We start from the raw sequence: 144179 nt of genomic DNA, 5'->3' as shown, positions 1-144179 counted from the left end.
ATAGTGATACAAGTGACGACTGAAAACGCTAACCTGGCATCCTGGAGTGCTTCTATTAGTGACGACTACACACACACACACACACACACACACACACACACATATATATATATATATATATATATATATATATATATATATATATATATATATATATATCAGGATGCCAGGTTAGCGTTTCCAGTCCTCACTTGTATCACTATATATATATATATATATGCATTTATACTACTATTTACAAATAATTTCTTCATGCTGTACAGACTGTCTACCTTTTAAACAAATGATCGAAACTTTAAATGTAGAAGATCAATTAGGTACTTAGCTATTCAAACCTATTTAACAGTAAACATGACTTGTGGTACTAAATCCACATAGACTATAAGACATACAACTACAGTAAATAAACACAAGTAATAATATTTACAAATAAGACATCATACTCTTTATTGCACGTATTTTTGTAAATCTCTCTGGTTAGGCAATGCTTAAATACTGTTCAAATTTACAGTAGCTATGAGATGCGATCCTTCATATGGTATTCCTATTATCTTTTAAGGGCCTGTATATAGCAACTGCCAATTCTTATATTTCTTTTGTAGAAGAGAGGGCTTGAGGTGTGTTGTCAACAGTATTTTTTCACTAACCGTAAGGTTCTGGATATTTCACAGTTTTTTGCCATATTTTGATTTCCTAAAACGCGTGTTAGTTGTTGAGGGTATGAGGGCATGGAGTATTTGTATTCTCTTGACATGGCACATCCAAGATGATGCAGGAGTGGCTTTGTCCATTAATTCTTCTGTATGACTTCTAACATGATTTCAGCTGCAGCGTGGAGCTTGTATGCGTGGGGCAAATTAATCACTGTTTGTTCAAAAGGGCCCACGAATTCCATCCTTCCAGTCCTTTGGTGGGGACTCTACGCCCTAATGAGTCAGCTGAACGCCATAAAAGCTCTTTTAATTGGACTGGATTCATCAGAAAATTTAGAAATTAAAATTTGCCTAATATGTTGTTCTTGAATAAAGGATTTCCAAACTTGGTTGGGCTTAGCCAACAGTTTTTGTACATACCTTTTACCTTTTCTCTCTTCCTTTCTACAGCTACTGTGACCCAGTTTTAATTATACCTCTCATTCATTTTCGTACGTACTAATGGACATGCAATGGCCTAATGTATTGCAGAACGATTCCCATTCTGTATCTAGAATTTCTGTTAAATATACTTCACTAAAGTCTTCGCTTTCTAATACCCTTTGTAGCCTATCTATGTTTATTTGCTTAGTTTATATAAACTCTTTAAACAATTTTTCTGGCGTTCCTACATTGCCTGCTATTTCAGCTAATACCCAATACTATTCTGCAATGGTTGTGTATATGACCTCCACTGGTTGCCTGTTTCTGTAATTTTACAGTATGTTGTAGGACTCTCTGCTGCTAAATTAAGTCCATCAGATTTAATCCGATCTTCAGAACTCCTTGTACAACAATTTGTTTTAGTGTGTTAATAATTAGATCCCTTGCTACAATTAAGTAAGAGAATTCTCTGCTAGCCTTATCTAACTGGACTTCTGAACCTTTCTGGAATCCATTGATCTGACTGTTTGGTGCTCTGTAGAGCCCTTCTATCACAGTTTTCCCCATTATATGTTTTCTGTATTGCTGTAGCTGCAGAGCATTTCTGTACTGTGTCTACTGACCATGGAATGATACCCACTATTTTTTCTGTGTACATAGACGTCCACACCACCGCCCTTATGTTCACATCTGCAGAAATTAGCAAATTTTTTATATCCCTGTATATTGTAAACATTTATTTCATTTACCTTTAGCCCATGATCTAACATAATAAATACGTGTGGTAACTCTGAAGCTGTTAGTACCTATATCTGCTCTGATTTACTGGATGCATGCTATACATTCTGCTGCAAGATCCTTATATTAGGAATATGTGTGTTAATGTTTTGGTTTTCTATGGCACCTTTCTTTTTACCTGCTGGTACAAAAAAATCCTGCTCCTGATTTTAATTCTTCGTTCTTTCTTCTTTCGCTTATTTTGCCTGCAGGATCTCTGCCACAGCTTCTTCTTTTGCAGGTGATTACAGCCTCTGCTTCTGGTGACGACACTCCTTCATCTGCTAGTGTTGACACTACTTCTTCTTCTACTAGTCATCACACTACTTTACTTTCACTCATTTGTAATTCTTGAAGAAAACTCTCAGTAATAACCTTCATGGCTGTACCTGCATCAAAAACGACAATGATTGGAATTTCTCCCCAAACTAAACTGACTGTTCTTGTACAGGTTCTTCACAGTCACCACAGAGCTCTTTCCTAATGTCTACGCTGCCATTATATCGCAACATATGTAGTTGCTCGGTGGAAGTGGAGGCCCTTTTCTACCCCACGATTGTCATCAGGGAGAATGGAGTACATCTACAGCTACATCCACATATACGTGATTACACCTACGTGATTAGAGGATTCAATCAACCACCTTCATTCTGTCTCTCTACTGTTTCACTCATGATTCATCTATCATGTCTGTGGCACTATCTCCCATATTTGACGATTTGCTAAACTAGCTGACTTTCTATGTTCTTTTGCGGCGTCATCCGTCAGTCACACCTGATGCAGATCCCACACCACACAGGAGTATTCCAAAATAGGACCTACAAGCGCGGTGTAAGAAGTCTTTTTAGTAGAGCTGCTGCACCTTCTAACTATTCTGCCAATGGATCGCAGTCTTTGGTTTGCTCTACCAACAATATTTTCTATGTGATCGTTCCAGTTTATGTTATTTGTAATTTTAATCCCTCAGTATTTGGTTGAATTTACAGTATTCAGATTTGTGTGACTTATCGTGTAATCGAGATTTAGCAGATTTCCTTTAGTACTCATGTGAATAACTTCACACTTTTCTTTGTTCAGGGTCAATTGCCACATTTCGCACCTTACATACATTTACCTAAATATTTTTGCGAGTAGTTTTTATCATCTGACGACTGTACAAGACTGTAAATGACAGCATCATCTCCAAACAATCTAAGACTGCTACTATGCCGTTAATATAAATCAGGAACAACAAAAGGCCTGTAACACATTCTTGGGGAACGCCGGCTATTACTTCTGTTTTACTCAATGATTTTCCTTCTGCTGCTACGAACTGTGACCTTTCTGACAGGAAATCACGAATCCAATCACACAACTGAGGCGATATTCCATAGGCAAGCAGTATAGTTAGAAGACGCTTGTGCACCTAGTATGACACTTCTCCAAACAACAATATGAAAGGCATGATTTTCAGGTCGCGGACGGTTCGGAGAAGGTTCCAAGGTTCGTTTTCGTGCTTTTCGTCATAATTAGTATTTCAAGGGAGTGTGCAATTTGGATTAGATCTCGCATTTTTCATCTGTCTGTTATCATGATTAGAATTTGGTGGCGGTGGCCGATTTTCATGACTTTTGTGACACTGCTTGCATAAGTTTGCGTGTTACAGGTTCTGTGTGGCCCCATTGCCGTTTGTGTGGTATCCAAGGTTAAACCATGCGCCAGTAAAACGGCGCCGAGTTCTAAGTGTTTACATGACTGTTTTGATTCGCCAGAGATGTCAGCGGCGCAGCGCCGTTGCTACAGCATCTGTTATCTCGCCCGTGATTGCTGGCGTAAGAGCCGGTGGTTAGAAGCCGCACTTCGCCGTTCCCGTTAGCATATTTGAAATCTAGATGTATGAAATCGACCGTATCTGGGACCGGAAGGATGAATTCCAAACAAACGTCCGATATTGTGATCAGCGTTTCACGTATAAACGCCAAATTTGCTTTTAAAATCCACAGCACAACTTTGGGCGCGACAAGATTGTCCCAGTAACTTCTCTTACAGATTTAGTGATCTAGGTATTTTCTCAGGCTACCCTGTTTCAGGTCGTGAGCTTCTTGGACCGACAGCTCCTTCCTAAAACGCTCCTGGGCAGCCTCTGATCAAAATTTAGTCAGGAAATCCTTCTCACCGTCGTCGTCTAGGCTGACAAACCAGATACTCGAAAAATAAGCTTCACACGAAAACATTTTTAGAGTCCTAAGTTGATTATTTTCGAGACGGACATCTCCTGGTGCTAAAATTAGCCCGCCAAACCAGCTCCCTGGTGGGCGGGTGGCGGGGGAGGCAAGTTTAAAATTTCAAATGGGAACCCCCATTTTCTTTGCAGAATCAGATTCTACATAAAAAACTACGTCCATTTTGACTTAAACATTTATTTTGATTCTTGTTAGTTGGCTCTATAATACAAGAAAATTCCTGTTGTCATGGATAAACAAAAAATGCTTATTTACTTCGTAAATTTTGATTCGCTTAAACTAAAACAGTCCCTCCCTCCCCATAGGGTGGGGTTTGAGAGAGAGGAATTAGAGTTTCACAACTGTTGACCACGAAACAAAAAAAAAAAAAAAACCTATCCGAGTCTCCGGAAAAAATTAATATCAAAATCACAGTTCCTTTTATAGCCACATTATAAATTACAAGAATAAAAATTTTGTGCACAAAAATGAAATGTTTAAAGGTGTTGCAGGAGACTGTTGAAAATCAGATGAACTGAACGAGTAAGGAATGACGTTCTGGAACGCGTAAACCAGGAAGAAACGCGTAATAAAAATGGAATGAGGCTAAAAAGAAGGTGGTGTAGAACATATTACGAAATGGCTCCTTGCTGAGTGCTGTAGTCGACGCGACGGTGGAGAGGAAGAATGACAGAGGTAGGCAGTGGTGAGCGATGGCAGCTTAGGGCTTAGCAGGCTCATTGGGCTCTTAGAGTTGGAGATTAATAGAGTTTTAGAGATCAAATAAGGCAAAAAGCATAGATAACATGCCTTTCTAACTTCTACAATCATTGGAGGAACTGGCAATGAAACGACTATTGAAGATAGTTTGCAGAATCTAGTATTGAGGAGACATACCATAATACCTTCGGAAAAATTTCATCTACGCGATCTAGAAGACACAAGGTCAGAGGAGTCCCAGATGAATTGGACACATTTGCCTGAAGACCCTCCATGTCGTACCAATGTTACGTAGCATTCCTAATGTTTTTCTTTCGAAAATATTTTCGCCCACAGTGGGAACAAACGATTCATGTCTAAAGGTTTATTGTCAATGGCGTCTAAGTGATTAAAACATGGAAACTATATGAAGTCTCAAATAACCATAGGTGATGGACAGATGCTATAACGGTCGTAAGTGCTTCTAACTTCTTATGACTGGTTCCTATAGCTGTTGCTAGTCGGTTAATACTGTTGTATCAAAAGTTTATACTGCTGTTGCCCAGCTATGGGTCCTACTCTACAAGCAAGTAAACATCTGTCATTTCTCTGTACTTTGTCAACTTACTTGACCGAGGATGTGGACACAAAATACACATACCACACACTAAATGAATACATGTAAGTTCTTCACACAAGTAGACAAACGTTGTAATAATATTTCAAAGTAAATGTTGATGTGATAGGAAATGTCGTTGGGAACGTATGTAGGCAATGTTCAAAAGTAGCAATAAAGCCAGGAAGCAGTCTGATTCCAACAATTTAAAAAAAACCGTTCTGCACACTACAGTTCTTTAATGGCTGCAGAGCAATAAAGTGGTACAACCAGTGTCTTCCATGTAAATCACTATGTCAACACACTACGTTACGCGAAAAATTGTGTAATGTCCTTGTATTGATCATTTATATCACATACGTAAATTTAATCGGCTGAGTTATGGCGAGAGAGATAAATCGAAAGCTGACATGGACCCATGTGACACACATTAAATGCTTATACTCGGGAATTTTGTGTCGACAAATGCCAGTTAACATCTGCTGTGATTGCATAGATATATTTTTAGCTGCTTCGTACCTCGGATGACTGCTGATATATCTTTGGCGCCGATGCTTTGGGGACTGGGTGATCGCTGGCCTGGAGCAATACAGCGATGCTATATTCCATAAATCAAATGGAGCGATTGCAGAACCTAATAATACCGCAACGTCTGCTTCGAAGAGTCACACTGTCAAAGCACACTAAAAAAAGGATCCAATATTTACTGCTCCACCGTAAAACATGACAAGGCCCAATCGACCGCTGATCATAGAAAACACCAGTCAGTATTAGCCGTGGACAGCTGAGTAAGATACCCGTTATTATACAGCATAGCCATTAACTTGTTCTTCTCAGAGTCAAACATTATTTGACGGTCAGCCCGTAGACACAATGTTACTCATGACTTCATCTAAACGTGTAATACAGTTTATTACACCATGAGAATACTTCTCTGTACTCGTCTCGGCTGCATGACACAACTCAGACTCAATTTTAGAATCTAATTTAGATTCATATAATTTCTCCTGTACACTCCGGGATGATCTGTGGAGTAGCTGAATTATTCTAGTTTACCACTAGCTGTCTCTGGCACGTTCTATGGCTCTAGTATGTTCGAAGTTCTACAATGAACCTTCCTCAGTCTCTTCTCCCTTCCAAATCTTATTTTTTTTACTTCTTCTTTGTGCTGAGATCTTCTCCTCTTGAGAATTTGCCTTCCCTTCTAAATTATTGGTTATTACTAGCCACAGAATAAACGCACTAATCATTCATCGTATTATGACCAACTACCTAATATCGATAAAAACCCTTCCAGGCGATAGAAGTGAGCGTCACTTGGTGAGGAAAGACTGTTAGCCAGACACACGCCGATACATGTAGTATCAGTGAGGGAGCTATCCGTGCGTAGAATGGGGAAGGCGCGCGATCTATCCGAGTTTGACAGAGGGCAATTCGTGATGGCCCAGTGGCTCGGCACGAGTATTTCGTAATCTGCGCTACTTCTCGGATTTTCAAGGAGTGTTGTGGTGCGCGTCTTCAGCATGTGGTGAAACCAAGGGGAAAAAATTTCCTGATGTCGTGGGGTTCGGTGGCCACTCTTCAATACAGATATCGGACATCATAGGCTGGACAGACTGGTAAAACAGGACGGTGAACTGTGGTGGAACTAAAAATTACACTTTAATGCTGGACAGACTACAAGTGTGTCAGAACACGCAGTGCGCTGAGCACTCCTAAAGTAGGGCCTCCCCAATCGACGACTCCTGCATATGCCAATGTTAACATCAAGGCGTCGTCAACTACGACAGAAATAGCCACGTGACCATCGGCACTGGACATTGATGCAGTGGCAGATCTGATTAATCCTAATATCTTCTTCATGATGCCGATGAGAGGGTGTGAAACCGTTGTCTCACAGAGGAACAGCTCGTTGACACCTGTACTGCACGACGGAGATAAGCTGGCAGCGTACCCATCATGCTCTGGGAAACATTCACGTGGTCGTTCATGGGTCTAGTGGAGCTCGTGCAAGACACGTGGAGACCAAGGAGTATCGTACACTTTTTGTTGACCACATACATTCCATCATGAAGATTATGTTTCCCGATGAGAGTCGCATCTTTCAGCAAGATAATGCTCCATGTCACAAGGCCAGGTGGAACACAGTGGCGAGTCCCAGTTGATGTACTGGCCTCTCAACTCGCCAAATCCGAACCCTGTTGAACATATATGAGATGTGATTGCACGTGGTGTCAGGGCTCATCGTCCCCCCTCAGTGAAATCTTCCTCCAGCGACCTAACAAGGCCTCACTGCCTTCATGTTGCGACTCGTCGGTGCTATCATCCATGCCATAGGTCGACATATAGGCACAATATAGGTGATAACAATGTTCTGACTGATCAGTGTATATTGGGAATAAAAATGTCTACTTATCTCTCGGTACGAATGTCCTCATCTTGTAGCTTCAACAAACCACATTTATCAAGCCTCTTCCTTCTGCTCTCATCGATAGACAGTTCTCTTCTCGATAAAATTGGCGTGATGGTTCCAGTCTTAGGAAATATCAGCTGACTTGGCACCTTCCATTTATTCAACACGCTTCTCATTTTTCTCTTCTATAGTATCTCATTAAATGAGTGACATTTCTGTTTTCATATCCCTCATCTGAATTACATTTTGTCACTTCATATGCACTTGGCATTAGTTGCCTCATGATCACAAATGGCCCCTCGGACAAATAAAATAATTTCTCTATTTCTTAAGCATCTTCATTTGATTTCTCGTGACAACGCACCGAAACCAACTCCACTGCCTCGTTTCAAATCTTAACCCTGTTGCCTTTTCCTCGTTAACGCTTCCTTCTCGCATTTGCGTACGATGGCAATTTTTAGCTCTTCGGTATTGACCTCCCTTTGTTCAGATAATTTTTATTCCTTTTAGGTCATTAGGCTGTTGTCCTTTTATCACAAAGTGTGGCGTCTGGTCGGTGCTTTCACCCGTGGTGCAATTAAAAATGTTCTCAAAATGTCTGACATAACTTCTTTGGGCAGTTTGTCTTTGAGACCAGTACCTTCTGGCCAACTGTGCTATCTTTATCAATTAGCATTCCACAGGATTACTGGACAGGTGATATGGTGATACGTACTTGTTTCTAAGCTATCTTGATATAAATTTCGGACCATTCTTGGTTAAAAAGCTTTAGGTGTGCCCAATTCTTCAATATATCGGTCAGATTTCACTGCCGCTGTCTTACCACTAACTCGGGTAATCCGGTACAGTCACACGAATTGTCGTTCATTATCAGACTACACCGACCACCTCCTACAGTTTTCAGTAGAGGGCATAATAAATCTGCCCAACCCAGTTCTAGAACATTCTGAGCTAGAAAGTTCTTCATGGTACATTGTACTAATTTATTCTGAGCTCTAATTTTCTGACATAGATCACACGTTTTAATTCTTTTGCTAGCACTTCTTGTCACGTCCTTGAAGCTAACAGTCTCTCTTACATTTCTAGACATTTTCTGTTGTGTACGACTTCGTTCAGAGTGGTAACAAGAGGTAGGCTGCAGAGTGGTGAGGGAACTGTCATTGTAGGAAAGCGAGATAGGAGCAGAAATAATTAGCGAACAAGTTAACACAATGAATGTGAAAGTTACTTAATTTAATTTCCCCAAACGTACAAAGACAGATTACAAAGAATGATGCAACAAGTAAAATGCTCGAGATCGATGTCACCAGGAAGAAGCATGAACAAAGGAGTAATTAGTGTAGTAGTTCCCGACCGCTAACTGCATCGAACAGAAACTTGCAATTCTGTTACCAATGCTATGACTCCTGTGGAGTGGTATCAATACGTAACACATTTTCGAGCTCCAAAGTGAATGTGGCTGAAGTGTTCATAGCCTGTACGTCTTGCAGACAAGAAAGACAAAAAATACAAAGTGGCAAAGCAAGCAACAGCATATTTAAATTAGCAAAACAAATGAAATGTTACAATTGATATATGGCAATATGCAGCAAACAATAAAAGTAAATCTGTCGTAACATGGATTATCAGAGTAACACAAGTATATCTCCGTAGGAAAGCGCCTGACAAACAGCAGCAGCAAATGCAATAACTTATACCTAAATATAAGAATGCACAAGCATAAAAAATATTACAATGCAGTGAAGATATGGGAATGTCTTTTACATCTTTATGTCACATCTTAAGTGTAGAGTGGAGCAAAACAACAACTTATTCTACCAAAAAATTACCAAGTCCTTAAAAAGGAAAATTACGTATGCAATTCCTCTTAATAGTTCCTTCTCCTGCTTGAACTTCTTTCCTTTCCTAATACTCCTATTTTAAGAATGTGGATCATAAAATTATTATTTAGTGGATCTGTTGACAGAAATGGTCTTCATTAGCATATGTATTAAATTTTATTTTAAAAAATTAATGCTACGTCACAGCTAGAAACTACATATCAAATAAAATAAGCAGATATGTACAAAGTAAAGCATGGAAACATCATCCAATAACCATGTGGCATTTCATAAATTACTTAAAATTATCTCAGCTCTTGTAGAAAGATACTTGTTATGATCAGGTATGTAGACTTAAGAATATTTCTCATCACTTCATAATTATTTCATTAAATAGTGAAGGGTACAAGCTCCAAGGTGTGGTAATATGTTTCCAAGTAACAGTGTGTCGTGTTTGTGGTGTATTCTGCTAAGAAATATCAGTAGTGAGGTCAAAAGGCACTCTTTTCTACAGCTGTACGAGCACTTGCGGGATTGCAGCAAGCTTCAAAGTTGCTGAAGTGCCACGAGGAAGGTCCACACAACAATAGGCAAATTTGAAAGTAGCTTGCACAAAGCTGGGTGCATTGTTATATCAAGGTAACACGTATTCTTTACCAAAATAATTACCACAGTTTCTGCTACAGTGGCAGTTTCATATAAAAAAAAATTCACAGGTTTAAAACTACGTTGGAAGTGTATAGAAACGAAATGTCAGAAATAGCAGTATCAAAAAATTTCTGTCGGCATTGCGGTACACTCTTTCACTATATAGTTACATTTCATAACTTTTAAAGTACAATACGTCGTTTCCAACGTTTTTTTACAAACGAGAGTCCCTAATTACTACTCATTATTCATTGCCTCATTACACATATATGTATTCGTTGTTAGTTAATACCTTATCGTAATAAACATGTAGCATAATAATGTTCAACATATAGCATCATCCTACTGATTATAAACATACATCAACATCATAATACACATCTTCATAGTAATAACATCATCATAACAGATCAGTCAAGTCTCAAAATCGTCTTAGTTTCCTTCAGTAATCTCAAAACCTTAAAAAAGTTAAACCTTAAAAAAAGTTCTCCCTGCTCATTTCAGTAGTGCCATTTATTTCAAAAGTACTTCAAAATGATGATCTCATACAAAATACATCTCTCAAAGCTCTCACAATAATGGTTCCGAAAATATATGAACGGTTAACAAAATGCTAAGAACAATTTCATAAGTGTGATGTAATCAACAGTGCAATTACCTAGACATAATTATGTCAGTGATGCAGTGAAAAAACATTTTTCACTCTCAGTTAAGTTATCAGATAGCTGTATAGTTCTGTGTTGGAAAAATATGGTACCGATTAGTAAAACGGCATAAGCAAATAGCATATTAGATAGGGCACAAGCATGGTACACAAAGTAGGCGGAACCCCTTGAGGGCTAATGTAATTATACCCTCATATGTTACAGATTAAAACTGCGGAATGAAATGTATCGCCGAAATCCTTCTCTGTATCATAGTGGATCAAAGATATTTCTTAAAATGATCGAAGAGCGCTACGTGGCGTTACCAATAAGAAAACCTAAACCCTTCATTAACGTCTTCAACGTACTCTTTTCGCCTATCCGCTCTCTCCACTGTGTATAACAGCGCAATTACCGTTGCACTCTGAATGTTATCACACTTGCTTTTAATTTCACCGAAAGTTGTTTTGAGTTTTCTAAATGCTGAGTCAGCTCTTCCGACAATCATTTCTTTTTCGATTTCTTCACGTTCTTCATGCAGCCATTTCGTGTTAGATACCCTGAATTTCCTATTTATTTTATTCCTCAGCGACTTTCATTTCTGTATTCCTGAATTTCCCTGAACATTTTTGTACTCCCTTCTTTCTTCAATCAGCTGAAGTATTTCTTCTGTTAGGCATGGTTTCTTCACAGTTATTTTGTTTAGACCTACGTTTTTCTTTCCAGGAACTGTGATTTCCATTTTTAGAGATGTTCGGCCTACTGAGTTATTTCTTATTACTGTATCTGTAGCCTTAGAGAACGTCAAGCATATCTCGTTGTTCCTTAGTATTTCAGGAACCCACTTCTCTGCTGCTGTATTGATAGACATTTCTGGAGCTTTTGACAGCCTCTGGTGGCAGGGTTTCTACAGAAGACTTAGAGCTATAGACACTCCATCAGGTTTGTATTATAGTATGGTAGACTAACGCATGCATGAAGTCTGGGCACCGAAAGGTTGTCAAAATAGGATGCCCACAAGGGCCCATTTGCGGGCTAATATTCTGGGACATTGCCATCGTACCTGTATTGAATAAAATAAATGATGATTACATAGAAAAAGTGGTGGTGGCATATGCTGACGACCTGCTGGTTGTAGTGTCAGCAAATTCAAGAGTATAATTAGAAACAAAGTCCACACAACTTCTTGAAAGTAGTAACAATTGGTGTAAAAATAATAAACTGTCTTTAGTAGCTAACAAAACAGAGTACCTCTTAAAAGGTAGCCTACAAAAAAAACTAAACAATATCTCAGTCAAGAACAGGGAAGCAGCTAGATTTCTAGGAACACATCACGACAATATATTAAACTTCAATTAACACACGAGACTAATTACTGACAAAGCATTGACGATATTGCATACATTAGCTAGACTTAATACGGCCCAATTTCGAATTCCACTGCGGACAATGCGACTATCACATGGCACTCTTTGAGTCAACAGTTTGTTTTGCTGCGAGTTCCTGGGCAAACCCCTCATACTGATCTCCTATAAAACATTGTAAGACGTTGACAAACAGAATATGTGGACCTTTTAGAACAACATACATAGAGGTATTGTGTGTGGCCACGAGTGTAGGCTACGTTGTTATCACTATTCGTCATCTAACAGCGACATAATGAGTAAAGAAAGGTAGACGAGGCGAAATACTAGACGTAACTGGACGCACAAGACGACGTCTCCACTCGTTTTTCGCTAACTTACGAAAACGCATAAGACTGAAATACATTTACCCCACAAAGGGAACGATCCATTTCCAGACACAGAATGGCCTGTATGCTGCCCATCTCCATCGTGAAGGTCTAATATACATTGTGAATGTGGTGAATATGGCACTGCTGCACCTGTTGTTCTCCACTGCAACACAGAAACACACCTAAGACTAAGTATAGAATTACGAAACCTAGGAAACACAATAAGAGATCAGAACAAATGGCACATGTTGAAGAGACTAACAGATGACGTTTCTCAAACCCTGCATGAAGCTTAAGGGCGAAATAGACCATACTTAAGAACACTACAAAACACAACACAAGCACGACAACAAAACGCGTTGCATGCAAAAGACACAGACACTGACACTAAATGGAATGAAACACCAGTTACAGAAAGTGAACGTGACATTCAGACACTAATGCAATTATCAATACAAAATCAGAAGACGAATGTGACACAACAGAATCTAACAACAGAACAAATAAAATAGTACAAAAATTGTGTAATTAACATTAAATAAGGAGTAATTCATAACACAGTTAATGAAAACTGTTACGCATAGCAAAAGATATCAGTTGTAAAGCCAAATGCTTATAATGCTGTTTCAATGACGACAGGCTAGAAGTTTTCCTGAACCTTAATCCGTGAACTCAGTTACGGTTTCAGGGACAAATTTTCCCTTACACTAATTTCCCACACAACTTTCTTTACTCTTTGTACTCTTTTTAATGATTATTCATTTATGTTTTCCAATCTTTGTATTCTATTTTGTAACTCTTATTTACATTAACAACAATTAAAAAGAAATTTCAATTGTTAACACACTGTCACAGTAGTAATTGTATTATTAGAACTGTATTAGTAATAACACTGCCCGCAAACAGTTATATAGATTGTGGGCTAATTGTTGTGTTGTAGTGTCTTGAAGAGGCAGCTGTCAGACACTTCAGGACTCATTTTCTTAATTAAAATTTCTTGTGTTTACTCAAATTGATATCAGGTATTTATTATATTTCGTGTAATCTCTACAATAAATGATGTTTTTTAGAGAAAAGATCTTACACAAAAACAACAAGACCGCATGATATCTCATTTCAGGTTTGCTGATCAACATGTCGAGCACATGACAGCAGATAAGCAGTTGCTGATGATGCCAAGTCATGTGGTGAAATACGATAATAATGTAAGATCACTGATACAGAGGGCGAATGGAAAGCTTAGTTTTATTGGAAGGGGTCTGAGAACACATCTCTAAAGAATACCGCACACGAGAAGCTATCAACACCATTTCTAGAATACCGTTCAAGTAATTTGAATCCTTATCAAGTAGGCTTGGCAACAGACAGTGAAGTGGTGTTAGAATCATTACCGGTAGATGTAGCGGTACGAAATTACACCACAAATTCTTAGGGAAATCAAAGGGGGATCCCCTGAAGAAAGAAGATGTAGATCTCGCGAAAGCATGTTGGATAAATTTCGGAAACTTGTATTCGAAGAAGAATGTGCCACCATTACGTTACCAACAACGGGTCGCGCGTAAGGGTTATGGAGTAAGGTACGAGATATTAGGGAGCGTACCGTCATTTTCCCCCGGCTCAGTATGAAAATAATATAGGAAAAGAAGTCGATAATGTTGGTACGATGTACCAGAAAACAGGTTGGAGCAATGCTTACGAAGCCAAGTAGCGCATTTGCCGTAGTGTAGTGGTTATGATACTAGATTGTTGCATGGAGGGTGACTTACCTGAAATGAAAAATTTTAATTTATATATTCGGTTCGAGTAAATTCTAGAAGTATCCACAAATGGCAAGAATAATTGTACAGGAATGTTCTGCAGCTGTATATGTACCGTGTGTAGGCAGTTCGCTCCGTGCTGTTGGATGTGCAGTTGCAGAATAAACCTTCGTCAAGTGAAGTTAGTGTTCGTCATTCATCTACTTACACCTTCCTCTATGTGACATTATTCTGGTGGAGACGCTGGATATTGGAGCTTGTGTTATCGCACATTATCGTCGACGCAGTGGCTCCCATCAGGCCACGACAGAGCCGCCGTTTACGTGGCGAGAGACCCGAGTTCGAGCCATGTTCAACAAATCGCAATGTATCGGAGACAGAAGAAGAAGAGGACTTCAAGATGACAGAAACTGTGTGCCACCACATGAGACATCCTTCCGGGTTCTCTTGTGACGATGGCCAAGATCCAAACAAGAGGCTGAAGGTTTATCAGCGTATAACCAAATTTAACAAATAGGATGACACCCTGTGTTTGGCGAACGTACTTTTCTGCTTGGAGGGAACTGCCAAGCAATGGTATGAGAACAACAAGGAGAAGTTCAAAAACTGGGAAATATTCCAGGCGGAACTGCGCAAGTATTTCAGCGACACACAACGACAGAAGTGCAAGGCTGAAGATAAATTATAGTGTAGGGCACAGCGTCCAGGTGAAACGACAGCATCCTACATTCGTGACGTCTTGGAGCTGTGTAAAATAGTGGATCCTTGAATGAAGGAGGAAGATAAGGTTGCACACCTCATGAAGGGTGTTTCTGAGAACATGTATGACGCCCTACTCCTGAAGGAGGTTTCGACAGCAGACGACTTCATAAAATGTGCCAGCATATCGAGTCAATGAATCAAAAACGAACTACATGCAGGAAATTTGAACGTCTTCAAAACGTCGTAGTGATGTCTGTGATGAAGGAAAAAACTGATTTCAGAAGTGTTCTTCGTCAGATAGTGAGAGAGGAAGTTCAGAAAACACTTGGATTGCATTGCGAGCAGAAAACCGAGACGCTTCAAGAGATCATAAGGGAGGAAGTGGAACAGACATTGAACCTAATCTCTCGTCCTTCATTTCCCTTTGAAACTGTAAAAAAGTCGAGGCCCAGGCGAATTTACGTCCCTACAACGCCGCATGAGGAGCGCCGCATGAGGAGCCTGTTTGGGCACTAAGGAAGGCTGATGTCCGGAGGACCCAGAATAACCAACCAGTATGTTTCCACTGCGGGCGACCGGGACATGTGGTGCGCTTTTGTCGAGAAAGGTGGCGGATATTTGATGACGCCCGCGCCTGATGACAGCAGACCGATCTAAGCCAACGCCAACTGGGGGACGACGAAGATGAACAAGAAGATGTGGGTGCAGGACGACGTAGGCCACCATCGCCGCAAGCTAGCCGCTGGAAAAGGACGCTCCCCAACACGCCAATAAAAGTCTTCGTCGCCGTTTAGAAGCTCCAGCCGATTACTTAGCTGCCACAACCTGAAAAACTGAAGGGTGCGACCTTACTTGGGGGTGAGGACGCCGAAGAGAAAAATCCTTCGCCGTCGATAACTACAAAAATGATAAGAAACTAGGTCGATATCCTGATGGATGGTCAACCAGCCCCAAGCTCTTGTGGACTCGGGAGCATCATATTCAGTCATTTCGGAGAAGTACCGTCGTCAGTTGCAGAAAACCGTATTCGTCGACAGCAAAACATCTCTGCTGAAGGTGGCTAATGGGAAATATGTAAAAGCTACAGCAAGATGTGTCATTCGTGTGGGTATAAGTGGCCATACACAGCGTTTAGAATTCATCGTCTTACAGGAGTGTAGTCATGACGGCATTCTCGGATGGGACTTTTTGAAAGCTTCTCAGGTAATTATAGATTGTGGTCTCTCGAAGATTATGCTACACGAGATGAAACACTGTGGACAGCAACATACGCATTCGAGTGTCCGGAGACTATCTACATATACATCTACATCCATACTCCGCAAGCCACCAGACGGTGTGTGGCGGAGGGTATCTTGATTACCTCTATCGGTCCTCCCTTGTATTCCAGTCTCGTATTGTTCGTGGAAAGGAAGATTGTCGGTATGCCTCTGTGTGGGCTCTAATCTCTCTGATTTTATCCTCATGGTCTCTTCGCGAGATATATGTAGGAGGGAGCAATATACTGCTTCACTCCTCGGTGAAGGTATGTTCTCGAAACTTCAACAAAAGCCTGTACCGAGCTACTGAGCGTCTCTCCTGCAGAGTCTTCCATTGGAGTTTGTCTATCATCTCCGTAACGCTTTCGCGATTACTAAATGATCCTGTAACGAAGCGCGCTGCTCTCTCTTCGGGCTTCTCTATCTTTTCTATCAACCCTATCTGGTACGGATCCCACATCAAATAGGGTTAATAGAAGCGCTAGAGAAAACCCAACGGAGATCAACTTAATCCAAAAAAGTGTATCTTTGGAGCAAAAGAAATCAAAATACTTGAGCACCTTGTGTGAAACGAAGTTGTACGGTCAGATCCAGAAAAGGTGAGATCTATAACGGAATTTCCTATTGCTAAAAGTATTAGACACGTGAAAAGCTTCCTCTGTTTGTGTTCTTATCACCATCGTTTATCAAAGACTTTTGTATCAAAGCCAGGCCACTCCAAGAGTTATTAAAAGCCGATGCTAAATTTATCTGGGGTGGTGCTCAACAAGATTCTTTCAATGTGTTGCTAATGACTCTGTACTTCGTCTGCATGATGAGAGAGAACCTACAGAACTACACACAGATGCCAGTGGCTTTGGGATCGGTGCTGTTGCGGTGCAGATTTCGGATGGAAAAGAGAAGGTTATAGTCTATGCTTCTAGGACACTTACAAAAGCCGAGACAAACTACTCAATTACAGAAAGAGATTGGATTGCTGTGATCTGGGCCATGTGCACATTTCGACAGTATGTCTATGGAAGGCCATTCACAGTTGTTACAGATCATTGTTCACTTGGTTGATTGACAGATGTTAAGGATGCAACAGGACGAATCGCCAGGTGGGCACAAAATCTTCAAGAGTATGACATTAACGTAGTGTACAAAAGTGGAAGAAAACACCAAGATGCAAACTGTCTCTCAAGAAACCCTGTGTAAGAACAGATGAAGATAGTGACTGTCTCGCTGAATTCCTGGATCTCTCTGCTGTGCAGAAGGAGGACGTCAAGATATCTCAAATTATGCTTGCCTTAATTCGGTCAGAGGATGTGGAAGGACAATTTGACGTAGTTAACGAATTACTTTGCAAGAAAAATTTTGATCCGCCTAGAAAGAGGTTGCTACTGTGATTCCTAAAACATGTGCTTAGCTGTTCTACAGAAATCCCATGACACACCTGAGGCCGGACATTTGGGTCTTATTAAGACATACAATAGAAGTCCCAAGAGATTTTTCTGGCCAGGTTTATTTAGGAGAGTCCGTCACTATGTGTCGCACTGTCGAGAGTGCCAGAGGAGTAAGGCAGTTCCTCAGAAACCACCTGAGCGACTCATACCAATTCCACCAGCCGAAACGCCTTTCTAGCGAGTTGGGATTGACCTCCCCCAACGATTTCCAACGTCTGTTAGTGGAATAAACGGATTACTGTTTGGACTGATTGTCGGACACACTATGTCATTACAAAAGCCGTGAAAACAGTCGAAGAATCCGAGGTAGCCAAATTCATCGTAGAAGACATTGTATTAAAACACGGTCCCTCAAGGTCATTAATTACGGATCCAAGGAAAGTTTTTCAGTCGAATCTTGTGACAGAGTTAAACCGTCTGTGCAACATTACTCGTCACATAACGGCTGCCTACCATCCGCAGACAAACGGGCTTACTGAACGCCTTCACCATAGGATTTACGAAATTTTTCCTGGTGCATGGGCGTGAGGCGACGACGACGATGGACACAGTGTTTCCGTTACATGCTGATTATGTGGACGACGATTACATCGGCCAGGTGTTAACCAGAGCTGACGAAGCTCGGCAGTTAGCTCGACTCCGCACGCTGCAGGTTCAAGAAATCGATCGCCGCCCTGTTGTCTACCAGCCTGGTGGCCTCGTCTCGATCTTCACCCCTGTTCTGTAGGTTGGTCTCTCTGGACCTTATAAGGTTGTAAGACAGTTGTCTGATGTTACTTATGAAGTTGAATATTTCGACCCTGACACAAGACGACAAAAGATCAAAGATATGCTCCGCGTCCTTCGAATGAATCCGTGCAAGGATCCTGCAACCCATGGTAAATTCGAAGCTCCAGCGACAGGCAACAAGCTGAAAGGCAACAAAGAACTTAGCGGCAAGGGGAAGTTCAAAGGTCACCGCCAGGGCGAACGTCAATCATCGGGAGTCGGAGTACGCAGGACCGATAATTCGTTCCCGGACAAGGAGGACGTAAAACCGAGACGCAGTTCTCTTAAGGAGGGAACAGTGTCGCAGAAAAAAGCAAGTAGTGGAGTCGCCGTAGTGTCGGGTTATGATACTAGATTGTTGCTTGCACGGTCGTGACTTCAAAACTCACCTCCACTGACAGATTTTAATTTCTATATTCGGTTCGAGTTCGTTCTAAGGGTATCCACAAATGGCAAGGATAATAGTACTGGGATGTTCTGTAGCTGTATATATACTGTATGTGTTCTGGCCGTAGGCAGTTCGCACCGCGCTCTTGTATGTGCAAGTGCTGAATAAACCTTCGTTAAGTGACGTTAGTAATCGCCATTCATATACTTACTACTCATTCTACTTGGAAATATAACGCATAAGATATAATTCTATTGTGGCACGAAAGAGCAGATAGGCTTCCCCTATCTATCCGTACCACACTTCGTACGTACAACTTGCCAGTTGGTCAAGTAGGAGAAGCTGAAGGCTTTTGGTTTGATCTCCATCCAGATAAGAACATCTGTTTCCACAAACAGCCCCACGTAAGCTAAACTGCGAGTGTTTGCTATGGTCGAAGTACAGAGAATGGTAGCAAATTACATATTTCACTGTCGTTTTTAACCGCAGCAGCAGTCAGTTATGTTAAAGAGTTGCAAGAAAGCTGTCATCTCTTTCGATGGAAGGTTCCCTATCCTCCACTTAGATTCGAGGCAGAGAGAGAAGTCTTCAACAGTGAGAGATGGCGGAAGGCGAGGTGTATCGTTGCCTGGCGACAGTCTGAGGCAAATACTGAACGGATCGTGAGTTTACTGACGAATCCTGTTTGCGTTGCCGGTGAAGGCTCTAATCATCTGTCGAGGTAAGCACTGAATGTTTTTCGTTTCATTGTCTGGATAAGTATTCGGTAATTTTTGATACTCTGATTTACGAAATAGTGCTGAAGAGATACAGCCTGCGCCGAGATATGTGGCGTACGATTGAAATTTTGCGAGATACAGCTTGATTTCGCATATCTGTAGTTCTAGAGCCAGGTGTACGTTATTAACGTTAAAACTGGAAAGAAACAAACCTCACGTGTAAAACAAAGTGTAATTATAATATCCTATGACACTCCACTAAGGTGTGGAATAGGTTAAGGCTCCCGCTGGAGTCTAGGATCAGAGATCTGAAAAGTACATTTTTAGTTTAGGTCTATTTAGTATGTACAAGCCAAAAAGGAGGAAATTGTAACCACTACCTCACTGGTTACTGCTAACTCATTATCGGTAGTTTATGAATTTAACAGCTTCTTGTCAGATATACTGTGTGCTTCATTACACTGAAAAAAATCTGATTTATGCAAATGTAGTTGTTACTTGGCGAACTCAATTTAGCTGTTTGTTATTCTCTCTGATGACCGTGTTATTTATATGGAACATCTTGTTAGTATGTAGTTAAGATCGAATTCCATTCTTCAACTTGAGTTATTGCGAGTGGAAACTGCCATATCTTTCAAATGGCTGATTTATTGAGCTTGTAGCATATCTGCAAGTTAGAAAGATTACATTGTAAATTCACACTCGAGTTTTCAATCCTGCAATTATTGTTCACCCGTGTGCTCATGTTTTTATTCATGCCTGATATTTCATTTCTAATTTTTTCACAGTTAATATCATGGGGGATGCAATATCAGAGATGCTGCTCAGTATGTGAGTTCACCATTTTAAATTAAAGACTGTCTCTGTCACTGTTAATATTCTACTTGTTTATTTCATTGTCAAATGACATACAACAAGATAAAACTGAGATACAAATTTAGTTTTGTGCTAATGTCACCGACCCTGCGGCAATAACGATATCATGTAACGTGTGTCACAGGGCGACAGGGAACGCTCTGCTTCTTGTTAACAATAGTCGAAAATTTTACGTGTATGCTGTGTTAATTTACAAGTAAATCTTCCAGATGGAAGGAATGGTAGAACGTTGTATGCGATTTCTTGCAAACAGGTAGAGCTGAAGCAAATGGCGAAGTAATAACACATTTACATCATTTAACAGAGTTCTCAAATCTGCACGTAAAGTCTAAGGAAAGTTTTTGGTGTAGTACTTTGATCCCATAATTTCATCAAGAATATATACTTTCACTGAAGATTTCAAGTATACTCGCTGGAAACAGCAAACATTTTCTGAAATAAGGGATGTATTTAAATTGCAGAAATATTTTAGTGCCCACCTTAAGTGTGTGATATTTCTTCAGTCCTCTGATTTGTTTGAAGCAGCCCGGTACTAATTTCTCTTCTATGACAACCTCCTCATGCAGACATATTAGTTGCGCACAACGTCTTCAAATACTTGTTATATATTTCCCCATCTCTCTGCCCCCCACCCCACAATTTTCAGTGCCTACAGCACCGCCAAGTAGCGTAGAAGTGATCCCTAGATGCGCAGCACATTTCCTGTCATTCTGCAGACGAATTCTGCTGCTTTGGAATAAAGGTAACACCTGTTGGACAAAGCAAGAAGGACATTAAGGACTAGGTAACGACTTACGTTATCTAGGAAGTCTAGAGCCTTTTCGCAATCCAGAGCCACTATTCAGCATGCCTTCTGGAGTTTCTAAATGATGGGAACAACATGGTGTTTCGTACAAGCCAGTTTTCAAAAGCCCAGTTGTTCCCTGTAGAGATTCTACTGTAAAGGGTTGGATTTGGTTGGGCTGATTTGGTGGAAGAGACCAAGCAGCGAGATAATCGGTCTCATCGGATTAGGGAAGGATGAGGACGGAAGTCGGCCGCGTCCTTTCATAGGAACCATGCCGGTATTTTAGGGAAATCACGGATAATTTAAATCAGGATGGCCGGACGCGGGATTAATTCGCCGTCCACCCGAATGCTAGTGCAGTGTGCTAACCACTATCCACCTCGCTCGGTCTGCCAGTCCACATACGCATGGCAAAACATGTTTTGCAAGGCAACAGCAATTTTCTAGTTTCAAATGCGTCTGCATATCTTCAAAGCCATCCCTCGACTCTTCTAAAAACGCAGGTACTTCTCTATGCGACGATCTGATTGTGACGTTCTTTGGTGAGCCAATAACTGAATGTACATTTAGCTTTCAACCTTAACTATGATTATTTTCGGAACACTAACTGTCTCCTAGGAGTGAGCACTACGTGTATTTCAAGAGAGGATGCTAGTGTGGCATCTAGAACTCGTTTGTAGTTTTGTTTGCCACCTTATTGCTGACAGTTAAAACATGTTTCTTTGATCCGACTTCTACATATTGTCCACTTCATTTTTCACTTCAAGACTGACAAATGCCCAGTAGATATGCAGTGACTGAACACACACACACACACACACACACACACACACACACATATATATATATATATATATATATATATATATATATATATATATATATATATATATATATGTGTGTGTGTGTGTGTGTGTGTCTGTGGAAGAAAACCAAACCTCGCATTATAAAGAATATGGTGACATGAAGAAAGACAGACCCACGTGATACATGCTGTCTCATATTTATTTTCCGTACGGCCATCGCAGTGTTAAAGGTATTTAATCAGTAACATTTTATTCTTTCAATAATTGCTAATATTTCTACTAATATTCTTTTATCGACTCTGAAATGACACTTAAGTGTCAGTGATTGCCATGCCTGAGCATATTTTGTGGCTTTCTGGTTACTCCGAAGTGTTATATCAGCTGATTGTGTAGAGGAGACAAGCGGAATTGGGCTTTGGAAATAGTTAGGGAAATTATGTTTCACGCACCAATTGTCAGCATGTGACACAGACTGTTGTGTGTCACAGATGTGGGCGCGTCTCAGGAATCGTTTGTTCTCCTCTGAACAAACCTGTTGCCTGTGGGCGTTCTGTAGGCGAAGGTGTAGAGACGATGACGCTGATGAAGAACTGATGTGTGTCCAGGATGTGAGCGACGGCGAGTTGGAGGTAAGCAGGCCTTGCTACCAGACAAGGTTGTTGTATCACTAGTATACAAGGGCACGTACATAGTGGTCACCGACAGATATTATTCATTGCACTAGGCTAATGTTTTCTGTGTGTTATAGGAACTTACAAAATTGTCGAAGTGAAATGCACTAATTAAAGCTCTCCTTTGACACTCCCGCATAGCTAATGAGATGAGTTTGCCTAAAATACCGACAGTCTGCACAACACTAAAAGTTAGAACTCTTAATTTGAAAGAGGCCACTTCAGTAACAAAACTGTGTCGTTTTCTTTTGATTTTCTCTTTACAGGGCAGCAAAACGAAGACAAAGTATTAGTTACTTGGACGTAAATATAACAACAATCGTAATCAAGATTTATATGAATGGTGCAATGACAAATATCACAACACCCTCAAACGCATGCCACCGAAACGTACATAAACAAGCAACAAGGATGTCAACGCTATCTGAATCAAGAAAACATGGAACAGAAAATTGCTTCCGTGGTTGACTCATTACTGAGCATAATAAAGAAAGATCTAGATACAAGACAGACTACAGAGGAAAGATAAAAACAAATTTGTATCCAACAGTTTGTGGATACAAAAGACTCAAAAATCTTCAAAATAAACAATTCAGAAATTGGATTGCGTACATCTATACCACAGAGCCCAATCATAACATATATTCAGATTCTTGACTATATAACATGCCAGGAATGCTCCATATACTGCCTAAGATAAACAGGCAAAAAATTTCACACCACGTTTACAGAGCGCATAGTGGCCTATACCCACAACAGACATACAACATCATCAACAGTCCAACACATACACAGTACAGGTCACTAATTCGTTCGCGAAGTTCAAACTGTCATTGAACTCCATCGACAAATTGAAAGTCGTAATATGGATCTGACTGAAGAAGTGGAGATATGTTCACATCATAAAAAATAAAAAGGCAAAGTATTCAATGAAAATCTGGATAGTGATTCAGTGAATTCGTTCAGCCGATTAATTACGATCCTTAAAGATGCAAAAGGAAATTTGCTACGTAAGAACTACTAACTTTGTAAACAATGTATAATCAAATAGTGATTCAGATTACAGACGAAAAATACCCTCTTCACGAAACAGTAATATACATACCCCGTGAACAATCTGTAGCGTAATCTGTGCTCGCTATATGTAACAATATCTTTGCTACTATTTGTTATTGTATGTTTGCTGTTTTCAGCGCGTACTGTGTCGTATAAATTGTGCGACTAATATTTAATATGTGTGATATTCTGGGCAAATGAAACAGAAGACAGCCGTAATAAAAAAGCTTCTTCCAGATTCACCATAATACATATGTAACGATTGAGCGTTAATTATAAAGCTTCGAAAACAACAAGCATAATTACTATAAGACACGATAAAATGCGTTTGAGAACGGCTATCATTACCAGAAAAGGGTCCTGCAAGAAATAATTGATAGTGAATCAGAACTGGTAATGCGTTTGAGGGTGTTGTGATATTTGTCATTGCACCATTCATATAAATCTTGATTACGATTGTTGTGATATTTACGTCCAGGTAACTAATACTTTGTCTTCGTTTTGCTGCCCTGTAAAGAGAAAATCAAAAGAAAACGACACAGTTTTGTTACTGAAGTGGCCTCCCTCAAATTAAGAGTTCTAACGTTTAGTGTTGTGCAGACTGTCGGTATTTTAGGCAAACTCATCTCATTAGCTATGCAGGAGTGTCAAAGGAGAGCTATAATTAGTCACTTCGACAATTTTGTAAGTTCCTGTAACACACAGAAAACATTAGCCTAGTGCAATGAATAATATCTGTCGGTGACCACTATGTACGTGCCCTTGTATACTAGTGATACAACAACCTGTATTAATTTTTACTACTTCTGTTTTGTATTCGCCATTTCTTATAATTGCAGTTTTCTTGTACACGACGTAGATACGCTCTCACTCACAGTTATTTATAGTTGATAACTGTTTCAAATTTCAAATAATGTATACTAATCAAAACAATCAAAATCTGTTTAGAAATCTGCAGTGTTGGTTATCATCAGTCTATTTTCTATGATTAGTTGTAGAGTCAGTATTGCGTATCGAGTTCCTAGTTAACTTCTCCAGTTCGACTTCTATCAGAAGTACCATTCTCCAGTAGACAGTATTTTTGTAACCAGGTGGAACTACGAAATTAAGAAGTGGAACTACGATCATTTACTTTTATAAAATATTTAATGTACGAGGTGTATGCCTCAGTATGTAGTAACTGAGTGATGCTAATGAAAGGTTTGTTGTGCAAAACTGTGGACTCATTCGTACCTGAAGTGGAAAGTGCGATAGATCGACTGTAATTACTGAGTTTCTAAGCATCTCAACTATTTATTCCCAAATATGCTGTGTGACTGATGCTGTTTCAGTACCGAAATGGTAATAACGTAGTTGTTACTTCTTTTAGGACAATAATTTTTACAAACAAACGGTACAGAAAGCAGAAATTGAGTAACGACAATGTGAACTCTTTGCAAACATTTAGTAGCTACTTTCATAGAAAACACCATACTTTCGGTGACACATTGTGACGTGCCTTTGACAAGTGTATTAGAGTTCCTGGTTTCTAGAAACATGTGTACTGTAACCGACGTGATTTTTATAATAGCCATTAGCTTCACATACAGAAATACTTTTTTCTGAGCTTTTAATCGAAATGTTTTAATAGAATATTGACATTTTATAGTTTTTCTGTGTTCGTTCCTATATTTGTTCTGTTTCCTCTTCAGCTGCTCTGGAGTACACCTCAACAGCAAAGGAGTCAGATGTGCGTGAGGGAGACAACTCCAATAATATTTCGTCAATACTTCGAAGATCGATTCGTCTCCCTCTTGAGTATACTGGCAGCAGAAGAATCAATTAAGTCTAGAATATTAGCTCGCACGCTCCTCTGTAAGTGCTATGCGGGACTTTCGCAGGTTGGAAAAGGTAATTCGCCCAGTCCAACTAACTGTATTATTCTGGCTTATCGAAAATGCAGTAGAAAATGTTTGTCTTTTACTTTCTCGCAAAAAAATTATTGTTGTGTAGAAATGCTGTTTCTTTTTCCAAAAAGGACTGACCAGCTTGTGATGAGTTGACACAGGGAATGTACGTTTGATGTCGAGTACGCTTTGAGATATTTTGCAAAAATAGAGACTATGTCTCTTCTTCTAGATGTGATACTATATTATACATTAGTATCAACATATGGGATACTACTTTCAACTGACAGCAATCGACGATGAGGGGCTAAATTTTCTGAAATTACAATACGTGTATTTTATAAAGAACGTGCTGTCAGGCCAAGGATTATTTCTTATGACATAATAGTTTTATGAGACGTTAGTGGTACTCTTCGCGGTAAAGGAAGTGCTTACCAGAATATCTCTAATGCCCCACCCAAGTAACTACTACACAAAAGTGTATACTTAAAAATGGAGCAGGTAATATCTGTCGAAAATTGCTTCTCTCCGAAAGTGGCACGTACTGTTCAAGCGCTGTTGAGCGGCAAAAGCCTTAGGAAGCTCAGTGACCAATTACTGAATCTGAGTTTAATTTAACCTGAATTCCCGAAATGGGGAATTGAGAGTGCCCACATTAGACTAAACTCTGTATGAACTCAAGGGGCTACCACTGGGTGTCAAGATGGAATTTCTGTGCTGCATTATTGATGAAAGGCGGTTAATATTTACGATCCAGAGACGTTAATTAAGCTTCAGGGTAAAGGTGAGATACTTGCCAATTAAATTCATGAGTGCTGAGGCCAAAGAATCAATAGTTGTCTGGCTCTGTGGGCCCTGCGATATCCCAGCTAACTCAAACTTCCCATACCTGTAGAGTGCGCGCACGCAACGAACTGATTGGCTAACTTCAATGTTCAATAACTCCGAAAAGGCGCAATCTACCGAATTCTTTTCTTAACGGTTATTTTGTGGCACATATTCCCCTTCCTTACAAGCTTTTCAGACTGTTTTTGACCTCCCTGTATATTAACTTCTTACAAATGTGATTCGTATTGTCAGTATGTGATTAAACAATCTAACTTACTCGTTTCTTTTCTTTGCAGCCTTCGTGCGCCAAATATATTATCGTCTGTCTATGGATGAAAGTGTTGCCGTGAGGGAAAATGCAGCCAGAAAACTGGATGAGTTCTCAACAGTGGTGGATTTAAGCCACTTCGAAGTCGATATTATACCCCTATTTCGTATGCTGCAGAAGGACGAAGAGGTATGGCGATTTTTCATGTCTGTTTAGAATTGATTGGTTTTGTTTAGAAACACAGAATATTTACTTTCGCTCAATTAAGAGTAAATCATATTCTGTATTGATTAGAGATAATGACAGAATTAGAGCCATTTTGATAAAAGCTATTTCTTTCAACTGTCTTAATGATTTATAATTATTAACCTCACAATAGTGTGCTATTTCAATACTCTTATCAGTAACGCACTAGATGTTGTTATAACTCAGAAAAGGTATCTTGACCTGAGGTATTTATCAAATCTTATGTTTGCTTCTTTAGGTAATAATACGTCTGGGAGCTGCTGAATCGTTAGTGAATATTTTGATGTACCAGCGCGTTTCTGACGAACTCTGCAAGGAGCTGCTTTCAGAGTTGCAGAAGTATATTAATGATCCGTCTTCGAGTGTTCGTTACCTGATCGTCATCAAAATTGTCGAGGTATGTACGTCAAGAAAATATGTTACACTGTAGAATTTGTCAATATCGTCTCTAAATATTAGATTGTAAAGCGAAATTCGTTGTTAAATCGTAGGCGATGTGCTGGAATATTATGACTGTTGATGAAAAACACCCAACACTTATTTTCTACCACAAGAAAATTTCTGAGCTCTAATAATTACACTGAAGTGTAAGTAGGAGTTCTGTAATAGACGGGGGAAAAAAACATTATGAGTTGAGACACATTTTCCTTCTGTACATATCATCATTTAGTAGACATTTCGTAGCTTACCATTTTACTCATCTTACTATACATGAAGGTTTTGGGAAGGAGATGAATACGTAATTGAAGTTTCTGAAATCGGTATAACTTACATGGTTTTTTTCATCTTTTACAGGTTTTAAGAGGTCTACAGGAAGGCACGTTGAAGTCAAATCTTCTCCAAATACATCATGATTTACTGAAGACTCTGACATAGGAAGATGGAAGCAGCAACACATCAGTACCAGTTTTTTTTAAGTTTGATCATCTCAAAATAATTGAAGATTTTTTGAAGGACTCTGAAAATTAAGAACGGTTAGATGCAGGCCATCAATTACGACCAGTTTAAGTCTAATTTTTCTCAAAATTCTTCAAGATTTGTTGTAGGACTCTAGCGGTATAAAGAGGGACAGCTGAAGCACATCATCTGCAAGTGTTTTAAGTGTGGTGTTCGCAAATACTAGAGTTTCTGAAGGGCTATGGGAATAAGAGCCGGGCAGCTGCACCATATTAATTGCAAGGCTTCTGCAGTGATCTTGAAATGGAAGACATACTCAGTGGTACTTTTGGTGGACCCAAATTAAATTGTTAGTGTGACGAATGTGTCTGGTCATCTAAATCTGAAGCAATAAAGTACAGTGTTACTGTTTTTTTCTTACTTTTATTTTTATAAAATGAAACATGTTTAACTGATTTTACACCAGTTTTGTACAGAGCAATAGCTGAACACAAAGTATCAAGAGAATAAGCCGAAATTTATTCTGTAACGCAATGAGTTAATAGCAGCTGTAGTATAAACTGATGTACTAAACATCAATGCATACAGGTAACGCATCATGAATGCCATCTATACCTATTGTATGTCCCAAAATTCTGTCCTCTCTCCCTCAGTATCAGTTAATCGCACTTACAATTATACATAGCCCTCTACATACACACACACACACACACACACACACACATACACACACACACACACACACACACACACTATGTATAAAGAGTTTTCTTATGGAATCGGTTTCCTGCCCTACTACTACTGGAAAATATAAGAAAATAAAACCTATGCATGCATGATGATGGGTGAATGGGGGCGGGGGAGGGGGGAGGGACATTTCAGTTGATCCGTTGATCCGAGATGATTACATCTACCTCCCTCCATGTAAAGAAATCTGTTAGAATTCATGTTCCCTGCTTTACTTTCGTCCATCATATATCCAAACATTACAGTATAGCGTAATGAAGATGTATGTGTTTCACGATTCCTGTCTGTTTTATAACTGCTAATTTCCCGTGTTGTAATGGAGAAAGGGATGCAGTAAGATGCATCTTCTTTATAATTCAATGATTTGTAGCAAATGGGAAACAAGATACGCAAATACCTTATCGTAACTTTTAATTTTGCACATAAACACAATAAACCTCTAAGAGGTGAATGTGGGTTTACAAGTTGCGTAAATAATGATAATAACGGCATGGAAGTGTACATGACGAACAGAAGGTTTTGTTCCGTTAGTGTCAAGTTTTAATTTTATTTTATTAACATGAGAGAACTAAATGTCTACCTTGAAGATGCCAGGGTATTAAAGAAGGTACCTGACAGACTATACTTTGGTAAAACAAAGATTCAGGAATCTGTCTGAAGAGTAAAATTAAGGTTCGGTAATCTGGTTTAAACATTGTGAGAGATATTCAGATATTGACGTTGATAATGACAAATTAGTGATATTGCAGAAGTTAAGAAAAATGCGATAGAACCATTGGGACCTAGAAAATTTGAGGGTGCTAAAATATAAGGAAAATTAGAAACCTATCGCGACACAAGGGGAACTTTAATTGAGGCTGGATGATTTTACTGAAAATTCACACTGTAGTGGGCCACAGAAAAATTCCCTGCTTTAACACATTAAACTCCAGCATCTTTATTTTTATCTGTAAATCTTCATCGTATTAAGCAGACATCAGTGCCCGGAAAAGTGGTTCTATCAGACCCACGAAGTTTTAATTGAAAAATATTGCAAACAGCCGAGAAATGATCGGAGTGAATATCTCGGGGGCGTTCTGGCGCTTAACTGTAAAGTAATTAGAGAAAGGACACTAATTACGTCCGATCGTTCATGTCCGAACTGTCCACCGCCAGTCTCGTCTATTTCGCAAGTAACATGCGGAGAAACCAGCATAACTATTAAAAGACGAGGTAACGGCTTGACAAGAACGGAACCGACAATTTAAATATCCTTCATCACGCATAGATTGACATACACTTACATTTGTTCAGCTCGAACTCCAATGACCAAAAAAAATTATAGTACAAGCTGGAGATAAAAGAGCATCACGTTTACCATTTTAGTCAGTACCCTTACATTCGCCATGTTTACAATTCCTGGAAGTTTCGGAACGTTAAATATATTCTTTGAACATATTGAAGAGTTATAGTTCCTCTTGTAGTTAAATTATCAGAACAAAAATGTAGGATAAAAAATAATGAAACATTTTATCGCCACCCGTGAATGCTTGTCAACTTCGTACGCCGGAAGCATTCAACAGAAATTCGGGGTAGACGTTATTTCTCAGCAAATTATTTTCACATTACCTTTACGAAAGAAAGACAGAACGTAAGATAAGAATTAGAAAACAAATTATTTACTGGATGAATTGTTAACGAAATTTTACAAATATAGTAATTTCTTGCAAAATTCTCAGGGTAATTGTTTCATCGATAAGTATCAGCCCCGAAGCGCACATCTTTCTGAAGAGTAAGATATACAAAGCATAAATGTTTGAAGAAATGTAAGACATCCTATTTGGTGTTAAGTGTGTCAAAGTGCAATTCCACGTCTATATACACAGTATTCTTCTATTGCACGTCACTACTTCGCCCTGTGGAATTCAAATGCGTACATTTAGTAATGGAAGTCACCAAATACATATTCAGGACAGTGGAAATTAAAATGTCATGTAGTGCCTCTCTTGCTCTCAGTCGTACGGTTTGACGTCCTACTCTCTCCCCTAAAAAGAGGTCACAGTTAATAATGGTTGGGTTTGTTTCTGAAAATTGTTTCAGAAAATTTGCACTCGTTATTGCCTATTAGCTAATAACTTTTCTTTTGTGTGACATAAAATTAACTATTGGAAACATACAACCAATAAAGCCAAGAGCCAAGCAATTTACTCTCTCTAGTCTTGCTACAGCGTTACATGTGTGATTTCTTTCTGCTAAACAATCTAGCACCCCATCAAAGTTCGTCAATCGTATGACTACATGAGAAATCTAAATTTCGTTGTCTAATACTGAAAAAGCTGTTAGTACAAATAGTATCCAAGATTTGATTACGTCAATTTTGTCACTGTCTGCTAGATAAAATGAAATACATCTTTCTAATATTGCAGCAACTGTAGGACATGCCAAATAAGGGAGAACGTTTTAGCACAGATGGTCTATTTTAGTATCAAACTTACATGAATAACACGACACAATATAATCCACAAAATACCAATATCAAATATCTATTAGACCTATCGCAAGTAAAATGTTTTGTTTGGAAATAGCTGCACATTTCATTCATATGCTCCAGTTTCTGTCGTAAAAGCATGTGATATACCATTTTTCACTTCTAATTGGAATATTAAGTGGTGCACATCTTTTGTTGTCAGACCATAAAATCTTGTTACCATATTCATGATATGGTTCACCACTTCCTCCTATTGGTATTGAGTGAAATTAGGTTTATAATTTCCTAAGACTTTCTTATATTACACAGCAGATTTATTTTTCCTGTTACTCTTCTTTTTAGTGCCATTCTACGGACATTTTGAACTGCCTTAATGGCGTTGTTCATATTGTCAGCGCAGGAGCTTTGACGATCTGTTTTCCGAACGTAAGTTCGCACCATTGACGAATCTGAAAAATGAAACACTTACATAAAAAGTCGCATGAAAAGGAACAATAAGTATGTCGTTAAGTAAACGCATGCATATGTAAGTAGGCTTATTTATATGTAATAGTTTATTAATGGGATAGTATGATAGCTACAGGGAATAATGATCCCCCCCCCCCCCCCCTATATGATTATTTTGCCCCAAACCCTCGTCCTGCACCAACAACAACGTTGCGGTGGAACGCCATCTTGTATGCTAACAACAACGCGAATACAGCTTTCTTATAAAGTGCCTTACAAGCCGAAATATTTATGACTCGCTTTAGAGGCACACAGCGTGACATGCACAATTACAGATTTAGAACATACCCTAGATCAACAATGCTTAAAACGAAGTTTTCTTCTGTAAATCTTGTTGCAGAACACATGACGGAACTATATCACTGGTGTAACCTCAGACTCATGTGAGCTCTTAATTCACGCTTTGCCCGCTGCACGGCAGCACTAACTGTGAAGACAGAGAGCGTAACCATTATGCCCCAAGGGATCGTTTTGCCCTGGTCTACCCTACATGCCTTTGTTTTAATTAAATTTAATACAACCTGGTATAAGAACGTAGGATTCCGCGGCTGGTGTCATAGTGATTAAAATTCTTGTGGGTATTATGCCGCGTCATTGCTAAAAGGCCTTCGTAAAGGACTCAAGAATTGATCCTGACACAGACAAAAGACTAATCACCAAGGTGCCTCTTCCTCCTAGAATCTATGGAGTACTTTAGCTCAATTAGGAGGGTTATCCGCTGAGGCCCAAAGTGAACGGAATATATTCACCTACGTATTATGTTGCGAAACATCTTGCACCTAAGTTACGCGGTCTTGTGGGACTCTTCCCACTGCATACAACTGATTAGGGAACAGCGAGTAAAGCCATCAGACAATGTGGTCAGTTTTGACATCAAGTCTCTCTTCATTAACGTACCTATTGAGGAGAGTATGCGCATTCTATAGGATCACATCCCACCAGATATCTGCGGTCTGGTGCGCTTATGCCTGTCATTTACGTACTTCACCTGGTGGGGGAAATATTACGAATAGTTAGATGGAGTGGCAACGGGTTCCCCGCTCTCGCCTATAGCTGCGGGCATCTTCATGGAAGCCTTTGAGCAAACGGTTCTAGCTTCTGCTCCGTTACGTCCCAGTTTTTGGCTACGATATGTGAACGACACATTCGTTATCTGGTCTCAGGGTGAAGCAGAATTGGGAAACTTCCTCCATCATTTAACTAGCCTACACAAAAATATAAAGTTCACACATTAAACTGAAAACAATGGTACCTTACCATTTCTGGATGTGGAAGTATACAGACGTGCCGAAGGCAAACTGGGACACAAAGTGTACCGGAAACCAACGAGCACTAATCGGTACCTGCACGCGGAGAGCCACTACCACCCAGCTCAAAATTATTCTGTTCTGCATACGTTAACTGCCCGAGTCTACCAGATAAACGATGAAAATAACATCAAAGAAGAATTAAAGGAGCTACAACACTCGTTCCAAGCCAACGGCTATGATGACTACATCAAAAGAAATGTAGCTAAAGCCAAGAAAGCAGAACACGAGAAGCTTGCACTGGTACACTTATCACATGTAAAAGGCGTCAGGGAATGGTTAGGCTACGTCCTCCACCGACGAGGTTTCAAACCGGTTTTTCGAAGCAGTCACAGGATCTACGAAATGAAAGGTTCCACCAAGCATGTAGTCAATAATCTTAACACTCTAGGTGTTTACGAACTACGGTGTGAGTGCGGAGCTGCCTACATAAGAGAAACTGGGAGACCTGTCAGCCTACGATTAGCAGAACACGAATGCTGTGTACGATTACAACAAAATAATAAATCGGCGATCGGAACACCACCGTGACTGTGGACCACCTATCAGGTTCCAGGAAGCCCGAGTACTGGTCAAAGAATCGTGGATGCGAGAACGCAAAATAGGGGAGGCGATCGAAATTATTTAGCAGCCTGACAACATCAACAGAGAAGATGGCTACAGACTCCAGGCGTCCTGGGATGCCGGCCATCCCAGTCCAAAGGGCCGCAAGCGGTCGCGGCGCAGAAGCTAAACGGGAGACGGACGTATGTGCACAAACAGCTGTAGAGCAACTGTCAGTCCACTTCAGCGCACACCAGGAGGGAAACTTGCCGACCAGAAGCCGAAAGCTGATTGGTGGAATGCTACCAATCGTTGATGACATGGACATCCACGAATAGCCTCTTTCCTTGCATCCCCTCTTACATCATGACTAGCCAATTAAAAGTTTCACAACAGTGACGTCAGACATCGATAGTCTGTAATAAATAGAAGCGCTTATCCCCTGAGGAAGGCCGTTGCAACTCTGCCGAAACGTCTGTTTTAGTTCCTTATTGTTGTTTGTTTTTTAGCAATGACATGGCATAATACCCACAAAAATTTTAATCCCCATTACTCTCTACCACTGACTTTCAAATAGCACTGGCCACTTGGAAGGTTGACCCTTGCGTTCCTTTCTCGCAAAAATTCCATGCCCAATATGCAATTCACTGTTAACCCATTAACCACAAATAACGTGCAAGTAATGTCTCCATCCCCAAATCTAACTTCAAACTGCACTAGCTTATCTACCCTCTGGCGCCTGGCACCAATAGGGCCTGACACCAAACAACTCTGTCCTGGTGGAGCAGGTCGTGTTCTATATTATGTGTGAGTGATTTCTTACAATATTGGACACGCTATGTTTACATAAAGCTTACATATACATAGTAAAATGCAGTGGTACACACCAATTAATGTGTGATTGCATTTCTGACTCATACACATATCTGTTAGTTACAGAAAGGTAAAGCGTGTATACATTATAGAATTGCACCAAAAAAATGCCATTAAGAGCACATTATAAAAGGCACCATTGATAATATATCTAGTTTTTCAGTAATTCCTTGGTCTTCAGTGAGCATTGGCAGGAAAACAGAAATATTTTTTTGTACATATTATATATTGGAAGTGATTCTGTATATAGTTTTAAATTCGTTCCAGTTTCCCTTTGCAATACATACTCACACACTACTTTAATTTTTATTTCAAGATATTCTTTAGCACTGTAAGGGCAAATACTGATCAGATAGCTTTTTTCTTTTTCTTTTACAACGAGACATACCTTCTATCATCTTTATTTTTTTTTGGTCATCAGTCTACTGACTGGTTTGATGCAGCCCGCCACGAATTCCTTTCCTGTGCTAACCTCTTCATCTCAGAGTAGCACTTGCAACCGACGTCCTCAATTATTTGCTTGACGTATTCCAATCTCTGTCTTCCTCTACAGTTTTTGCCCTCTACAGCTCCCTCTAGTACCATGGAAGTCATTCCCTCATGTCTTAGCAGATGTCCTATCATCCTGTCCCTTCTCCTTATCAGTGTTTTCCACATGTTCCTTTCCTCTCCGATTCTGCGTAGAACCTCCTCATTCCTTACCTTATCAGTCCACCTAAATTTCAACATTCGTCTATAGCACCACATCTCAAATGCTTCGATTCTCTTCTGTTCCGGTTTTCCCACAGTCCATGTTTCACTACCATACAATGCTGTACTCCAGACGTACATCCTCAGAAATTTCTTCCTCAAATTAAGGCCGGTATTTGATATTAGTAGACTTCTCTTGGCCAGAAATGCCTTTTTTTGCCATAGCGAGTCTGCTTTTGATGTCCTCCTTGCTCAGTGCGTCATTGGTTATTTTACTGCCTAGGTAGCAGAATTCCTTAACTTAATTGACTTCGTGACCATCAATCCTGATGTTAAGTTTCTCGCTGTTCTCATTTCTACTACTTCTCATAACCTTCATCTTCATCTTTATACACTGCAGTAAACTGTTGTACAGTATGTTTCCAGCATTTACATGTTCTTCATCTGTTGATTTTAGCCTACTTCCTTCTATATGATATTCATATTTTTTTCTTGTGTTATCTTCATGATATTCTCCATTTTGCAACGCACTGCTGTTAGTTTTTAAGTGGATAATATATACTGACACTACTCTTAAATTTTTTTGCTCCCTGGTCTTATTTTAGCAGGATTCACTAGGTGATACTTTGGCGATGCACCGCATAGCTCTCCTTTGTAATCTTAATATGCTCTGTGTGTGTGCTCATTTACAGCATTTCCCCAATCCAGGTTGCCAATAAGAGGTCGGATTGGACTAGTCCATAGTACATTGTTTGTAGAGTGTGTCTGTTTACTGACTTTGATATTTTTCTTATCCCAAATATGCCTAAACCTATTTTGTGGCAAAAGTTATTTATGTAATTCTCACATGTCACATGCCTGTCCATTGTTGCACCTAGAAATTTATAGCTGTCTGTCTCCTTTAGTTATAGGTCTCGAAGCCTGACAGTAATGTGGTCCAAAGTCAGTTTTTTTTTCATGTGTCTGTATACAGGTAATTTAGTTTCATTTATGAATGGATTGCTTCCTCTGAAATAGTTGTTTCCACTTTTCATATTTAGCGAAGCTTTCTCTTACACGTCATCTGTTGTAGAACTGGTAACAACAAATGAAGTGTCGCCTGCATACGTTTTTTGGCTATATCATTGACATGTAAAATGAAAAGTAATGGAACATGGATGGATACTTGAGGAATAGCATGTTTCACATTTTCAAAATTTAAAAAGACACTTTTGCTTTCATTATTTGCGTTTTTCTTTATTTTTACACACTAATTACTCTTTTCTAAAACGATTTAATGGTGTCTACTGCCCCCCCCCCTTATATCTAAACAGTGAGTCTTTTCTAATAGGATGTCGTCGCGTACACAATCAGATGCTTCAGATAGGTCCAGGAACATACCGCAGGCTTTCTTCTGTTAATCAAGTGCTTTAGTTACAAGTGTTATGAATTCAGCTATTGCTGTTTTGGCAGATTTGCTCTTTATGAACCCATATTGTTCGTCGTTTAAAATATTGAATGTTTGTATGAAATGTAATATTCCGCCTTTTATTATGGTTTCTACTATTTTACAGAGTACAGATGTAAGAGTTATGGGCCTGTAATTGCCTGGGTCTTTTTTGCAGCTATTTTTATGTGTCGGATTTCATTACTCTTTTTCAGGCACATTGGAAATATTCCTTTTCCTATAGTTAAGTTTATTAGACAGGCTAATGGCTATACTACTCACTGTAAACAGTATTTTGTTAGTTTAATGGATATACCATCTAGTCTCTCCATGTTTTTTGTTTTTACATTATGTATTATTTTTACAATTTCTGATTAATTAGTTGGGGTCATAAGCATTTTCTTTTATATGTAATGTTTATTGTGCTTATTTTGGAAGTATATTTTGATTTATTTATTTGCTCCTAATTTCAATATAATGATTGTTTAAAGTATTTCTGACTTTTGTGCATCTCTGTGATCCCTTCCATTTACCTCTCTTCAGTTATGAGAGACTGTATGGTCTTAGGGATATTTGTTGAGGTTGCTATCTCTTTTTTAGAATAGGTCGATTTAGTTTCTTTTATTAGTTTCTTTTATTAGTTTATTTTATCAGTTTTCCCTATATGCATCCCTATTTTCTTGGGTTGGCCTTAGCCAACATTTTTCGTACATACTTTTCACCTTTCCCTTCTTCTTTTTACATCTACTGTGACCCAGTTTTTATTATACTTCGCATTCATTTTCCTGCATACTAATGGACATGCAATGACCTAACGTATTGCAGAATGATTCCCATTCTGAAACTAGGTTTTCTGTTAAATATACTTCACTCAGGTCTTCGGTTTCCAAACGCTTTGTGGCCTATCTATGTTTGTTTGCTTGGTTTGTGTAAGCTCTTTAAATAATTTTTCTGGCCTTCCTACGTTGCCTGCTACTTTAACTAATACCCCATACTGCTGGTTGCCTGCTCCATGATATACACTCCTGGAAATGGAAAAAAGAACACATTGACACAGGTGTGTCAGACCCACCATACTTGCTCCGGACACTGCGAGAGGGCTGTACAAGCAATGATCACACGCACGGCACTGCGGACACACCAGGAACCGCGGTGTTGGCCGTCGAATGGCGCTAGCTGCGCAGCATTTGTACACCGCCGCCATCAGTGTCAGCCAGTTTGCCGTGGCATACGGAGCTCCATCGCAGTCTTTAACACTGGTAGCATGCCGCGACAGCGTGGACGTGAACCGTATGTGCAGTTGACGGACTTTGAGCGAGGGCGTATAGTGGGCATGCGGGAGGCCGGGTGGACGTACCGCCGAATTGCTCAACACGTGGGGCGTGAGGTCTCCACAGTACATCGATGTTGTCGCTAGTGGTCGGCGGAAGGTGCACGTGCCCGTCGACCTGGGACCGGACCGCAGCGACGCACGGATGCACGCAAAGACCGTAGGATCTTACGCAGTGCCGTAGGGGAACGCACCGCCATTTCCAAGCAAATTAGGGACACTGTTGCTCCTGGAGTATCGGCGAGGACCATTCGCAACCGTCTCCATGAAGCTGGACTACGGTCCCGCACACCGTTAGGCCGTCTTCCGCTCACGCCCCAACATCGTGCAGCCTGCCTCCAGTGGTGTCGCGACAGGCGTGAATGGAGGGACAAATGGAGACGTGTCGTCTTCAGCGATGAGAGTCGCATCTGCCTTGGTGCCAATGATGGTGGTATGCGTGTTTGGCGCCGTGCAGGTGAGCGCCACAATCAGGATTGCATACGACCGAGGCACACAGGGCCAACACCCGGCATCATGGTGTGGGGTGCGATCTCCTACACTGGCCATACACCTCTGGTGATAGTCGAGGAGACACTGAATAGTGCACGGTACATCCAAAACGTCATCGTACCCATCGTTCTACCATTCCTAGACCGGCAAGGGAACTTGCTGTTCCAACAGGACAATGCACCTCCGCATGTATCCCGTGTCACCCAACGTGCTCTAGAAGGTGTAAGTCAACTACCCTGGCCAGCAAGATCTCCGGATCTGTCCCCCATTGAGCATGTTTGGGACTGGATGAAGCGTCGCCTCGCGCGGTCTGCACGTCCAGCACGAACGCTGGTCCAACTGAGGCGCCAGGTGGAAATGGCATGGCAAGCCGTTCGGCAGGACTATATCCACCATCTCTACGATCGTCTCCATGGGAGAATAGCAGCCTGCATTGCTGCGAAAGGTGGATATACACTGTACTAGTGCCGACATTGTGCTCTGTTGCCTGTGTCTATGTGCCTGTGGTTCTGTCAGTGTGATCATGTGATGTATCTGACCCCAGGAATGTGTCAATAAAGTTTCCCCTTCCTGGGACAATGAATTCACGGTGTTCAATTTCCAGGAGTGTATTAGTGATTACTTGATCTATTAACGTTTCTGTATTTTTACTGCATCTTGTACGACTTTCTACTGCTTAATTAGGACCATAAATTTTAATCAGATCTTCAAATCTCCTTGCATAACAATTGTCTCTTAGTGTATCAAAAATTTTAGATCCCTACTACAATTATGTAAGAGAATTCAATGCTAGACTTATCTAACAAGACTTCTGACCGTTTCTGAAATCCCTTTGTCTGACTGTTTGGTGATCTGTAGAGCCCTATTATGACACAGTTTTCCCCATCAAATGTTGTCTGTATTGCTGCAGCTTCAAACAGCATTTCTGTACAGTGTCTACTGACCGTGGAATGACATCCTCTATTTTTCTGTGTACTTAGACGTCCACACCTCCACCGTTATGTTCAGATCTGCAGATATTAGCAACTTTTTATATATTCATGTATATTGATTTCATTTCCCTTTAGCCCATGTTCTAACATAATAAATATATGTGTTAACTCTACAGCTGGTGGTACCTATATCTGTTCTAATTTGCTGGATGGATGCTGTACATTCTGCTGCAAGATCCTTATATTAGAAATGTTTGTGTTAATGTTTTGATTTTCTATGGCACCTTTCTTTTTGCCTGCTGGTAAAAAAATGCTGCTCCTTGAGATGTTTTTGCTTCTTTGTTCTTTCTTCTCCCCGATATCTTGGCTGCAGGGTCTCTGCCACACCTGCGTATTATGCAGGTGATGACAGCTTCTCCTTCTGGTGAAGACACTCCATCAGATGGTGTTGACACTGCCTCTTCTTCTGCTAGTCATGACACTACTTTACTTTCATTTATTGGTAATTCTTGAAGAAAACTCTCAGTAAGAACGTTCATGGTTGTACCTGGGTCAGGTATAACAATGATTGGAATTCCTCCCCAAACTAAATTGACTGTGGCCTGCCGAAGTTCTTGTACAGATTCTTCAAAGGACTCACAGTCATCAAAGAGCTATTTCCTAATGTCCGCGCTACCGTTATATCGTAACATATGTAGTTGCTCGGTGGAAGTGGAGGCACTTTTCCGTCCCACGATTCTCACAAGCCAGAATGGAGTACATCTACATCTACGTGATCACTCTGCTATTCACAATGAAGTGCATGGCAGAGGATTCAATGCACCACCTTCAAACCGCCTCTCTACCATTCCACTCTAGATCGGTGCGCGGGGAAAACGACCGCTTAAATTTTTCTGAGCGAGCCCTGATTTCTCTTATTTTGTCGTGATGATCATTTTTCACTATGTAGTTCGGTGCCAACAAAATGTTTTCGCAATTCGAGGAGAAAACTGGTGATTGAAATTTCATGAGAAGATCCCGTCTCAACGTCAAACGCCTTTGTTTTAATGATTACCACTCCAATTCACGTATCATGTCTGTGGCACTATCTCCTCTATTTTGCGATTATACAAAGGGAGCTGCCCTTCATTGTTCTTTTTCGATGTCATCCGTCAGATGCAGATACCACATCACACAGCAGTACTCCAGAACTAGTTCGCAGGAGAGCTTCTATAAAGTTTGGAAGGTAGGAGGCGTGGTATTGGCAGAAGTAAAGCTGTTAGGACAGGGCTTGAGTCGTGCTTGGTTATCTCAGATAGTGGAGCACTTGCCCGCGAAATGCAAAGGTCCCGAGATCGAGTCTCGGTCCGGCACACAGTTTTAATCTGCCAGAAAGTTTCATATCAGCGCACACTCCGCTGCAGAGTGAAATTGTCAAAATGCGAGCGTCTTTTGTTGGGGGCAGAAGACGCTGAAGCTCGAGTGCATACAGGCGAGCTACTAGGCGGACGAGGCAGTCATCAGGAGTCCCATGACGCGGCTCGGAGGAGGACGATGACCCCGTCTCCAACTGATGCTGCCATCGGAGGAGGCGGTTCCACTGCCGGTTTGCAGACTCCATTCAGAATTAAGAGCTACATCAGCTCGTAATGTCAAGGGTACGTGAATACTAACCTCAAAAGTAAAAATGGCTACACTTCGATGCACCGATATAAAGGAAGGGACTACCACCATCTTGTGAAACGACCGCTGTAATTCCAAAGGCTTGCTCTAGAGCATTCTACCAGCTCACTTTAACGCTGAACACATATCACCCCGAAAAGATAACCAGTGATTTTTTATCTAAGACATTGTAAATTACTAACTTTATTACAAACTTTCTTCCAAAACATTAACTGAGAAATGATTTCAGAACAGTCACGGAGCCCTCTGTCCTCATCTTCGTGAAATCAGCGCCGTGCTTTCACTTGATTAATTCTGCAATCGCTGTGGTTTGTTGAAAATTTTAGCTTCTTTCAGTAGTACTTCAGCAGTAAAATTAGTAACAACGTTTACTTGTCATTTCATTTCTATTTATATGGCATGAGCTTTTTCCATGACGTCAAGAGTCATCGTCCACAGACTTTATTTAGTCCACTGGGTACAATGCTCACGCTTAATTATTTCACTTTCCTGTTTGTCCACTATGGCCGAAAGTACGAAAGAGTAGGGTGAAAACTGCAGAGAGTGAATAATTGTTTAAATAAATTTTGACATAAGAAGTTTTGAGATCGGACGAAAAGTGTAAAATAATTACTCCTACTGTCAAACAGATTCCTAAGACGATACAGAAGTCCTAAAAACGTAATAGCTATGAAATACTCGTAAAATTTGTAACGAAAATCAATAGAAAATAATTGATGCACGAGTAGTTCCCCTCCTAACTGTTATCCATTGAATGTTTTTTGTCGTATCGTTGTCGCTGTAGGCTTGTAGCAAGGGAAGCAAGGAAAGGATGTTGTTTGGTGGCCGGTATCCTCTTTCTACTATACAAACTGGACGCATGTACTAAGAAGGTTCTTTATTCATAAGAACAAGAATATACATATCTTCAGGTAGTCCAGGTGTCGTGGTACAAGGTCTTCCGTACTAATCCATATTAGCCTCACTACTGGTGAAGTGCTGTACACTGGACGCTAGGTGCTCCTGACTCTGGACTACAGACTGAGTCGCTGACAGACTGCGACTCACTGGCTCAAACTTAGACTGATTGAGCCCTCTGGTCTGCGGCTGTCGAAAGGGCGTTGGTGGTACGTTTCTTGCGAGTTTGCCTTTGCCCTCTCTCCTGATGGGCTAGCTTCCTCCGGTGCCTACTATCTATCTTCTCGCAGCCCTTTACCGACTGGAGTGTTGGCGATATCTTATGCCAGCCCAGAACATGTCCCATGTTTTTCGTTATAAATCTTCCGTTGTCATAATTTTTAAAACTTCATGCACACACAAATTTTCGGGAGTGTCTCTGTGTAGTTATGTATCGATAGGACGCTAGCAAAAAGTATTTTGTAATTTTTAGGCCAATTCAGAAACGCGTTACGTTAAAAAATTAGTTTTATTCCAGTAATTATTTTATGATTTTTAGTCTTTTCTTTGTGAAATTTCTCAGTGCGTTTTAAACATTTTTTATCGGCGGCTTCGTCGTTATACACCCAAGTCGCATATGTTGCGCACATCTTCTCCTCCCCCTTATTCTGTTGATCCGCTCCTCCCACTTACTTCTGCTTATTCATGCACGTGTGCTTGCATACCGCTTGTAACAAATTACCAATAATTCAGATGTACGCTAGGATCATTACTTCTCGTAATACGTTAAGTATTATCAAAGTTTCCGTTTGAGGGCATTTCCACAGTGGAAATGCAAAGCAGCGCGACTCCTATGTTTATGTATAAGCATGGACATCGAGGTAACAGATTAGCGTGCATTCGTATATTTCCATCGTGCATGCAGTAAATACGGAAACTTGGACTCTAGCGGCCTTATTGCCAAATGCGTCGAAACAGGACCATCGTTCCTTTATTCTTTTCTTGGCTGCAGAAGGAGGCACACCCTAAGCATGCATCGGATAATAAAGAACATCTAAGGAGCAGCTCGTCTGTTGAAAACCACTGTTTTGGAAACATGCACCAAAGGGTGCCGCAGCTTCTTCATCAAAAAGCACGTCCGCGCATCGCAAATATCGTAACGTAGACGTTACCCCTACTCAAGTGAGGGACACCCGTCCAATATTCCTGATCCATCCCCATGCGATTTTCACGCGTTCGGTCCCTTAAAAAAGTGCCTTGAAGGGTCGGGGATTTGCGTCGGACGAGGACTTATGGACTTCTTCAAGCAGCAGGACACGATGTTTTACCAAACGGTTATCTTCAACATGGTGTGTCGGTGGGATGTTGTCTCAATGGTCACGGTGGTTTTTCATGATAGTCACAGCGATTCTGGCCTGTACGACCTTTGAACAGAAACCTTTTTTGTTTGTCCGTTATATATAAGTGGCCTAGTAAACAGCATTGGAAGTTTCATGAGACTTCTCGCGGATAATGCTGTTGTTTACAGAGACGTTGCAACACTAAAAAAAGGCTAGCGAAATGCACGAAGGCCTGTAGAGTATCGACTCTTGGTGCAGGGAGTAGCAATCGACCCACAACATAAACTAATGTAACATATTGCGTATACATAGACAGAAAGACCCAGTACTGCAGGATTACCCGACTACAGATCTGGAAGCAGTTATTTCGATAAAATACCCACGAGTATGCGTACTGAGCGAGTAGCAACACGTACGAGGTGCTACCCAGTCTTGATGATAGCTCTGAGCCAGCACGGGATGGCTCTCCTGTTGGGCCACCGGTCGATTTTCCTGCCCATTCCGGACAAGTACAGACGATTGGTATGTTTGACCTTGGGAGCGCCAAAGTTAGCCGGGTGATGGAGCCCCTCAGGGAGATAGCAGGCAAGGTGGGAAAGAATTCCAGTGTGCAGTCGGTATGTTTGCTGGGAAGTCTCATCCGAGCTGTAGACGAGGCCCTCCCTGCCGCTTGGGTTCTGAGGCCATCCTCGCCTCCTTTCGCGGGCTGGTTGATTTGGTGAAGGCAAACAGCAACGCACGCGGGGTGCAGGCTATGCTGTCTATTTGTAGCACCGTACCCAGGGCTGATCGCGGCCCTCTGGTTTGGAGCAGAATGGAACGTCTAAACCAGATGCTCAGGCAACTCTGCGACGGTATTGAATGCGAATTTGTCGACATCCGCTATGTGGTGCTGAATTGTAGGATTTCTCTTAATAGGTCAGGCGTGCGCTGCACGCAAGAAGCGGTTACTAGGGTAGCGGAGTACTTGTGGCGTGCACATGGGTTGTTTTGGGTTAGAGAACCCTCCCTTGCGATCAAAGGCTATTTACCTGTTAAATCAGCCACAGTGACCTGAGAGAAACTTTTTCCTCGCAAATCAGAGATAGAAAACATTCATATGATTTTAGTAAACTGCAGAAGCATACAAGGAAAGGTCCCGGAATTAGTATCGCATACTGAAGGTTATAATGCACAGACAGTACTGGGAACAGAAATCTTGCTGAAACCAGTCGTCAATGACAACGGAATCCTTAGTTCAAACTGGAATATTTATAGTAAGGACAGGTAGTTGCCAATGGTGGCGGCGTGTTATTTGCAGTGAAAAATTCTGGAAAATCTAGCGAGGTTATCACGAATTCCGAATGTGACTAAATCTGAATGAATTTGAGTATCAAAGAACGCTCACAAATGGTGTTGGGATGCTTTTATAGACCACCTGGGTCTGGATCAGTAGTTTTAGAGAGCTCCAGACAGAACTTGCAGAATAACGTTAGTAATTTTCCTGGTCATTCCGGTGTTATAGAGGGTTACTTCAACTTGCCAGGTATAGATTGGGAATGTTATACCATCGAAACTGGTGCCAGAGACAGGGATTCGTGTGGCATTGTTCTGGATGTCTTGTCCGACAATTACCTTAAGCACATAGAGAACCAACTCGGGAGCGTAACGTCTTGGACCTCCTGGCAAAAAAACAGACCTGAACTTATCGAACCAGTCAACGTAGGGGAAGGTATTAGTGATCATAAGGCTGTGACAGCATCTATGACGACGGATCCTACAAGGAATGTTAAGAAAGGTAAGAAGACATATTTGCTCAGCAATGGGTGCGGGATACAAATTTCAGAATGTCTCTGCAGTCAGTGTCAAATATTCGATGATGAGAACGAAGATGTGGAGAACAAATGGAAAAATTCAAACACATAGTTCAATATACGCTAGATAAGTATGTTCCGAATAACGTTTTAAGGGATGGGAAAGATCCACCATGGTTTTACAGCCCTGTTAGAAAAGCGCTATGTAAACAAAGAGCACTTCACCTCAGATTCAAGAGAAGTAAAAACCTAGCTGACAAAAAGGAAAAAAAAAGAAAAAAAGAAAAAAACTGAACGAAGCGAAAATGAGCGTAAGGAGAGAAATAAGAGGAGCGTTCAATGGTTTTGAAAGTAAGACGTTGTCAACCGACTTGAGTAAACACTCTAAGAGATTTTGGTCGGTTGTAAAGCCAGTAAATGGGTGAAAATCATCTGTCTATTATCTCAGCGACCACACCGGCACCGAAAAGGAAGATAACACAAAGAAGGGCGAAATATTGAATTCGGTCTTATGAAGTTGTTTCACCGCGGAAGATAGTAACACTGTCCCTCCTTCCAATCATCGTACAAACGTAGAAATCGCAGATATTGAGATAACCGTTCGCGAAACTGAAAAGCAGCTACAATCGCTTAGGAGTGGAAAGCCATCAAGACCAAATAAGATACCTACAAGATTCTATAAAGGTTATGCGAAATAAATTGCTCCCCTTCTAGCAGTAATTTGTCGTAGATCGCTTGAGCAACGAAAGGTACCTGACGACTGGAAAAAAGGTCAGGTGATTCCCGTTTTTAAGAAAGGTCGTAAGACAGATCCACACAATTATAGACCTTTATCGTTGACGTCAAACTGCTGTAGAATTATGGAACATGTTTTATGTTAAAGAATTATGACGTTTTTGGAAAATGAACATCCCTCTATAAAAATCATCATGTATTCTACAAAAAGAGATCCTGCGAAACTCAGCTCGCTCTGTTCCTCCATGAGATCCACAGCGCAGTGGACAACGACGTTCACGTTGATGCTGTGTTGCTTTATTTCAGTAAGGCATCTGACACCGCCCCGCACTCCCGTTTCATGAAAAAGTACGAGATTACGGAGTATCGGAACCGACCTGCGTTTGTATTCAAGACCTTCTTACATATAGAATTCAACACGGCGCTCTTAAAGGAACTAAATCGACAGATATAAAGATAATATCCGGAGTTCAGAAATGGTTCAAATGACTCTGAGCACTATGGGACTTAACATCTGAGGTCATCAGTCCCCTAGAGCTCAAAACTACTTAAACCTAACTAACCTAAGGACATCACACACATCAATCCTCGATGCAGGATTCGAACCTGCGACCGTAGCGGTCGCGTGGTTCCAGATGGAAGCGCCTAGAACCGCTCGGCCACACCGGCCAGCTAATATCCGAAGTACCACAGGGAAGTGTGATAGGACCGTTGCTTTTTACAATATGTATAAATGATCTAGAAGAAAACGCGTTATAAGCTACTTCTTTCGTGGATGAGTTACATTTCTTTAAGATTCTTCCAGTGAATCTGAGTTTGGTGTCTGCTTTTCCCACTATCTGTTTTATGTGATCATTCCACTCCCGTTAAGGCTATTCGCAGGTGATGCAGTTGTTTATACCAAAGTAGCAACGCCAGAAGATAGTAAGAATTCGCAGAATGACCTGCAGAGAACTGATGAATGGTGCAGGCTCTGGCAGTTGGCCCTGAACGTAAATAAATGTAACATACCGGGCATACATAGGAAAAGAAATCCACTACTGCACAGCGACACTATTGATGACAAACAGCTGGAGACACCGTCTGCCGTAAAATATGTAGGCGTAACTATCCCGAGCGACCTTAAGTGGAATGATCACATAAAACAGATAGTGGAAAAAGCAGACACCAAACTCAGATTCACTGGAAGAATCTTAAAGAAATGTAACTCATCCACGAAAGGAGTGGCTTATAACACCCTTGTTCGTCCGATTGTTGATTATTGTTCATCTATCTGGGATTCCTATCAGGTGGGACTGATGGAGGTGATGAAGAAGATCCAACGAAGAGCGGCGCGTTTCGTCACGTGATCGTTTAGCCGGCGAGATATCGTTACGGAGATGCTAAACAAACTCCACTGGCAGACGTTACAAGAGATTTACTATTGAAATTTCGGGATAGCATTTTTAAGGAGGAGTCGGACAACATATTACTTCCCCCCACATATATCTCGCGCATTGACCACGAGGAGAAAATTCGAGCATTTAGAGCCAGTACAGTGGCTCACCGACAATCATTCTTCCCACACATTATTCGCGAACGGAACAGGTTTGGAGGGATCAGATAGTAGTACCGAAAGTACCCTCCGCACACACCATTAGGTGGCTTGGAAAGTATGACGTAGATGTAGAAACTGGGAAGACCAAATGAAACTGATTGCAGGTAAGACAGATGCCGAACTAATTGTCATTGGGGACATCCTCAAGAAATGCAGACCATCAACAAAGCAGGCACCTTTTCGTCCAATAATTGAAAACTGCTCGTCAGTTTGGGATCCCTACCAGAAAGGCGTGAAAGAGGAAACAGAGAAAATCCAAAGAAGAGCAGCGCTTGTCGTTACAATTCCACTTAGTGAAAGCGAGAGGGTCACGGATTTGCTCATCCACCTCCAGTGCCAGTCACTGCATGAAGAGCGTTCTGCATGACAGAGTGATTTAACAGTAAGTTCCGAGAGAGTGCGTTGCTAGAAGGGTCCTACAATACATTGCTTCCTCCTATTTGTATCTCGCGAAAAGACCGCGAAGAAAAAATTAGAGATTAGAGAGGCGTAGCGGCAATCATTATTCTCGCAAACCATTCGTGACTGGAACAGGAAAAGTGGGAAGTGACCATGGCGTACAAAGCACCACCAATAATAGGCTTGCACGATACGGATGTAATGTAGATATGCCCGCACAGCACGCTAGTCCTGCAGGGCAACCAGTAGCAGGCGTTACCAACCTTTTTCATCTCCACTCCACCTGTACCGTACGGAACAAGAAGGCGATTTAACATTGCATTGTCACTCAGTTCTGAGCTATGCTTATAATTTCAAGTCTCTAGATTACCGGGAAATCGCTTTAAAACCAGCTGCAATATCTTCAGACAAAGAGACAAGAACGCGGGCCAATTAAAACGTGTTAAAATGGCGGAGGTTTCAGCGTGCACCTGTTGCCAGTGGCGGAGATATTTTGTTAGGGAATTTACAAACCTCAGCCGGGCGGGAAAAGGCAGGGTCATGTACAATAATACAAACGAAGCACTAGTTCCAACAGCAACAGGAGCAGGTGTCACAGGGAAGAAAACATTTTTTTTCCAAAAAGTGTCTATGATACTGTTATGATGAAACATGTAGACTAATTGAAGATAAGGAACAAGCCTACTTAACAATGTTAAATCCGTCAGATAATCAAGACCTGAGACTAGATTGTAAGAGAAACTCAGCTCTAGTAAAATGGAAAGTCATGTATCCAAGAAACCATCGCTGGTAAAAATATTTGACTTTTAAGCTAACGTAAGAGGAAGAGAAGACACAGTGTACAAAATAATGAAATATTTAAAGAAGGATTGTATGAACAATCTAGAAATAAATACAATATCTGGGTCTAATCGGTTAAAATAACATACAACGCTTTGGACAGACGGGCAAGGTACATGGACAGTTGTGGTTGAAGCAGACTGGAAAGCGCAGTTGAAAACGTTGAAAGAACGATATGATGCAATGACGTCTAGCAAGAACAGAAAGACTTCAAGATGTGATATAATCAATATAGAACTGATAAAATACACACTAAATATTGTAAAAACAATAATACTCCGAAATAATCATCTTGGTATTGAAGCTCTTTTTTTCCGTGTTTGCTTTAACAATACATATGTTTTTGAATAGGGTCCGCCTTTAGCAAAACACAGTTTTGTTTTATAACCCAAACATGTTTCACTGCAGTTGCAGAATCCTCAGTGGGCTTTTATTTTCCATCTGTTAAAGATAAAGAACGTTCTTTGTTGTTTTGTATACATGTAGCTATTAGTTTTTAAAACATTTAATTACAGATATTTGAAAAAAAACACATAAATTATGAAAATTCATACCTTTTTACCACATGGTGTGGTTTTTCTGACGTGTTGTGTTTCTACAGTGACCGTTTGTTCCACAGTTTGTCATCTGCAACCACTTATACCTTAAAGTAGATAAATTGTTTAAGCCAAAATTACGATTGGAAGAACTATGTTATTACTATGCCTGAAATTATTTAATTCTATGTGTGTGTGTGTGTGTGTGTGTGTGAGTGAGTGAGTGAGTGTCTATTTACATAGTGTTTCACTTACTCTTTTTTGTCTTCATCACTGTCAAACACTGAATATTGAGCTGCCACTGCCACTGTCACTGTCATTCACTGTTTCACTGTTTATCAGCTGTAAAAACAAGATGGCTGACAGTGGAATAGTTGAAGGTGTTCCTGGCAGTTGTTTTGAACCTTTCAGAGGTGACTGTGTTTTTTTTTGTATATGTAAAAGGGGAAGAGAGAGAGAAAGTGAGGGAGAGAGAGACAGATTTTAGGTTTCAGGCTTTTTTTTATTTTATTTTTTTGTATGTGGGGGGGAGGGGTTTAAGATCTCTATAGGTTGGTTTTGTCTGTTAATTCTTTGAGGGCAGAGAACAGAGTGCCATTGCAGAGACCTGTGTATTCATTTATCATTTGTTTGCCTTCCACTCTAGCTTTTTCTATCTGGTAATTTTCTTCGATTATCAGTTTTTGTGAGGGGCTGTTGCTGCATTTGAGAATTTTCAAATCCTTATTGATGTTTGTTGGGCTATGTTTCTTGTCCATGAGGTGTTCAGCAAATGTGGAATGACAGCTGTTACTTTTTAATGCTCTTTTGTGTTCTGTATATCTGGTATTAAATTTTCTGGTTGTCTGCCCTATATAAACTGCTTTACAATTCTGGCATGTTAATTAGTAAATACCAGATGTGTTGTGTTTGTCTGTGTTTGTGTTGTTGTCCTTAGTTTTTTCTGTGTTGAGTTGTCTGTCCTGTAGGCTATTTTTATCCCTTGTTTTTTGAGTATGTTGCCTATTCTGTGTACTGTTTTATTGTTATAGGTGAGAGTGAACCATCTGTTTGTCATTATGGGTGTTTCCTGTTCATGTGTGTTCATTGGTGGGTTCTGTGTGTTTGTAGGTTGATGGGGAGGCTTTTGTTTTTGTATGTTGGGTGTCCTTTTTAATTTTGCTTTAATTTTGTGGTTTAGTTTATCTATAGTGTTTGTGTCATCTCCATTCTACACTGCTATTTGTCTGATTGTCTGCAATTCATACTTGTAGTTGTTTTCAGTGAGTGGGGTTTTGTTTAGTCTGTGTAGCATATATTGGAAGCCGGTTAGTTTGTGTGTAATCGGATGATTAGAGTCTTTGTAAATGGTTGTGCTAGTGTTGTCGCTTTCCTGAATATAGAAAATTGGTGTTGGTTGTTGTGTCTGTATATTGTGAGATCAAGGAAGTTTAGCCTTTTGTCGTGTTCTGTTTCTATGGTGAATTTTATTTTTGGGTGTACTTTGTTTATATCACTGTGGAGTTGTTGGATGCGACTTGGTGCTTCATCTATAAGGCATATGATGTCATCTACGTAACGGTACCAATATATTAACCGGTATTGTTTGGGTCTGACTATTGTTTCTAATATTTTATTTTCAATGTGATTGAGAAAGATGTTGGCTAGGACTCCACTGACTGGTGACCCCATTGGAAGCCCATCTTCTTGTGAGTAAAACTGATTGTCAAAGGAGAAGTAGTTTTGTTGTGTGATAAGTTTTAGGATGCTAGCTATTTCTTCTATGTGGGGTTCAGGAATTTTGGCTTGTTCTTCTAATTGTTGTCTGATGATGTTGATGGTTTCAGTGGTGGGGATATTGGTGTACATGGATGTGATGTCAAATGATGTGAGTGTGGCTGTTGTGGGTATGTTGATGTCTTTGATTTGCTGTACCAGCTATTCAGTGTTGTGTATGCTTCTGTTATTTGTGTATATGTAATGTTTCTGTATGTAAGTGTGAATTTCTCTGGCTAAGTGGTACGTGGGTGCACTTCTGAAATTGACTACCGGGCGTATAGGAATTCCATCCTTGTGGAGCTTTAGTAGGCTGTTCAGTGTGGGTGCTTGGGGGTTCTTTTGTTTCAACCATGTTGCTTTCTGATTTGTGAATATGTGTGAGATATTTTTTAGGAGTGTTATTGTGTTTTTCTGGTATCTTTGTGTTGGGTCACTGGTTAGCTTTGTTATGTTGTTGTCTTCCAGGAATTTTAAGGTTTTTTGCTTGTATTCATCCTGTTTTATTATTATCATGGTGCTGCCCTTGTTTGATCTTGTGATGAGTGCCTCATTGTTTTTAAGTTTGTCCTTTATTTTTCTAGAGGTTTTTTCTTCTTCAGTATTTGTTCCTGTCAATATGTTGTTTTTGTTTTCTTTTATTATGTATCCTATTTCTTCTGTGAATAATTCTCTTGTCAGACCTGCATTGAAGTTTTGGTTATTGTTTCTTTCTTGTTGTTTTATGATGTACTCACTTTCTGTGATAAGATTCTCCACTGTCTTGTGTGTGATGTGTGTGTTGACATTGTATTTTGGGCCTTTTCTAGAAAACTTATTTCTTGATTGGTTAGTGGTATGTCAGTAAGGTTTACCAGTCGTTTGTGGAATGTGTGGTTTGCTTCCTTTCTATTTTTATGTGCAAAAGCTTTGTTTTGTTTTAAAAGAGTGTTTAGTTTTTGTTGTTGTTTATTCCATTTTGATTTTATTTGTGTTTCTGTGTTTTGTTTGACTGTATTCATGATATCATTGAATATTTCAGAGACTTTAATGTGGTTTCCTAGTTCCAGGTGAATTTTGAATAGTTCAATATTGAGTTCTTGCTTTTTTGTATGTAGGTTTCTAATTTCTTGCTTCAGCCAGTCAGTTTCAGCTTTGTGTTTGGCATGACGAGCTGCAGGTGACATACTGTTTACATTTACATGTATATAGTTAGGTATAGTTAGGTATTACATTATATGAAAGACAAAGTCTATTGAATTTTATATTTAAAATAGTTTGATGTAACTTTGCTGTGGTGTTCCGGAATTTATTGTAGAGCTTGCTCGGAAATGCCTGGCAATGCGTCGAAATAATCATCTTGTATTTGAAGCTCTTTTTTTCCGTGTTTGCTTTAACAATACATATGTTTTTGGATAGGGTCCGCCTTTAGCAAAACACAGTTTTGTTTTATAACCCAAACATGTTTCACTGCAGTTGCAGTATCCTCAGTGGGCTTTTCTTTTCCATCTGTTAAAGATAAAGAACGTTCTTTGTTGTTTTGTATACATGTAGCTATTAGTTTTTAAAACATGTAATTACAGATATTTGAAAAAAAAACTCATAAATTATGCCAATTCTTACCTTTTTACCACATGGTGTGGTTTTTCTGACGTTTTGTGTTTCTACAGTGACCATTTGTTCCACAGTTTGTCATCTGCAACCACTTATACCTTAAAGTAGATAAATTGTTTAAGCCAAAATTACGATTTGAAGAACTATGTTATTACTATGCCTGAAATTATTTAATTCTATGTGTGTGTGTGTGTGTGTGTGTGTGTGTGTGTGTGTGTGTGTGTGTGTGAGTGAGTGAGTGAGTGTCTATTTACATAGTGTTTCACTTACTCTTTTTTGTCTTCATCACTGTCAAACACTGTTTCACTGTTTCACTGTTTCACTGTTTATCAGCTGTAAAAACCAAACATGGCTGGCAGTGGAACAGCTGGAGGTGTAAAAACAAGATGGCTGACAGTGGAACAGTTGAAGGTGTTCCTGGCAGTTGTTTTGAACCTATCCAAAGACATATGTAATAATACTCCGTTTTATAAACAGGTGCTGGAAAAATGGTTATATGCACCTGAAGATTGGATTATAGCCGAAACATGATCAGTTTGTAGGAAACGGAATAGGCGTGAACATCATAAGTACAGAGGTATTAGCCTCTGAAATACATGATATAAATTGTACGCTACAGTTTTAACAATACAACTGTCGTCAGTCTCTGGAGATGTTTTATTAGATATGTGACATGTTTTTCGCAAAGGACTGCATCTCCACCATGACACAACTAACAGAAAAACACAGTGAACTGAATTTGCCATCCTTTGTTGCTTTCTTTTGTTACGAAAGGGCAATTTGATAAAGTAGATTGAATCAACTGGTGAGGAATTTAAATAACCAGCGGACTCCACCTCATTTTATTAGATCTGTAGAGGGTTCAGATACGAACAAAATAAAATCAACGGATAGCAGACACTAACTATATGGCTGAAATAAACCACGCATCTTATATGTGTGTATAAGACGTAGACAAAACTTGGATACAGACAATACAACGTTTTAAAATTAAGAGCTTCGATGTGAGTACACTGCTGTTTGCAGACGACCAAGTACCTGCTGCTGAGAACGAAAATGACCTACAACAAGCGGTTTTTAATTTAAGGAAAATAGCTAGAGAATAAAATCTGAAGGTCTCCATTACGAAGACAAAATCAGTGGCATTTTTAATACAACAGACCATAAAAGCTAAGATCGAAGTTGACAATCAGAGCATAGAAATATTTAGGGTGCAATTTACATGTAGGGGAAACAATACTCTACTTAAGTTCAATAATGTTATGGCAAATCTGCAGCGACCAACGGATGCGAAAATTGGATACTTTAGAAGAGAGATGAAAAGAGAGTAGAAGCATGCGAAATCCTAGATACGGGGATAGATATATTTTCATGGATAAAAAGAGAAAATGACCACATTCGAGATGAACTGAATATGTAAAAGATAAGTGACACAATAAACCAATATCAGATAAGGTGGAAAGAACCCATAAACCGTACGCTATATTCAAGAATCACTAAAACAATAAAAGCTAAGAGACAAAAGATCTTTCGGAAGAACAGGGAAGAGATAGGAGGTGGAAAGAACCAGGAGGACCCTTCATGTACATGACGACGATAACTTTTGTTCTGAACATGCAGATGTTAGAATATTAACTCTGACTAAATGCAGAAACTAAAACGAAGTCCGATAGCAACAAAATTGTTGCGACTTGAAGGAAAAGTCAGTTTCGTGAGTAATGCTCGCTGCATTGTAGGCCGCTGTTTAAATATCCCAAGTGTTAACGAATGTTACATCCTGACGTTTTCTTTCTGTAGCTGAAGTAATGAAGTGAAATATGAAACATTACCAAGCCAAAGATATATCTGTTTAAATACAAGAATAAAACCTAAGCAGAAGCTCATCGTCAAAACCAAATTACTCTTAAAATGCAACAGCCTCTTGAAAATTTAAAAAAAAAAGGTTTTGAAAACGAAAACTTGTTAAAGAAAAAATTCGTCTTTCAAAAACTGAAAAATAAATTCCTCTTTCAAAACTAAGATCTCCCTTTAAAACCACTTTTGAAACTAAAATGATGCTTGAAACTAAAGATCGTCTGGATGTTAAGAATCTTCTTGAATCCAAAAATCATCTTGAACTAAAAATCCAACTTTACCCCCAGTTGTGTGCCCCTTCGGATAAAGCAGAATGTGTGTGTGTGTGTGTGTGTGTGTGTGTGTGTGTGTGTGTGTGTGTGTGTGTGTGTGTGTGTGGAATGAGGGAAGTGGTATTTCTTCGGGAGTTCGCAGACGCCTCCATATTTTTTTCACTTCGAACAGTAGACTGCCAGTCATACTCATGGTGTTTCCTCACGTCGATGCAATGGCTGATATTTTAATGCTGAATGATGAGAAGGCCCTAACACACAGAGAACATTTCGTGGAAAAATATCGTGAATACCCATCTGGAGCCCATAGAGGCTTCTGAGTGACAGTTTACAGGCACACTGGAAGCTTCACAAGCTACACCAACATTTACCAAGACGTGGTGTTATCAAGTGAAGAGTACTCATTGATACTGATGTAAAGACGTCGAGACTATTTTCCTGTAGGAAACAAAAGCAGAAACGGTAGTGTGTTACACAGGCTGACTTCCTTCCAATTTATTTCTATTCCGCAATCACTGAATGCAGACAGAGGGTCTAAACATCTGGAAAACAGTTTTAAAATTTCATCATTCATTCAGTTGCATTATTTATGATGTTATTTGTATTTCCACTGGATTCTGCAGTGTTAAAACGCAAGTAAATTACAAGAAATCCTCAAATTTTTTGTGTAAGGCTCGTCAGAGTCCAGATATTCCGCTTGCACTGATCCTCTGACGTGAGGAGAGGTCTGTGGACAAGCAGCGCATTCTGCGCCAGCGAGAACCAGAGCCTACCGCCAGGTTTACACATGCAAATAAAGTTACGCCACTCGAGTGGCACCGTCGAAGTTGCATGCGGAAACAAAGTTAGGTCGCCTCACTCGAGTGTGGCCACTTTTTTGTCATGTCACTAAAAGTTTAAATCGTTTTAACTCTGTGACGCGACTAGCCTTTCACTACCAACGATTACCGTCTATCTACTGGCATCAGACAGCTGCGCATCGATATACGACAGTATCGATCTGTTCATGTTTTTGTCAAGTGTCACAGCAAAACGAACAGAGAATGATTTATCGACAACAGCATGAGACTGTATCTGAAGGAATGTGTTATGTGCAGTTATACACAGGTTATAAAATCAGTATTGATTTTATTTTGACTTCCTGTCGTGTGTGTTAGAAAGTTGTTAAAATATAAGTGGAGTAATTTGTGTTAGTTGGATTTTAGGAAGGAAGGTAGATTAGTGTCTAACGTCCTGTCTACATTGATGCCATTAAAGACGGAGCACAAGCTCGAATTGTTTCAAGAATGGGGAAGGATAAAGGCCGCGTTGTTTCTAAGGAACAATTCCGGTATTTGCTTGGAGTCATTTAGGGCAATCACGGAATCTGGATGGCCCGACACGATTTCAATCGTCGTCCTCCCGAATGCGCTGCGCCACCTCACTCAGTAGGCTGGATTTTCGTGTAATGGTTTGCGAATATACATTGCAAACATTAAATAGCAATGTGAGCACATTATGAGTTAACGTAACATACAAACACAGGACAGTAAACTAATAACTTGTACATTAACAAAAGCCTGATACTCCCTATTTATATTCTATTTACGAACTAGATGACATTTACGAGCTTTGAATTTCTCTTATGAAAACACAATAAAAAATTTATGCTTTGAATGTCTATGAGGTTCATATCACCTGATCCATGTGTATGACTTTGTGGCACATAAATTACTTTGTAGGTAAACGAATGTAATCTATACATATTATAAAATTAGATATGTTTATGTATGTTCCACATCTCCTCCTAAATCACTGGACCGGTTTCAACCAAAATTGGAACACTCGTATCCTACAGTCAGGTAACAATCGCTGCGGTGGTAAGAACCACTTACGTATCAATGGGGTGGGGTTGGGGGTGAAAAAGAAGCGTAGCCCGCGACCCGTGGGTTCCAAGACTTCGTTCATCTAGTATTTGGAATGAGATCACTTAGAAACTTGCAACAAGTTTGACACGTAATTTCAAACCTTTAAGATATTTCTTCTCGCTTACAACCCCCAAAACATAATGACAGGGAAAAAGTGTATATGTTACTACTTTTCCGCTGTTTATGCAGTAAAAGTACTACATGAGCCATGACGTTAAAATTTATAAGACAATTTCTTTGTAACTGACTATATTTGCTCCAAATTTTGCAGTCAATATGGACATATAGCACTGCATGCAACTGCAAAAATTGTATCATTGTGCGACTCGTAGTTCAGGAAGTATGAAGTCATAAACAATGAGATGAATGGAAAAGTATCGCATCATGTATGATCTTTAAATTTAGTACTTCGTTTCTACTAAATCCCCTCGCAAAAATTTTTCGGATAGTATCCATATATTGCGCTGAGTGTACCTACAAAATTGTATCGTTGTATGACTAATAGTTCAGGATACATGACGTCATAAACATTAAGCGGAAATCCGGAAGGTGTAGTGTACCGGACGCTCAGCTATAATAAATACACGGACAATGCCAGGTTTCTCCTGTAGTTGATTAATAAATAATGAAGGTTTAGTTTCCGATCTGGTCATTTCAATCTGTAATAAGTCAGCAAAATTACAGTTCTTCAGTTACCATAAACGTTATTCACTACAGATAGTTGATTCATATTGTAGTTTCCACAGAAAAATCTGGATATAAATGCACTTAAAGGCCTCAAAACTGGAATCAGAAGAGAGCACTGTAGGCAACAGCCTCAATAAGTTTGTGTTAACATCCTATTACTGTGACATGGAAGTCTTAAAGCAAAAGTTATCTATTAGGATGACTTAATAATAGAATGAAGGAAGGAGTTGCAGTTTTTACTGATTTGTATAACCCATGATACGTCATAATTTGGTACAATGTATCTTGGTGTTTATTAGTGTATTTGTTACTTTTTGGGAACCAACATTTCGTTATAGCGTAAGGTTGCTGAGATCGTCAGTGATAGCCATTCACAAGAATATTATTTTGATGACGCCACATTGAAAGCCGTGAAATGTGGCTGTGGTGTGTGGAAACGGCAGCTCACAGCACCACTGCAGTTTGAACCGCCATGCCACCTGCCGTGGAGCCACTTTGGCTGCACGGGGATCACGCCCAGAAGTCCTGCTGGTAGCGACCGCTGATGGCGATGTCCAACAGCGAGAAGGGGCAGCCGGCGAAGGCAACACCGCAGTCGGAGGTGTTGGTCAGCGCGTGGCGGCTGGCAGACCAGTAGCTCCTGGCCGAGGGGTCATCTGCGGTAGAACTCAGCTCTGGAATCCTGCAGGGAAGGTCGTCAACAGCGGCTCATTAAAAAACTGAAAATACCCTCCACCATCTGGCAGAAGGAACAGAAACCACGCTCCACAACAGTTGCACTCGGTCCCGTCTGCAGATACCAACTACATGGCCAATCTACAGGGTCAAGCTGAACTCCACCGGAAAAGTTTCAGGTGTTGTTCAAAGATGTTTTCCGAGTATTTTTGTATCAGATATCAGTTGTCTCTAGTGGTTCGGTGCAAAGTAATTGCACTTCACTTGATTTCTTAATCTCATTTATTTTCGTATCTGTATCGCTTTGAAAACACAACATCTCGTCAAAACTAACCACGCACTTATTAGTGGATATTAATATGGAGTATGTCCACCCGTCGCCCTTATGAGGCCGTAAATCTACTGGGGACACTTTCATCGTGTGAATGTCTGCTTAGGGATGACAAATGGTTCAAATGGCTCTGAGCACTATGGGATTTAACTTTTGAGGTCATCAGTCCCCTAGAAATTAGAACTACTTAAACATAACTAACCTAAGGACATCACACACATCCATGCCCGAGGCATGATTCGAACCTGCGACCGTAGCGGGCGCGCGGTTCCAGACTGTGGCGCCTAGAAGGAATGACAGACCATTCGCCCAGAGAAGGTAGGGAAGTTGGGTGCTCGGGTCTGGAGCTAAGTCGAAGTTCTCATTACAAAGGTGTTCCGTTGGGTCAGTCTACGAGTCGGGGTAGGACAGTTCATTTCAGGAAAGTCATTGTCCACGAACCACCACCTCACAAATGCTTCTCCATGACAGCTCCATGGAGGCAATTTGTCTACTCTACACAATACACCACGCTGTAAAATGTGTTCATATCAGCCGGCCGCTGTGACCGAGTGGTTCTAGGCACTTCAGTCTGGAAGCACGCTGCTGCTACGGTCGCAGTTGCGAATCGTGCCTCGAGCACGTATATATGTGCTGTCCTTAGGTTAGTTAGGTTTAAGTAGTTCTAAGTCAAGTGGACTGATGACCTCAGATGTCAAGTGCCCTAGTGCTTAGAGCCATTTGAACCATTTTTGTGTTCATATCCTTTTATCGTTTTCTTAGGAGCAAGTGGACGGCACCCTAACCTCGATAAACACACCCATACTGTATCCCACTTCACTATTGGCACTACATGTGACTCCAGGTAATGTTATCCAGGTGTTCGCCAAATCCACACCCTTCCATCGGACTGCCACAGAGTATTGCATGAGCCCTCACTCCAGCTCATTTGCTTCCAGCTATCCACTGTCAATGGCAAGGGTCTTTATACCACATCAAGCTTCCCAGAAATGTATGGGTCATCAGGAGCTGATGGACCATGCACAGTGATTCAGCTAGTTCAGTGGTTCCAAACCTTGGGATGATTGCCCCCTGCGGGGTTAAATGAAATTTAACAGAGATCATTACTGTTATCACATTTTGTAAGACTCTTAATAATTACATAAGTTATCAATAATTACTTTTTCTCAGTTGCTTGTATTAATGCGGTGTATGGTACAGGTTCCTGATATAGTCCACCGACATATGTTGTGCTTCTTCCCGTATATCGCTGATGTTAAAAATGAGACATATACATAACAAATGGTAAATATCTCCAAAACGTCCTATCCAAGTTGTAGACAGTACCTGTGGTAGTCCAGAAATTGATACATTACTTATTTCGAAACAAATAAATAAATTAACTGATAGCACGACACAGCAGTAACTACACAAGGGCTACTACAAGCTGTACGCAGTATTATTATTATTACTATTATTATTACTATCACTATTAGCGGCTGTGGTCAACAGAAAGCATTAACAGTCTGAAGTCTTTAATTTCTGCCAGTTCAGAAGTAAGTAATATAGCAATCAACTGATTTACGAACAGTAAGTATAGTGCACACATTTTAACTATGTTTATTTTAAATGGGGTTGCAGTGTGCGGGACAAGCAAGTGCCGTAAAGGAGAGGAGTAATGCAGGGGAAGTATGTTTTGTATCAAGTGTCTACACCCGCTGTGGATAGTTACCTTTCTCATCTGACAAGGAATAGTGATCAGCACTTGCGATACAACACGAATTCCTTCATCATTCATTCTAACACATACACACGCACACCCACACACAAACACATACACACAAACTAAATATCATTCATCTTTCATCAATTTAAAAATAAAATTGTTTCAAGAAAAGTCCTTCATTCTACTGTTTAGTTGGGTGATAAAGTAGGTGACAATGTGGGAGAGGGGGGAGGGCAACTGATGGTAAAGGGAGGTGGGAAGGGGGCGAGAGCGGGGGTATTTGCTATTGTCTGACTGCATTCAGTGATAATGGTCTCAGAAAGTTTGATAACACCATGCTAGTTGAACTGCCGATAGCACTTCGGAACTCATGAGAGATTCTTTCCGCTGATTTCACGCGATCTTTTATAGTTTCTGTCCTATGATGGACGGTCCCTGTACACCAGCGCACGAGCGTTTCCTGATCTTAGTTTAGCTGTGTTTGTTCCTTCGCTTTTCCACTTCTCAGTCAAATTCAAATGGCTCTGAGCACTATGGGACTTAACATCTATAGTCATCAGTCCCCTAGAACTTAGAACTACTTAAACCTAACTAACCTAAGGACACCACACAGCACCCAGCCATCAAGAGGCAGAGAAAATCCCTGACCCCGCCGGGAATCGAACCCGGGAACCCGGGCGTGGGATGCGAGAACGCTACCGCACGACCACGAGATGCGGGCCACTTCTCAGTCACATCACCAACAGTCGACCTGGGCTGCTTTAGAAGCGTTGAAATGTTAGAAGGGATGAGAAATCTGTGATGGATTTGTTGCTAAGGTGCTATCCAATGATTAGTTCACTTTTGAAGTCACTGAGCTATTCTGACCAACGCATTCTGCTATTATTGCGTCACTACTGGCAACAACGCACTCGCCTTTTATACTGTGGCTACGCCTCTCGTGACATCTCGTGGTTAGTGCCGCATTACATAGGGGAGTACAGATTCTTTCGATCAAGTAGTGTATCTGCACAATCGTGAACGTGTGGACGACATACGCGGTGTGTCTTGCTTGGAAGCAAACCTCACGGTATCTGCCACTGACACCAGTAATGCGCACTTTGCTCTTTCCTCTCAAGCTTGTTTCAATTAATACTCGGATCTGCCTCGGGTTTGTTTTACCAGCAGTATTAGCTGCACTTTATTACTGGTAGACAAAAGTGTGGATATGTTTACTAATGAAGAGTCGGCCAATATGCACCTCGTGCGTGGTTTCACTGAATGCATTAGCGAAAAAATATGTAAGGAGACGTAAAGCCGTTGAGCTTTTGAAACGGGAGAAAGGTCATGAAGCAGTTACGTAGTTAGCAGCTATAGGCCAATAAATGTGTCATCCCACCTATTCAGATTACGTGAGAGACTAGTACTGGAAAGACTGTAGCCACACACAGAACCAAAACTTATACCTCAACTACAATGTTCCAGACCTGGAAAGAGGGACACACGCCTAGTTACAAGCCTTACAGAACACAATGGGCAGGAATATCATGATAATTAATCACGGCATCTGCTCTGGTATATCTGTCTCCTGATTAAGATTCAATAAATCATAGAATCGTACTGAACAAGCTGTACCGCTAATCCGTAGATTGCCGTTTGACTTCAGTTCATGAGAACAGAAAGTACTATGTATGTCTCGATGAAGCAGGTCGAGAAATCAACCTAATGGTCTTTCCCAGGGATGTGTACTGACACTAACGTTCTCAGTAAAATGAAGGTTTTCCTGCACGATGATGGTCTTGCTCTTGGTGAAATGAGTAAAAGTTTTAAACTTATTGAAGACTGAGTAACAGATGCCTTGTTTACCATGTCAACATATTACAAACAAAATGCGTTGAGACCAAAGCCTTTAAAAACACAACTATGTCTATTTCACTTAAGAACTAAATACGGCAAAAGCTCGAAATATATGAAATGGCCAGCAGCAGGAACACACAGACACTCCCAAATAACTAGTATTATTCCTTGGCAGGTCTCTGATATTTAAAAATCGCCGCATTCACACCGCTAAGAAAAGCAACGAGCAACAACGTTTTGAAGAAACAGTTTCAATAGTGGGGAGAAAATTCTACTGCTTTCAGAATGACTGGTACGGGACTGCTAGTTTCCTCTGTTGAGGACACCTGCCACGTCTATAATGGGTTTTCCAATACGGTAAAAGGTGTCATTCCGAATGAAACATGCTTTTTGACTACTGGTTGTACGAAGTTTACATCCTAGATGAACTGTATAGAGCAGCTGTACAAAGCAGCGGTAAAATACACGGGAAAGTTCCAACAGACGGTCAATGAAAACTTGTAATGTACCATACAAAGAGCAAGTTTCGAGTATATTTAAAGTCCAGAAGAACGACCATGGACAATGTCGACATAGAACCTCAGAGCCTCCCGAATGGTTATCATTATGAGAAATTGAGTCAGCAGGTAGTTAACTGGAGCGTGTAATGTGGAGTATAGGTGTTCCACCAGTCAAGACAAATATATCAGTGTGGAGGCTACAAGGTAAAAGGCATATTTTATGTGATTGTGGTGAGTTACAGGATATGTCACACACATTATATTGTTCTTCCTACGGCTCATAAGTGCAATCTCGAAAATCTATGGCTGGGAAAAAAGTGCATTTACTAACGTCGCTCAGTACGAAATTCTTAGAAGACATAACAAGGATTGGATACCATAGCTGAAAACTCGTCCGCAGACATAAAAGTAAGAAGTAACACTGAACACAATGGAAGCGCTATTCTGAGCTGGTAATGGGGTAACAAACTGAATAAATCATAATAACATAATTGGTGTGTAATGTCTCCTTATTCTAAAATAGTTGGGGCATGTCCTGGAACAACCTCCGAAATTTTTTCAGTGCAGTACAGCTTTACCCTGTGTAGAGGTCATGTCATCACAAGATGTGGAGGTCTCTCGATGTGGCCTTGAATCTGGTAAGAGATACAACAATAGAACAAATTGATATTAATCTTTTTCAAAGAATAAAAATGTGTTTATCTGCAAATCGACTCTCTGTTAATTTCGTAAAATCACAGCGTCTAAATTTTTGTACAACACACAGAGTATCACCAGTAATTAATGCACTGGACGAACAAGATTAGGATAGATTGCTCTGAATATTTGAGTCAACAATTTAATGAAAATTAGAAGTGGGTAAAACATGTTACTTCGAATCAACAGAGTTCTTAAAAGTTAGCTGTTCGCGTAATTGCTAGTCTCAGAAGAAAAATCAACCCAGCTATCTTGTCCACCCAAAATATCTCTGGAACAATAACAGCTATTGGAAAACGACTTTCACCGGTATCAATGTAGGGCTGCGGCCCATGAATGTACATATTTGGAAATATTCTAAAACGCAAGCATATGTGTTTTTTAACACAAACTTACGTTTTTTTAAATGGACCTCCTACATTTTTTCTTCAGCAATCCGTAGCATGACAAAGCACATACACAATGGCGTTGATTGCATCGCAATATTCCCATTACATCCCGAGATATTAAGACTCAAAGTTGACGCTTGAAACACCCGACATGCGCTGCTAGCGCACGTCCTGAGGCTCAGGCGTGAACCCCATGCTGCCCGTAATCGCGATGTGATTGACATGTGTAATCACACCTCCATACTTATCAAGAGGTCCGAAACGAAAAATACGGTCTGCTGCGATTACGGGCAGCATGGGGTTCACGCCTGAGACTCAGGACGTGCGCTAGCAGCGCATGTCGGATGTTACAAGCGTCAACTTCGCGTCTTAATATCTCGGGATGTAATGGGAATATTGCGGTGCAATAACGCCATTGTGTATGTGCTTTGTCATGCTATGGATTGCTGAAGAAAAAATACAGGAGGTCCATTTAAAAAAACATAAGTTTGTGTTAAAAAAACACATATGCTTTCGTTTTAGAATGTTTCCAAATATGTACATTCATGGGCCCCAGCCCTAGACGGATACTGGTGAAAGTCGTTTTCCAATAGCTGTTATTGTTCCAGAGATATTTGGGTGGACAAGATAGCTGGGACACCCTGTATATAAGGCGTCAAAAATTATCCACCGCACTCTGAGAACTACAACAATGAATGAAAGGATCCGGATAAGTGCGAGTGAGTTCATGCTCTGAGGGTTCCGTACATGTTGTTGAGCGTTACTTAACACACGGAGGTTGGGTTTATAAAAAGCCAGCACGGTAACTCAGAGTGCTCGGTCAGAGAGTTGGCTACTCTCTGTAATAAAAGAAACTGAGTGAAAGGATCAACAAAGAACTGCCACGAATGTCATGTGACGTCAGTTAAGACCAAATACAACGAACTATAACGAACAAATTAAAAAAAAGTGGCTAGCGTTGCTGCCTCTGGACCAGGAGGTTCCATTCCCGGCTGGATTGGAGATTTTCTCTGCCCTGGGCCTGGGTGCTTGTGTTGTCCTCATCATTACATCGTCATCATCATCATTCGTGACAGTGGCTAGATTAGACTGTGTAAAAGATTGGGACTTTGTACGGGCGATGATGACCATGCAGTTGAGCGCCCTACAAACCAAACATCATCATCATTAATTATGTCTGTAGACTGTTCATCCGTACGGGGAATCGAGAATTTCGACAGTTTTTGTCTGTTAGCGATATCGATACTGGCAAGTTAACGGTCGTGATAACTCCCAGAATGAAAAAAACAATTTTTCGTGTGATATAATAACAAATTAACAATTTTACGATTTTTTCCCTTCACTTGTACCTTGAAACATTGCTTCAAGATTCGGGTCAACGGGAAGTACCCCCTAGGTTTTGATGAGTGAATTTGTGAGTATTAACCGTACTTTTTGTATGCATTGACTTGGAAGCTTATATTTACTACAGGGGTCTATAGACCTTAGTATGCGGCATGAATTACAGCTTCATACGTTTACCAGTCTCAGAGAAACAGCGTGATAACCGATGAACTGACCGTCATAGAGATAACAAATGATATAAAAATGTTTTTCGTGTGATATAATTACAAATCAGTAATTTCGGATTTTTCCCGTAACTTGTACTGTGAAACCTTACCTCTTGCCAAATTTCATGGCTCTAGGCCAGCGGGAAGTACTCTATAGGTTCTCAGGAGTGAGTTTGTATTAAAACATATAACAAAAATGGACGTATGTTTTGTTGCACTGACATAGAAATTTCAGTTCTTTACACTGCCAAAGGACCATAAACCTTATTAACAAAAATTTCAATTTGATATGACTACTCTTCCGAAACAGGCAGAGAGAAGAACAGCAAAGTGATCTTAAAAGGGCTCCGATTTTTTTTTCACTCATCTCAACAGTTGAACGTTTACTGTGGCGATACAGCCGCAAGTACAGCGTAACACACAGCCCCTGAGCGGAGTAAATCTCCGACCTGGCCTGAAATAGGAGCTAAGCCCCTTCAGTGACACTGTTTTTTATCGATTGAGGTGCTAAGCTCTAAAAATTATAGGTTACTACACGTCACTGCTGTTTTCCTGGTCGTAATCGGATGTCATGTTGATAACTAGTTGTACATATATCACCAGAATGTGAGCCTAAGTATACCAAAGATAAAGTTGCTTCCCTAGAATCAGCAAGCAGGAATCAGTGTTATGCCTACCGGAAGATTAGGTCCAGAATATGCATCACAATCCCGGGCCTATAGGTGTCCTCGCTGCTGCCGCTGCTGCCCTCTGTTAGCCAGCCTCTCCGCATCTCTGCTGCCTCACAGATGGCTCTGTGGACGCAGGCACGGCCGTCGTGTCCAGTCCTAGGGAAAGTTTATTTCTGAGTTAATTGTTCCGTGAACAAAATGATTTAACTGCTCTTGACGAGAATTGCCTTCAGTTTATTAACATTTGTAGATCCAGAGAAGGAGCAAAAAGGGTAACATGAATGATTTAGTGGGTTATATTAATTTATGGAACACTTAATGTGTTTAAAGGTAAAAGCTTCAGACGTTTTCACATCACCACTTACCATACTTACATTTAGCATACCTCCCTTCAGCATTATCCGCTGAGAGTTTTACAACACATTGAGCCACCTTCGATCACATGACTCGATGAAACTATGACCTTGATCTCCATCTCTCCACATATCATAAATCATGCCTGTCCTTTAACTCCGTACATCTTGGTCGATACCTTAAGAGGAAATTGACCCATGACTCTCATCTTCTTACTGAAAATCTTCATTCACCTCATCCTGAGCTATGTTAACGTTGCATAGCTCTTTCTCCGGTCAAGATGAGTCCTTAAGATGATGGTGAAGGTCTCGTCTTCCGTTTTGCTTAAACCATGGTTTAATCTTGTGTTGCTGACCATGTTCTCAGGCCTTATTCTCTCCCTGGAGCCCAACCTTTATTTGCTGCAACCTATAGTTCAACGACACTATATCATACACCTTAATCACCGACATAGTTATAGCATAGCGTCAGAACACGGACCTTAATTCATCCTTCAACCACCCATGATTTAAAGCACCTACTGTGACCAACACAGAAAGTGCTGTATCCTTTCTGCCTGCCGTGCAATAGCGCACCCCTTCGGTGCTACGGCCCTTAAAAAAAAAAAAAATAAAAAAAAAATAAAAAAAAATCGTCATCTCTGCCCCTGAACTCCTTAACAAATAAAGATTTAGACATGATTTCCACTTATCTACACTTCCAATCCTTTTCGCTGAAGACTGAAAAAATGTCAACCAGATCACTCTTGAAGACAATTTGAGAATATAACAGAAAATAACAGCCAGCAAATAAAGGAAGAGTGTACTTCACAACCAATGTACGTTACACTTTCGGCGAAATGAATTAAATTAAAGCGGCTGTCAAGTATAACAGACAATACGTAGTGTGTTAACTTTAACAGATTCGTACTATGCACTGTGTGACGTAGAAAATGATTTGAAGGATTGCAGAGGGAGAGAAGATTTTGACGAGGAATAGAGATATTAAAAAAGTAACATTTAGAGCTGTTTTGTCAGAATATTGTAATAGCTAATTGTTAAGTAAATTACAATATCGTAAGAAGCACAAATATTTTAGTAAAAGCATGAAAGAAGGAATTCCAAAGTTATGCCTACAAGCTAAGATGACACCCTAAAATTCGTGATAGCAACAGGTGAATTTTTTCTTTAGAACTTTATTTATTCACGCAGTCGGAATGCTAGCATAAATATGACGTTAGGTGGAAAATGCTAGTCAGTATTTTGAAATTGGTCGATAAACAGGACACAGTTTTGCGGTTGCAGATGTTGGCGGACGCCACGCGCTTGGAATACTTTTTCGTCGGACAGCCTGTCATTGGGGTTCCATGCTTTGGCGCAGTTACGGAGAAGAATCGCGCGGCCCAGACTAGCGCTGCGTGAGTTTGGAAGCCAGGCGGAACATTTGACAATAATTATTTCACGCTACTCGTCAAAACTGCGACAACGAGATTAATTGGACATACGTCACTCGTAGCAGGATGTTAGTTCACACATCGGTTATCAGTTTTAGTACAGCCGGGCTGTGAAATTATTGCTGACAGCTACTGGGCACACGATTCACTAGCACAGCCGAGGGCGATTATACCCTTTTTATGTTTTTGTTCCACCTGCAGCATACCTGGTGTGTTGCCTCGTTATACCGTGCTACATAATATATGTTTCATTAGTGCCCATTTGGGGTTTTGCAAATCTCTGACAGCGAGATAGCAATAGATTGAGTTCGTCGAAACTGAAACCAATATCAGTATGGAAAATTAACGTACAGTAGGGTGTCGATTATCCGACCTAAACCGGCCGTGGCAAGGTCGGTTAAGTGGTAAGGTCGGATAACACGGAAAATAATACAAAAAAAAACACAAACATTAAACTAACGTAGGCCAAATGAGTTAAACATCTAATAGAATACAAATCAAATTAGACTGAATAAATATTTACTGTGTGAAGAAGTTAGTAATTGTCTTTTCTTTGCCTGCAGTTTGCCGTTTTTTTGCCGCTAAATCACGTAATCTCTTAAGAAGTAAAACCTCGGTAGACGATGTTTCCTCCAGTTGCTCTACATATTTTAAACTAGTTTCTAAGGCCTTGTGTCCTTCGATGTGAGAAATCTTGGGCGCACTTTCCTCCACTACATCCGCTTCTCCGTGTTCTCCTTCTTCGTTTACCATGTTGACTATTTCTTCATCTGTCACTTCAAATTCTTCATCTTGGACAATCCATTCATTTATGTCATCTTCTGTGGCGTTAGCACAGGTAATTATTTAACCTCAGTCTTGTTATTTGGATGTGTTCTCATGTCAGAGATCACACTGGTTGAGTGACGTGACGGTACAGTGACCCCACAACAGGCAGAGAGATAGCAGATTCAGCTGAAGCCTTCATTTTCTTTTTACGATCTAGCTTGGACCACGGCACTAGTCTTTCACTTTCGAGGGAAACAGCAATCGTGTCAAGGACAATGTCATCATCTTCAGTTTGTTTGCGGAAGAAAATATACTCACTCTGATATTACTTCCATAAATTAATTGGAAACAAGCTACCATTGCGAATAAATGTCCTTCCCTAAACGAACTGAAGGCGTTAAACGTATTCGTTTACATTAATTGTGCGTCGAAATGTTCAGCTAGCAGTGCGGGAAGTGACGATTTATAGAGAAAAGGCACTGGAGCTGTGAATCTACGTACCGTGCCAAAACTAGATGCTTAGTATCGACAATGGAAGCAACTACAAAAACGCGCTAGCTGTTGTCGAACGTTAACAAGAAAAAATCAACAGATTTTGTTTTAAAACTTGATGATATTTTCGACATGGCACATGCAAATGCTTGAAATATCATTGGTGTTGAAGAATACAAACAACTTTTCAGTAAGCAACAACTAAAAGGACTGCCAGGGTCGATGCTTGGAGTTAATTGTATTAATTGTCAGCTACTTGAGAAGAGAGGGAGACAGAGAGAGAGAGGGTGTGTGTGTGAGAGAGAAGAGCATCTGACCAAGAGGAAACAGCTGGGAAAAGAAGAGAGCGAAGCGATTGTGAAACACAACAATCTGATACGTAATTTATTTATGAATTAATAACATACACATCTGAAAAGAAAAGAAAAGGAAAATCCATTATTGATCCACCCCCGATAAACGGTCATTTACGAAGAGCGTTCAATTACGTAATGCAACACTTCTTGTTCTGAAAGCAGGTTTGGTTTTATTCAGTACTTAAATACCCCATTTTTTTGGCTACAAATCCCTATTTTTCAACGTAGTCTCTGTTCAGTGCGACAGTTTTACATCACATTACTGGGAGGGCGTCTATGCCGCTATGATACCACTCCACTGCTCGGCGTGGAGCCAGCCTCTTGCTGCATCAGTAGCCTTCCCATCGTCCAAGTATTGATACGCGCGGAGTACAATTCATTTGGCCAAACAGGTGGAATTTGGAAAGTGCGAGATCCGGGCTCTGGGGCATACACCTTTGAGTAGCCCAACCGGTGGACGATTGGGTCCCCACTATCTACTTCTGCAGCGTGGTGTTTGATTGTGATCCGTCGATCGCCTCGAATGAGAGTGTTCGCGGGTTCCAACACCGCAGGAGTAACAGTTGTGGGCGGCCGACAGGCACGCGAGGGATCGGAGAGGTTTGCGCGACATTGTTGCGATGATGACAGATGCCTCGCCCAACGACTCATCGCGCTTTTGTTCAGTGCCTGGTCCTCATAGACTTTCTGCAGGCGCCTATGAATATCTGCGATGTTCTGACTTTGCCCCAAAAGGAATTCAATAATAGGTCTCTGCTTGGAACTTATCTCTGTTACAGACGCCATTTTGAAGGCTACGTATAGAGCCGCCACGTCCGGGAAGTTCACGAAATTACAGGGACTCAAGCGCGAACATTCCACGATGTTCCATAATAAGTACCGCACTTTTTCAACCGAAATTGGCAGAGAATAAAATAGTGTCAAAATCTTTATTGATCGCTCCTCATAACTTTTTATCACTCGCTACTTTTTTTTTCCTCAGGTCAACTCACTGCATTGGTGACGTCAAGATCCAGTAGCTTTGAATAAGAGTTACTTGATTTCGACCATGTTCTATGAGCACTACCAGATAACACTAAAACAAAATTCCACTTACATAAATAAAAAGAAAAGTAAAACTAACAGAGATGCAGCTGCCTTTGATAAATGAAGGGTCAGTGCCAGGTGAGCGGTTCACATCTTGATAACTGCATTTGAAACGGGATGTCAAGAAAATTTTGCAGTCAACAGAATTTCTACTCACAACTTCCGAGAGAATCTCATTTGAAATCAAGAAGCAATATGAAGATAAGAAATCGCAGGCTGCTTCCGTCTATTGCGACGGTAACTTGCTGCCAATGTTAACACGTAACGAATCAGCAAAAAGACTTCATGTGAGTCTTTCAAAAAGGAGTACTTCACTGCTGGAACACAGCAGATTGCGTGTTTATTAAACTGTCACTGAATGCGTCCTTCAGCCCTGCTTCAAGCATTAGTTTTTGGCACTACACCATGAAATATCGACAAATTTCTGGGTGCCTGTGTCTGGAAGGAGAAATTCTTCAAAAAAGATCTGTTGTATTTACCTTGCACGCACAACATATACGAAATCATTTACATAATTGTTTTTGAGGAAAATATGGGCTGTGAAAGCACAGGTCCTATTATAACAATCCTATAAATATTTCAGAGCGCTTGGTCTGGAATCGATGTAAAGAAATTCAGTTCTGGAATTACGAATGGAAACACCCAGGAACGCCTGAATCAAGCTGATGTGTCTCAGATACTCGGTTTTGTTCGAGATACTCTTAGAGAACAGCTACCTAGTTTTTAGAGTTAAATGCGATTTTTCGTGGAAAATCTTTCCGATGTCCAGGTGGTACCCACGACAAAGGTGGACGACGATAGGTATTTATTGTGTGAAAATATTTATGTTCCGTGATAAATTAAAGGAATGCGGTCTGTGGTATGTGTGTATTCGTTGTCAGCGTATATACGAATGCGTGATTCTCTGCTCCATTCGTAGCCAAAGCAAGATATATGGATTTAAGCAGTCTTTAAAAATATGAAGTTGTCAATAGTGATGTCCCTCGTGTGGCTTTACACAAACTAAAAAATCATTTCGGATGCCGTCTCCTGAATCTGTAACCTCTGCATTCTTTGATCCTAATTTGTCTTTTGTTTGAGAAACGAAAATGACTGATGCACTAATTCCCGAGGCGGAGCTACCAGACGAAAATATTAAAAAGATGGAAGTAGGACTCGAGCAAATCTCAAAAATGACCAACGGTATTATTTACAGAAAATGAGAAGCAGAACCGATCATTTGTAAACGGGTACCGCTGTAAGTTTCCAGAGCATAAAAAGAGGCTTTCTCAGAGAATAACGATTTATAAAAGAAAATTTATTTTCTGGTCATATTTACCTCACAAGCAATGTACATATATGTGGTGTATAGAAAATTATGAAAGTCAGTCCAACAAATTTAATACTTAAGATGATATAATTGGTGTACCAGCTTCTTCAGCGTAAAAAGTAAATGAGATTTTTGTGTGCTTTTTCGTCTTCCTTTTTTACAAATGCTCTATAGACCTCTAGTTACACAAAAGACATTATTTTATACTACAGGTTTATACAAAGAAAAAAAATTAAACTGTGAATAATATGAGGCATCCTAATGAACATGTATGTCATCTGCCTGAGACTATGAGGAGAAAGACATGAATGTGGAACAACTGTCACTTGAGGCTTGGAAATCTTGTGGTATCTTACTAACTTGTGTTGAGTGGTTACGATAATTTAAAAACTTTAATAGATTTACTGACAATTACACTATGTAATCGTATTACGGTGGGTGTATGATGTTGTTTAATTGAAAGTGAACTGATGCTAGATATACACGCTAACACAAAAAATGAAAAAAAAAGTGACACCCCACAATGGAATTACCAGAATGAGACGGAAATCGGTAGATGTGATGTACATGTACATACAAACGAATGATTACAATATCACAGAAAGTGGAGAAAGAGATTCACAAATTGAGCACTTCTGGCCCTCATGCAATTATCCATCTTTTTGATTTGCAGCTCCTTGTATTGGCCGTGTTTGCAGTTAAATTTTTTTGGGTTTGAGATCCGCCAGTTATGCAAAACACCGTTTTTCTCAGTACTCAAACATGTTTCGGCACCATTGTCCCATCATCAGTGGGTTTTCGTTTTTATTTATTCTTTACATTTGGTGAGCATGAATTTTCTGGAGCACTTTCGTGTTAATTATTACAGGTAGCTTGTCATGTTTTCGTGTGGCAAGCAGTTCCATTCTCTGCATCATGTTGAGATGAAATGTCGTGTGACGAGAGCCTCCCGTCGGGTAGACCGTTCGCCTGGTGCAAGTCTTTCGATTTGACGCCACTTCGGCGACTTGCGCGTCGATGGGGATGAAATTATGATGATTAGGACAATACAACACCCAGTCCCTGAGCGGAGAAAATCTCCGACCCAGCCGAGAATCGAACCCGGGCCCTTTGGATTGACAGTCTGTCGTGCTGACCACTCAGCTACCGGGGGTGGACATCATGTTGAGATGCTGTGATGCATACGTCGCTATAACAAGTATTTTCCACAAATAACGTAGTAAAACGCTTTTCACTACACCAGGACACAGTGTGATTGTGGTGTGGTGTAGTGAAAAGCGTTTTACTGCTTTATTTGTGGAAAACACTTGTTACAGCTACGTATGTATCATAACATGTCAGCATGATGCAGGGAATGGAAGTGCTTGCCACACGATAACATGACAAGCTACCTGTAATAATTAACACAAAAGTGGTCAAGAAAATTTATGCTGCCGCGCAGGATTAGTCGAGCGGTCTAGGGCGTGCAGCCATGGCCTTTGCGGCTGGTCGCGGTGGGCATGGGTATGTGTGTTTGTCCTTAGGATAATTTCGGTTAAGTAGTGTGTAAGCTTAGGGACTGATGACCTTAGCAGTTAAGTCCCATAAGATTTCACAAACATTTGAATATTTTTGAAAATAAATGCTCACCAAATGTAAAGAATAAATAGAAACGAAAACCCACTGATGATGGCACAGACGAGCCGAAACATGTTTGGGTACTGAGAAAAACGGTGTTTGCATAACTGGCGTACCTGAAATCCAAAAAACTTACACAATTAGTTATTCGGCTTGGCATTTGTTGATAGAGTTGCTGGTTTTCCTCCTGAGATATATCGTGCCAAATTCTGTCCAACTGGTGCATTAGATTGTCAAAATCCAGAGCTAGTTGGGGAGTCATGCCCATCACACTCCAAACTTCCTCAGTTGGGGAGAAATCTGTCGACTTTGCTAACCAAGGCAGGGTTTGGCAAGCAAAAAGAAAATCAGTAGAACTGTCATCGTGAGCAGGCGGGCATTATCTTGTTCAAATGTGAGCCAATGTAACAAATGTAAGCCCTTGAAGGGCAACAGAACTGTGCTTAGAATTTCTTCGACGTACTGCTGTACTGTAAGGGTGCCGCGGATGACAACCAAAGGTGTCCTACCACGAAAGGAAATGGCGCGCCAGATCATCACTCCTGGATGACGGACCTTGCAGCAGACGACAGTCTGGCTGGTACTCCACCATTCTCCGGGGCGTCTTAGGACACGTCTACAGTTGTCGTGGCTCAGTTCGAAGCGGGCCTCATTACTGAAGACAATTCTACTCCAGTCAGCCGAGATGCGAGGCCGGAGACACGTCTGGAGACAAGCATACTAACAGATTGCACGAGGGCCAGAGGCGCACCAACGTGTTATGGACTTGCTATGTTTGTGATGATCTGTCTCTTGAATAAATGATTCAACTTTTATGAAATTATAATCACTTGGAAAAACTGGGAAATTTGTGGTAAGTTCCTATGGGATCAAACTGCTGAGATCATCGGTCCCTAGACTTACGCACTACTTAATTTAACTTAAACTAACTTATGCTAACGACAACACACACACGCATGCCCGAGAGAGGACTCGAACCTCCAACGGGAGACGGGGAGCTGCGCGAACCGTGGGAAGGCACCCATAGGCCGCACGGCTATCCCGCACTGCGATAATTATTTGTTTGTTTGTACACATAAATTATATCTACAGATTTCCGACCCTTTCGTATATTTCCTTCGTGGTGCGCACTTATTTTTGTTTTAGAATGGATTTGTTGTAGAATCACGGAACATACACTCCTGGTAATGGAAAAAAGAACACATTGACACCGGTGTGTCAGACCCACCATACTTGCTCCGGACACTGCGAGAGGGCTGTAAAAGCAATGATCACACGCACGGCACAGCGGACACACCAGGAACCGCGGTGTTGGCCGTCGAATGGCGCTAGCTGCGCAGCATTTACGCACCGCCACCGTCAGTGTCAGCCAGTTTGCCGTGGCATACGGAGCTCCATCGCAGTCTTTAACACTGGTAGCATGCCGCGACAGCGTGGACGTGAACCGTATGTGCAGTTGACGGACTTTGAGCGAGGGCGTATAGTGGGCATGCGGGAGGCCGGGTGAACGTACCCCCGAATTGCTCAACACGTGGGGCGTGAGGTTTCCACAGTACATCGATGTTGTCGCCAGTGGTCGGCGGAAGGTGCACGTGCCCGTCGACCTGGGACCGGACCGCAGCGACGCACGGATGCACGCCAAGACCGTAGGATCCTACGCAGTGCCGTAGGGGACCGCACCGCCACTTCCCAGCAAATTAGGGACACTGTTGCTCCTGGGGTATCGGCGAGGACCATTCGCAACCGTCTCCATGAAGCTGGGTTACGGTCCCGCACACCGTTAGGCCGTCTTCCGCTCACGCCCCAACATCGTGCAGCCCGCCTCCAGTGGTGTCGCGACAGGCGTGAATGGAGGGACGAATGGAGACGTGTCGTCTTGAGCGATGAGAGTCACTTCTGCCTTGGTGCCAATGATGGTCGTATGCGTGTTTGGCGCCGTGCAGGTGAGCGCCACAATCAGGACTGCATACGACCGAGGCACACAGGGCCAACACCCGGCAACATGGTGTGGGGAGCGATCTCCTACACTGGCCGTACACCTCTGGTGATCGTCGAGGGGACACTGAATAGTGCACGGTATATCCAAACCGTCATCGAACCCATCGTTCTACCATTCCTAGACCGGCAAGGGAACTTGCTGTTCCAACAGGACAATGCACGTCCGCAAGTATCCCGTGCCACCCAACGTGCTCTAGAAGGTGTAAGTCAACTACCCTGGCCAGCAAGATATCCGGATCTGTCCCCCATTGAGCATGTTTGGGACTGGATGAAGCGTCGTCTCACGCGGTCTCCACGTCCAGTACGAACGCTGGTCCAACTGAGGCGCCAGGTGGAAATGGCATGGCAAGCCGTTCGACAGGACTACATCCAGCATCTCTACGATCGTTTCCATGGGAGAATAGCAGCCTGCATTGCTGCGAAAGGTGGATATACACTGTACTAGTGCCGACATTGTGCATGCTCTGTTGCCTGTGTCTATGTGCCTGTGGTTCTGTCAGTGTGATCATGTGATGTATCTGACCCCAGGAATGTGTCAATAAAGTTTCCCCTTCCTGGGACAATCAATTCACGGTGTTCATATTTCAATTTCCAGGAGTGTATTTTGCGCATGATATACAACAGGCTCTAGATACCGGCTCCCAGGTTGATGCCATATTTCTCGACTTTCGAAAGGCGTTCGATTCTGTTCCGCACTGTCGCATGCTACAAAAAGTGCGCGCTTACGGTCTATCCGATGACATGTGCGGTTGGATAGTAAGTTTCATAACAGACAGGGAGCAGTATGTCGTCCTGAACGGGGTGACTTCAACAGACACAAGCGTAACATCTGGTGTGTCCCAGGGCAGCGTAATAGGCCGTTCCTTTTTACGATTTACATAAACAATCTGGTTGATGGTATTGACAGCGGCATTAGACTGTTCGACGATGATGCTATAGTCTACAGGAAAGTAGTATCACACGAAAGTTGTGAACAAATCAATGAGGATTTAAAGAAAATTAATGCGTGGAGTAATGACTGGCAGTTATTTCTCAATATTAATAAGTGTAACTATCTAACAAAGCTAAAATCCCCATTAATGTACGAGTGCAAAATAAATGCCCAGTCTTTAGAAGAGGTAACACCCGTCAAGTATCTGGGTGTGACTGTTCGAAATAATCTCAAATGGATTGATCAGATTACACAAGTAACGGGTAAGACAAACTCTAGATTGCGGTTTATTGGTAGAATCCTGAAGCGATGCAGTGCTTCAACAAGCGAAATAGCTTACGATACGTTACTTTGTGTATTGTTCGTCTGTATGAGACCCTTATCAGTTGGGTCTGATTTAAGAGATTGAGAAGGTCCAAAGAAAAGCGGAAAAATTCGTGACTGGTAGATTTAGTTTGAAGTGTGACAGACTTGCACATAGACGACGAGCTAAACGGAATGGGCTGCTCACTTAATTCCAAAATCCGATCTTCACCGAGGATGTAGAGCATATATTGTTACCACCAACTTTAAAATCCCGCAATGATCAAGATAAGAGAAATAAGAGCTCGTACTGAGGCATTCAGACAGTCGTTTTTCCCTCGCGCGATCCACGAGTCGAATAGAGGGGGGGGAATATGACTTTGGCGCGAATTATGCCCTCCGCTACACACCGCTTGGTGGCTAGCGGAGTAGATATGTAGATGTAGATGTATTGCTGTTAGCAAAGATTATTGTTCATCGTCATACATGAGTACGGAATGCTGTGGAAGCAGACACCATGACTTCTGCCTACCCACTTAAACAATTTACCTAATCAGTCACCTAATACACTAAAATACCACGGACAAACCTTCGACCGAAAACATGGAGAACCTACCTATTACATATATAGCAAAAAGTCCACACAGAACTAAATATACTAACTGAATGGAATTCCTCCATCATCGTCCACAACCATGAAGCCTTAATATGATATATGCTCTCTTACTTCACACTTGTCTATTTTTCCGAACGCCTTATACTGTACCTCACATTCCGTATCCGTTTGTCCTCCCTAATGGAACCTGGTATCAAAGTTCCTCATTGCCAGTTTCGGACTTCATGCAACTCACGAAAGCTTAACGTCAACTATCCAACAACTTCATTTACCATCACCAAACCTAATTCTACGTCGTGCTTATACAAGCACACCACCACGTCCCCCCGCTCTCCAGTTTTAGACGTAAAAACTGACAACATATTATCCAAACGAAACTATAAGTACGTCCTTTTACTTGACCACGACATCGGCCTAGAGGTGTAAACGTAGGTATTTAACTCAATACCCGTTCTCTAGGTCAGGGATCTTCGTCTCATATTCTTCCTTCGCAGTGGCTTAGCTCCGGTTGCATTTCCCCAACACTTTCATTCCATTGTCTTTCAGAAGCACCCATCTTCTGCCGTTCACTTGATTCTCAAAACCAACAAATCCCACTTGTCATCCATTCCTGCTTCTCGACTGTCCCAAACTCTTCCACCCCTATTTTCATCAACAACGCGAAACAGTAGCAAAAGACATCAGTTTTATTTGTGAAATCAACAAAAGAATCGGATTTTATGCTTAAAGAAATAGCCAAAGACAGCCATGGATATCTTAACTTGAAAATATGTCTAAGTTAATAACATTTTAAGGCTTATCAAACACTTTTATACATTTTCAAAACTTTTATGGCTGAAGCACAGGCATAACTCTTACCGCTGACAGCCCAGAAAGAAGATGGAAATAACAGTAAAAGAAAAAAATTCGAACGAAAGCTAAGGTACTGCAACCTAACAGGAAAAGACACCGCAACAGGGTAGAAGATGGAATGGTTGCTAATCTTTGGCATCGAAAGAAAAATGATTGTGATGATGTCGTACAAGTCGACACTAATAGTGACAGAGGCATTAGTTTTAATACAAATTCCGTAATGAGTACGCTTCTGACAGCACTAAGACAGCTCCTTTTACATCAAGATCAGTGAGAAATCCTTAGCAACATGGATACTGGAATATGAACCACAAATCTTCACGCCGTGAGCAGTGAACTAAATAAAATTTTGCATGTTAATATACAAAGACATACAGAATTATCTCGGGTTACTGTGGTAACTGGTCTGCTCCCTGCCGACTGTTTGCAAAAGCGTTAGTGTCACTTACAGGTGAATGGCGTCTTCGATGTCCTGGAAGACGTCTCGGCGTGACCTCCAACGACTTGCTGCTGCAGTCTTCTCATCTTTCTCATCTTTGTCCTCTTTTTTATCGTCGTCTTTATCGTCTTTCATATCATCCATCGAATCTTCTGTATCATTTCCCTTTTGCAGGTCATAGTCTAGCTCGACGGCTATCGTTTCCGTCCATATGCTAACACTTGGTACCACTGCCCAAGAAAGACACAGAGCCATCTGTAGGAAGGTAAAGGTGATCATTAACAAGCGAAAGTTACAAGCGAAATGTGACTTTTTAGTGGGAGTTGAAATCCATGTCATAGCGATAAAAATGAAATTTCACCTGTGAATGCTCAATCTCATATCAGTAATGGTTACTTAATGATGTTCTCTATACGCCGTGTCTTTGTTTAAGTGATAGATAATACTTTTACATATATACAGAGAGTTAGGGGTAAGCACAGATATTGTGATCATGGCACTTAAATATGTACCCAGTTCAGTGTGTTAGTTGATTTTAGGCTGCACCTACATCTACATCTACATCCATACTAACAGTCTTTACACGAACACATCACAAAATTTACTACCTGATGTCATCTGCACTGCTGTAACTATGCCTGTCAGTACTGACTGTTCATTTTGCGTCCACATGTCCACACTTGAATTCCTGATCTGTTGCACAAAGGAAAATATACATTAATGGGTTGAAATGGCTCTGAGCACTATGGGACTTAACATCTGAGGTCAGGAAAAAAGTAATTCAAGAGGGAGTAAATGGTATCTATGGTATCAGATTAGTTATGTAAAGGCTGAGAAATTGTGCTACTCGCTCAGTGATGTTCGGTTAACGCTGTGGACACGGCTAGCTTTGACATCAGTTATTTGTAATGCTATAATGTTCAGATCTGTAACCAAATGTGTACCTTTTATCTGGATCTTGTTCTCTTTCGGCATCCACTATCCGAGTTAGTAAGGTTCCCAGGTTGACTGGTAACAGCCTCAGTAGCGTTGTATTAAATACTCTAGCGACTTTGTAAGAAGAAAATGTGTAATAAACTTCTCGGACTTTGTAATAAATATTTTACTTCCACTGTAACTTGACGCTTTCTTTAGTATTCCACTACAGTATACAAAGAAGACATAATTATTCAATGTTACTGACATCTATGAAAAATGAACATATGTTGTTGTTGATGTGGTCGTCAGTCCTGAGACTGGTTTGATGCAGCTCTCCATGCTACTCTGTCCTGTACAAACATCTTCATCTCCCAGTACCTACAGCAACCTCATCCTTTTGAATCTGCTTAGTGTATTCATCTCTTCGTCTCCCTCTACGATTTTTACCATCCACGCTGCCCTCCAATACTAATGTGGTGATCCCTTGATGCCTGAGGACATGTCCTACCAACCGATCCCTTCTTCTAGTCAAGTTGTGTCACAAACTTCTCTTCTTCCAATCCTATTCAATACCTCCTCATTAGTTATGTGATCTACCCATCTAATTTTCGGCATTCTTCTGTAGCACCACATTTCGAAAGCTTCTATTCCCTTCTTGTCTAAACTAGTTATCGTCCATGTCTCACTTCCATACAGGGCTACACTCCATACAAATACTTTTAGAAACGACTTCGTAACATTTAAATCTATATTCGATGTTAACAAATTTCCCTTCCTCAGAAACGCTTTCCTTGCCATTGCCAGTCTACATTTTATATCCTCTCTACTTCGACCATCATCAGTTATTTTGCTCAATGAACATATATGAAGGGCTTATTTCAATAGTGGTACAAGTCCATTACCTTTTCTGCCTATAATGCTTCTGAAATTAATGATCCAAACAAACAGAAAGAAAGATTCATCTGTAGTAAGAAGCCATAGGTTGAATATTTCTGGTATCTCAACTGCAGATGTTTCAGCGCTCAATTATCTTTAGGACTCTGTATCCCAGAATGAACTAAAATGGCCTTGTACCACTATTGAAATAAGCCCTTCATATGTCGTAGGCCCAATCAACGCGACCAGTTTCATTCTTTGGGCCAGGCAGTTACCGTGAATGGGATGTAGTGCAATAACTGTTAAATACTACACGCGCGTAAATAAGTGTCACTTTCCTTCACATTTTTTATTTCATTAATTTTTTTCTGGATACTGAAATAAAGTAACATGAATTCGAAGCACAGGAGATTAAAGTAGAAATCTTGGCTTCGAAGGTTAAAAATCACATTTGACAGATTTCCAAAACAATTACAAACCATTCGAAGACATGTAACAAAACCATTACTTACATTTTGTTCATAGTGGCGTATTTAGGCCTAAGCTTAGACAAACTTCGAGGTGGCTGATTCAAGACAAGTCGGCTTGGATCGGTTAACAACACCTAGTCTCCGTCCACAGCATATAATTTTATATTGTGAGTACAAAATGATGTACTCCCAAATGAGGACTACTAAACTTTAATGATATCAGTACGACGTCCCAATCATTAATACTAGTCAATTACAAGGAAATGGTGCAAATGCTACCTCTTTTCATTGTTGCTTTTTGTCGTCGTGGAGCACCTCACTAGGAATATGGCGGATCTCTGGGAACACAGGGGTACTACGAATGACCGCTAATATGCTCCTATTGTCAATATCCATAGAGAAAATGAATCAGCCCATCGAAGGAGCCAGCCCATCGATAGCAACCTTCTCCTAGAACTTGCAGAGTGTATAAGTAAAATGACTTCATATCACTCTATGCAAAGATTTAATTACTCTGACAATGTAACAGAGTACTGAAATAAATATGTAATTTGGCAACGTGAGAAGGCAGGAAACAAAATTGGGCGTCGATATTATGGGAGTTGTATTATTTGAGGAGGAAGGATGGGAGGTAGTAATGGAAGCGACTATAGTGGAAGTATATTAGCTGCCAACAAAAAAATATATATTGGGTTAGGTGGTAGCTGAATCTCATGGCTTATACACCAATGAGTGCATATCTGACCTCAGTTTCTCTTTTCTATGAAGTTCGGTTTTGTTACAAAGTGACTTAATAATACAATGATAATGAATGACAAGTAATGTGGTTTTTAAAAATCAACAGAGGTTTTATTCGATCATAAATAATAAAACACCTAACGCAGTTTTTTTCGACGATCTACCTGTTTGAAATACTTGGTGAAGTGACCGACAGTGGTCTCCAATCACACTAGTACTGCACAGCCCATGACACGGTCTTTCCACCACTCTGATGTTTAGATGAGACCATTCACCTTGTTGCTCACTGATATCGCTCAAATATTCAGGGTAAAATCAAGGTAACTGTTGAGAAACTGAATACTGAGCCTCATCAAACAACCTAACTTCTTAAACTTTTGTAACATGTTGGATCTCGCAGAAATATAGCATTGATTCTTTCGGTTGCCTAAGAACAGTATTTACGCATGTGAATAATATCCGAGCTTTCATCTCACTTAAACTTATTTTTGATTCAAAGTTGAAATTGAATGTGAATTTCGAATTCCATTTCCAACAAAGAAGTCTTTCAGTTTCGATTCTTATGTATGAGGAAACTTCTCGCATTTATATTCGCTCTCCGTCTTCGCGTAAAGGTTTCACAAACTGTTTGATTAGTCCCGACATAAGGTGTATAAATGGTAACAGATTTTTTCCGGATACGGTCTTTCTCCAGGCTTCAAACACTTCCCTGCAGACGGGTTTATTCCAGAAGAGCGTTGATCCTTTGCCCTACTGTCAAACACACACACCTCAAATTGTTAATTGTAATAGTGTACGAAACGTACATAAATAAAATAGTGAAAAATCATTTAATTAAAATATTCGATATTAACTATAAAAAAGATTGAGTGATACGAGATTCTTTGTTACCAAAACACTGATAACCAGAAGAATAAGCTAATTTCATTACAATAGTGTTTTCATTTTTGATCTATGTATTTGTTCTGCCAGGAATCCTCCATCATAATATAGGGCTGGTTAAAACTACTTTCGGATTGGGTGTGAAGCTTTTCGAGGTGAACTAAAAGAGATATGTGTTAGTATGGGATGGGTGATGTGATAACGATAGGGTGTTCTAGTCAAGTGCAGAGGACATTTAGTACATCCGGAAGAGTTCTAAAAATTTAAGTGCTGATGAGTACTATAATAGATGGTAAAAGACGCGTCTAGAAGAAGACAGGATGTAAATCGCGTGATGGACATCATTACATTCTAGATTTTTTTGTCATCAATCTTCTGACTGATTTTAAGCACCTTGTCTTTGTGTTTTGTGCTAACTTCTCCATCACACTTGCGGCCTATGTTCTTAGTTTTTTGTAGTATGTAATCCAGTCCCTGTCTTCCTCTACAGTTTTTAACCTTTACTGCTCTTTCTTAAACCAGGGACGTTGTTCCCTGATAGCTTAACATATGTTCCATCATGGTTCCTTCTTCTTGTCACAGGTTTTTGTATATTCCTGTTTTCGGCAATTCTGCGGAGGACATCCTCTTTCCTTACCTTATCAGTCCACCCAATTTTCAACATTCTTCTGTAGTACCACGTTTCACAAACTTCGATTCTCTTATGTTCCTTCTTTCCTACAGCGCATGATTCATTAGCATAAAAGTCGGTGTTCCAAATGTAAGCGCTCGGAAAAATTTTCCTTTTATTGAGGTCTATACTCGATAATAGTAAACTAGAATTTATGCGAAGTGTGAAATCTGAAAGCAGCATAAATCCAAGCAAAGTTAAGAAAGGCGAGGATCAGTCGGGTAACAATTTGCTAGGCGTCAATGACGGTGGGACGTTGTTCTCTTCAAGTGAATCCTTCTTAGAAGATGTAGTCTTTTGCGTGCTTCATTTGTGGCAGTTAGTTAGTATAGTATTCAGAGAGTTAGTCTAAAATATGTTAATGTTCCGGTAATATGGGTGGGTGTGTACGTTGAGGTGGAAATCGAGTAGATGTAGTCAGCGAATTGACTGGACGTCGTACCATTATTTTTTGGTACCAGAGGTAATACTATGACGAGAAATTATAAACGCGGATTTGAAAGAATGTGTGGAGGATTGAAGGAGCGGATCAAGAGCAAGGAAAGTGATGTCGTCACATGGATATGTCAGTAAATGAAAGAAGGACCGCTGGGGTCTTCATAGATGATAGATGGGATTGAGTGTACATGAAATGTGTTTGCAACTGCGAAAACGAGCAACGTTGAGCTGTATAAGGGAATGACGACAATGAAAAGTAGTGCCGGAACCGGACTAAAGCCCGGATTTCCCGTTTTACCGGAGCCGTCGGTTTGTGTATCTGTGTACGACTCGCGGTCATACCCAAAATTTACTATGTCGTATTTCCTTCGTCACAACCTGAACTACCCGGCCGCTGTGACAGAGCGGTTCTAGGCGCTTCAGTCTGGAACCGTGCGCCTGCTACAGTCGCAGGTTCGAATCCTGCCTCGGCCATGGAAGTGTGTGATGTCCTTAGGTTAGTTAGGTAATTCTAGGGGACTGATGACCTCAGATGTTAAGTCCCATAGTGCTTAGATCAATTTGAACCATTTTTGAACAGTCTGTACTCGTACACACATTGCCTGATTCCCGTACAGGTGAGGACATCTTAATGGAAATCCGTTGCCTGATATCGGCGGATAAATACTACGCTACTAGCCATTAAAGTTGCTACACCAAGAAGAAATACAGATGATAAACGGGTATTCATTGGACAAATATATTATACTAGAACTGATATGTGATTACATTTTCACGCAATTTGGGTGCATAGATCCTGAGAAATCAGTACCCAGAAAACCACCACTGGCCGTAATAACTGCCTTAATACACCTGGGCATTGAGTCAAACAGAGCTTGGATGACGTTTAGAGGTACAGCTACCCATGCAGCTTCAACACGATACCACAGTTCATCAAGAGTAGTGACTGTTGTATTGTGACGAGCCAGTTGCTCGGCCGCCATTGACCAGATGTTTTCAGTTGGTGAGAGATCTGGAGAATGTTCTGCCCAGGGCAGCAGTTGAACATTTTCTGTATCCAGAAAGGTCCGTACAGGACCTGCAACATGCGGTCGTGCATTGTCCTGCTGAAATGTAGGGTTTCACAGGGATAGATTGAAGGGTAGAGCCACGGGTCGTAACTCATCTGAAACGTAGCGTCCACTCTTCAAAGTGCCGTCAATGTGAACAAGAGGTGACCGACATGAAATCACGCCAGGTGATACGCCAGTATGGCGATGACGAATACACGCTTCCGATATGCGTTAACCGCGATGTTCGCCAAACACGGATACGACCATCATGCTGCTGTAAAAAGAACCTGGATTCATCCGAAAAAATGACGTTTTGCCATTCGTGCACTCAGGTTCGTCGCTGAGTACACCATCGCAGGCGCTACTGTCTGTGATGCAGCGTCAAGGGTAACCGCAGCCATTGTATCCGAGCAGATAGCCCATGCTGCTGCGTACGTCGTCGAACTGTTCGTGCAGATGTTGTTGTCTTGCAAATGTCCCCATATCTTAGGGATCGAGACGTGGCTGCACGATCCGTTACAGCCATGCGGATAAGATGCCTGTCATCTCGACTGCTAGTGATACGAGGCCGTTGGGATCCAGCACTGCGTTCCGTATTACCCTCCTGAAGTCACCGATTCAAAAAGATGGTTCAAATGGCTATGAGCACTATGGGACTTAACATCCGTCGTCATCAGTCCCCTAGAACTTAGAACTACTTACCTAACTAACCTAAGGACATCACACACATCCATGCCCGAGGCAGGATTCGAACCTGCGACAGTAGCAGTCGCGCGGTTCCGAACTGAGCGCCTGAATTGCTAGACCACCGCGGCCGGCTCACCGATTCCATATTCTGCTGACAGTCATTGGATCTCGACCAACGCGAGCAGCAATGTCGCGATACGATAAACGGCAATCGCGATAGGCTACAATCCGACTTTTATCAAAGTCGGAAACGTGATGGTACGCATTTCTCCTCCTTGCACGAGGCATCACAACAACGTGTCACCAGGCAACTGTGGTCAACTGCTGTTTGTGTATGAGAAATCGGTTGGAAACTTTCCTCATGTCAGCAAGATGAAGGTGTCGCCACCGGCGCCAATCTTGTGTGAATGCTCTGAAAAGCTAATCATTTGCATATCACAGTATCTCCTTAAAGTCGGTTAAATTTCGCGTCTGTAGCACGTCAAATTCGTGGTGTAGCAATTTTAAGGGCCAGTAGTGTATATTTCAGTGCCTGTATTGTTAAGAAGAACGATGCAATGTTAAGTACTTAAATTGTTTTTTTATTTCAGAAGTAATCGCCATGACTGTTAGTACATTTGTCCCATAGTGAGACAAGACAGTCCTTTGGTGAAAAGATGTTCGTGGTGGCCTAGGAAATCATGGTTTTACCCAGGTTTGCACCTTTTCGTCCGAAGCAAGTCGATGGTGACGAATATTTTTCTTTGTGGCCCCTAAAATGTGGAAATCGCATGGGGACAGATAGAGACTGTACGGATGATGTGTAAGGGCTTCCCAGCGAAATTTCAGCAGCATAAACGACAGCTCCAGGATAGTGATGGTCACCTTCTTCTTTGACTACAAGGGCCCGCTGCTTATTGACTTTCCGGGAGACGGCGCCACAACTGACGCACAGCGTTACGTGGACACTGTAAACATTAACGCTCGGCATTGAGTCCAGACGCCCATGAATGCTGACGGATGACATGAATCTGTTGCACTGTAATATCCACTCACATGTTACCAAGGCTCTTCTGACTACAGCGCAGACGTTTTTCTGGGTAGCCCTGACACATCCTCCATACAGTCGTGATGTCTGCCCATTAGATTTCCATATTTTTGGAGCCCTGAAGAAAGACATTCGTGGCCGAGGTGCACGGCTGAGTACTCTCGTGTTCCTGCAAGCAAAATCAAACATTTTTCATGAAGACACTGTCGGTCCTCTCTTACACCGGGCTAAATGTATTAACACTTAAGGCAATTACTCTTGAAATAATAAACAGTTTACCTAATTTTTTCCATCTGTCTCGTTTTCATTTGAATGCGCCTTATATTCCTCCATGAAACACTTAACGTGAAATATTTAAATAATTTTAAACTAACAAGAAGTTTGAAGGCGTTTTATAATCTTTAAAGAGTTGAGTGTTCCTTTTTACACAATACACCTTCCAGTCATATTCATATGACCACCACCTATGTTACACGTCAATGTGCGACAACCACTCACTGACTGCAGGCGGCAGCACTAGCAGTGAAGTGTATACACAGCGAGTTGAGGGACATGGAAAACAGTGCAGTCATTGTCATAATGCAGAAACGGGGCAATTTATGTTCTTGTTGTTGTGGTCTTCATTCCTGAGACTGGTTTGATGCAGCTCTCCATGCTATTATCCTGTGCAAACATCTTCATCTCCCAGTACCTACTGCAACCTACACCCTTCTGAATCTGCTTGGTGTATTCATCTCTTGGTCTCCCTCTACGATTTTTACCCGCCACGCTGCCCTCCAATACTAAATTGGTGATCTCTTGATGCCACAGAACATGTCCTACCAACCGATCCCTTCTTCTGGTCAAGTTGTGCCACAAACTTCTCTTCTCCCCAATCCTATTCAATACTTCCTCATTAGTTATGTGATCTACCCATCTAATCTTCAGCACTCTTCTGTATCACCACATTTCAAGAGCTTCTATTCTCTTCTTGTCCAAACTATTTATCGTCCATGTTTCACTTCCATACATGGCTACACTCCATACAAATACTTTCAGAAAAGACTTCCTTACACTTAAATCTATACTCGATGTTAAAAAATTTATCTTCTTCAGAAACGCTTAGCTTGGCATTGCCAGTCTACATTTTATATCCTCTCTACTTCGACCATCATCAGTTATTTTGCTCCCCAAATAGCAAAACTCCTTTACTACTTTAAGTGTCTCATTTCCTAATCTAATTTCCTCAGCATCACCCGACTTAATTCGACTATATTAAATTATCCTTGTTTTGCTTTTGTTGATGTTCATCTTATATCCTCCTTTCAAGACACTGTCCATTCCGTTCAACTGCTCTTCCAAGTCCTTTGCTGTCTCTGACAGAATTACAATGTCATCTGCGAACCTCAAAGTTTTTATTTCTTCTCCATGTATTTTAATACCTACTCGGAATTTTTCTTTTGTTTCCTTTACTGCTTGCTCAATATACAGATTGAGTAACATCGGTGAGAGGCTACAACCCTGTCTTACTCCTTTCCCAACCACTGCTTCCCTTTCATGTCCCTCGACTCTTATAACTGCCATCTGGTTTATGTACAAATTGTAAATAGCCTTTCGCTCCCTGTATTTTACCCCTGCCTACCTTTAGAATTTAAAAGAGAGTATTCCAGTCAACATTGTCAAAAGCTTTCTCTAAGTCTACAAATGCTAGAAACGTAGGTTTGTCTTTCCTTAATCTTTCTTCTAAGTCGTAAGGTCAGTATTGCCTCACGTGTTCCAGTATTTCTAGGGAACCGATCTTCCCGGAGGTCCGCATCTACCAGTTTTTCCATTCGTCTGTAAAGAATTCGTGTTAGTATTTTGCAGCTATGGCTTATTAAACTGATTGTTCGATTATTTTCACATCTGTGAACACATGCTTTCTTTGGGATTGGAATTATTATATTCTTCTTGAAGTCTGAGGGTATTTCGCCTGTTTCATACATCTTGCTCACCAGATGGTAGAGTTTTGTCAGGACTGGCTCTCCCAAGGCCGTCAGTAGTTCCAATGGAATGTTGTCTACTCCGGGGGCCTTGTTTCGACTCAGGCCTGTCAGTGCTCTGTCAAACTCTTGACGCAGTATCGGATCTCCCATTTCATATTCATCTACATCTTCTTCCATTTCCATAATATTGTCCTCAAGTACATCGCCCTTGGATAGAGCCTCTATACTCCTTCCACCATTCTGCTTTCCCTCCTTTGCTTAGAACTGGGTTTCCATCTGAGCTCTTGACGTTCATACAAGTGATTCTCTTATCTCCAAAGGTATCTTTAATTTTCCTGTAGGCAGTATCTATCTTACCCCTAATGAGATAAGCCTCTACATCCTTACATTTGTCCTCTAGCCATTCCTGCTTAGCCTTTTTGTACTTCCTGTCGATCTCATTTTTGAGACGTTTGTATTCCTTCTTGCCTGCTTCATTTACTGCATTTTTATATTTTCTCCTTTCTTCAATGAAATTCAATATTTCTTTGTTACCCAAGGATTTCTACTAGCACTCGTCTTTTTACCTACTTGATCCTCTGCTGCCTTCACTATGTCATTCCTCATAGCTACCCATTCTTCTTCTACTGTATTTCTTTCCCCCATTCCTGTCAAATGTTCCCTTACGCACTCCCTGAAACTCTGTACAACCTCTGGTTCTTTCAATTGATCCAGGTCCCATCTCCTTAAATTCCCACATTTTTGCAGTTTCTTCAGTTTTAATCTACAGGTCATAACCAATAGATTGTGGTCAGAGTCCACATCTGCCCCTGGAAATGTCCTACAATTTATACCTGATTCCTAAATCTCTGTCTTACCATTATATAATCTGTCTGATACCTTTTAGTATTTCCAGAGTTCTTCCATGTATACAACCTTCTTTCATGATTCATAAACCAAGTGTTAGCTATGATTAAGTTGTGCTCTGTGCAAAATTCTACCAAGCGGCTTCCTCTTTCATTTCTTAGCCCCAATCCATATCCACCTACTACGTTTCCTTCTCTCCCTTTTCCTACACTCGAATTCCAGTTACCCATGACTATTAAATTTTCATCCCCGTTCACTAACTGAATAATTTCTTTTATTTCACCATACATTTCTTCAATTTCTTCGTCATCTGCAGAGCTAGTTGGCGTATAAACTTGTACTATTGTTGTAGGTGTGGGCTTCGTATCTATCTTGGCCACAATCATGCGTTCACTATGCTCTTTGTAATAGCTTACCCGCATTCCTATTTTCCTATTTATTATTAAACCTACTCCTGCATTACCCCTATTTGATTTTGTATTTATAAGCCTGTATTCACCTGACGAAATGTCTTGTGCCTCCTACCACCGAACTTCACTTATTCCCACTGTAACTAACTTTAACCTATCCATTTCCCTTTTTAAATTTCCTAACCTACCTGCCCGATTAAGGGATCTGACATTCCACGCTCCGATCCGTAGAACACCAGTTTTCTTTCTCCTGATAACGACATCCTCTTGAGTAGTCCCCGCCCGGAGATCCGAATGGGGGACTATTTTACCTCCGGAATATTTTACCCAAGAGGACGACATCATCATTTAATCATACAGTAAAGCTGCATGCCCTCGGGAATAATTACGGCCATAGTTTCCCCTTGCTTTCAGCCGTTCGCACTACCAGCACAGCAAGGCCGTTTTGGTTATTGTTACAAGGCCAGATCAGTCAATCATCCAGACTGTTGCCCTTTTCACCTACTGAAAAGGCTGCTGCCCCTCTTCGGGAACCACACGTTTGTCTGGCCTCTCAACAGATACCCCTCCGTTGTGGTTGCACCTACGGTACGGCTATCTGTGTCGCTGAGGCACGCAAGCCTCCCCACCAGCCGCAAGGTCCAGGGTTCATGGGGGGGGGGGGGGGGGGGGGGCGAAACGATGGAGTCTGTAAACTGTTTGTGTGGTGCCGCGATTAAAGTAGGCGGCGCACTGCAAAATGGCACTATCCAAAACCGGTTCAGATGAAGCTGACCGTCGATTGCAAAGAATGTGGGCGAATAGACGTGCAACTGTCGAGCAACTGACCGCCCAGATGAACAAAGGGATCACTAAGACTGTCTCCTCAAAGGCCTTTCAACGAACATTGCTACATAAAGCCGGTATTACACGATGCGCCTAAACCGTAGACCTACGCGCCCCAAGCGTGCATATCTGTGACTACAGGCTGGTTCACGTAGATGTATCACACCTTCCACGCGGGATGTACTTGGCGCGCATGCGCAGTAGACAATGATAACGCGCGAGACGCAAACAGAACTGCCTAACCTCTTGTAAAGTCGTTCGTTCAACCGCACGAAACAGAACTTGGTTACACAGGTATATGTATTTAAACAGCATTTTGCACACGGAGGACTCACTTGCTTTTGGAGCAATTGCTCTAGTAGTGACAGTAAATCTTCGGATTAGAGCAGAACGTTGACAAAAACAAAAAGTCAGGCTTGTTGAATTCGATCCTGGCTGGAGAGAAGGGACAAAGGCAGGGGATTATATCCACTGTGAAAGAACGGAGGCTCGAAGGTCCACATGAATTTTAGAGCTTCGTGAGGATGGACATGGCCTGTTTCGAGAAGCTGCTGTGTATGATAGAAGATGGAATTAGCAAGTGTGACACAGTCATGAAGTAGGCTGTCTCACATTCTCGAAAGTAAGAATTAAATCATATGCGTTTTGTGGTTATACCAGCCTAGATCATGAATAAAATACCGGTAAACGCCCTTACGCAGCACGATCGATGTAACATTGCGTTTCCTGGGGACTGGGGAATCTTTTAAGAGTCTGGCTTTTAGCCCCAGAATAGCGCAGCCCACCATTTCAAAAGTTGTTGTGGATATATGCACTGCAATTTGCAACAATTTAAAGGACCAATACTTAAAGGTGCACTTGTGCTTTTTTTCCACGTTTGGGCTATATATATATGTGCTACTCACAGTTTTGCAGTCCTCATCTGTCGCACTGGGCCAAATTGCAAGGATTTCTCCCTTTCACTGCCAGTTTCTCTTTTCTGGAACGCTGAAATCAAGCAGGAGATGCAATAATATCAAACCTGGACTTCCGTAAACTAAGGCAGTAACATACACTGAGCGAGGTGGTGCAGTGGTTAGCACACTGGACTCGCATTCAGGAGGACGACGGTTCAATCCCGCTTCCGGTCATCCTGATTTAGGTTTTCCGTGATTTCCCTAAATCGCACCTGGCAAATGCATGGATGGTTCCTTTGAAAGGGCACGGCCTAATTCCTCCCCTAATCTGATGAGGCCGATGACCTCGCTGCCTGGTCTCCTCCCCCACAACAACCCAATTCCAACGAGACAAATCGAAAATTACCGTATAACGTTAGAAGCTTATTACTCAGAAAGAAACGATTTCCGATTACCTTATTATGATACAATGGGTCATGTATGCCTGACTTAACACGTTTAACGCCTCCTTGCTCCATTTCATTTCTAAAATACGAAGCTATCAATAGAAAAAATCCTTTCTCAAACAGCTAGTATAAAAGAGTCTACTGCAAAAAAAGTTCCATTTCTGCATTTATGAAACCTGCTTACTGAAAAAAATGTGGAAGATTCCCAACACGAAAATGTCAAATTATCCACTAGCGACCTAACAATAACCAAACAACAAGCAGAAAGCACTGCGGTACACTCTTCTGCGCATGCGCGATTTATCGCTGCCCACTTCGCATGCGCGGACTGGCGCCAGTTTAGCACTGCTGTCTATTCTGGGGCGCGGATAACGTGTGTGCTAATTTTCGTAGTTGCGTCCGTTCTACCGCTAGATGGCTGTCGCTCTACACCAGTACCGATCGCGGCGGATTGTCGCATAATACCCACTTGAGGGTCTCCGCAGCCGACCGCACGTACCAAACAGCTTGCAGCGCACCTGCCTGGATTTGAACCCAATTAAGAATCAGTGGGACCACCTCATCAGGTCTGTTCGCGGCATGGATACTCAACCGAGAAACCTAGAAAGTCCGCATTGTTCCAAATCCCTGTCAGTGACTTCCAGGACCTCACTGAGTCTCTTCCTGTACGTCTTGCAGCGGTCCGCGGTTCAAAAGATAGTTATACAGGCTTTTGATAGGTTCCCATATTAATGTGACTGGGCAGTATATATAAGACTAAGGCGACATGCAACAAACGTCAAATCAGCACAATTTGTACAATATGGGGACAGACAACTTCTTATTCAGCGTTTTTGTAAAAAAAAATCTTTTGCGCGAAGTCGGTTCTGCGCTTTAGGTCCCCTGTGAAAATGTCGGCATATAATCATAACAAGTGTTTCATATTAATATAAAACCTAATTATCAGTCTATTTAATACAATCGCCACACAGCGTAGTATAATGTGTGGACTGTCACTTGTCGCTGCGTGCTTGATGGGCCAGCCCTGCTCCATTTTACATTCCTTTCGATGAGAGCCTTTCAATGATTTGAGTCTTTTGTCATTTCGAGCATGTTTACAAATTAGTATCGATTCTTAAGGCCTTTTTATTGTCTCAGTTTGAGTTCTAAAAGTGCTGCTTAGGCTCTTGACAATGACACCCGAACAGATGTCCTAAATAAACGCGTTTCTACGTTACACCAGTTTGTAGCTTTACATGAAGCTAACTGGTAATAACCACTCGCGAGCCCCTACACTAGTGTGATGCTGTGATAATGGAAACAACTACTGCGCGGCAACGACATACAGTCATGATCTAAAGGGTGAAAATTATTTAACTATATGAAATAAAACCGTCTTATTTTCAGAAGGTTTGCGTTAGGACTTTCAAACTGCACGGTTGGCAGCAGGGCGTGATGGAAATTAGTATGTGCAGAATGGTTTGGTTTAGCGACGAGACCCACTTCCATTTGCATGGTTTCGTCAATAAGCAAAACTGGCGCATTTGAGGGACTCAGAATCTGCATTTCATGATCGAGAAGTCTCTTCACGGTCAACGGGTGACTGTGTGGCATACAATGTCCAGTCACGGAATAATCGGCGCGATATTCCATTATGGCACGGTGACTACCAAATGGTACGTGAAGGTTTTGGAAGATTTCATCCCAATTATCCAAAGTGACTCTGATTTTCGACAAGACGTGGTTCATGTAAGACGGAGCTCGACCCCATGATGTCCAGGAGAGGCACTGTCGGAACCGCATTCTGGCTCTGGGGTACCCAGGGGCCACTGCCAAGGGCGTCGATTGGCCGTCATATTCTCCGGATCTGAACATATGGAACTCCTTTTTGTGGGCTACATTGAAGACAAGGTGCACAGCAATAACCCCAAAACCATTGCTGAGTTGAAAACGGCCATTCAGGACGTCATTGACAGCATTGATGTTCCAACACTTCAGCGGGTCATATGCAGAATTTCGCTATTGGTCTGCGCAACATCATCGCCAATGATGGCAGGCATATCGAACATGTCATAACCTGCATCGGAATATCTCTAGTTACTTTTATATGTTGAATAACATGCCATACGTTGTTACTAGTTTACGTTGTTTTTCATATAGTTTAATAACTATTGCGCTGTACTTAATAGGAAATCTGTGGTCACTCGGTTGCAAGATACGTGACTCCATGCTGGTCCAAGAAATACTACGGATTCAGGCCAGGTGAACGTGGATCTCACGTTACTGCTAGAAGCTGCGACAATGTGCATCAGCAGGATGCATAGAAAGTATACAAACTGGGTTGGTGTCCGATTATAAGTAAACCACAGTCGTTTTCTTCCTGCAAGGGTAACATTCTCCAAAAGCGCAGCACCTGTTAATCTGTTTCGTAAAGTGAATCGCTTTGTGGATCTGTCAACGACAACTCCCGCCCATACAGTGATACTGCAACGATACTGATGCCTCGCCTCCAAGACTGCTCGAGAATTTGAATTTGCCCACAAACACTTGTTGTAATTCACTACGCCGTCTCTCGTGAAACCTAATACTTCGTGTTACTCGTCACAAGTAAACTGCCCCATATATCTCAGAGTAATTGTTTCTAGTTTTGACTAGTACAGCCTTCTGTAGAAATGTGTGACAGTTTATACTTGTTTTGTGAATGACACTGCCTTTTCCTACTAATAATTACTTTATTTTTCCCATACGCGTTTCGCATTCTCATGTTCTAAGGCATCATCAGTGGCATCTATAACGATACAGATTTGTTAGTTATAGATTATCAAACAGTTCACTTCGCGATTTTTTGTAAAAAAAAGTAATTACTTACGATTTGCTGATCTGCGTTTCCTCACATCTGGTCTGGAGGTCGCACTGCCACTTTTATCACAGACATATAATCACAGCTTTGTGTTCTCACCTTCCACATTCTGTTCACCAAGTTTCTCACTCTTTTTTTGTGGTGGGCGATTGTTCTTTTGTCACTCGATACAACTATTTCGTCGTACACTGCTTTTCACAGCGTAAATATTGCGACTCGAATACAAGTTTCATCTTCTTTGGTGTGTTTATCTATTCGTTGCCAACCTAACTTCCATTTTATACCGTGTGTGTGTGTGTGTGTGTGTGTGTGTGTGTGTGTGTGTGTGTGTGTGTGTGTGTGTGTGGGTGGGTTTGTGTGTGTGTGTATGAGAGAGGAGTGAGAGAGAGGGGGATAGAGAGCCGACTTCCCTTATTTTTAATTTCTTTCCGGCTCTATCCAGGTCTCTCTCATACACAAACACACACACGGTATAAACATCATAAATAGAAGTTAGTATCGAACACATGCTTCGTTAGACATACCAAAGCAGATGAACACGTAATGGATTCGCAATATTTACGCTGTGAAAAGCAGTGTACGACGAAATAGTTTTATCGAGTGACAAAAGAACAATAGTCCACCACAACAAATAGTGAGAAACATGGTGAACAGTGTGTGGAAGGCAAGAACACAAAGCTGTGATTATATGTCTGTGATAAAAGTACCGGTGCGACCGCCAGACCAGATGTGAGGAAGCGCAAATCAGCAAATCGTAAGTAATTACTTTTTTTTTTACAAAAAATCGCGAGGTGAACTGGGTGATGATCTATAACTAACAAAACTGTATCGTTATAGATCCCACTGCTGATACCTTAGAACAGGAGAAGGCGAAACGCGTATGGGATAAATAAAGTAACACAAAAAATGGTTCAAATGGCTCTGAGCACTATGGGACTTAACTTCTGAGGTTATCAGTCCCCTAGAACTTAGAACTACGTAAACCTAACTAACCTAAGGACGTCACACACATCCATGCCCGAGGCAGGATTCGTACCTGCGACCGTAGCGTTCGCGCAGTTCCTGACTGAAGCGACTAGAGCCGCTCGGCCACTCTGGCCGGCAAATAAAGTAATTAGCAGCAAGAAAAGACAGTTGTATTTACAAAACAAGTATTTATATGCTTGCTGCGGAGGATGGCCGCACAAAAAAAAAAAAAAAAATGGTTCAAATGCCTCTGCGCACTATGGGACTTAACATCCATGGTCATCAGTCCCCCAGAACTTAGAACTACTTAATCCTAACTATCCTGAGGATATCACACAACACCCAGCCATCCCGAGGCAGGGAAAATCCCTGACCACGCCGGGAATCGAACCCGGGAACCCGGCGTGGGAAGCGAGAACGCTACCGCACGACCACGAGATGCGGGCCGCACAAATAAACTTCTGTGACAGTTTCTTTTAAACGTTCTGTATGTGCAAAAACAGACATAACGTCTAATGGGATAGCAGCAATCAGTGATTGTATAATGTCTTGATTGCAAAATTTTTTATTCGTATGACCGGTTTCGGATCATTCAGAACCATCTTCAGATCTGATATTTCAGTTACAGGAGTAACCCGTCCTAATACAGCAACTTTCACGTGCTGCGTCACATGTTGCCGAAAATAGATTGCTTGCTGTCTCGCGATGTAGATGAGACAACTTCCTGAGATGGCTTCTTACAACTCACCGAGAAGGTGGCGCCCTCTGGGAACCTCAGCTCTCGCCGCTGCCTTGACAGTGGTCGGTAGCCGCCTTCGCGGACCGGAATCGGAGTCGCGCTGTCGCCCCATGCGATGACTGCAGGCAGCGCCGCGCACGCCACGGCGGCTGCCGCCGAGCTCAGCAGCCACGGCATTCTGCCACGCGGGTTGCCTATTGAGACGAGCTCTGGACGACGCTATTCCTGCGGCATTTAAGAAGTAAACAACCCTGGTGAAACCAGACCACCCATGAGGATTCCGTCACGTGCGCTGCACACCCTGGAAACACTGCAAAACGTAAATTGATAACAAGGCATGAGAGCACACAAATACAAAGTTAACAAAGGGCTTTAGAAGCCTGCTGTGGATGTAAAGGTATTTTAAAGAGGCTTTGCTAATTTTAAAGAAAAGCTAAAAGAGAAATATTACAATATCTACGATTGAGGATGATGTTGTGACGCAAATATACTAGCTGCCTTCAATAAGTAATGCAACACATTTCACTTCTCAGTCAATTTCGGTTGAAAAATGCGGAGTTTGACGTGGGACATCGTGGAATACTCCCGCTTCAGACTCTGTAGTTCCATGAAGTTCCCGTATGTGGCGGTAGCATACATAGCCTTCAAAATGGTGTCTGTAACGGATATGCGCTCCCGACAGACAGCTGTTATTGAGTTTCTTTGGCGGGAAACCAGAGCATCTCAAATATTCATACGTGCTTGCAGACTGTCGATGGGGACCTGGTAGGGTGAGTCATTGGGCCAGGTGTTTGTCATGCCGGCCGGCCATACATAGTTGTAACTAGTGCGATATAGGAACGTGCGAACCCTCTCATTCGCGGTGATCGACGGATCATACTGAACCATTCCGCTACTCCACTGGACGTCTCTGTTGGTAGTGCTGACATACTCGTCCGCCAGTTGGTTTGTTTAAAGGTGTGTGCCCGGTGGGTTCCTCACCACCTAACAGAAAGCCATGAAGAGCAACGAAAGACCATCTGTTCGGAATTGCTTGCGCGTTGTAAGGCTGTTCCTGACAATTTTCGTAATAAAATGAAACACCTACACCCGTCGTCTTAATATTATTTTGTTGTGCTGCAACCAGTTTTAGTAACTCAGTACATCTTCTTCAGGCCATGATTGATGCTGAGGGAGTGAACTCAAATCGTAACAAGATTCCATCAGTGGCGCACGTCGCCGGCATGAGTGGCCGAGCGGTTCCAGGCGCTTCAGTCTGGAACCACGCGACCGCTACGGTCGCAGGTTAGAATCCTGCCTCGGGCATGGATGTGTGTGATGTCCATAGGTTAGTTAGGTTTAAGTAGTTCTAAGTTCTAGCGGATTGATGACCTGAGCAGTTAAATCCCATAGTGCTCAGAGCCATTTGAACCATTTTTTGTGGCGCACGTCAATGCACGAATACTTAAATCAATGTTGTAACTGCAACTGCACGTCCGTAGTTGATGGCTGCAATCACAATATCGATTTTACGGTACAGAAGCCAGTCTGTAGACGTATGCCACTGATGGGATCGTGTATGCTATTGGAGTTCACCCCCTCAGCGTCAGTTAAGGCCTGAAGATTGTGTATTCAGTCACCGAAACTGGATGCAATGTATTAGAAGAACATTACAACGATGACTGTAAGTGTTTTATTTTATTGCGCCAGTGATCGGCCGAAGTCCTGCAGACCGTCAACACAGGAATGGACATACAAAAACTGACAATTTTATATCGAACATCGACACAGGGGAAGAAACAAGAGGTCAGTACTTCTAATCCGAAACAAAAAGGCAATCCGCAGAGTGGCGCCATACCACCTCTCCTCTGAAGAAAATGTTCCAAGCAGCACTCACAGCCGGCAAAGGCATGGCTACGGTCTTTTATAGGATTCTGAAGGAGTTATTCTGTTTGATGTCCCCCCTCATGATGCAACGATCAACTCTGAAGTGTATTGTGTTACACTCAGGAAATTGAAGGAATGGTTCAAATGGCTCTGAGCACTATGGGACTTAACATCTGAGGTCTGAGGTCACCTATATAACCTAAGGACATCACACACATCCATGCCCGAGGCAGAATTCAAACCTGCGACCGTAGCGGTCGCGCGGTTCCAGACTGAAGCACCTAGAACCGCTCGGCCTCACCGGCCGGCTAGGAAATTGAAGAAACGACTTCAGCATGTTCCTGAAGTATGTGAATAATGAAAATTAAAACGAACATCTGTACTGTAATTCAAACGTCGTTCATGCGTGTTCTGAATAAACGACGTTTGAATTACAATACAGTTGTTGGTTTCAATTTTCATTGCTACAAAAATGGAAACGAACTTTTCCTTCTCCTTGACAAAGGAAGTCCTCACATACGTCTGTACACCCGAGAAGAACTCACAAAACATTATTCGATTGTTCTTCATCAGCCACCATACAGCCCGCATCTCGCACCTTCCGACTTCAGTCTGTTTGGCTCAATGTAAGGATGCACTCCGCTGGAAGCAGTACTTGGACGATGAGGGGGTTACTGATGCACCAATGCGTTGGCTCTGACGTCGTAAAACACTTTTAGTGGTACCAATTGGGCACACAAGCCGTTGCTTGGAACGGAGATTATGTTAAAAAATACGGTTTCTTAGCCAAAAGAGTGGGTAATAATATAGTGCATTGAAATACTAAATAAGGCCAAAATGCTTTCAGAAATAAACTGTGTTGCATTAATTATTGAACGCCCTTCGTAAATAAAATACAAGTATACTTATAACACACCGCGTAAAAATTTTCACTGTAGTTTAACAAAGTTTACTGTTCTGGCACCACAAATTTAAGAAATGAAAAGAATAGGAAAAATAGAAATACAAATGTTGCAGTGCTAAATTAAAATAACTGCATATATGACACGTGTTGACATGAAACGATGGTTAACATAGTTTCCAATAAAGGGTTATTACTATAGAGATGAAAGAAGGTTGTACACATGGAAGAACCCTGGAGACACTAAAAGGTATCAGATAGATTATATAATGGTAAGACAGAGATTTAGGAACCAGGTTTTAAATTGTAAGACATTTCCAGGGGCAGATGTGGACTCTGAGCACAATCTATTGGTTATGACCTGTAGATTAGAACTGAAGAAACTGCAAAAAGGAGGAAATTTAAGGAGATATGACCTGGATAAACTGAAAGAACCAGAGGTTGTACAGAGTTTCAGGGAGAGCGTAAGGGAACAATTGACAGGAATGGGGGAAACAAATACAGTAGAAGAAGAATGGGTAGCTTTGAGGGATGAAGTAGTGAAGGCAGCAGAGGATCAAGTAGGTAAAAAGACGAGGGCTAGTAGAAATCCTTGGGTAACAGAAGAAATACTGAATTTAATTGATGAAAGGAGAAAATATAAAAATGCAGTAAATGAAGCAGGCAAAAAGGAATACAAACGTCTCAAAAATGAGATCGACAGGAAGTGCAAAATGGCTAAGCAGGGATGGCTAGAGGATAAATGTAAGGATGTAGAAGCTTATCTCACTAGGGGTAAGATAGATACTGCCTACCGGAAAATTAAAGAGACCTTGGGAGATAAGAGAATCACTTGTATGAACATCAAGAGCTCAGATGGAAACCCATTTCTAAGCAAAGAAGGGAAAGCAGAGAGGTGGAAGGAGTATATAGAGGGTCTATACAAGGGCGATGTACTTGAGGACAATATTATGGAAATGGAAGAGGATGTAGATGAAGATGAAATGGGAGATCCGATACTGCATGAAGAGTTTGACAGAGCACTGACAGGCCTGAGTCGAAACAAGGCCCCTGGAGTAGACAACATTCCATTGGAACTACTGACGGCCTTGTGAGAGCCAGTCCTGACAAAACTCTACCATCTGGTGAGCAAGATGTATGAAACAGGCGAAATACCCCCACACTTCAAGAAGAATATAATAATTCCCATCCCAAAGAAAGCAGGTGTTGACAGATGTGAAAATTACCGAACAATCAGTTTAATAAGCCACAGCTGCAAAATACTAACACGAATTCTTTACAGACGAATGGAAAAACTAGTAGAAGCCGACCTCGGGGAAGATCAGTTTGGATTCCGGAGAAATGTTGGAACACGTGAAGGAAAACTGACCTTACGACTTATCTTAGAAGAAAGATTACGGAAAGGCAAACCTACGTTTCTAGCATTCGTAGACTTAGAGAAAGCTTTTGACAATGGTGACTGGAATACTCTCTTTCAAATTCTAAAGGTGGCAGGGGTAAAATACAGGGAGCGAAAGGCTATTTACAATTTGTACATAAAGCAGATGGCAGTTATGAGACTCGACGGACATGAAAGGGAAGCAGTCATTGTGAAGGGAGTAAGACAGGGTTGTAGCCTCTCCCCGATGTTATTCAATCTGTATATTGAGCAAGCAGAAAAATTCGGGGTAGGTATTAAAATCCATGGAGAAGAAATAAAAACTTTGAGGTTCGCTGATGACATTGTAATTCTGTCAGAGACAGCAAAGGACTTGGAAGAGCAGTTGAATGGAATGGACAGTGTCTTGAAAGGAGGATGTAAGATGAACATCAACAAAAGCAAAACGAGGATAATGGAATGTAGTCGAATTAAGTCGGGTGCTGCTGAGGGAATTAGATTAGGAAATGAGTCACTTAAAGTAGTAAAGGAGTTTTGCTATTTGGGGAGCAAAATAACTGATGATGGTCGAAGTAGAGAGGATATAAAATGTAGACTGGCAATGGCAAGGAAAGCGTTTCTGAGCAAGAGAAATTTGTTAACATCGAGTATAGATTTAAGTGTCAGGAAGTCTTTTCTGAAAGTGTTTGTATGGAGTGTAGCCATGTATGGAAGTGAAACATGGACGATAAATAGTTTGGACAAGAAGAGAATAGAAGATTTCGAAATGTGGTGCTACAGAAGAATGCTGAAGATTAGATGGGTAGATCACATAACTAATGAGGAAGTATTGAATAGGTTTGGGGAGAAGAGAAGTTTGTGGCACAACTTGACCAGAAGAAGGGATCGGTTGGTAGGACATGTTCTGAGACATCAAGGGATCACCAATTTAGTATTGGAGGGCAGTGTGGAGGGTAAAAATCGTAGAGCGAGACCAAGAGATGAATACACTAAGCAGATTCAGAAGGATGTAGGTTGCAGTAGGTACTGGGCGATGAAGAAGCTTGCACAGGATAGATTAGCATGGAGAGCTGCATCAAACCAGTCTCAGGACTGAAGACCACAACTACAACAACTATAGAGATATCCTGGCAGCTTGTAAAAATTTATAAGGTTTTTTATGTGTATTTGGGAGTACTCAATGAGCGCTCAGTAGCAGCACTCGTACGAACCGCTACGTATAAACTTCGTAATGGTTGCAAAAACGATTTTCTGTGCCTCTCTCGTTTTGTACATTCAAAGAGGATGCGATTAATAGCACGTTCTGTATTGTTAGTGTAGTCACAGAACGGAGTTGTAATGATCCCAGTGCGGTAAGAGGGGTTAGGAAAACTGCCGTTGCTGAAGTTCATGCGTCAAATAGTGAATGTCAGCCCTCGGGATATATGAACTTCGTGAAACCAGGGTCTATGAGGAATAACGTGCTTGCCTTGAAATACTGAGACATGTTCCAGAAATCTTACCATTGTTGAAAGGCACTTTTGTAGCCAGACGATGCCGTTCAAGAGCCGAAAGTTTGAGTTCGACAGACGATCCGAATTTTGCAGCTTCCTTAGCAATATATTGCCTTCATCATTATGAATGAAGCAGTAGTGAGACGTAACACAATGTAATTCTATCGTTTTTAAATTTCATACTGGATGCACTGTCAAATGATTGCCAAAGTCATGTTGCTGGTTTTGAATTCCACTTTTAGTGATTTAGAGATTTTAAAAGCGACGTAGAATCAGATAAAATGAGGACCTTGGAAAGCCAAAGCGAGCTGACATATTTTAAGGCTGATGGTACAACTACAGCTTTTCCAGAAAGCACGGGAGTTTCTTTCAGGTGTTGAAGCTGTGGGGTCTAACCAACTCGTCTCATATAGGGTGCCTAAAGGATGCTTCGTTCTCGGAATGCTATACAACAAGTCAAGCTAATAACATTAACAGTTGTTTACTACAACTAAGAAGACTGACAATACTTACGCAGGTTGAAATCCTGCCTCGGGCATGGATGTGTGTGATGTCCTTAGGTTACTTAGGTTTAAGTAGTTCTAAGTCTAGGGGGCTGATGATCTCAGATGTTAAGTCCTATAGTGCTTAGAGTCATTTGAACATATTTCTTCACAATACCTTTCTTGTATTTACATCAAGTGTCGCAAGCAATAGGCGACATGCAAACAGTAATGTTCGTCGCTACAGGCATTGTCCAAGTAAGCAATTGATACCGATCACTACTAACTGTTGTCGTAGCACTCTCTGCTAGCCCGCGGTAATACTCTACGAATACTGTCCGCTAATGTCCGAGAGAGGCTGGCTGGAGCGTCGCTTATATTTACTTCGGCTTGATGCCGCTCCTATCGTGGTGAGTCCTGGTTAGCGCGCCATTGGGCGACGTCGCCTTGTCTGGTCTTGCGTTCTTCCTCGTCGTTCCGGCGCTTGTGATTACGCAAGAACAGAAGCATTTTTGAGACCTGTATTTGTGGATAGTGGAAAGCAAATCCCATATTTTGTCCTTTTTTGTTAGTTTGGAACCAACAGTATATCTGTGAATAACCCCGAATATTTCTGGTGTGCTTGGCACATTACAATAAGATAGAGGAACAAATTTTTTGATAGTGATGCGCCGCCTGTATGTAAATGCACTACGTGGGAAAGAACTGAGTAACTGTGCATATAGATAGTGAGTGAACTTGTACTGATAACTTTTGTTTATAGGTGACCCCATGTCGCAAGCTAATCACCGGGGCAAAGAAAGTAGCCGTTAAGAGGAGCATTTCGGTAAATTAAGTTAAGAACCTCCAGACTGAAATACTAAGGATGATTTGAAAAATAACATCCTGCTAAGTAGAAATTTGTCCACCAGCAGCTGCCTTCTGATATACACTCCTGGAAATTGAAATAAGAACACCGTGAATTCATTGTCCCAGGACACATTCCTCGGGTCAGATACATCGCATGATCACACTGACAGAACCACAGGCACATAGACACAGGCAACAGAGCATGCACAATGTCGGCACTAGTACAGTGTATATCCACCTTTCGCAGCAATGCAGGCTGCTATTCTCCCATGGAGACGATCGTAGAGACGCTGGATGTAGTCCTGTGGAACGGCTTGCCATGCCATTTCCACCTGGCGCCTCAGTTGGAGCAGCGTTCGTGCTGGACGTGCAGACCGCGTGAGACGACGCTTCATCCAGTCCAAAACATGCTCGATGGGGGACAGATCCGGAGATCTTGCTGGCCAGGGTAGTTGACTTACACCTTCTAGAGCACGTTGGGTGGCACGGGATACATGCGGACGTGCATTGTCCTGTTGGAACAGCAAGTTCTCTTGCCGGTCTAGGAATGGTAGAACGATGGGTTCGATGACGGTTTGGATGTACCGTGCACTATTCAGTGTCCCCTCGACGATCACCAGAGGTGTACGGCCAGTGTAGGAGATCGCTCCCCACACCATGATGCCGGGTGTTGGCCCTGTGTGCCTCGGTCGTATGCAGTCCTGATTGTGGCGCTCACCTGTACGCATACGACCATCATTGACACCAAGTCAGAAACGACTCTCATCGCTGAAGACGACACGTCTCCATTCGTCCCTCCATTCACGCCTGACGCGACACCACTGGATGCGGGCTGCACAATGTTGGGGCGTGAGCGGAAGACGGCCTAACGGTGTGCGGGACCGTAGCCCAGCTTCATGGAGACGGTTGCGAATGGTCCTCGCCGATACCCCAGGAGCAACAGTGTCCCTAATTTGCTGGGAAGTGGCGGTGCGGTCCCCTACGGCACTGCGTAGGATCCTAAGGTCTTGGCGTGCATCCGTGCGTCGCTGCGGTCCGGTCCCAGGTCGACGGGCACGTGCACCTTCCGCCGACCACTGGCGACAACATCGATGTACTGTGGAGACCTCACGTCCCACGTGTTGAGCAATTCGGCGGTACGTCTACCCGGCCTCCCGCATGCCCACTATACGCCCTCGCTCAAAGTCCGTCAACTGCACATACGGTTCACGTCCACGCTGTCGCGGCATGCTACCAGTGTTAAAGACTGCGATGGAGCTCCGTATGCCACGGCAAACAGGCTGACACTGACGGCGGCGGTGCACAAATGCTGCGCAGCTAGCGCCATTCGACGGCCAACACCGCGGTTCCTGGTGTGTCCGCTGTGCCGTGCGTGTGATCATTGCTTGTACAGCCGTGTCGCAGTGTCCGGAGCAAGTATGGTGGGTCTGACACACCGGTGTCAATGTGTTCTTTTTTCCATTTCCAGGAGTGTATAAGGGTATTTCATGGACTTCAACTAAGAGGGCGTTCGTAGTAGGTGTAGAGTTTGTAGCGCCTAAACATTTCGAATAATTCTAAACAGTAATTTGTCTAGTTTTCTGTCGTACAGTACGGATCGCCATACTAGCATCGTCAATCTTGATCTAACTAAGACTTTGCAGGATGTCAGTAAGTGGATGGGGTGAGAGCCGTACCAAACTCGGGGACTGATCAGATAATGTTTAACGCTTGGTCACAGCCACTAAAATACGACGCCCAAGAATCGAGCCTGCTGCGACAACGGCTAGTGTTTAAGACATAGGATCATTCTGGCAGGAATCCGTGGACTGGAACGTCTAGAAAATACAACGAGGTGTGATTTACTACTCGAAGCTTCTATGCCTTGTGCTCGGATAAGGTTTTCGCACACGATATGGCAGAGAAAAGTGCTGCTTCACATTCAGAAAAAGCATTGGAGTGAGTATACAAACAACATCCTCTGAGTGCAAAGTATTTCACTCCATATGGGAAGAGCTGTCCCCAGATCCGTAGTGTACACAGCATACAGTAGAGGACTGATAAATACCTTTCGTAGGAGGCAATGCGGGGTCCAGTCTTTCTACTCTAACCTTTCTTACAGCAGTCATGTCTCCCGGTCAACAAACTCTCAGTTTGTGGTGCAAAATACCTATCTTTACATTGCCTTAGGCCTCTCTGATATCCAGAAATATAATTGTGGTCATATTGTTCTTCGAAAAGGTTGTAAGATATCAGTCGACAAAAGCAGGATGTCAGAAACTGTGCATTTCCCCTTTCTAAACACAGATTGGGAAGAAGCCAAGAGAATGCATGATTCCAGCCCCTACTCCAGCACTTGTTTAACTTATCGTTCCAGTGTTTTCTCAATACAATAGGAAAGTTCAGTAAGTCGGTACGAAACTGACTGACAACTGTCTTTGCCTCGCTTCAGGAGTGGGGCGGTTTTCTTGTGTTCTCCTTCAGGGACGATGTCTGCAAAACTGCAAAGATGATGGCACATTTGCAAGAAAAGTAGTAGCGGTACTGGCGGCTTCAGCCAGCGCAGGGACTGTAGCAAATGCTAAGTCGAGAACCTCGGTTGGCTTTGGGCCCCAAGCTATAGGATATAAAATAAAAAAAGAAAACTTTTCTAATTTTATTTGAGCATATTTAGAGACTAGGCTAGTCAATGTTTCTAAGCAAATCACATTCTACCTTCTTTGAGGTCGTTTACACACTTTTGTCCCATGGTGTTCCATAACTCAGTTTTAATGCTCTTTACTGTTGGAAAAGAACGTTGTCCACTGCAGAATGATGATAATCGAAGACAAGTAAATGCGTAAGACTACTTCTACATTTGGGAAACACGATTCTAATAAATCTTCCATTAAAAATTTGTCAAACTGCAGTTCTAGGGGCTCGTGCTTTTTTTGCTAATATCTGTTTTGACCAGCTCAGCAAACTGCACCAGTTCGTCACCTAGGCATTCTTCCAAATAGTCTTGCTAAGCACTGATAGTAATTGGAGTTTTCTTCAAGATCTCTTCTGCGGTTAAAGGCTTCAAGTGCTGAAGTATTCCAAATACACCACACTTATTACGTTGTCACTGTAGCATGACGAAAGAGAATCAGATACGACGACCAAGAACCGAGCCTGCTATCGCACTGGGTAGTGTTTAGGATCTAGGATCGTTCTGTCGGGAATGCTTAGAAAATACAACGAGGTGTGACTTACCAGACGAAGCTTCCATACTGTGTTCTCGGAGACAGGTTTTCAGATAGGGCAGAGCAGAGGAAAACGCGACTTCACAATCAGCAAAAGAAGCGGACTGAGAATACAAACACCGTCTGTGTACTAAAGTATTTTAGGCGATGTGCGAAGAGCTGTTCCCAGATCTTTGGTGTTCACAGCATACAGTGTAGGAGTGAGAACTGTCCCTTGTGACAGCCCAGCTGTGACAAGGGTGGGGTAGGGATGTCACACTCAGTAGGAAGACGCCATGAGAGGTGACCAGACTAAGCTGTGGAATGCTATTTATGGTGACTATTGGCTCTCTCTGACTCTGAGCACTATGGGACTTAACTTCTGAGGTCATCGGTCCCCTATAACTTAGAACTACTTAAACCTAACTAACCTAAGGACATCACACACATCCATGCCCAAGGCAGGATTCGAACCTGCGACTGTAGCAGTAGCGCGGTTCCAGACTGTAGCGCCTAGAACCGCTCGGCCACCACGGCCGGCGTGACTATTAGACTTGCTGCCCTAAATGCTACTTCTGCTCCTATCTACAGATGAATGATAGCTTAACAGAAGGTCCTGCATTGTCTTTGAATGTGACGTCATCATTGTTTAAAGCAACGGCAGGTGTTTCAGTCAGAAAATCTTGTTGAATAAGGGACAGGGAGAGGGCTTCAAATGAGTAACAGTCAGGAGAAACGATTCACTGTACACAATAAAATGTAAGTTAGTATATGCAGAATGGAGCACCACCAATCCATAATGGCGGCTTATGCCATAATGCCGGGGTATAACCCCCGGGCGCCTGGGACCAAACTCATGTTCTTGAAGAAAATAAACTTTGTTCCACAACGCGCCTAGCACCCAACGCATGTTGGTTTATGAATTGTTCATGTGATTTGGAAACTCATTACTGATGGTTTTGTAACATTTTTGAACACATTCTAAGTTGATTTCTGAACGAATCATAAGCAGATTTTTGAATGCGTGCGTAGTGTACGTGACCTCTCTGCCAGGGAAATCCCGGCGCATCTAGAAATGAAAAACGTTCTCGCAGACAGAAGGTGACGAGGCTATAAGAGATGAACCGCATAAATCCGAAAGGGTGAACGCCGATCGCTGTTTGTTTATGTGGTTGAATGGATGGTCTGAGACTGGTTTGATGCAGCTCTAAAAGTGGAAATAACCGACTAACAGAAATAACAAGTAAGAAATATTACATGTTATCTCCTCGCTGTATCCAAGAAAATGAAATATTGATAGGACAGTTTTGTCAGGATGCTATACAACTAAGGGCCAGTTGTACTGTCCCCGGTTAGCCGCTTAAGTTCAATTTCTCAGAATAGCGCAGAAAACGCGTTGTACGAACATATAATAGAACAAACACAGGAGAAATTTACCGATGATTCCGCCAGGTTTCATGAAGATGACCGGGGAATAAGTTTTGACAATGGCAGGAATAGTTTCAGAATTAGTGATGACAAAATTGTTTGTTAGAACGAGGAAGAAGAACAAGAAACAGGGCATCACACACAAAAAAAAACAAGAAACAGGGGCATCACACAAATTATGTGTAGCGTTAAATGAAATGTGACACTACTTCCTAACATAAAACTTTCTGCTGGTAGTAGGCGTTCTAGGCATTTGATATTGGTACTTCGCGAATAATATTCTGTCGTTTTATATGGGAAATGAGGTAGAAAAATGACCATTCGTGCCAAAACAATCTAGCTTGTTTTGTGTGTGTTACAATTGCTGCAATATTAGAAAGACCTACTTTGTTTTATTTAGTAGACAGAAAATACACTTATTCCAATCGAGAAACGACACCAGTCTCGGGTACTATCCGTATTAACAGCTTTTTTAGTATTAGACAACGACATTTTGAGTTTTCATGTAGTAAAACGTTTGACGAACGTTGATGAAGTAATAGTTTCTTTTGCAGAAAGGAAGCGCGCTGTGTAGAGCAAGATTAGAGACAAAAATGCTAGGAGCTAAGGATTGAAGAAATATGTAGTGTCTTGCTTGTCTCTTGTCCTTACTGCTTCTGTGTTTCCTATAGTTAATTTTACGTCACACAAACGAGAAATTTATTAGGTAATAGGAAATTAAGAGTGAAAATTTTCTCTCTTGCTCACAAATAATCCCACCTAGTATTAATTGTCATTTTTTAAGGGGACAGGTTGTCAAACCGGCCGACTGTGACATTTTGATTTCAACTGTCCTGAGTATAAGTTTGATGGCTTCCATTGCAAAATATATTCATTTGAAATCCACAGAGCGAAATACAGTGAAGTGCGATAGAAGAATGCTGTGTGAAGAGACGTGGCACTGCACTTTGACCACATAGGACCAAATAACGTGCCTCACATGTCTTAAAACATATGTTTTATAGATGAAACTCTTCAGGAAGATGTGCGATACAAAATGAACATATTTTCTTTCTTAAATTTTTGACGCCCCATTGAAAACGCTCGATGGGGTGGAGGAGGGGGCGCCACTGTCAATTTTATTCCCGGTTCGGAAATATCATAGATCCGGAGCTGGTACCAACTATTGAGCGTTCTAAGAACCTCGTGTCTGATCTGTGGATGAATAACATACCTACGTACCTGCCTACCTACATACACGACTATCTATCTACTTAAACAGGAAGGTGCTAATGTTTTCAGAGAAAAAAAGGTATTTTACCTGGCAGCAGCAGTGATGCGTACAATATGTGCAGACGCTGTACATAAACTACAGAAAAAGGCAATTGGGGTATTTTAATGCGTTTTACACAGGTACATCGCACATAAATTACGAAAAATGCAAGCCGATATGGGAGGGATGTTCACTACATAACTTTTACTGTACGTTTAACAGTACTGGTAGTGCGTTCACAAGATGGACATTTCTTTCAACACTACTATATACAGTTAAGCTTAGGCATGTATCTTCAGGTGTTGCAATTAAGCTAATCCCAATGTCACCTTTTAACTTTAGGTTCCGTACTTGCCATTGTTTTCATTTACATTATTATCAGTCTTAGAAGACATGGGCCTAACCAAGCATATATTAATAATCACATGGCAGAAAATTTAGGTGTCCGGGACAGCTTTAACAAAGGGGAATGGATTTTCATTTATCGCATACAGCGCATTTCATATTCATTTATCACCCCTTTCAGAGAGATTAGTGACATCAGTGGCATACTATAGAAATATCCAGTTTTCACACTTCCATTGCACTGTTCGCCTGGGCAGAAATGCCAATTAGCAGATAAACGTCTATCCGTCCGCAACGTCAAAATGCGATTTCTGCGATTTATCACGCAGTTGCAACATGCAACTAATCGCAGTGTAACATCTACAGTGACAAATCGCAAAATCTGCATTTTTAAAGTTGGGGAGGAATACAGTTTTTGAACTGATTAACAGCAATTTCAAACTGACAAATTGCATCTAAAAATCCCTGTTACCGAAAAGTAGCATTCACAGATATCACTGATATCAGAATATCAGAGTTCAACCGATCCACTGATCTCTTCCGTTGCTTTTCAGGTGATGGGACAGACGAATGTGACTCCACGGCCATTCTGAAATGACTCCACTCCGACACGCCGCGAAAAGCAGGCCTTCCTCCGGGACAGCCATGCCACGAAGCCAATCTCAACTAAGTGGCTCTTTCCCTTGAAAATATCTCGCCTTACTGTGGCTTCTTTTTAAACAACATCCTTGGTGGGTATGAAAATTTTCTTGATCTTGCGACCCGATAGTCCTGTACTTCAACAACACGTCGGCGGGTCTTGAACAGCGAGATAAACTGATTTTATAGAGGGAATTTGGTGGTCATCTAATTTCCCGTCCTATATGAATCTGACATTAGGTTTTGTAGTAACTGAATAATTCGGTTTACTTTCCTTGTAAGAGCTGGACGAATCGGCCGATAAGATTAAGGAAAAGGCTCAGGTCGACACGTGTCCTTCAGTGCGTTTCATATGAATTGATTAAATGCGTCACTAGTGAGTCGTGTCTGTTGCGCCGTATCGTTTCTGGAATGCTAAAGTCATATTATGGAAAGATTGCACTGAAATCTCCTCAAGCTAGATGGCACAAGTTAGTTGGTTCTAATTTGTTTAATACTGTGGGTGCCATTTGGAGTATCTTTATTTTATATGTGATTGGCGTTGAGTGATTGTATGAGTAATTGAGAATTAACTTGCTATGTTGGCAGAGTGAATGAAAGAGGTCAAAAGGTTCGGGAATGTTGATCAGGATTTCAAATTTAATGAAAACCTTCCCCTACCGTTCGAAACGTAGCGTCGGTTTGGACGCGTGGGAGAGACAAGCCGTGTGAGTCAGATAGCAAAACACGAAGCTTCAAAGAGGACTAGAATTGGAGTTTTTCATGTTTAATGGACCTCAACCCCACTGCCTGAAACCGATTTCCGTTTTGGAAGCAACAGAGGGGCCAGGAGCTGACCGAGTCTGTGAAACGCGAAGTCCTAATCGAAAAGACGACGATGTTTTAAAATCCAACGAGTCTCTCTCCCCTCCGCTCGTGGAAGCGCAGGTGTATCGAAAACAGGGGAAGAGACAGTTTTAAACAAGGGTCAATAAGTTCCGGTTGAAGGATGGAAGGTTGACTTGTCGTTCTAAATACGAGGGCTATTCCGAAAGTAAGGTCCGATAGGCAGCAAATTATTTTATTTACAACAGTTTGCTATATCTTCCAGCTACTTTTCTACACAGTCGCTACTCCGACATCGACATTTGCCATAGCGTTGTACGAACTTTACAATGCTCTCGTGATAGAAGGTAACCGCCTGGGCTTTTCTCCACTTCTCTACATTCGTCTGCAGTTCTCTGTCTGTCCTGAAGTGCCGTCTTCATATCCAATGATTCATGTGAGCAGAGATGAACGTCAGAGGGAGCCTAGGCCAAGCTGTACGGTGGGTGACCAAACACTTCCAATCGAAAATGCAGCAATGGCTCCCGCACTGCCTCTTCAATGTGTGGCAGAGAAGTGTCATGAAGAAGGAAATGCGTGACAGATACCTTATCCGGGGTTACATGAAATAAGGTTAAACCTTGCACCGGTCACCCATACTTGTCGGGAGACACTGTTGTTCTAGGCATCTTTACTTGGTCACTGTGCGGTCAGAACTAAAAAGAGCGACGTGACGCGATCGGCAAGCATACTGGAGACACTACCCAACGTCTGTGCAAAGCTTCATCGAATTTTTCACTACCGATCCCATTTCGTGACGTACTGGACCTTACTTTCCGAATAGTCAACGAATAACTAATATTGGTTTACGCCTCTCCCCAGGAATTCACTTGCGGGAGTGTTCTCGCAGCTGTGGTCGGTGGGTGCTTGACAGTTCAGGTTGACATAGGTTAGTACAGGGCCGCTTCTGTTGCTGCTGGTAGGAAGGGGTTGGGTTGTTCTGGGGGAAGAGACCAAATTGCGAGGTGATTGGTCTCATCGTGTTAGGGAAGGACAGGGAAGAAAATCGGCCGTGCCCTTTCAAAGGAACCATCCCGGCCTTTGCCTGGAGCAATTTAGAGAAATCACAGAGAACCTAAATCAGGATGGCCGGGAGCGAGATTGAACCGTCATCCTCCCGAATGCGTGGTAGGAAGGTGTTACAGCTTATTAGGTTTATGATTCTTGCGCGTTTGGCTACGCTTGTTTATTTCAGACATATGGGAGAGGCGGTTGGCGTCGTTCTCACGTCTGATAATTATTTCCGTTTAGAGAGGTGTCCCGCAGTTATTCAGCTCAACATTTTTGGAAATTTGTGATACGTTCCTATGGGACCAAACTGCTGAGGTCATCGGTCCCTAGGATTACACACTACTTAATGGAACTTAAACTAACTTTCGCTAAGGATAACACACACACCCATGCCCGAGGGAGGCCTCTAACCTCCGACGGGAGGAAGCAGCGCGAACCTTGGCAAGGCGCCTCAATCCGCACGGCTACCCCACGCTGCTATTCAGTTCACTGTCAGACTTTGTTTCCCGTTAATCTGTCAGCAGCGCCGCAATAGCGACTGGAAATTAGCAGAGAAGCGTGATTCTCAGGTGCGCCTGCTATGAACGGAAGAGAATAATATTTTTTCCTTCTTACCTATAACGATTGCTTTACCTTCCTCCAACCACCCGCTCGCAAAAAAAGTCGTTTTCCGTCGCGCGCTGTTAGTTTGTTGCTGTGTGAGCAGTGATATAATTGTTCATCATGATTATTAAAGCGGCAGACAATGAAGCTGATACAGAAGATAAGACATGGACGGTGACCCACTATTTCATTAATTTCGATGATTTGTTTCCTTCCTCAAACTTAATAAAAACAGAAATGTGTGTGAGTTCTTAAGGGACCAAATTGCATAGCTCATCGGTCCCTAGGCTTACACAGTACTTACACTCTTTGAAAGTTTGACATGGGACATACTTGCAGATAGACGACGCGCTAAACGGAAGGGACTGCTCACTAAATTCCGAAAATCGATCTTAGCCGAGAATGTAGAGCATATATTATTACCACCAACTTTCAAATCGCGCAATGAGCACCATTCATATATAAGGGAAATTAGAGCTCGTACTGATGCGTTCAGACAGTCGTTTTCCCTCGCGCGATACTCGAGTGGAACAGAGGGGAGGAAATATGACTTCGGCGCGAATTGTGCCCTCCGCCACAAACCGCTTGGTGGCTAGCGGAGTATGTATGTAGATGTAGAAACTAGCTTAAGCTAACCTACGCTAAGAACAACACACACACGCCCATGCCCGGGGGAGGACTGCAACCTCCGGCGGGAGGGGCTGCGCAGAAATTTAATAAAAAGATCAGTTTAAAACAGGGGTACATTGTGAGGTACATTTCACTTAAAGCGTACGTGCCAGGATATACAGTAGTCTTCTCAAAAGCGTACTCTGAGGTAAAAAAAGGCGTGGGATTGCGGTATGCACATATACAGATGGGGGTAGTATCGTATAAAAAGGCGATGCATTGGCAGAGCTCTCATTTGTACTTAGGCGATTCATGCGAAACGGTTAACTAACACACTTTGAACATGATTTCCACTTCGGAAATCGTTAGCGATTTCAGTATTCCGAGATCCATAATGTTAACAGTGTGCCGAAAAAACCAAAGTTTATGCTTTGCCTTGTCGTAAACCTCAATATGATTGATTGATATTTTAACTAACACTCGAGTTGGTTTCTAAAGTGGCCATTGAGCACCGGCCAGCCCGGATACGCAGTCGCATGGTTTAAATGAGAGAAATCTCGGGCCGACTCTTCGGAGCCGAGTAACAAACACGAGGAAGGTCGCGGGGCAACAGCCAGGGGAAGTGTCATATAAATAGGAGGGCCCGAAAGCACTCTCTTTCAGTTAGTACTCAGTTACTCTGTTATCAGCAGTGTCGCCGCTCTCTCTGAAGAAGTTCCTGCCGGCATGTTGGCCTCGTCCGTCGAACTTAGGATGAGTTCATAGCCGCAGTAGCTAGCTACGGAGATGGAACCTAGGGCAGTCATATGGGACTAGGCTAGATAGAGCCGGAGGAATGATCCTATTTTAGCTCGATCTTTATTCTTCTGAACAGAATCTGATTTCCTTCACTGATTGTTAGTTCTGTATCTCTGAAACATTGAAGTGTTAGTAGGTCGTCGATGTTGGAGGTAAGGTCTCCTGTAACATGGCAACGTGTCCCACTACGCTCGGGGACGCGACAGCGGTAATTTTGAAAACCTCTCACCGATGACTGTCGTATAAGTACCGAGAGCAGCAGCGTTTGCTTAGGGAGTTGTCAGTGTTAACAGACAAGCAACGTTGCGTCAAATAACAGCATAAGTCATTGTGGCACGTATGACGAGCGCGTCCGATAGGACAGTGTGGCGAAATTTGGCGTTAATGGGCTGTGGCAGCAGATGACCGAGTGCCTTTGCTAACAGCACGACGTCGCATCGATCGCCTTTCCTGGGCTTGTGACCATATCGGTGGGGTCCTAGAGGAGTGAAAATCCGTGGTCTGAACAGATTTCCAGATTTCAGTTGGTAATAGCTGACGGTAGGGTCCGAGTTTGGTGCAGACCCCAGGTCCGCCAAGTTGTCAACAAGCCACTGGGCAGGCTGGTGGCGGTTCCATAGTGGTGTGGGCTATTTTTGCTTGGAATGGACTTTGTCCTTTGGTCCAGTTGAACCGATAATTAACTATAAATGGTTATGTTCGGCTACCTGAAGTCCATTTGCGGCCATTCACTGACTTCATGTTCCCAAACAATAGTAATATTTGTGGTTGACAGTGCACCATTTTAGCGGCCCACAATTGTTCGCTATTGGTATGAAGAACATTCTGGACAATTCCAGAGAATGATTTGGTTACCGAGATCGCCTGGTCCCGATCCCATTGAACATTATGGCACATAATCGAGAGGTCATCTCGTGCACAAAATCCTGCACCGACAACACTTTCGCAGGTATGGACGACTACAGAGGCAGTGTGGCTCAGTATCTCTGCAGGGGACGTCCAACGACCTGTTGGAGTCCATGCTGAGTCGAGATGCTGCACTGCTGCGGGCAAAAGGAGGTCCGACGCGATAATAGGAGCCATCCCACGGCTTCTCTCACCTCATTGTATGTCTTCGTCTTAACGCCTCCCTGCCAACACGCACATCAACAAAGGAAAACACGTCTTTCAGTGCTTAAAATATTGTCGCAGATGACGCCGAGCAGCGCAGTCGCTGTAGTGTAGTAGTTATGATACTACATTGTTGCATTGAGGAGCGTGAGTTCAAAAACTCACGTAAATTGAAAAATCTTAATTTCTACATTCGGTTCGAGTACATTCTAGAAGTATCCACAAATGGCAAGATCATTGTACTGGAATGTTCTGTAACTGTATACAGGGTGGTCCATTGATCGTGACCTGGCCAAATATCTCACGAAATAAGCATCAAACGAAAAAACTACAAAGAACGAAACTCGTCCAGCTTGAAGGGGGAAACCAGATGGCGCTATAGTTGGCCTGCTAGATGGCGCTGCCGTAGGTCAAATGGATATCAACTGCGTTTGTTTAAAAATAGGAACCCCCATTTTTATTACTTATTCGTGTAGTACGTAAAGAAATATGAATTCCTTAGTTGGATCACTTTTTTCGCTTTGTGCTAGATGGTGCTGTAATAGTCACAAACGTATAAGTGTGTGGTATCACGTAACATTCCGCCAGTGCGGACGGTATTTGCTTCGTACTATATTACCCGTGTTAAAATAGACCGTTTACCAATTGCGGAAAAGGTCGATATCGAGTTGATGTATGGCTATTGAGATCAAAATGCCCAACGGGCGTGTGCTGTGTATACTGTTCGGTATCCTGGACGACATCATCCAAGTGTCCGGACCGTTCGCCGGACAGTAACGTTATTTAAGGAAACAGGAAGTGTTCAGCCACATATGAAACGTCAACCAACTCCTGCAACAAATCATGATGCCCAGGTAGGTGTTTTAGCTGCTGTCGCGGCTATTCTGCACATCAGTAGCAGACAAATTGCGCGAGACTCGGAAATCTCAATAACGTCGGTGTTGAGAAGGCTACATCAACATCGATTGCACCCATACTATATTGCTATGCACCAAGAATTGCATGGCAACGACTTTGAACGTCGTGTACAGTTCTGCCACTGGGCACAAGAGAAATTACGGGACGATGACAGATTTTTTGCACTCGTTCGATTAGCGGCGAAGCGTCATTCACCAACATCGGCAATGTAAACCGGCATAATATGCTCTATTGGGCAACAGAAAATCCACGATGGCTGTGACAAATGGAACATCAGCGACCTTGGCGGGTTAATTTATGGTGCGGCATTATGGGAGGAAGGATGATTGACCCCATTTTATCGATGACTATCTAAATGGTGCAACATATGCTGATTTACTACGTAATGTTTTACCAATGTTACTAAAAGATGTTTCACTGCATGACAGAATGGCGATGTACTTCCAACATGATGGACGTGCGATACATAGCTCGCGTGTGGTTGAAACGATATTGAATAGCATATCTCAGGTGAACTGGTCGTCGAAGCACTATACCATGATCCGCACCTTCACCGGATCTGACGTGTCCGGATTTCTTTCTCTGGGGAAAGTTGAAGGATATTTGCTGTCGTGATCCACCTACAGCGCCTGACAACATGCGTCAGCGCATTGTGAATGCATGTGCGAACATTACGGAAGGCGAAGTACTCGCTGTTGAGAGGAATGTCGTTACTGGTATTGCCAAATGCATTGAGGTTGACGGACATAATTTTGAGCATTTACTGCATTAATGTGGTATTTACAGGTAATCACGCTATAACAGCATGCGTTCTCAGAATTGATAAGTTCACAGAGGTACATGTATCACATTGGAACAAACGAAATAAAATGTTCAAACGTACCTACGTGCTGTATTGTAATGTAAAAAACCTACCTGTTACCAACTGTCCGTTTAAAATTGTAAGCCATATGTTTGCGACTATTACAGCACCATCTATCACAAAGCGAAGAAAGTGTTCCAACTAAAATATTCATATCTATTTAATTACCACACGAATATGTAATAAAAATGGTGTTCCTATTTTTAAAAAAAAGCAGTTGATACCCGTTTGACCTACGGCAGCGTCATCCAGCGGGCCAACCATAGAGCCATCTGGTTTCTCCCTTCAAACTTGACAAGTTTCATTGTTTGTAGTTTTCCGTTTGACTCTTATTTCGTGTGATTGGCCCGGTCACGATCAATGGACCAACCTGAATATACCGTATGTGTTCTGGTTGGAAGCAGTTGGCTCCACGCTCTTGTATGTGCAAGTGCTGAATAAACCTTCGTCAAGAGAAGTTAGTGTTCGTAATTTATCTACCTACACCTTCCTCTACGTGACAATATGTTAGATGCTTCATTAGGTATACTAGATGCTAGCGCATGAAATAACTTTCTTCGCAGACTAGGATGTAACGTGTTGATGCATTGCGGCTGAATTTTGTCGTGCGGTCCTACGTCGTCCACTCTAGCAACACTGGCTGCAGAAAAGCCTTTGTCAGCGGCTCGTCGCTGTAACTGGTGTATCTACTTACCGTGGGCTGTGTGGTGCTGTCCGTCGCTCCTGTGAGACTGTGTCGTGTACGGCCGCTACTGTAGAGAGGCTGGAGACAGGTACGCACGGTCACACACGCGGCAGCTAATGTCGACAGCACGCCCCGCTAGCCAGCTCAGCACCGTTACAGCCGGCGGCATCAGTTAACCCAGTATATACGCTCTGTGACGGCGCGCTTTATGTCACCCAGCCACGCAGTTCCATTTTAGCTTCGTTCCTCCTCTGAATCTGCATTTCTGCAGAATGTGGCAGCCTTTAATGAATTATATTTAGCTGAAATTGATGATGGGAGTTACGCTGCTGCTGCATAAACCTTCTGGTCGAGTTAAACTTCCTAAAGTAACAGGGTTCAAATAACTATCATTTACAGGAAAAGTCCTACCTAGTCGATCTGATACTCTAAGCAAGTCGGGTGATACTGAGGGAATTAGATTAGGAAATGAGACACTTAAATTAGTAAAGGAGTTTTGCTATTTGGGGAGCAAAATAGCTGATGATGGTAGGAGTAGAGAGGATATAAAATGTAGACTGGCAATGGCAAGGAAAGCGTTTCTGAAGAAGAGAACTCTGTTAACATCGAGTATTGATTTCAGTGTCAGGAAGTCGTTTCTGAAAGTATTTGTATGGTGTGTAGCCATGTATGGAAGTGAAACAAGGACGATAAATAGTTTGGACAAGAAGAGAATAGAAGCTTTCGAAGTGTGGTGCTACAGAAGAATGCTGAAGATGAGATGGGTAGATCACATAACTAATGAGGAGGTATTCAACAGATTTGGGGAAAAGAGGAGTTTGTGGTACAACTTGACTATAAGAAGGGATCGGTTGGTAGGACATGTTCTGAAGCATAAAGGGATCACCAAATTAGTACTGGAGGGCAGCGTGGAGGGTAAAACGCGTAGAGGGACACCAAGAGATGGATACAATAAGCAGATTCAGAAGGATGTAGGCTGCTGTAGGTACTGGGAGATGAAGGAGCTTGCACAGGGTAGAGTAGCATGGAGAGCTGCATCAAACCAGTCTCAGGATTGAAGACCATAACGACAATAACAACAGCTCTATGCAAAACGTTATTCTGAGTAATGCTTCGAGTAAATTTAAGAAGAAATATACGAACTGACTGTAAAAGGACGTCTACTGCCTTCGTGGCACACAAGGTGAACAATAACTCCACCGACAAATTTTCTAAGGTTGTTCAGAGTACTTTAGTGTACATGTCCATGCATTTGTCGGTGCAGTTCTGGTTCACTCTTTGTGTTCCGAGTCGGCTGTTGTGGCCGAGCGGTACTAGGCGCTTCAGTCTGGAACCACGCGACTGCTACGGTCGCAGGTTCTAATCTTGCATCGGGCATGGATGTGTGATCTCCTTAGGTTTGTTAGGTTTAAGCCGTTCTAAGTTCTTGGGGACTGATGACCTCAGATGTTAACTCCCATAGTGCTCAGAGCCATTTGAGCCACTTTTGTGTTCCGCAAACCAATGTGCGACGTGTGGTAGACGGTAAATGTTGCACACAAATCACTTCCACCGATTCCATTTGTGGATGGTATGCGAGAACGTATATTCTCGACCGCCAACTACACATGGTATTTCCGTAAGAGCGTGCAGAAATGTAACAGAACCTAGAGAATGCTTCACTGAACCATATGAGGTAGGGAATCTGGGGTCGGAGAAGACAGCTTAAGGAGATATGGAAGTAAACTTGTCTACAGTTTTGTCTAGCATTACTGGTTTCCACCTTATTTACAAGTAACATGCGATTTCAGTCTTTCTCGGCGTATTACACTGATGAATTCTTCTCGGGTTATTAGCCGGGTGGTGGCGTCGTCTTGTTGCAACGTTTCAATGAGTTTCGTATCCACCATCTTCTGGCGAAGAAGATGATGGGTACGAGACTCATTGAAACGTTGCGACGAGACGACGCCAACACTCTGCTGATAACCAGAGAAGAATTCATCAAATAACATGCGTAGAAGCTTGCACATACTGTGCCGTTCATTTACATGTTATTTCTATATTCCCGGCAAGGAAACGAGGAGAACGAGACTGATTACTCGGAAGTATTTCCTGGTCGCTGGATTCGAAGGCGAGGTCCTATTCAGTGGCATGCGAGGTCACATGACCTGAATCCCCTTGATTATTTCGTATGGGTATATCTGAAGCCACTTGTGTATGAGACACCAGTGGGTACGGAGATGGAATTAGTTACCAGAATTGTAGCTGCCTGTGATGTGATTCGAAGCACACCAGAATATTGGTCAGGGTACGTCAGAATCTTGTTCGCCGATGTCACGCTTGCGTTGAGGTTTATGGTTGTCATTTCCAGCACATTTTGTATGATACGCACAAGCGGTACGTTCATCGTCTCACTGATGATATTTGCAGTTAACTGTAACTGATGTAAATAAAAAAGTACATAGTGCTGTGATTTTATTTCTAACTAAAGTAAATAAAAAAAGCACATAGTACTGTGATTATATTTCCCCTTAAGCTGGCTTCTCCAGCTCCAGGTTCCCTACCTCATGGGACATACTCTATGTCCTGTTAAATTTTTGAACGCTCTTACGGAAACGCCCTTTATAAACCCAAGTTTCTTCATTCCAACCGCCTCTAACATTGTGCGAAATGTATGCTGTAGAAATTATACGTTTCTTGACTTTTCTATAATGGTCGATTATTCTAAATTTTGTCAGTAATGCTCTTCATAAGGCATGAAATCGATCTCGTAGCGTCTCCCACTGTTGAGAGCTCACACTCTGATTAAACCAACCCGTGGCGAAGAGTAACGTTCTTTTTTGAATCTTTTCTTCTTCCATTAGCCCCACTTGATAAGTATCCCACACTGTCGTCGTTCCACCTTAAATCGTTCCGGGTCAGATACTGCTAGGTATTTGACAACTGAAGGAAGAAAACATTGTCCAAACAGGCTGTAAAAAAAATTGTTGTCCATGCCATTAGCTACTTTCAACTGTCAATAAATTTCAAGTTTGTCATTTTCAAGTACTTGTCAATAGCCTCAAACTCCACATCACATATGCAAAGGCACACGTCGCTTTTACATGGGTGTGTTGCTCAGATACAATCCAATAGTGCAGTAGGTTACATCATTTACTCACACATTGTGATATTAAGCTTGATGCTAGTGGTTAGAACATATGAGCTTGGATGGAAAGTTTTCTAATAGACAGAGAGCAGCATGTCATCCTGAATGGGGAGACTTCAACAAAAAGAAGCGTAACATCAGGTGTGTCACAGGGCAGCCTAATAGGTCCGTCGCTTTTTACGATTTACATAAACGATATGGTTGATGGTATCGACAGTGGCATTAGACTGTTTACCGATGATGCTGTAGTCTACAGGAAAGTAGTATCACACGAAAGTTGTAAACAAATCAATGAGGATTTGCAGAAAATTAATGTGTGGTATAATGACTGGCAGTTATCCCTCAATATCAGTTGAGTGTAACATACTGCGTATAACAAGGCGAAAATCCCCATTAATGTACGAGTATAAAATACATGTCCAATCTTTGGAAGCGGTAACATCCGTCATGTATCTGGATGTGACTGTTCTAAATGATCTCAAATGGAATGATCAGATTACACAAGTAACGGGCAAGGCGAATTCTAGATTGCGTTTTACTGGTCGAATCCTGAAGCGATACAGTCCTTCAACAAAGGAAATTGCTTACAATACGTTAGTTGTCCAGTCTTAGAGTATTGTTCGTCTGTATGGGACCCTTATCAGTTGGGTCTGATTCAAGAGATTGAGAAGGTTCCAAGAAGAGGACTGACGGAAATGGAAAGAGCTGCACCAGGAACATCTTGACCGAACGTCACCAAACTTACTCACCTGTAGAGGAAAGGTGCCTATTATGCGATAGTTCCCTAATATGAGACACCCAAACTGTGCTCATGTTAGGGGTTGCACTCTGGTGCAGAGTTTCTAAAACACGTCTGTTGCATGCCAGACGACGACACAGAGTGTAGGACGCCATCGTTGAAACGGACACAGTATGTAGAGGTTGATACAAAATTTCTGGTGTTTGGAGTTTTTGCGACACCGGTGTTAAGACAATATTTCAGCTTAAAGGTGAGTGGATATTACTATACCTTTTTATTGTTGTTATTTGTGGCGGTAATACCTATAATTATTGACAACTAAGTTCATTTTACAACGAACGTTGTTAGCAAGTGCGTGATTCTTTGTGTAAGATGGCGAAATTCCTAATATGCGATAGTATGGCGATCAAAATACGCGACAGTGTCGCATATTACGATACCTATCGAATATTGGGGAACTCGTTCTCTCACGATTTGTTATATGTAATTTACGCAATACTATCATGAGATAACATTATTTTATTATTTATTGTAGTAAAATTTTGGCAACTGCGGTTATTTTAATTCGATTAAATTATCATAAACAGGGATTGCTTTGACTAGCTAAATGATCAGAAATTGGAATGTTTTCTGGAACTTTCTTTCAAGGTAGTATTTTTCTCAGAAGTTTATCGGTATTACTCCCATCACTATACTTATAAAAAATAATCTAACAAATAAAATCATAGAAGTTGAAGTCCTTTAAGAAGTATGTCTGATTATTGTATTTATTCTTTGTAGATGGCATTGGCACCTAAAAGAAAAACGTGGGATAAAGACGCCATGGTTCGTACCATTACATGTGTGAGAAATGGCGAGATGGGGTACTTAAAAGCCTCAAAAGTTTTTGCTGTACCAAAACGTAGTTTGGAAAGATATGTGAAGAATAAAACTCGTACAGCCCAGAAGCTGCTTGGTGTTAATCTTGGCAGAAGGCCTGTTCTCTCATCTCAACTGGAAGACGAACTAGTGAAATACGACCTTGCAATGGAAGAGCGAGTTTATGCTCTTGAATGTAAGGACATACGAAGCATGACCTTACAGTTAGTTGTCAGGACTCAAGAATCACTTCGTCTAGTGACTCGGCATCCGATGTCTATCTTGATGACAGTGGGGATTCAGACAGCAGTGATGACGATGACGCATCGTGTATGTTCTGTACTGCGCGCTTTTCTGAAGACAAACACGAGGAGACATGGGCACAGTGCACGAAATGTTATCGCTGGGCTCATGGAGACTGCGGTGTCACAGAAGATAATTTTGTTTGTCCCGGATGTCGTAAATATAAACCTAAGTAGTGTGAAATGAGTGAAGGATAACAGAAATGAATGAACATGTAAAAATTGTATATTCATATGTCATTATTCTGTAATAAAATATTTCAAGCAAAATATTATTATTGTCTCATATTAGGATACCTTGATCTCATTTCTACGAAAGCCTTGTTTGTGAAGATTTAATTACTACAATGAAAGATTGTTTATTATTGCAAATACGATAACTGCATGATAAAATTAAAGAATGCAAGATATTATGTAAGTAGGCTGTTAAGTTTTTTTATTGGTAACGCCGCCGCCACGTAACACTCTGAATCAAAATCACTGGGTGTGCTGTGTGCAGTCTGTGGCTGGTTGGCATTGTTGTAATACTCGCCATTGTAGTGTTGGGCAGCTGGATGTTAACAGCGCCTAGCGTTGCGCAGTTGGAGGTGAGCCGCCAGCAGTGGTGGATGTGGGGAGAGAGATGGCGGAGTTTTGAAATTTGTAAGACTGGATGTCATGAACTGATTATATATATATATATATATATATATATATATATATATATATATATATATATATATATATATATATACAATGACTCTTAAGGTAAATACATTGTTTGTTCTGTAATAAAATCTTTCATTCGCTAACTATGCCTATCAGTAGTTAGTGCCTTCCGTAGTTTGAATCTTTTATTTAGCTGGCACTAGTGGCGCTCGCTGTACTGCAGTAGTTTGAGTAACGAAGATTTTTGTGAGGTAAGTGATTTGTGAAACGTGTAGGTTAATTAAGTCAGGGCCATTCTCTTGTAGGGATTATTGAAAGTCAGATTGCGTTGCGCTAAAAATATTGTGTGTCAGTTTAAGCACAGTCATGTACAATTTTTCAAAGGGGACGTTTCATATGTCGACCCTGCAAGGATTGGAACCTGGAACGCGCTGTTAACATCCAGCTGCCCAACACTACAATGGCGAGTATTACAACAATGCCAACCAGCCACAGACTCCACACAGCACAGCCAGTGATTTTCATACAGAGCGCTACATGGCGGCGGCGTTACCAATAAAAAAACCTAAACGGCCTACTTACAATTATTACCATCATAAAAAATACAACTGCACTTACTTTTAGGTCTTTAAATGGGGTTACAAAAGTGTGTCTCATATTAGGCACCATTCCTCTACGTAAACGCTATCATTACCGATAAAGAACGATGTGAGAACCTTATAGCTACTGTGTGTATGTGTATGTCTACGTATGTGTGTGTGTGTGTGTGTGCGTGTATGTGTAAAGATACTTTAACTTAACGTGGAGATCATAAAACAACACGTCCAGACAGTGTGCACGTGCAACTTCTCGCAACTGTTCGAATTCGAAAAAGCATAAAGGACACTTGGGCATCGTATCGAAAGACCTCACACACAGTAGGCTGCAGTGCAGTTACTACAAAAACGGTGCTAACGAACTGAACTTAGTACAACAATGTAGCAACAGTCCTTCCAGAAAAGCTAGACCAGTGGTGGTCAGTTGGGCCCTAACCGCCGACTTGTGCGCGTTCCAGCGGTTTCGGTGGGAGGTAGGCGGTAGTGGTTTTAACAAGATTTTCATTAGGTTTTTATAAAGTTCCCAGTGACAATTTAAATTTCAGAACATATACTGGTGGTATTGCCCTTGCAAATGTTTAGTTCATGTTACATGAGTGAAACCAAATGGCGCTATAGAGCGGCCGCAAACAAAAGAGCCTCGTCCCAGAATACCTCGCGCATGTCCACCCACACCTCCCAACTGGAACAGAAAAGCAGAGCGGTGTTCGGTGACGCCACCACCCCAATCCAATTTGCAGATCGTGACAGCCATGCGCAGGCAGCGTACGCAGCACATGGCTTTTGTTTGTGGTCGCACTGGTCAGTAAGCAGCTACATTTGTGAGAGTGGCCGTCAAACAAAATATTGTGATATTCTCAAAATGAAAAATATGTACGTAACTATTTGCCAGAGTATCTGAAGGTGGATTTCATAAAATAAGTTGAAATAAACAACATCCAATGAGTTTATTACGTGATAAAACATTATCCAATGACGCAATGAAGCCAAGTAGATTGCGAGACATCTCTCTACAAAACCTCCACATGAAGGGCAACACCACAGAGTATTTTAAGGAAATTTTTCAAATGTTTCAAAACCGTTCACAAATCGTTGCTTCATTTAAGAAACAACATGCTGCGAACGTAGATGGATTAATTGTCACTCACAACAGTTCGTAATTGCGAAAAGTGATAAGAGATTTAATATTGGAGAAACTACGATAAAGCCGGCCGGGGTGGCCGAACGGTTCTAGGCGCTACAGCCTGGAACCACGCGACCGTTACCGTCGCAGGTTCGAATCCTGCCTTGGGCATGGATGTGTGTGATGTCCTTAGGTTAGTTAGGTTTAAGTAGTTCTAAGTTCTAGGGGACTGATGACCTTAGAAGTTAAGTCCCATAGTGCTCAGAGCCATTTTTTGAACTATGATAAATGTCTAGAAAACAATTTATCTCAAGAGTCATGCATCACGATAAACCTGAAATTATAGAAACGTCGCCCCTAAGCGATAGCACAATAAAACGGCGAGTAGGAGAAATGACCGTTAATGTTGAAAGAAACGTAAGTGTTCTTCGAAGCTATTAACTTCCCATGGAATTGAGCCAGTCTTCCATTGCAGTTAACGGTGATTTATTTATAACATACACTATGGTATCAAAAGTATTCGGACACTCCCAAAAACACACGTTTCCATATTAGGTGCATTGTGCTGCCACCTACTGGCAGGTACTCCACATTTTACTGTTGACACTATACACTCTACTCTCTCATGATGTCATTAGATATCGTGAGAGAGTAGAATGGGACGCTCCGCGTAACTGAGGACCACGAACGTGGTCAGGTGATTGGCTGTCATCTGTGTCATACGTCTTTACCCGAGATTTCCGCACTCCTAAACATTCCTAAGTTCACTGTTTCCGTTGTGATACTGAAGTAAAAACGTGAAGGGTCAGGTACAGCACAAAAGCGTACATACCGACTTCGTCTATTGACTGACAGAAACCGCCGACAGTTGAAGAGGTTCGTAATGTGTAATAGGCAGACATCTATCCAGACCATCTCACAGGAATTCAAAACTGCATCAGAACCCGCAGCAAGGATTATTACAGTTAGCCGGGAGGTGAGAAACCTTGGATTTCATGGTCTAGCGGCTGCTCATAAGCCATACATCACGCCGGAAATACCAAAAACTCTTCACTTGGTGTAAGGGGCGTAAACATTGGACGATTGAACAGTGTATAAACATTGTACGGAGTGTCGATCCGATGGCAGGGTGTGGGTACGGTGAATGCTCCGTGAACATCTGCCAGCGTGTATAGTGTCAACAGTAAAATTCTGAGGCGGCAGTGTCATGGTGTGGTCGTGTTTTTCATGGAGGAGCTTACACCCCTTGTTGTTTTGCGTGGTACTATCACAGTACAGGGCTACATTGATGTTTTAAGCACCTTCTTGCTTCCTATTGTTGAAGACCAATTCGGTGATGGCGACTGCATCTTTCAACACGATCGAGAACCTGTTCATAAAGCACGGCCTTTGGCGGAGTGGTTATACAACAATAACATTCCTGTAATGGACCGGCCTGCACCGAGTCCTGATCTGTATCCTAGTATCCCACAGAAAACCTTTGGGATGTTTCGGAAGGCCGATTTCGTGCCAGGCCTCAGCTACCGAAATCGATACCTCTCCTCAGTGCAGCACTCCATGAAGAATGGGCTGCCATTCCCCAAGAAACCTTCCAGCACCTGGATTGAACGTATGCTTGCGAAAGTGGAAGCTGTCATCAAGACTAAGGATGGGCCAACAACATACTGAATTCCAGCATTACCGATGGAGGACACCAAGAACTTGTAAGTCATTTTAAGCTTGGTGTCCGGATACTTTTGATCACATAGTGTATGGATGTTATTTTTATGAAAACAATACATTATGATAAGAAATGCTATTGGTAATAACTCTTGTTACAGATATAAAAGAATTATCTATATTTAATACTGTAAAACATACTTTTCTTCTCTGCCTCATGATGACTGGGTGTTGTGTGATGTCCTTAGGTTAGTTAGGTTTAAGTAGTTCTAAGTTCTAGGGGAGTGATGACCATAGATGTTAAGTCCCATGGTGCTCAGAGCCATTTTTGGAGTGCTATTCCTTTGAAAAATGGTGTTGCATTCGCTACTGATGGAGTACCATCAACGGTAGGTCAGTAGCATGGATATTTTACTTATTAGAAGAAAGAAGTGTAATCTGAATTTAGCACTGATAATCGTGTTATGAGGAAAGAAAGATACTCCCTGAAATTTCCAAATGAGATTACTTTTCTTTCTTCCTTGCAAAAACTGAGACACATATCAAGTATCTAGTTTCAGAGCATCAGGCTCAGGGATCTCAATAATTATCTACAAGCAATCTAGAAGTAATTAGACTTCATGCATTTATGCATGGAAAGAGTAAATAAAAAGACGTATTTAACCCCAGTAACTTGTTTTCTCAAGATTTATTATGCCGAATTCAGTGAAAGTTCTATTTAGAGTATTTGGTAAATAATTATTATTACATGATTTAATTTGCTGTAACTCTGCTTTATAACATCTAAGAAATAAAACAACTTCCCCACTTTATAAATGACCATTACTACGGACTGCTGAGAAAATTTTACTCCCAGCAGCGCTACAACTCTGAGTGGTAGATGAAAAAAGGTTGGCTACTCCCGGGCTACACCATGAGAAGATTGCAGGATTATTCGACTGGCTCTGGTTGACAATAAGTACCATCCGAGTTTAGGTTTCAGGCAGAATGCCAGTAAAATGGTGATAACTAGGAAGAAATGGGTCGCTCTTGGCTCCCACTACCACCTTATCATATAATTATATAGGGTATATAGCTGTGTTATTTCTCCGTACTAGGGTAAAATCTAATAGGTTATACCATTTTCATAATTTTCTGATTTTATTGAAATCTAATACACATTATCCAAACATAATATTAATAAAATGTAGCCAGTTCGCTCAGACACATATTCCGAAATCTTCAAAAATAAATTTTATTCAATTTAAAAAATATAGCACAATAGATGGCTATCTGCAAAGTGGTACAATTTATAATTACGTCTTCTGAATTGCACCACTGTTGTTATAAACTGAATCAATACAAAATATCATCTACAGCAATAAGTGCAGCAGTTAAGTGAGTATGGCCAAGATTACTATTAATTTTTATTTCATTGTCTTAAATACTACGCTATTTTTGGATTTATACTGAACAGTATCAACAGTAGTTACTCATTTGGGTTTGCAGCTGTTACAATGAAATACGTTTTTCTTCGCACTTACTTCTGCACACAGGGTACAAAGCCACACACAACTGTTGAGAATGTTAATAATTTCTACCTCCTGGTCAAGTTCGCAAGTTCTTGTACGATCAGGTTGAAGATTTATTGCCACTTTTTGTTTTGCCAGGTTGAAGATTTATTGCCACTTTTTGTTTTGCCAGGTTGAAGATTTATTGCCACTTTTTGTTTTGCCAGGTTGAAGATTTATTGCCACTTTTTGTTTTGCCAGTGTTAGTTCTGTTAGTCCTTCTTTTGTTTTGCCAGATTATGTGTCAAGGAGGAGCCTCTTGTAAGGACTACCGATGACCACAATGACATATGGTATTGCTCTGCTACTTACTGTATTTTGTGGAACTGGGATAGGTGAGATATCTTATGAGTGTACTGACATTCTCCTACTAACGGTTTTATTTTGAGAGAGGTGAAAAATTCAGGAGTGCATAGCTTCCATTAGCTTCTCTTGATTTTCCTGGGAGTTATTGACAAGTCTGTTTACTCATTTCTTCGTCCCCATTTTTAGCTTCATGGAGAAGCAACTGGTAGCATTTTGTACGACTGCAGGCTTGCATATGACTCTTCTAACAGATGAACAGTCCTTGTTTATTCTTCGTTAATCATAAGAACAAACCTGATGTAAACAAACACAAGGGCGATGAGTAGTCATCAGCCACAGTACACATACACTGGTGTTGTCACGCTCTTGGAAGTAGGACCTCTTTATGTACAAGACATCTTGTTACTACGTTACTGTAAATGATGATTTAAGATTTTCTAATGTATTAACAGCCATGGACGCTTTTCTTAGGCATTCGTTAGCTATGTAGTTCTTACATAAGAAATCGCGTACGGTCGTACTCTCCGTTCTGCTGTGCATTGATCGTCGCGCTGTTAATACTTAGTCTAAATATTGCTGGACGTTTTTAACAAGTTTACAGAAAAATACCCGTCGCTAGCGATACGACAAATTGCAGAAATAACATCTAAATTTACTGGTGTTTCTGTGTCAAACGTACTGAGTTCGTGGAAAGAAAAACAGAATACTGGCAAATTTTCCACTCCAGAGAGGAGGAGGAAGTGTCAGTCGTATTGAAAGATTAGCGTCAAACGTCCTTGCCTAGGGACACCAGATGAAAATTGATGTTGTCAAGTCCTGAATGAAAATTGCGCAACGGATAACTGGGGAGGGGAGCTTGAGAGCGCTACCTAGAGAGCGTGCCCTTTCTGTACGATACTAGGCAAGGGGCTGGAAGGCTCACACACTGATGTGTGGGTCCCTGCATTCAGTATCTTTTATTTTAAATGAATTCCTTTAACTTGACTTATTTGTGATTTTTATGGTATGTTAAAGATTGATAGCAATTCATTACCTGTTTATTTTAAACATCATCACTCGATTTTACAACGATTGCATCAATTGTTCCAGTTTACAGATATTACAATTTTACAACTCTCCACCCCAAATCTTGTAACACTGGAAAGTCTTTGACTTTTACCTGCATGTGCTGTCTGTCTGATCCCCCACGCAGGAGTAAGGTTGGCACTACTATACTACAGAACTACTTCCCAACTAAGATTTGGCCACGCTTTAGGGAAAGGTGTGAGGAGGATTAGGAAAGTTCATGTGCAGATTCACATTCACGTACAAGAAATGCATAATACACGACACATATAAGTACATGTTATGAAGCCTGACACATTTCTTTCCACCCGTCCACATGGGTTCTGTAGCACCCGCGACCGGCCGCGTCGTGCAATAAAATTGGCGGTGGAGCCGCCTCTGTTTGTATTTCCCGGTGCGAGCGAGCAGCGAAACCTGCAGTTTATGGAGCGGAAACTACTGTACCGTCTCAGTATGTCTTACGAAAGAGTGAAGATTTTGTGAAAAGTGCAATGAGGTCGAAGGTGCACGTGTTTCTCTTCAGAAACGTGGCACTCACAATAGATAAGGCACTTAAAGGTGGTAGATGACTTGTCCACTTTTAAAAGGACAAAATTATGCAAACTAATGTGCAACATCGGCTTCTAGTTTCAAAAAAGGAAAAGGAAATTACAGAGATGATATTTCTTTGTGCAGGAGGCGTTATCTGCGGCAGATTCGTAAATTTAGGTGTGAGAAATTTAATATTTATAACTCTGATGAGACGTCAATACGGGACATGTCACACAAAACGTATGGACTGACACAACAGTTACTGATGAGAGGCAAGCTTTCGTTGCAGCTCTGTCACGAGGGATAAAATACCCGAAGGGAAAAAGAAATAGGTTAATTGTTGTGCATATAGGTAGTAGCAACTGTTGCTATATGGAATGTGGTGCTTTACTTTTTGACGCTAAGAAAACAGGAGATTATCACGAGGAAGTGAATTCTGAAATGTTTTGTAAGTTCTTTAGAAATATTCGGACCAAACTGGAGTGCTTCAGCGTTGTTTTATTTGACAGTGCGTCTTATCGCAGCGTGGAAGTTGAGCATAGGTTGCAAAAACTTTGGAAAAAGCAAGAGCTTGTAAGCTGACTGATATAAAAGGAGCCAGCGTCGATCCTACCGCAATTAAGGCTGCATTGCTGCAATAGGCTGAATGTTATATTGTAGCCCAATGCATTGTTGATTAAACTGCTAAGTCTGCAAGTAAAAAAAATGGTTCAAATGCCTCTAAGCACTATGAAAGTTAACATTTGAGGTTATCAGTCCCCTAGAATGCGGGTAAGCTACTACAAACAGCATAGTGAACGCATTATTGTGGCCAAGATAGATACGAAGCCCACACCTACTACAGTAGTACAAGTTTATATGCCAACTAGCTCTGCAGATGATGAAGAAATTGAAGAAATGTACGATGAAATAAAAGAAATTATTCAGATAGTGAAGGGAGACGAAAATTTAATAGTAATGGGTGACTGGAATTCGAGTGTAGGAAAAGGGAGAGAAGGAAACATAGTAGGTGAATATGGATTGGGGCTAAGAAATGAAAGAGGAAGCCGCCTAGTAGAATTTTGCACAGAGCACAACTTAATCATAGCTAACACTTGGTTTAAGAATCATGAAAGAAGGTTGTATACGTGGAAGAACCCTGGAGATACTAAAAGGTATCAGATAGATTATATAATGGTAAGACAGAGATTTAGGAACCAGGTTTTAAGTTGTAAGACATTTCCAGGGGCAGATGTGGACTCTGACCACAATCTATTGGTTATGACCTGTAGATTAAAACTGAAGAAACTGCAAAAATGTGAGAAATTAAGGAGATGGGACCTGGATAAACTGAAAGAACCAGAGGTTGTACAGAGTTTCAGAGAGAGCATAAGGGAACAATTGACAGGAATAGGGGAAAGAAATACAGTAGAAGAAGAATGGGTAGCTCTGAGGGATGTAGTAGTGAGGGCAGCAGAGGATAAAGTAGGTACAAAGACGAGGGCTGCTAGAAATCCTTGGGTAACAGAAGAAATATTGAATTTAATTGATGAAAGGAGAAAATATAAAAATGCAGTAAATGAAGCAGGCAAAAAGGAATACAAACGTCTCAAAAATGAGATCGACAGAAAGTGCAAAATGGCTAAACAGGGATGGCTAGAGGACAAATGTAAGGATGTAGAAGCTTATCTCACTAGGGGTAAGATAGATACTGCCTACAGGAAAATTAAAGAGACCTTTGGAGAGAAGAGAACCACGTGTATGAATATCAAGAGCTCAGATGGCAGCCCAGTTCTAAGCAAAGAAGGGAAGGCAGAAAGGTGGAAGGAGTATATAGTAGGTTTATACAAGGGCGATGTACTTGAGGACAATATTATGGAAATAGAAGAGGATGTAGATGAAGACGAAATGGGAGATACGATACTGCGTGAAGAGTTTGACAGAGCACTGAAAGACCTGAGTCGAAACAAGGCCCCCGGAGTAGACAACATTCCATTAGAACTACTGACGGCCTTGGGAGAGCCAGTCATGACAAAACTCTACCAGCTGGTGAGCAAGATGTATGAGACAGGCGAAATACCCTCAGACTTCAAGAAGAATATAATAATTCCAATCCCAAAGAAAGCAGGTGCTGACAGATGTGAAAATTACCGAACTATCAGTTTAATAAGCCACGGCTGCAAAATACTAACGCGAATTCTTTACAGACGAATGGAAAAACTGGTAGATGCTGACCTCGGGGAGGATCAGTTTGGATTCCGTCGAAATGTTGGAACACGTGAGGCAATACTGACCTTACGACTTATCTTAGAAGAAAGATTAAGAAAATGCAAACCTACGTTTCTAGCATTTGTAGACTTAGAGAAAGCTTTTGACAATGTTGACTGGAATACTCTTTTTCAAATTCTAAAGGTGGCAGGAGTAAAATACAGGGAGCGAAAGGCTATTTATAATTTGTACAGAAACCAGATGGCAGTAATAAGAGTCGAGGGGCATGAAAGGGAAGCAGTGGTTGGGAAAGGAGTGAGACAGGGTTGTAGCCTCTCCCCGATGTTATTCAATCTGTATATTGAGCAAGCAGTAAAGGAAACAAAAGAAAAATTTGGAGTAGGTATTAAAATTCATGGAGACGAAGTAAAAACTTTGAGGTTCGCCGATGACATTGTAATTCTGTCAGAGACGGCCAAGGACTTGGAAGAGCAGTTGAACGGAATGGACAGTGTCTTGAAAGGAGGATATAAGATGAACATTAACAAAAGCAAAACGAGGATATGGAATGTAGTCAAACTAAATCGGGTGATGCTGAGGGAATTAGATTAGGAAATGAGACACTTAAAGTAGTAAAGGAGTTTTGCTATTTAGGAAGTAAAATAACTGATGATGGTCGAAGTAGAGAGGATATAAAATGTAGACTGGCAATGGCAAGGAAAGCGTTTCTGAAGAAGAGAAATTTGTTAACATCGAATATAGATTTATGTATCAGGAAGTCGTTTCTGAAAGTATTTGTTTGGAGTGTAGCCATGTATGGAAGTGAAACATGGACGATAACTAGTTTGGACAAGAAGAGAATAGAAGCTTTCGAAATGTGGTGCTACAGAAGAATACTGAAGATAAGGTGGATAGATCACGTAACTAATGAGGAGGTATTGAATAGGATTGGGGAGAAGAGAAGTTTGTGGCACAACTTGACTAGAAGAAGGGATCGGTTGGTAGGACATGTTTTGAGGCATCAAGGGATCACAAATTTAGCATTGGAGGGCAGCGTGGAGGGTAAAAATCGTAGAGGGAGACCGAGAGATGAGTACACTAAGCAGATTCAGAAGGATGTAGATTGCAGTAGGTACTGGGAGATGAAGCAGCTTGCACAGGATAGAGTAGCATGGAGAGCTGCATCAAACCAGTCTCAGGACTGAAGACAACAACAACAACAGACTTAGAACTACTTAAACCTAACTAACTTAGCTAACCTAAGGACGTCACACACATCCATGCCCGAGGCGACGGTAGCAGCAGCGCGTTTCCAGACTGAAGCGCCTTTTTTTTTGTGGAAATCTCATTTTGTTCGTTTTCGTTCGTTGCATGTGCGCCAGACGGATGTCGCAAGACACCCGTTTCAGTTCGTCGTTGATCCATTAACTGAGTTGTTTTTTATTACAGAGGGCACCTAACACTCTGGCCGAACCCGCTGAGCTACTGTGCTGGCGTAGAACCGCTCAGCCACAGCGGCCGGCTTCTGCAAGTCACATTTTTGTTAGGTTACGACCATGCCACTGCCTGCTGAATCCAATAGAACTGATTTGCAGCCAGGTCAAGGGATTTGTCGCGAGAAATAACAAGACATTCAATCTGCTATACGTACTGCAACGAATGCATGAAGTTTGTCGCACGTCACTGCCGAATGTTGCCGGGATGCAGAACAGCACGTCATAAAAGAAGAGGAGAAAATGTGGCACTTGGATGGTTTCGTGGATTTTGTTGGTGATCGCCTCGTTATAAACGTATCAGATGACAGTTCGAGTGGCGAGATGTATTCTTCGGATTCGGATATGGAAGGTGTTCGGAGACTAAGAGACGACTGACTGCAAGCAATACCCTCAGTGGCTTCAGTGTTTAACTATACGGTGAAATCCCTGCAGTTCCCTCTTACGTTAACACAGCTTACACAGAAAAATTAACCTGCGGTCAAGTTAGGAATTGTCAGTACTCTTGTTTTTAATTACAACAGTGTGATAGCTAAGATCGAAGGCATGTTATGTTTTCCGTGTAGTCTTCCAAGAAGCGTACTGTGGTAGTTTTGCAGTATATTATTTCAGTCTACTTAAAAATTAAATGACATTTGTAACTATAGTGCTTCTCTGCTGTCTCTTTTTAGGTCTCAACTGCATCTATTCGCATCAGTGCAGGTTAGTTGCACCAGCTGACTGATCCGTACTTTCCAAGTTTAATGCACCGGCAAAGCTGTTGCCCCGTATCACGTCGATGCATACGTAACGCACAGCATGAAACATGTTCTTATTCTTATACTTCACTGTACTCTAGACAGCTTGAGTTCCGTTCCACGTCAAACTAAATCCAGTGAGATTCCAGCTTACATGGAAGAATACATGGTGTAATGTTTACATCACGTTTATTCTTATGATGAACGCAGCATAATATTATCAGGGTTTGCCATTTGTCAGCTGCTTGGCTGGAAAAAGCTGCAAGTGGCTTAAAGATGGAACGCCTAGTCACTGTAGACTATGAGTGGTGTTTGATGCCAAGCACCATTATCTCTAGCTAAGGCTATAGCAGTAACAGATGTAGCAATAAACTCATTAGACGAGATCAATTTGTCAATGATGAGTACTGCACATTATTCTGATAAGTACCAATGAAATAGAGAAGAAAAGTGATGGCGTAGCTTATAAGTTCACACCATACCTTTTTAAACTTATTTTTTACTGCATACAGGGTCGGGTGATTTAAACAGATCCACACTGCATTATCACTGATGAAGTATAATTATATGCTACATAAATTATAGATAGAATTTACATATCTACCTGAATCTGTAGCTTCACAAAGCAACATTTACTACCTGAAACAGGAAAATAAAGTAGAAGCACTCCAGGCCAGTACTATCAATGGGCTGCCGAACTGGTCTTGTAACAACTGCATACCACCTATATACATATCATCTCCAATATTGCAGCATCACCATACACATTGTTTGCTAAACACGTTGATAGTATAACCTAACTGGTGGTACACACAAGCTTTTCACCTACTCTCCTGCGGTACAGATCTTTATTGTCAGGCTAAATGGTCTACGATCTGAGTACACAAACTTAGTTCATACGTTAATGATTATTATGAGTGGTGGGGAAACGACAATACTGGCAAATTTTGCATTGTTGTCAGATTGCTGATGACCTAATTTCCCTAACATCTTGAAATGTTGCAAGGTTTTGTCCCTCTCATCAGCCACCCCTCTTTTTTGGGGGGGGGGAGGTCATCAGTCTTCTGACTAGTTTGATGTGGCCCACCACGAATTCGTGCCAACCTCTATTACTTGCTGGATGTTTTCCAATTTCTGCCTTCCTCTACAGTTTTTGCCCTCTATACCTCCCTGTAGAAATATGGAAATCATTCCCTGATGTCTTAACAGATGTCCTATCGTCCTGTTACTTCTTCTTGTCACTGTTTTCCACATATTCATTTTCTCTCCAACTCTGTACAGAACCCCCTCATTCCTTACGTTATCAGTCCACCTAAATTTTAACATCTGCCTGTAGCACCACATCTCAAATGGTTCGATTATCTTCTGTTCTGGTTTCCCCACTGTCCATGATTCACTTCCATACAATGCTGTGCTCATGACATACATTCTCGGAAATGTCTTCCTCAAATAAGGTCCGTGTTTGATACTAGTAGACTTCTTTTGGGCAGGAATGCCCTTTCTGCCAGTGCTAGCCTGCTTTTAGTGTCCTCCTTGCTCTGCCCATCATTCGTTATTTTGCTGATTAGGTAGTAGAATTCCTTAACTTCATCCACTTTGTGATCATAGATCCTGATGTTGAGTTTCTTGCTGTTCTCATTTCTGCTAATTCTCATTACTTTCATCTTTTTCCGATTTACTCCTAATCCTTATTTTGTGCTCATTAGAGAGTTCATTCCATTCAGCACATCATGTAGTTCTTCTTGACTTTCACTCAGGGTAGCAATGTCATCAGCAAATCGTATCATTGATATCCTTTCACCTTGAATTTTATTTCCGCTACTGAACCTTTCTTCTACTTCCATCATTTCTTCTTCGATGTACAGATTGAACAGTAGAGGCAAAAGACTACATCCGTGTCTTAGACCATTTTTAATCCGAGCATCTTGGTCGTCCACTCTTACTGTTCCATGTTGGCTCCTGTACATATTGTATATTATCCATCCCTCCCTAACCCTTACCCCTATTTTTTAAAAATTTCGAACTTCTTGTACCATTTTACATTGTCAAATGCTTTTTTTAGGTCGAAAAATTCTATGAACGCGTCTTGATTTTTGTTTAGTCTTGCTTCCATTATCGGCCACTACGTCAGAATTGTCTCCCTTGTGCCTTCATCTTTTCTAATTCCGACCTGATCGTCATCTATCCCATCCTCAATTTCCTTTTCTGTTCTTCTGTACGTAATTCCTGTCAGCAACTTGGATGCAAGAGCTGTTAAGCTCATTGTGCGATAATTCTCGCAGTTGTCGGCTCTTGCAGTTTTTGGAATTGTGTGGATGATATTTTTCTGAAAGTCAGATGGTATTTCACCAGGCTCATACATTCTGCACACAAACGTGAATAGTCGCTTTGTTGCTGCTTCCCCCAATGATTTTAGAAACTCTGATGGAATGTTATCAATCCGTTCTGACTTATTTGACTTTAACTCCTGCAAACCTCTCGTAAATTGTGATTCTAATACTGGATCTCCTATTTCTTCTAAATCGACTCCTGTTTCTTCTTCTATCACATCAGACAAATCTTCCCCCTCATACAGGCCTTCACTGTAGTCTTTCCACCTACTCACTCTCTCCTATGCATTTTACAGTGGAATTTCCACTGCGCTCTTAATGCTATTACCTTGCTTTTAATGTCATCGAAGACTGTTTTGACTTTCCTATACCCTGAGTCAATCCTTCTGGCATTTTTCGATTTATTCACATTTTTCCAGCAGCCATTTCGCCTTAACTTCGCTGCACTTGCTATTTACAGGTATTTCATTTCTCAGCTACTTGTATTTCTGTATTCCTGAATTTCGCTGAACGTTTTTATACGTCCTTCTTTCATCAATCAACTGAGGTATTTCTTCTGTTACCCATGGTCTTTTTGCAGTTACCTTCTTTGTACCTAAAGCTTTTTTTCCTACTTCCGTGACGTTTTAGAGATGTTCATTCCTCTTCAACTTTACTGCCTACTGTGCTATTCGTTATTGCTGTATCTATAGCCTTTGGGTACTTCAAGTATGTCTTATCATCCCTTAGTACTTCAATATCCCACTTATTTGCATATTGATTCTTCCTGACTTAACTCTTAAACTTCATCCTACTCTTCATCACTACACTGAGTCTATACCTGCTCCTGGGCATGCCTTTCAATCCACTATCTGATTTCGGGATCTCTGGCTCACCATGATGTACTCTAACTGAAATCTTCCCGTATCACCTGGTCTTTCTCCTCTTGTGATTCTTGAAGAGAGTATTCGCTATTACTAACTGAAATTTGTTACAGAAGGCAATTAGTTTCTCCCCTCTGCCATTCCTTGTGCGAATCCCATATTCTTCTGCAAGTTTTCTTATACTTCTTCCCCTACAACTGCATGTCAGTCGCTTGTGAATATTAGATTCTTGCTTTATGTACTGTATTACCCTTTCATTATCCTCATATGCTTTCTTTACCTCTTTATCTTCAGCCTGCGACGTCCGCATGTATACCTGAACTATCGTTGTCCGTGTTGGTTTCGCTGTAGGTTCTAGTAATAATCACTGAACTGTTCACTGTAACACACTCTTTGACCTACCTTTCTATCCATAACGAATCCTACTCCCGTTTCATCATTTCCTGTTGCTGTTGATATTACCTTTTGCTCAACTGACCAGAAATCTTTGTCTTCTTTCCGTTTCACTTCAATGACTTACACCTACTGTATCTAGATTGAGCCTCTGTATTTCCCTAGCCGCGCGGAGTGGCCGCACGGTTAGAGGCGCTATGTCACGGATTATACTGTCCCTCCCGCTGGAAGTTCGAGTCCTCCCCTGGGCATGGGTGTGTGTGTGTGTTGTTCTTAGCATAAGGTAGTTTATATAGTGTGTAAGTCTAGGGACCGATGACCTCAGCAGTTTGTCCCTTAGGAATTCACACACATTATAATATTTTTTTGCATTTCCCTTTTCAGATTTTTTAGCTTCCCTACCACATTCATGCTCCTGACATTCCATGCCCCGACTCTAAGAACTTTATCCTTCCGTTGGTTGTTCAGCCCTTTTCTATGGTCACCTACCTCTTGACAGTCCCCTCTCGGAAGATCCGAATGGGTTGGTATTTGGGAATCTTTTGCCATTGGAGAGATATTCATGACATTTTTTTCAATGTCGTGCTCTGTGGATAAACGTTATGTGTCTTTAATGCAGTGGTTTCCATTGCCTTCTGCGTCCTAATGCCATTGATCATTGCTGATTCTTCTGCCAAGGGCAGTTCCTTACACCAAGGAAAGAGAGTGCCCTCAACCTATGTCCGCTCTTCTGCCCTGTTCGACAAGGGCGTTGGCAAAATGAGGTTGACTTCTTATGCCGGAAGTCTTCGGACGCTAGTGCTGATTATTAATCAAAATTTAAGCGGTGGCGGGATTCGAACCCAGGACTGAGGACTAATCACAGACACTATCCCTCTAACCTCTTTTAATGTCACAGTTTAAAATAGCAGAACTAGCCCACTTGTACTAAGTTAACCCTTTAATGCCTGACTAAATCTCTAGATTAAAGATAAAAATCAAAAATTGCGGTGCTTTAGAGGCACACGAAACATTTTAGGAGAATACAGTACTTCTCAGAAGCACTGATCTCTTCTTGTAGAATCAGCATCTATTTGCACTGACATTCGAAAAGTGTTAACATTTCAATTATAAGCACAGCACTGATATGATACGAATTCGCAGCACTTGACATTAAGGGGATAAAAGTGGTGGAAAATCCTAGGTTCTCTCTAACATAAGCGGACACTCATGCAGTCTGCACTGCTGCAGTGACCTTCCACCCACCGCATTGCCAGTCCAATTGTGCAGTTCCAATCTCCATGTCATTGCATTTGCCCCCAATTCCTCGGACATCCCAGTCTCTCTCTCTCTCTCTCTCTCTCTCTCTCTCTCTCTCTCTCTCTCTCTGTGTGTGTGTGTGTGTGTGTGTGTGTGTGTGTGTGTCTGTGGGTGTCTGTGTGTGTGTGTGTGTGTGTGTGTGTGTGTGTGTGAGTGGATGGGTGGGTGGGTGTTTGGGTGTGAGGGTGGGTGGGTGGGTGTGTTTTAATGTGTCCACCTCACCACTCCAAACTCCAAAGGGAGGTGTTTCCTGTATATAAAATTCAACAGTTTGCCTAGCTAGCTCGTTCGCTGAGGTGGACTGGGATCAACTGTGCAGAAAGCTGGAATTCGTCAATGATTGGATGATGAGAGACTGTGATCCATTACCTTCAAACACTGATGTCTCTAGCACCAGTACATCCAACATCAATGTGTATGTGAGTGCTATGCTGTAGTTATCAACATGAGATCCTGCACAATGCATCTATTTAAATCATGCAAGTAACATGGTCTTAAAATTCAAATGTGATCATTCTTCAAGGGCAACTAGATGTAATGTTTCGACCTCAGGATTGTCAAATCAAACTCAGGCCATTTCAATCGTGTGAGCTGAGATATGAAATATTTAATCCCATTGTTGGGATAAATGACATGTAAACCGGTCTTTTGTTGGGGAACAGTCGCTGGTCAACATTAAATTTTCTCAACATTAATTTTTTTAATTGGCTGGTACACTAAGATTCACCCATCCAGTGCTGATAAAGCATTTTATTGGTATTCGCTTACTTTATCAGAGATTTGAACACAGCAGTAGTACCATGATTGTATGCTTTCTTCAGTTCTCCTCCCACTGTTTTATTTGACACCATTCTCTGGATGAATATTAAGTCTTGGCGAAGACCGGTCACAGTTTTTTTAGTGCCACCCTATGGCTCTAACTAATTATTCTTTCTATGTTACATTTAACTTATATAGTTACCTCATGAATCGTGGATGTTATCAAAATACTAGGTCTACACTCCTGGAAATTGAAATAAGAACATCGTGAATTCATTGTCCCAGGAAGGGGAAACTTTATTGACACATTCCTGGGGTCAGATACATCACATGATCACACTGACAGAACCACAGGCACATAGACACAGGCAACAGAGCATGCAAATGTCGGCACTAGTACAGTGTATATCCACCTTTCGCAGCAATGCAGGCTGCTATTCTCCCATGGATACGATCGTAGAGATGCTGGATGTAGTCCTGTGGAACGGCTTGCAATACCATTTCCACCTGGCGCCTCAGTTGGACCAGCGTTCGTGCTGGACGTGCAGACCGCGTGAGACGACGCTTCCTCCAGTCCCAAACATGCTCAATGGGGGACAGATCCGGAGATCTTGCTGGCCAGGGTAGTTGACTTACACCTTCTAGAGCACGTTGGGTGGCACGGGATACATGCGGACGTGCATTGTCCTGTTGGAACAGCAAGTTCCCTTGCCGGTCTAGGAATGGTAGAACGATGGGTTCGATGACGGTTTGGATGTACCGTGCACTATTCAGTGTCCCCTCGACGATCACCAGAGGTGTACGGCCAGTGTAGGAGATCGCTCCCCCCACCATGATGCCGGGTGTTGGCCCTGTGTGCCTCGGTGGTATGCAGTCCTGATTGTGGCGCTCACCTGCACGGCGCCAAACACGCATACCACCATCATTGGCACCAAGGCAGAAGCGACTCTCATCACTGAAGACGACACGTCTCCATTCGTCCCTCCATTCACGCCTGTCGCGACACCACTGGACGCGGGCGGCACGATGTTGGAGCGTGAGCGGAAGACGGTCTAACGGTGTGCGGGATCGTAGCCCAGCTTCATGGAGACGGTTGCGAATGGTCCTCGCCGATACCCCAAGAGCAACAGTGTCCCTAATTTGGTGTGGTCGCCTACGGCACTGCGTAGGATCCTACGGTCTTGGCGTGCATCCGTGCGTCGCTGCGGTCCGGTCCCAGGTCAACGGGCACGTGCACCTTCCGCCGACCACTGGCGACAACATCGATGTACTGTGGAGACCTCACGCCCCACGTGTTGAGCAATTCGGCGGTACGTCTACCCGGCCTCCCGCATGCCCACTATACGCCCTCGCTCAAAGTCCGTCAACTGCACATACGGTTCACGTCCACGCTGTCGCGGCATGCTACCAGTGTTAAAGACTGCGATGGAGCTCCGTATGCCACGGCAAACTGGCTGACACTGACGGCGGCGGTGCACAAATGCTGCGCAGCTAGCGCCATTCGACGGCCAACACCGCGGTTCCTGGTGTGTCCGCTGTGCCGTGCGTGTGATCATTGCTTGTACAGCCCTCTCGCAGTGTCCGGAGCAAGTATGGTGTGTCTGACACACCGGTGTCAATGTGTTCTTATTTCCATTTCCAGGAGTGTAGTATCTCTATGTGGCTCTAGTAGATTTGTGATGACTATCTCGTATTTCCCCTTGTTTACTCCCTTTATTATGCCTTATTAACACCATCAGAAATGTGACAAATGCACTGATAGCCATAGGACCAAGTTTGTGCCTAACAGGTAATCAGAAATTACTCTCCTGAGAAGAAGTATTACTCATATCACTTTTTACTTTTCACAACCTTTATGATTATATGTGATTTCTTTCAGCTTACTAGCAGTAGCAGTTTTGAGCCTACTCCAAAAATATAGAGATTGTGTCAGTACTATGTATACATTCTTCTATCCATTTGTTTGATAGTTATCGTGAGACACCAGGAGTAACAAATATCCTGTTGTTGCTCGTCTCATTAAGTAATATATCTACAACCTACTGTTAGGTTCAGACACCAAATGCCACTTATTCTTAACAAGGTGGGGGAGACTGTCATGCATAATTTGGCCACCATGTTTTTCCACTGATGGATCAGTCGAGTGGATTAATTGGCACGTGGGATCTGGAGACCCTGCTGCTGCTTTTAGTCTGCACAGAGCCTGCCCCAGCACGGTGGAGTGCATGTGGTATGCAATTGCTTAAACAAAAAATGAAACCGTTCATGTATTACTATACTTGTACACACGTGGTTGCAACAATTATTGTTCATCAAACAGAAGTCAAAGTTTTATACTTTTCTCATAGCGATGCAGAATACACCATTATGGTATCTCACTACTTTAAACAACTTTTCTTGAATTTTCTGCCATTTGAAAATGATGTAGTTCTGCCATCTTGAGTCATAACACAACTGGCCTAGTTCTTGCAACTGGAAATGGGGAAAATCCACGAATTTTAAAGTGACCTAGTGCTTTTTTAAAATCCATCAATTTTAAATTCAGACCGACTGGTCTAGTTCAGCCATCTTCGACTGTGATGCCGGAGGGTTAAGTGCAAGAGACGGGAAGTCTGGCAATGTTGTATGATGTCATTTGGGAAAGTAGATCATCAGCAATGAAATAGCGTAGCAAGTGAGGAGGTGAGAAGGGTAAGGTGCAAGGTCACAAAAACAAAAGATTTGACTCAGAAGAGAAAGTTCTATATTTAATGGGTACTCCAGACAATTATTGTGCATTTTTTATCATGCAAAGCCTGAAAAACACATATGAATGCAAGCAAATAAACCATTCAGTTTTGAAATTAGAAAATGAATAATTTTACATGAGATATCACTTAATTTCGTTCTCATTCGAGTGCTGTTTCAACACAAATCAAATAAAGCATTGTATGAACTACAAGAAACACAATAAATGTTCCATAATAGTAAAACCAATATGAATAATCAGTTTTCAGATGAGAACAGGCAATCAGCTACTATAAAAGCAATTTGAAAGAAATGGGCGACAATCAAATATGTATAAACAAATGTTGAGGATGAAGCCCTGTAGGGTTCAACAAAAGGTACTAAAATTAGCCCTGAGTACCAAAGGCAGCATAAGTAACGGTGAAATTACAAGCTATGCACAAACCCAGCAGACAGGAATAATTGCAACATGGATAACAGGAACATTTGGCAATGTACACAGCTTTATTTTAAATTGAGATTACCGAGATTAGTTCCGTCAATAAAATCTGAAAGAGAACTCCCACATGGCTTCAGTTGTGACATGGAAACTGAATATATATTGAAGAATATATATTGAAGAATCAACTAAATGGATTTTGTAAATTAACATCAAGATTCAAAGACAACAGAGGGAGATGACAGTGACATACAAAACTAATGAATGTAAGTTAGTGCTACCAGCTAACTTCTTTCAGATAACACGACGGTTAACTCAGGCCTAAAATACATAATATAAAGAACCCTAGAGCACAGTGAACAGCTCTGAATAGGAGCTCATACTGTCTGCACATTAAGATATTCAGCAAAAAAGTTCATGCCACTCAAAGATTCCACTTTGCCCAGAACTTATGTGACCAATCCCGAGTGTTGTATTTCTCAGGTAAGTAAACTGGCACACTATTAACACACACTCTCGCTCAAACTGATATTTAATTCTGACAACTGTCACTGGATGGCCATCCCAAGTTACTGGTCGTCAAAGAATGAGAGTCAGCTCACCTGGGCCACTATTAAGTCAAAACGGAAGAGTGCGCATCCCCTGGGAGGATATGAAGAAAGTGTTTGCTTAGCAACAGGGAAAGCGATTTTATCGCATTATTCATTTCTTATAGAAACAGGGAGTGGGGCAGGAAATATGGCAACAATGTAGGCTATGTCATAGGTCTTGCCAGGCATATTGCGGGCGCCTGCAAGTGCGCTGATGCCACACTTGGGCTTAGTCTCACGTAGTCTTACTCTTTGACACTGCAAAATCGCAATGCTGAGCGTCCATAGTTGCCCAGTTTCCACCACCAATAGAGCTGCAGTAGGGAAACAGAGTGTATACTTTCGCGCAATTCATGTTTTACATTTCCATTAATAGTTTCAGAAGTTTGACTCGAAGTAAAAAAAGTGTCCTGTGATATTATTTGTGCAATTTACGCATTGAGTGGAAGTGTTTTTGTAACTCGTAAAAAGGAAAACTGAGAAGAAACAGAGATTTTCCCAGTCCTATGTGGACAGGGTTTACAAACAACTCCAAAAAGATGCACTTCGACAGCAGGAACAACACGACTCAAAAGGGCAATTGAGTTCCGGCGGCAAAGCAAATCCATAATTCACAGTGTCTATATATTTATAATATATGTTAGACGATGAATTGTTAGCACCTGCTTGTATGCCAGTTAGGAAAGATTTGCGGAAGGCAGACAGAGTCAATAGCGATGATATCTAGAACTGCAGATTTGTTACCGGAAAAAGTAATAACTGCAAGGAAAAACCTTGCTGCCACACACAATATTTGCGCAGCAGCTTGTGGCTTTGGTTTAAAAACTATCCAACACGTAT

At 41.7% G+C, this 144179-nt stretch overlaps 2 protein-coding genes across 2 annotated transcripts; one reads left to right on the top strand and one right to left on the bottom strand.

Moving 5' to 3' along the window:
- The first annotated feature begins 25560 nt into the window (after positions 1-25560).
- LOC126278618 (uncharacterized) lies at positions 25561-28399 on the top strand. The gene is made up of 4 exons (XM_049978857.1): positions 25561-25753; positions 26874-27034; positions 27330-27488; positions 27887-28399. The coding sequence occupies exons 1-4, from the start codon at positions 25591-25593 to the stop codon at positions 27965-27967; spliced, it is 564 nt and encodes a 187-aa protein (XP_049834814.1). The 5' UTR covers positions 25561-25590; the 3' UTR covers positions 27968-28399.
- Positions 28400-57320: 28921 nt separating this feature from the next.
- Positions 57321-117074, bottom strand: LOC126278503 (uncharacterized). Its single transcript, XM_049978661.1, has 5 exons — positions 117028-117074; positions 95753-95968; positions 78065-78309; positions 65508-65657; positions 57321-57830 (listed from the first exon to the last, which is right to left on the bottom strand). The coding sequence occupies exons 2-5, from the start codon at positions 95918-95920 to the stop codon at positions 57659-57661; spliced, it is 735 nt and encodes a 244-aa protein (XP_049834618.1). The 5' UTR covers positions 95921-95968; positions 117028-117074; the 3' UTR covers positions 57321-57658.
- Between the last annotated feature and the right edge of the window lie 27105 nt (positions 117075-144179).

This window comes from Schistocerca gregaria, chromosome 6 (assembly GCF_023897955.1).
Source record: "Schistocerca gregaria isolate iqSchGreg1 chromosome 6, iqSchGreg1.2, whole genome shotgun sequence".
Taxonomy (NCBI): Eukaryota; Metazoa; Arthropoda; class Insecta; order Orthoptera; family Acrididae; genus Schistocerca; species Schistocerca gregaria.
This window is presented reverse-complemented; position numbering and strand designations above follow the sequence as displayed.

What these genes read in the sequence shown, in the direction of transcription:
- LOC126278503 (XM_049978661.1), bottom strand. Translation starts at nt 95,920, where the DNA reads ATGCCGTGGCTGCTGAGCTCGGCGGCAGCCGCCGTGGCGTGCGCGGCG. An exon ending in CAGAGGGCGCCACCTTCTCG is followed by an intron (nt 78,310 to 95,752) that starts GTGAGTTGTAAG and finishes ACCTTCCTACAG; the next exon opens with ATGGCTCTGTGTCTTTCTTG. An exon ending in ATTCTGGACCTAATCTTCCG is followed by an intron (nt 57,831 to 65,507) that starts GTAGGCATAACA and finishes CCTTCCCTGCAG; the next exon opens with GATTCCAGAGCTGAGTTCTA.
- LOC126278618 (XM_049978857.1), top strand. Translation starts at nt 25,591, where the DNA reads ATGTGCGTGAGGGAGACAACTCCAATAATATTTCGTCAATACTTCGAA. An exon ending in ACTTTCGCAGGTTGGAAAAG is followed by an intron (nt 25,754 to 26,873) that starts GTAATTCGCCCA and finishes TTTTCTTTGCAG; the next exon opens with CCTTCGTGCGCCAAATATAT. An exon ending in TCGTCATCAAAATTGTCGAG is followed by an intron (nt 27,489 to 27,886) that starts GTATGTACGTCA and finishes CATCTTTTACAG; the next exon opens with GTTTTAAGAGGTCTACAGGA.